Here is a 144,179-nt window from a genome sequence, read left to right as displayed (position 1 = left end):
TCCAGAGTCCTATGATCCGAAGTTCTGTGTTTCGAAGTTCTATGATTCTAGATGCCTATTTATAGGTGTTGTGCCTCCATAATAAAACGACATTACCAATTGAACCGACATGACTTTAAATTCATTTTTTTTGGCCGACGTGATTGTGCTTTTCATCGTTTTTATTACTTGTCTTCGAGAGGATTGTGTTGGTCTTGGAGGGTTGTTCTTAGACATTTGGTTGACCCATATATATTACATGAAGACTCAATAAGAGCTCCTTACATATGAATTTGACTCTTTCACTTTTCTAGACCTATGAAATGAGCAAGAAAATCATTCATTTAATTTACAAAAATAATATTTATTTTTCTTGACAAGTACAAAAATCAAAGTTACATTTGCAAATACCGAACCTAGTTACACTTTCTTCAACACTTCCTCTTAACTAGTGAGGTATTTATAATGGTACTTTGTCATTCTAAATTTGAATAATTTCTCATAAGAAGAATCAGATTGGTATCTCATTTGTATAGCATCATAGTAACCAACATTGTTTCTACAACAAGGCCTTGACTGAAATAAAAAAACACAATTGTCACTCCTTTTTAATTAGGGGTGACCCAATCCAATCTATCTCTAGATCAAGGACTTGTCAGATATCCCTCTTAACATCGGCAACTTTTTCTTCTTCGTGGGTCCTTCGGCTGCTTGATCAACTTCTTTAATTGATTTCATATAATTCAATTGAGCTTCTTTCTTGTAGGGCATCAGCCATCGATTACTTTCCTTCTTGATTCGTCGTGTCATTCATTTCTTTATGGAAAGTGGCCTTATTGGTACATATCAGGAACCTTCATCATATAGCTACTTTTTTCCCATCATGCTTCTTTCAGGAATTTCCATCCACCACATGAATGCTAGTTGTACTTGTAAATACAACTCTTGTTGCAGTAGCCCTGCATGCACTCATCCAGAGATTATTCAAGAAATCAAAACATAACATTAAATAAAATTGTACCTTACTAGATGGATCTTCATCATGACATCTTCCTGTAGGTATCAGCATCATGCATTCATGTTGACACATCTCCCAAATATATCCATTGTCAAGGGTATCCATCTTTTTCATACTTTCATCAGAGCCTTCATATCCTTATGGGAAATTTCCTAGTCAAATCTTCTTGGTCTATTGGATTTTTGTTGCCTTCATCATGGTTTCATATCTCACAATCTCTTCCTTCCTCACTCATTCCATTCCACGAACTTTGAATCAGAATTTCTTAACTGTATTGAACCACCTCATACTTCATATGAGGACATATTATGTTGATTTCATCTTAGTGTGACTTTATTCCTTCCTGCATCCTTTCAGAGGAGGAGATCATTTTTCTCTTGATCATGCTTCTCAAGATATAGGTAATGATCCATGTTACCTACAACCATACAACATGAAATTATTGAAAATATCTTCAATCCCTTGATCTGTTATGTTACCTTGATTGAAAAGATCTTCAATCCCTTGATCTGCTATGTTTCTCATGTTATCACACCATCATCCCATGACTTCCATAAGTTGGAGTTTCTGATGAAACACGTACTTCTTCTCTAGATTAGTGAACCCTCCGATGAGGATTCTATCAGAGAATCTCGAGCATCTTGCATATCCCCATATTACAAATTTTTCATTCTTGATGTGTGATGAGCCATATCCTGGATGACTTCTTCCTTTCCTACAATGTTCAATGAGGTTCCCAAGAGATATATCCTTCAAGTTTGACTGCCATGGATTTTGTCCTTCATGATTCCCATGGTGATGTCACGAGCTTTCGTTCCTAATTCTTCCATGATTCCATGATGCATCTTAATATAATGGTCATATCTATAGCACAAGATTTAGGATCTTATGATAGGACCCTTTTTGTGAGGGATAATATCTTACTCATAGGATTCATTTGTTACTCCCTCTTTCCTTGGCCATTTTCTTCAACTTCCTCCATCTTTCAATGATATGAGCTTCCAAAATCTTTCTATATCATTGAATCTTAGCTATACTTATTTTGTCTTTCTTTGCTTGAGGACCAAAATTTTGTGTAGGTCTAAGTGATGTGACCTTCTTTACTATAATTTCAGAAAATATATCTTCTGGTATTTCATATATCTCTCTTTATGTCTCCTCTTTTGGTATGTGAGGACCTTTGAGTGATTTCATATGATTCTTATGAGTCTCTTGATGCATCCAAGCATTGCTTGACCTTCAAATACCTTTCCATAGACATCAATGACTTTTCTTTTCTATGAGGATTATGACAATCCTCCTTATTCTATGCAAGGACCTTTTTCATGAGGACTATGACTATCCTCTGGTATTTCTATTTCCTTGCAAAAGAAAGTTATTAAACCAAAAATTTATTAAACATAAAATATACTTACGTGCAATATGAAGAGGAGATCTTCACCTTGGTACTTCCTTTGCTTGAGCTCCCCATAACTAGTATCCTTTTGACAAGACTTCCTCGAAGGCCTTCTAGCTCCATTACATTTGTGATTTTGACATCACCAACACTTCTTTATGATCTTGAGCTCATCTTGACTCCCAATTCATCTTTATATTATTTGAGCACATTGTTGACATGCTAGTGATACTTCTATCCCACAAGTGGACTTTATGAATTTATCACACTCGGTATTCCTCAGAGTGCATCAAAAAACACCTACATCGAGCATTATCCAACCTATGATAGTGATATAGGCAGACTTATGTTCTGATATGAGCATCATGTTGTTTAATATCGGACACTGTGACAAATATTTTGTTATGACATAGTACTGAGATAGTGATGTCTTTGTGTAGAGAGGCATTGTATAGAGAGACTGTCTTATCACCGAAACTTCCTTCTTGGAGTGACTATATTGAGACAGTGGTATAAAATGGATTGTGAGAGGCACTCCTTGCATCAATTCAGCCATATATATATCCGTGAGACTGTAATTTATGCCAATATTGTCTTTTATTTCATAGAGAAGGTTCAGTGATCATGAAGTGAGCATCCTTGGAATGGTATTGATATACTCCATCAAACTAAACATGAGTTGAGTGCATGACTGTAATCACTGAAGTTGATACTCCATGCATTTTTGTAGACTTGCTTGACGTAGACTTGCTCCTTCAAACCTTTCAACTTTCTTTGATTTCCTAGAACAAATATCCTTGTATGTCTCTTTTCTTCCCTTCCTTAGATTGCAACCATAGCTCTTATACCATGTTGAAAAATCTAGGGCACATGTCGTTAATGAGATTCTTCTTGACTTGATAACTATTTGTGAGGCATTTTTAATTTTCTTATTAGCACAATCTTCTCTTTGACATTATCAGAGTATGTGTTTCTTATTTCATCAAATAACTACCAAAAAAAAAGAGACAAGAACACAAGATGTTTGCATTCTTCCAGGGAAAAAACCTCTCCCTCTTGGAGAGGAAAACCCACACATAATTATTCTTATAGAGATTCCAATTGACGAACACCAAGACCATGACCCTTGACTTACTATGCCACTCCAAAACCAAGACACCAAACCCCTTCTTCGTTGTTGTTGAGTTCATCATCACTTCAATACTGAGATCTTCCTCATTGTTATCATTACTGAGAACATTAATTTGCCTTTACTAAGATACTCATTATGACAATGAGATCATTACTTCTGCACCATTATTTCATCTTCACATCGTCTCAATTGCACCATCATTATTGTATCATCTTGTTGCACTACTATAGAGATCTTCCTAAGATCATAGTTGTGACTATACTAAGATCATGAATGTGTCTTGATGTTAAGCTGAGACTGTATGATCCTCTCCAATGTAGATACTTCAATACTATGAATGTGTATATATACAAGCTGAGGCAGAGTATGAATGAGGTTCTTTGTATGCATGCTGATACTGTAACTTTTGAGACAGTAGTCATTGAAAACTAGAAGAGAGCGTGGTCATGAGACTGATATATTTTACTATGATCATCGCCTAGGATAATAGAGGTATTTGAAGTCCTTTTTCCCACAAAACATCACAAAGAGACTCGAGATTATGTGTCACTATGCTTGCCACTGAGATCCTGTCACTGTGCTTGCCACTAAGTTCCTGTCACTATGCTTGCTCGAGATTATGTGTCACTGAAATTTCAGAGTGATCCGTAGTCTTATGATCCAAAGTTATGCGTTCTGAAATTCTATGATTATAGCCACCTATTTTTAAGCATTGTGGCTCCATAATAAGCTAACATTACCAAGTGAACCAACATGAATTTAAATTCATTTTTGTTGGCCGACGTGACTATGTTTTTCATCATTTTGCTTGCATGTCTTCAAGAGGATTGTGTTGGTCTTGGAGGGTTGTTCTTAGACATTTGGTTGACCCATATCTATTACATGAAGACTCAATAAGATCTCCTTACATATGAATTTTGCTCTTTGACTTTTCTAGAACTATGAAATGAGCAAGAAACTCATTCATTTAATTTACAAAAATAATATTTCTTTTTCTTCACCAGTACAGAGATCAAAGTTACATTTGTAAATATCGAACCTAGTTACACTTTCTTCAACACTCCATCTTAAAGGGTAGGTATTTATAATGGTACTTGGTCATTCTAAATCTGAATAATTTCTCATAAGAAGAATTGGATCAGTAACCAATCTATATAGAATCATAGCAACCAACATTATTTCCACAACAAGGCATTGATTGAAAGCTCTATATCTCATTAGATCAGAGCACAATGTTAGCGATACCAATGACTATAGAAACCTTCATCATTGTCTCTCAAGGTACACACCCACCTGGGTGTTCATTGAGAATGACCTTCTAGGACTATTCTTACCTTGGGTTCCCAACACTCAAAGAATATCAGTCCTCTTGCCTACTCTTATCTTGGATGCCCTACACATCCTCAAAGAGTATCGAATGACATATGATTACCCAATCCTCCCATTATTTCTTCCCAGGTGAAGACAAGAATGTTGTGTTTATCTCTCCCTCTCAATTAGGGAAGATACATCCACCATGTGCCTACATTTCTCTTCATGACCTTCACTAAGACTTACAATTGTTAGTCTTGGTCTAGTGCATGACACATGAAATATAAAACACAATTGTCTCTCGTTTTTAATCAGGGGTGACCCAATCCAATATCCCTCTAGATCAAGGATTTGTCAAAGATCCCTCTTAACAAGGGATTCTCCTTTTCATCAGCAACTTCTTCTTCGTGGGTCCTTCAGCTGCTTGATCAACTTATTTCCTTGATGTCATAAAATTCAATTGAGATAATTTCTTGTAGGGAATCAACCATCAATCACTTTCCTTCTTGATTCGTCATGTCATTCATTTCTTTATGGAAAGTGCCCCTCTTGGTACATATCTGGAACATTCGTCATATAACTACTTTTTTCCCATCATGCTTCTTTCAGGAATTTCCATCCACCACATGAATGCTAGTTGTACTTGTACTTACAACTCTTGTCCCAATAGCCATGCATGCACTCATCCAGATATTATTCAAGAAATCAAAACATAACATTAAATCAAATCGTACCTTACTAGATGGATCTTCATCATGACATCTTTCTCTAGGTATCAGTATCTTGCATTCATGTTGACACATCTCCCAAAGATATACATTGTCAGGGGTATCCATATTTTTCATACTTTAATCAGAGTCTTCATATCCTTCTGGGAGATTTCCTAGTCAAATCTTCTTGGTCTGTTGGATGTTGGTTGCCTTCATCATGGTTGCATATCTCACAATCTCTTCCTTCCTCACTCATTCCATTCCACTAGCTTTGAATCATAGTTTCCTAATTGTAGTCAACCACCCCATACTTCATTTGAGGACATATTATGTTGATTTCATCTTAGTGTGACTTTATGCCTTCCTGCATCCTTTCAGAGGAGGAGATCCTTTTTCTCTTGATCATGATTCTCAAGATAGAAGTAATGATCCATGCTACCTGCAACCATACGACATAACATATAATATTAAACACAAGAACGCATACCTCATTTTACATTTAGATTATCTAGGCTTCTTCAAGTAGCTTCCTTGATTGAAAAGATCTTCAATCCCTTGATCTGCTTCGTTTCTCACGTTATCATACCCTCATCCCATGAATTCCATAAGTTGGAGTTTCTGATGAAACCCTTGCTTATTCTCTAGATTAGTGAACCCTCCAATGAGGATTCCATCGGAGAGTCTTGAGGATCTTGCATATCCCCATCGGGAAAATGTTTCATTCTTGATGTATGATGAGCCTTGTCCTGGATGACTTCTTCCTTCCCTGCAATGTCCAATGAGGTTCCCAAGAACTATATACTTCAAGTTTGACTGCCATGGATTTTGTCCTCCATGATTCCCATGGTGATGTCACAAGCTCTTTTTCCTAATGCTTCCATGATGCCATGATGCATCTTATTATCATGTTCATTCTATAGCACAAGATTTAGGAGCTTATGATAGGACCCTTTTTGTGAGGGATACTATCTTACTCATAGGATTGATTTTTTATTCCCTCTTTCCTTGGCCCTTTTCTTCGGCTTCCTCCATCTTTTAGTGATATGAGCTTCCGAAATATTTCTATATCATTGAATCTTAGTTATACTTATTTTTTCTTGCTTTTCTTGATGACAAAACTTTTGTGTAGGTCTAAGTGATGTGACCTTCTTTAATACAATTTCAGATAATATATCTTTTGGTATTTCATATATCTCTCCTTATGTATCCTCTTTTGGAATGTGAGGACCTTTGAGTGATTTCATACGATTCCTACGAGTCTCTTGATGCATTCAAGCAATGCTTGACCTTAAAAGACCTTTCCATAGACATCAATGACTTTTAGTTTCTATGAGGATTGTGACAATCCTCCTTATTCTATGCAAGGACCTTTTTCATGAGGATTATGACTATCCTCCATTATTTCTATTTCCTTACAAAATAAAGTTATTAAACCAAAAATTGATTAAACATGAAAGATACTTAACTGGCATGTGAAGAGGAGATCTTCACCTTGGTACTTCCTTTGATTGAGCTGCCCATCACTAGTATCCTTTTGTCAAGACTTCCTTGGAGGCCTTCTAGCTCCATGACATTTGTGATTTTGACATCACCGAGACTCCTTTATGATCTTGAGATCATCTTGACTCCCAGTTCATATTTAAGGTATTTGAGCACATTGTTGACAGGCTAGTGATACTATTATCCCACAAGTGGACTTTATGATTTTATCACACTCAATATTCCTCAGAGTGCATCAGCAAACACCTACATCGATCATTATCCAACCTATGATAGTTATATAGGGAGACTTATGTTCTGATCTAAGCATCATGTTGTTTAAGATCAGACATTGTGACAATTATTTTGTTATGACATTGTACCAAGACAGTGATGTCTTTGTGTAGAGAGGAACTGTATAGAAAGATTGTCTTATCACTGAAACTACCTTCTTGCAGTGACTATATTGAGACAGTGGTATAATATGGATTGTGAGAGGAGCTGCTTGGATCAATTCAGCCATATATATATCCCTGAGTTTGTAATTTATGCCAAGACGGTCTTTTATTTCATAGGGAAGGTTCAGTGATCAAGAAGTGAGGATCCTAAGAATGTTACTGATTTACTCCGTCAAACTGAACATGAGTTGAGTGCATGATTATAATCACTGAAGTTGATACTCCATGTACTATTGTAGAATTTCTTGATGTATATTTTCTCCTTCAAACCTTTCAACTTGATTTGATGTCCTTGAAGAAAGATCCTTGTGTGTCTCTTTTCTGCCCTTCCTTAGACTACAACCATAGCTCTGATACCATGTTGAAAAATCTAGGGCACATGTAGTTAATGAGATTCTTCTTGACTTGATAACTATTTGTGAGGCATTTTTAATTTTCTTATTAGCACAATATTCTCTTTGACATTATTAGAGTATGATTTTTGTATTTCATCAAATAGCTACCAAAAACAAAGAGACAAGAACACAATTTGTTGGCATTCTTCTAGGGCCAAAACCAGTACATAATTCTTCTTATAAAGATTACAATTGGCAAACACCAAGACCATGACCCTTGACTCACTATGCCACTCCAAGACTAAGACACCAATCCTCTTCTTTGTCGTTGTTGAGTTCATCATCACTACAATACTAAGATCTTCCTCGCTACTATCATTATTGAGAACATTATTGTGCCTTTACTGAGATACTCATTATGACAGTGAGATCATTGCTTCTGCACCATTACTCCATCTTCACATCGTCTCAACTGCACCATCATTAATGTATCATCTTGTTGCACTACTACAAAGATCTTCTTGAGATCATAGTTGTGAATATACTTATATCATGATTGTATCTTCATGTTAAGCCGAGACTGTATGATCCTCTCCATTGTAGATACTTCAAGATTGTGACTGTGTATATATATAAGTTGAGACTAAGTATGACTGAGGTTCTTTGTATGCATGTTGACACTGTAAATTTTGAGAGAGTAGTCAGTGAAAACTAGAAGAGATCGTGGTCATGAGACTGATATATTTTACTATGATCATCACCGAGGATAATAGAGATATATGAAGTCCTATTTCGCACAAAACATCACAAAGGTACCCGAGATTATGTGTCATTGTTCTTACCACCGAGATCCTTTCATTGTGCTTGCCACTGAGATACTATCACTGTGCTTTCCCGAGATTATGTGTCACCGAAATTTCAGAGTGATCCGAAGTCATGTGATCCAAAGATCCGTGTTCCGAATTTCTGTGATTCTAACCACCTATTTATAGGTGTTGTGCCTCCATAATAAGCCCACAATACCAAGTGAACCGAGATGACTTTAAATTCATTTTTTTTGGGCGACGTGACTATTTTTTTTCATCGTTTTTCTTGCTTTCTTCAAGAGGATTGTGTTGGTCTTGGATGGTTGTTCTTAGACATTTGGTTGACGCATATATATTACATGAAGACTCAAGAAGAGTTGATTACATATGACTTTGACTCTTTCACTTTTCTAGACCTATGAAATGAGAAAGAAACTCATTCATTTAATTTACAAAAATAATATTTATTTTTCTTAACAAGTACAAAGATCAAAGTTACATTTGTAACTACCGAACCTAGTTACACTTTCTTCAACACTCCTTCTTAACTAGGAAGGTATTTATAATGGTACTTGGTCATTCTCAATCTGAAAAAATTTCTCATAAGAAGAATCGGATTGGTAACCCATCTGTATAGCATCATAGTAACCAACAGTTTCCAAAGCAAGACCTTCACTGACAACGCTATCTCTCATCAGATCAAAGCACAATGTTGGTGAGACCAATGACTATAGACACCTTCGTCATTGTATCTCAACATACATACCCACCCTGGTGTTCACTGAGTATGACCTTTTAGTACTATTCCTATCTTGGGTTCCCAACCCTCAAAGAATATCGGTCCTCTTGCGTACTCTTATCTTGGATGTGCTACACATCCTCAAAGAGTATCGAAAGCCAAATGATTACCCTATCCTCCCATTCTTTCTTCCTAGGTGAAGACAAGAATGTTGTGTATATCTCTCCCTCTTAATTAGGGAGGATACATCCACCATGTGTCTACATTTCTCTTCATGGCCTTCACTAAGACTAACGGTTGTTAGTCCTGGTCTAGTGCATGACACATGAAATAGAAAACACAAATGTCACTCATTTTTAATCAGGGATGACCCAATCCAAGCTTCCTCTTGATCAGGGACTTGTCAGAGCTCCATCTTAACAATGGATTCTCCTTTTCATCAGCAACTTCTTCTTCATGGGTCCTTTAGCTGCTTGATCAACTTCTTTCCTTGATTTCATAAAATTGAATTGAGCTTCTTTCTTGTAGGGCATCATCCATCGATCACTTTCCTTCTTGGTTCATCATGTCATTCCTTTCTTTATGGAAAGTGGACTTGATACATATCTAGAACCTTCGTCATGTAGATACTTTTTTCCCATCATGCTTCTTTCAGGAATTTCCATCCGCCACATGAATGCTAGTTGTACTTGTACTTACAACTCTTGTTCCAGTGGCCCTGCATGCACTCATCCACATATTATTCAAGAAATCAAAACATAACATTAAATCAAGTTGTACCTTACTAGATGGCTCTTCATCATGACATCCTCTTGTAGGTATCATCATCCTGCATTCATGTTGACACATCTCCCAAAGATATCCATTGTCAAGGGTCTCCATCTTTTTCATACTTTCATCAATATTCATATCTTTCTGGGAGATTTCATAGTAAAATATTCTTGGCTTATTGGATGTTGATTTCCTTCATCATGGTTGCATATCTCATGATCTCTTCCTTCCTCACTCATTCCATACCACGAACTTTGAATTAGATTTTCTTAACTATAGTCAACCACCTCATACTTCATATGAGGACATATTATGTTGATTTCATCTTAGTGTGACTTTATGCCTTCCTGCATCCTTTCAAAGGAGGAGATCCTTTTTCTCTTCATCATTCTTTTCAAGATAGAGGTAATGATCCATGTTACCTACAACCATACGACATGACATTATAATATTAAACACAAGCATACATACCTCATTTTACCTTTAGGTCATCTAGGCTTCTTCGAGCAGCTTCCTTGATTGAAAAGATCTTCAATCCCTTGATCTACTTCGTTTCTCATGTTATCACACCATCATTCCATGAATTACATAAGTTGGAGTTTCTAATGAAACATTTGCTTCTTCTCTAGAATAGTGAAACCTCCGATGAGGATTCCATCAGAGAATATTGAGGATGTTGCATAACCCCATCTAGAAAATGTTTCATTCTTGATGTACGATGAGCCTTGTCCTGGATGACTTCTTTCTTTCCTACAATTTCCAATGAGGTTCCCAAGAGCTATATCCTTCAAGTTTGACTGCCATTGATTTTGTCCTCCATGATTCCCATGGTGATGTCACGAGTCCTTGTTCCTAATGCTTCCATGATGCCATGATGCATCTTATTATCATGGTCATATCTATAACACAAGATTTAGGAGCTTATGATAGGACCCTTTTTGTGAGGGATATTATCTTACTCATAGGAGTGATTTGTTACTCCCTCTTTCCTTGGCCCTTTTCTTCATCTTCCTCCATCTTTTAGTGATATGAGCTTCCAAAATATTTCTATATCATTGAATCTTAGCTATATGTATTCTGTCTTTCTTTGCTTGAGGACCAAACTTTTTTGTAGGTCTACGTGATGTGACCTTCTTTACTAAAATTTCAGAGAATATATCTTCTGGTATTTCATATATCTCTCTTTATGTCTCCTCTTTTGTTATGTGAGTACCTTCGAGAGATTTCATGTGATTCCTATGAGTCTCTTGATGCATTCAAGCATTGATTGAACTTTAGAGACCTTTCCATAGGCATCAATTACTTTTCTTTTCTATGAGGATTAAGACAATCCTCCTTATTCTATGCAAGGACCTTTTTCATGAGGACTATGACTATCCTCAGTATTTCTATTTCCTTGCAAAAGAAATTATTAAACCAAACATTGATTAAACATAAAAGATACTTACTTGGCATGTGAAGAGGATATCTTCACCTTGGTACTTCCTTTGCTTGAGCTTCCCATCACTAGTATACTTTTGTCAAGACTTCCTTGGAGGCCTTTTATCTCCATGACATTTGTGATTTTTCCATCACCGACACTGCTTTGTGATCTTGAGATCATCTTGACTCCCAAATCATCTTTAAGGTATTTGAGAACATTGTTGACATGCTAGTGATAGTTCTATCCCACAAGTGGACTTTATTATTTTATCACACTCAGTATTCCTCGGAGTGCATCAGCAAACACCTACATCGAGGATAATCCAACCTATGATAGTGATATATGGAGACTTATGTTCTAATCTGAGCTTCATTTGTTTAAGATCAGACACTGACAAGTATTTTTTATGACACCGTACCAATACAGTGATGTCTTTGTGTAGAGAGGCATTGTACAGAGAGTGTCTTATCACCGAAATTGCCTTCTCACGGTGAGTAGATTGAGACAGTGGTATAATATGGATTGTGAGAGGCACTCCTTGGATTAATTCAGCCATATATATATATATATATATATATATATATATATATATATATATATATATATATATATCCCTGAGTCTGTAATTTATGCCAAGGCTATCTTTTATTTCATAGAGAAGGTTGAGTGATCAAGAAGTGAGGATCCTAGGAATGGTATTGATATACTCCATCAAACTGAACATGAGTTGAGTGCATGACTGTAATCACTGAAGCTGATACTCCATGTCTTGTTGTAGACTTGCCTGATGTAGAATTGAAGCTTCAAACCTTTCAACTTGCTTTGATGTCCTTGAACATAGATCCTTGTATGTCTCTTTTCTGCCCTTCCTTAGACTGCAACCATAGCTCTTATACCATGTTGAAAAATCTAGGGCACATGTAGTTAATGAGATTATTCTTGACTTGATAACTATTTGTGAGGCATTTTTAATTTTCTTATTATCACAATCTTCTCTTTGACATTATTAGAGTATGTGTTTCTTATTTCATCAAATAGCTACAAAAAATAAAGAGACAAGAACACAATATGTTGGCATTCTTCCAGGGCCAAAACCCGCACATAATTCTTCTTATAGAGATTTCAATTGACGAACACCAAGACCATGACCCTTGACTTACTATGCCACGCCAAGACCAAGACACCAATCCTCTTCTTTGTCGTTTTTGAGTTCATCATCACTACAATACTAAGATCTTCCTCGCTACTATCATTACTAAGAACATTATTGTGCCTTTACTAAGATACTCATTGTGGCAGTGAGATCATTGCTTCTACACCATTACTCCATCTTCACATCGTCTCAACTGCACCATCATTATTGTATCATCTTGTTGCACTACTACAGAGATCTTCCTGAGATCATAGGTGTGACTATACTTAGATCATGACTACGTCTTGATGTTAAGCCGAGATTGTATAATCCTCTCCATTGTAGATACTTCAAGACTGTGACTGCGTATATATACAAATTGAGACTGAGTATGACTGAGGTTCTTTGTATACATGTCGAGACTGTAACTTTTGAGACAGTAATCATTGAAAACTAGAAGATATCGTGGTCATGAGACTAATATATTTTACTGTGATCATCATCGAGGATAACAGAGGTATCTGAAGTCATTTTTCCCACAAAACATCAAAAAGAGACCCAATATTATGTGTCACTGTGCTTGCCACTGAGATCGTGTCACTGTGCTTGCCACTGACATCCTATCGTTGTGCTTTCCCGAGATTATGTGTCACCGATATTTCAGAGTGATCTGAAGTCTTTTCATCCAAAGTTTGGTATTCCGAATTTCTGTGATTCTAGCCGCCTATTTATACATTTTTTGCCTCCATAGTAAGTCGACATTAGCAAGTGAACCGTCATGACTTTAAATTCATTTTTTCTAACCGACGTGACTGTGTTTTTCATCGTTTTGCTTGCTTGTCTTCAAGAGGATTGTGTTGTTCTTGGAGGGTTGTTCTTAGACATTTGGTTGACCCATATATATTACATGAATACACAAGAAGAGCTCCTTACATATGACTTTGACTCTTTGACTTTTCTAGACCTATGAAATGAGCAATAAACTCGTTCATTTAATTTACAAAAAAATATTTATTTTTCTTAACAAGTACAAAGATCAAAGTTACATTTGTAAATACTGAACCTAGTTACACTTTCTTCAACACACCCTCTTAACTAGGAAGGTATTTATAATGGTACTTGGTCATTCTCAGTCTGAAGAATTTCTCATAAGAAGAATCGGATTGGTAACCCATCTATATAGCATAATAGTAACCAACATTGTTTCCACAGCAAGGCCTTGACTGACATCTCTATCTCTCATCAAATAAGAGCACAAACTTGGCGAGACCATTGACTATAGACACCTTTGTCATTATCTCTCAAGGTACATACCCACCCGGGTGTTCACTAAGTATGACCTTCTAGGACTGTTCTTATCTTAGGTTCTTGGCCCTCAAAGAATATCAATCCTCTTTCCTACTCTTATCTTGGATGCCCTACACATCCTCAAACAGTATCAGATGCCAAATGATTACCAATCCTCCCATTCTTTCTTCTAAGGTGAAGATAAGAATGTTGTGTCTATCTCTCCCTCTCAATTAGGGAAGATACATCCACCATGTCTCTACATTTCTCTTCATGGCTTTCACTAAGACTTATGGTTGTTAGTCCTGGTCTAGTGCATGACACATGAAATAGAAAACTCAATTGTCACTCCTTTTTAATCAAGGGTGACCCAATCCAAGCTCCCCCTTGATCAAGGAATTTTCATAGCTACCTATAAACAAGGGATTCTCCTTTTCATCAGCAACTTCTTCTTCTTCGTGGGTCATTTAGCTTCTTGATCAACTTCTTTCCTTGGTGTCATAAAATTCAATTGAGCTTCTTTCTTGTAGGGCATCAACCATCAATCACTTTCCTTCTTGCTTCTCATGTCATTCCTTTCTTTATGGAAAGTGGCCTTCTTGATACATATCTAGAACCTTCGTCATATAGCTACTTTTTTCCCATCATGCTTCTTTCAGGAATTTCCATCCACCACATGAATGCCAGTTGTACTTGTATTTACAAGTCTTGTTCCAATAGCCCTGCATGCACTCATCCAGATATTATTCAAGAAATCAAAGCATAACATTAAATCAAATCGTACCTTACTAGATGGCTCTTCATCATGACATGTTCTTGTAGGTATCGGCATCCTGCATTCATGTTGACACATTTCCCAAAGATATACATTGTAAAGGGTCTCCATCTTTTTCTTACCCACATCAAAGTCTTCATATCCTTCTCGGAGATTTCCTAGTCAAAACTTCTTGGTCTATTGGATTTTGATTGCCTTCATCATGGTTGCATATCTCACGATATCTTCCTTCCTCACTCATTCCATTCCACGAGATTTGAATCAGAGTTTCTTAACTTTAGTCAACCACCTCATACTTCAGATGAGGACATATTATGTTGATTTCATATTAGTGTGACTTTATGCCTTCTTGCATCCTTTCAGAGGAGGAGATTATTTTACTCTTGATCATGCTTCTCAATATAGAAGTAATGATCCTTGTTACCTGCAACCATACGACATGACATTATAATATTAAACACAAGCATACATACCTCATTTTACCTTTAGGTCATCTAGGCTTCTTCGAGCAGCGTCCTTGATTGAAAAGATCTTCAATCCCATAATCTGCTTCGTTTCTCATGTTATCACGCCATCATTCCATGAATTGCATAAGTTGGAGTTTCTAATGAAACACTTGCTTCTTCTCTAGAATAGTGAACTGTCTGATGAGGATTCCATCAGATAATATTGAGGATCTTGCATAACCCCATATGGAAAATGTTTCATTTTTTATGTATGATGAGCCTTGTCCTGGATGACTTCTTCCTTTCCTGCAATGTCCAATGAGGTTCCCATGAGCTATATCCTTCAAGTTTGACTGCCATGGATTTTGTCCTCCATGATTCCCATGGTAATGTCACGAGCTCTTGTTCCTAATGCTTCCATGGTGCCACGATGCATCTTATTATCATGGTCATATCTATAACACAAGATTTAGGAGCTTATGATAGGACCCTTTTTGTGAGGGATATTATCTTACTCATAGGAGCGATTTGTTACTCCCTCTTTCCTGGCCCTTTTCTTCAGCGTCCTCCATCTTTTAGTGATATGAGCTTCCAAAATATTTCTATATCATTGAATATTAGCTATACTTATTATGTGTTGCCTTGCCTGAGGAACAAAATTTTGTGTAGGTATAAGTGATGTGACCTCCTTTACTACAATTTCAGAGAATATATCTTCTGGTATTTCATATATCTCTCTTTATGTCTCCTATTTTGGTATGTGAGGACCTTTGAGTGATTTCATACGATTCCTATGAGTCTCTTGATGCATTCAAGCATTGCTTGACCTTCAGAGACCTTTCCATAGACATCAATGACTTTTCTTTTCTATGAGGATAATGACAATCCTCCTTATTCTATACAAGGAACTTTTTCATGAAGACTATGACTATCCTCCAGTATTTCAATTTCCTTGCAAAGGAAATCTATTAAAAAAAAATTGATTAAACATGAAAGATACTTACTTGGCATGTGAAGAGGATATTTTCACCTTGGTACTTCCTTTGCTTGAGCTTCCCATCACTAGCATCCTTTTTTCAAGACTTCCTCGAAGGCCTTTTATCTCCATGACATTTGTGATTTTGACATCACCAAGACTGCTTTGTGATCTTGAGATCATCTTGACTCCCAATTGATCTTTAAGGTATTTGAGAACATCGTTGACATGCTAGTGATAGTTTTATCCCACAAGTGTACTTTATTATTTTAACACACTCAGTATTCCTCGGAGTGCATCAGCAAACACCTACATTGAGCATTATCCAACTTGTGATAGTGATATAATGAGACTTATGTTCTTATCTGAGCATCATGATGTTTAAGATCTCACACTATGACAAGTATTTTGTTATGACATTGTATTGATACAGTGATGTCTTTGTGTAGAGAGGCATTGTATAGAGAGACTGTCTTATCACTTAAATTGCCTTCTTTCAGTGACTAGATTGAGGCAGTGGTATAATATGGATTGTGAGAGGCACTCCTTGGATCAATTCAGCCATATCTATATCCCTGAGTTTGTAATTTATGCCAAGATTGTCTTTTATTTCATAGAGAATGTTCAGTGACCAAGAAGTGAGGATCCTAGGAATGGTACCGATATACTCCATCAAACTGAACATGAGTTGAGTGCGTGATTATAATCACTGAATTTGATACTCCATGTATTGTTGTAGACTTGATTGATGTAGGCTTGATCCTTCAAACCTTTCAACTTGCTTTGATGTCCTTGAAGACAGATCCTTGTATGCCTCTTTTCTACCCTTCCTTAGACTACAACCATAGCTCTGATACCATGTTGAAAAATCTAGGGCACATGTAGTTAATGAGATTCTTCTTGACATGATAACTATTTGTGAGGCATTTTTTAATTTTCTTATTAGCACAATCTTCTCTTTGACATTATTAGAGTATTTGTACCTTATTTCATCAAATAGCTACCAGAAATAAAGAGACAAGAACACAAGATGTTGGCATTCTGCCAGGGCCAAAACCTGCACATAGTTCTTCTTATAGAGATTCCAATTGACGAACACCAAGACCATGACCCTTGACTTGCTATGCCACTCCAAGACCAAGACACCAATCCTCTTCTTCGTCATTGTTGAGTTCATCATCACTACAATACTAAGGTCTTCCTCATTGCTATCATTATTGAGAACATTATTGTGCCTTTACTGAGATACTCATTATGACAGTGAGATCATTGCTTCTGGACCATTACTCCATCTTCACATTGTCTCAACTGCACCATCATTATTGTATCATCTTGTTGCACTACCATAGAGATCTTCCTGAGATCATAGTTGTCATTATACTTAGATCATGACTGTGTCTTGATGTTAAGCCAACATTGTATGATCCTCTCCATTGTATATACTTCAAGATTGTGACTGCGTATATATACAAGCTGAGACAGAGTGTGACTGAGGTTCTTTGTATGCATGCCAAGGCTATAACTTTTGAGACAATAGTCATTGAAAACTAGAAGAGATCGTGGTCATGAGACTGATATATTTTACTGTGATCATCACCAAGGATAATAGAGGTATCTGAAGTCCTTTTTCCCACAAAACATCACAAGGAAACCTAATATTATGTGTCATTGTGCTTGCCACCGAGATCCTGTCACTGTGCTTGCCACTGACATCTTGTCATTGTGCTTGCTTGAGATTGTCACCAAAATTTTAGAGTGATCCGAAGTCCTGTGATCCAAAGTTTTGTGTTCTGAGTTCTGTGATTCTAGCCGACATTACCAAGTGAACCGACATGACTTTAAATTCATTTTTTTTGGGCGACGTCACTGTGTTTTTCATCGTTTTTCTTGCTTGTCTTCAAGAAGATTGTGCTGGTCTTGGAGGGTTGTTCTTAGACATTTGGTTGACCCATATATATTACATGAAGACTCAAGAAGAGCTCCTTACATATGAATTTGACTCTTTGACTTTTCTAGACCTATGAAATGAGCAAGAAACTCATTCATTTAATTTACAAAAATAATATTTATTTTTCTTAACAAGTACAAAGATCAAAGCTGCATCTGTAAATACCGAACCTAGTTACACTTTCTTCAACACAAAGATTTGTGGCACTCAGCTCGGTAGAAGTAGAATACATGGTTGTGAGTCAAGCAACATGTGAGGTGATCTAGATCAGAAATATGCTAGTCTTGAGTGTACATGTGGTGCATGCGGTCAAATGATCGGTCTAAGGAATTGTGTAATTCAATTTGAAGAAATTCCTAAATAATAGGGGTTAATTCCTCAAGGAACAATGCAATGAAATAGGATCTCAAGCCGCGGCAAAATTTGACTAAGTCTGGGTCAGAGACCTTCAGTAAGAAGAGAGATAGGTTGTGCACTTGCAGGGTGAGCTCAATTGATCAAATCAATTGTAATACATCTCTATCCATCTGATTAATGCAAGCATGCATTGGGGTTTTTAGTAGATTGTTTTCCCCAAATAAAAAATACTTGTTGCATGTGTGTTATTTCTTCTTTCATGTCTCAGATTTTTGTTCTAAATTGTGAATTAATGTCAACAGAGCAGTAGAGTAGGCTTGTGTCTTGTGATTTTGATTAAAACTTCATGAGCAGTTGCAAATCTACAGCCTAATTTCCGCAAATAATGCGGTATGTATAATGTTTATTTATGATGTAAAATAGTATATTTGGCTGAAATAGCTATATAATACTCATATGCCCCATAATCATCATTCAATATACTTATGTGGTATGCCTTTCATGTTATGGATAGGGAATAAATGACATATTAAGCTTGATATTGAAGGACTTCTAGTCCTACTCGTAGCCAATGCCCATGGTCTATTATTAGAAACACTAGAGAAGCTATGGCTAGCTTAAAGTTTGAGATAGCCACTATGTATACTAGTTTGGGATGCAAATTAGTTGTGAGGTCCTTGGTTTGGGAGAGAGGAAAGTTGGGATTCTAATTCTAGTGTTTCTGTTGAAAAGAAATTTTGGGTTTGGAGACCTGAGACCCAAGAACTAAGCCCCAACCCCTAATAATTTGGCCAATATGGGGGTTGTGAACTAGAGCTAGTTGGAAGGGGGGCATACCTAATACTAGGCCTCAGAGGAATTACCAAAACACTCTTTGAGGGATTCCCCATTATGGAGCGGCTGTAGTTGATGGGACGACACTTAACAAAAATCAAATTGATGATAGGGCATGTTAATTGACGGCACTAGGACCTCGAAGCCGCAAAAGAATCGAAGTATCGAAGCACCATGAGAATTGAGGGATGACATCACAAATGATGATGTTGTGATGTCATGTGTATGACATGTGTCACTTAGATTAAATGGTTTTTGGCCTACCAACTAGACAATTTCGAGTGACATGTGGCACATGTCAGGAGTGCCATGTGAAAAGGGAAACATCACCTACCACATGTTAGGAGGTGATTGGGTGGTGGAGAATGAGGTGGAAAGTTGAGCTAGCCATAAGCCATATTAGGCATATCAGCGATAACAACATATCAACGATGTGGGCATATCTGTTACATCGAATATTAAAATCTCGAGAAACCAAGCAATGTATATATGTGAATATATGGAAATCACTGATATGGTGAGGCATAAAATGACATGTGGACCTGTGGACGTCAACGAGTGTGGACTGACACGTGGTCAAGGAAGCCACATGGTGACCACGTGCACGTACAGATGATGATGTGGCATTTAGGGGGGGGGGGGGGGGGCTTTAAAGGGGCATAACTTCGTGTCATAGCTCAAATTGAGATAAAATATATATCGTTGGAAAGCTCTCAATGAGCAAAAGACAATGTCGATATCGAGGTGGTGATTTGAAATGACAAAAAAAAGAGGATTTTTCGATAACCCATCTTCATAATGTACCTTGAAGATCCAGTGTAATTATGCCTACAACCTTAATATGGTATTAGGGGGTTGACTGTGTTATGTAGGGATAGGATTTTATGTGAAGAATTGTTAAAAGTAATTCATGTTTGACGTATTATTGTTCCTAAAGTAGGAAGTACATTTAATAATTATATAAAAGAAAAATCTAGCATTATTTGCATGTTAAATCCCTCCTTTAGGGTTGATGTCATCATCATTTTGTTGTTTATGCATAGTTTTAGCCATAAAACCACATTATAAACCATATTCATATATATCTATTGGAAGGTTTTGTCCCTTGGTCGATTAATCGTCAAAAGACCTTTTCTTTTTGTTATTATATGACATCACTTGCCTTATCATTGAAAATCTACAAAAACCTAACTTATACCAACCATATAACTGATCTAAGTATAAAGTATATGAACTTTGGTAAATATTACTTAGGCCTTGTAGGCTTTGTTGATACTATATCCCAATCCTTGGACCTCATTCAATCACCTTGAGCGATTTTCATTGAATATCCTTTAAGTGACCTTTTAGCCTCCCTTGTGGTTAAATACCACTAAATAGCTAGAGAAAGGTTGTTGAGGTGACAATGGAAACCGATCTCATGTTGTCATAAGGTTTGGATCTTGCTCAGTGGGGCTTTGCACTAGGCCCGCTGAATTTAACGACAACAGTAACTAAGGCCATAAATAATTATTTTCTTAACCATGACACTAAATCCTTTGTAGCCCTCAAACCCTTGAATATATGGCTAACCCAAAATCATTCGAACAACATCCCCCTCTAACCCATATTCAATGCCATTAATTTTGCCACCTACGTTTTGGCCAATTATCTTTCTTAAAAAAATAAACTTCATGAGTTGGTTATGTCCTCATACATAAAATATTTCTTATTTTTTTCCAATAATATCCATGACCCTCGCCATGATGGACCATGATATGTAATTGTCTCTCTTCAAAAAAAAATCAAATAAAAAAATTATGTAGATCATCACTACTTTATGAATCCCTACACAACTAACCAAAAAAATCCTCAAGTCTACATTATTTAGTTTTAGGAACATTTCTATGAACAAATTAATGGCATTGCTATGGACTTGTGATTGTTAATATATATATAACACTTTGTAATTGCTAATGTTTATCCCTTGAAATCCAAATGATGGTTATGATTAGTTAATCGCATATTTATATTGTGGCCCCATGGCCAAGCCAACCTAGAACATTTTCTCAACCATCTAAAGTGTTTATCCAAAGATATATAATTCATGACGAAGATCTAGAAAGTTAGTGGTCATCCTTTCTTTATATGTTTTTAATCAAAGAATCAATCATTTCCTTACCCGCCACATGTATGAGATAGCTCACTCTACTAGAGACCTCCATGCACAATCTCACCACCACTCATTCAAAATGTTGCAGTCCTCAACGAGTGAGTGCATGGCGATGGGCTACACTTTTTGGCAAGAGAGCGCGTTTTGGATGAAAAACAACAACTCGATCAAGCCATTTTAAGTGTTCGATCAAGTAATCTTTGAGCCCTCGATCGAGTTGATTGAGGGCATAAAGATAGTTTGATTGAGCGTTAAAACAAACACTCGATCAAGCTCCTATGTAACCTGAGGTTATCTAGGAACTCGATCGAGCTAATGGCTCGATTGAGCCATGTTTTTGAAATTTCCTTGCCAATACAACCTAGGCGTGGAATTAAAATAAGTGGCCCTCGAGCCTTAAAGCTAGATCACGCTATAGGCTAGATCGAGCCTCTATTTATCTCAAACACTTGATCCAGCATTTTAAGCAATCAATCGAACTATTGAGGGCCAAAAAAACAGAGTTTTAGTTCCCTTTCTGCAGATTTCTCTGCAACACCATTTTGTACCTTGGCGGATTTAAGGCAAAATTTATCTTTAAGTGACGGATTTGATCATGTTGGATTCACGAAGGAATCACCTATCCAATGGCATATGATTTTGACACTTTCGAATTCATATGATATTTTTCATCTAAAATCTTTTAAACATAATGCTTGAATTTTTTTTGGACAGTGTCAAACGTGATAAATAAAAAATCAATAACATAAAATATACACAATAAACAAATTTCAAAAAATACCACTATCTTTGTTTAGGAGTCGTCTTTGAAATGATACTCTTCATTTTTTAATTTATTTAAACAGTTGAAAAAAATCTTACACAAACATGTATGCAAAATCAATTTAAATATTACTTCGCCAACTTTGAAAAATAATAAAAAATATAATTTTGCATTACAAAATATATATATATGTGTGTGTGTGTGTGTGTGTGTGAAAAACTTAGTTCTCTCCGTGTAGATCATGTTCATATATATATATATATATATATATATATATTGAAAATTACACACTTTATACTAAGTTATGCTATGTGAACACATGGATACCTCTTACGCTGTGTGAAAAATTGCAGGGACAAGCATTTCATTTAATGGAGAATTGACAAATTATGACGCAAAATTTTTGCAAAAAATATCAATAGGACAACAACAATTCTCCACAATTTGTCTGTTTACTCCGAATCAAAATTCACAATGCTTATATGAATTTTGAAGGCTTCGATTCGATAAAAGAGGAAAAAAATGAAATTTCATCGCTACATTTGGCCCAAAAGTGTAACCCATCTTCATGCATTGACCCCATACGATAGTAATTAGAGTTTTTGTATCTTTGATAAAACCCACCTTCTTCTCAAAAAACACATCCCAGATTTACGATTCAAAATTATGATTAATGTAACACTCAAATCAATACATACAGCCTTTCTGAAAGCCAACCACCCCAAATCTCAACCTACCTCTCCACCCCAAATTGCATGAACCATGCTAATCTCCTATATATCCAAAGGCTCAAAGAACAAAATCATCAAAATTCTCACAAAATGAAGTATCAAAACCATTATTAAATCCCATAACACTTCAAAAAATATAATAACAACGAGAAAGATATATCTAGCCCTTGTTGCATTAAGAAGATATATGTAGCCCTTGTTGCATTAAGAAGATATATGTAGCCCTTGTTGCATTAAGTCCAAAATTCCTTTGATCATATGGAGTCGCATATAATGGCCAAGCTGGTAAATCCATAAAAATTAGACTCAATGGGCATCTACCCAACTCTAGCCATAATTGTACCTTTATATCAACCAAACGACTCTACTTCAACAAAGCTAAGACTTTGGCTAAAACTCAACATAATACCATGACCTATTAGGGTTGTTATAGAGATTAGAAAACACAAACCTAGCACCTTATGTTATTATTTCCGCTTCCTCAAAGAAACCTCCCAACAGCACCACACCCCCTTTTCATCCATAGCAAAATTCATACACCACACCCCCTTTTCATGCATCGCAAAATTCATATCCCCTCTAGCATTCCACGTTTCTTGATTTCTTTTTATCCCCATCTACCTGCCTTATTATTGATTTCTTTTCTTTGATTAATTTCCTTCTCTTTTTTTCTTCTCCTTTGTGAATATTTTCTCTTCCTTTTTCTAACACTATATTTCTTCTTTCCCCCATTCTCCTTTGTGAATATTTTCTCTTCCTTTTTCTAACACTATATTTCTTCTTTCCCCAATCATTCTAGAGTATCTTTCCAAGCACACACAACCCTACCCCACCCAACACTCCCCCAACCCCGCCCCCACACATCCAAAATTATTTCCTCTACCCTTTATCCTTACAAAGGCTTTAACTAAGTTGACCCATCTTTTATGTTTCTCTTTTTGTTTCTTTACTCTTGTTCCCTTTTTTTGAACAATTTCAGGAATTCTCCTTCTCTCCACTTTATTCTTCTTCCCACCTATCATTTTAGGGTATCTTTCCTAGCCCCCCTCCCAAATTTATTTCCTTTATCCTTTGTCTTCGTATAATCTTTAGCTAAGTTCCCTCACTAAATCTTTATGTTCATTTTAGTTTCCTTAATCTTGTTCATTGTTTGTGGCCCTTTTTTGCCCTACTAGAATTATACTCTGCATTTTTTCCCCTTTTTCCCAATTGTTGGTAATGTTACTCTCTTTATTTTTGTACTTCTGTAATTCGTTCTTTGACTACCCCATCTTGATTAATCATGTGCCACTCATTTCTTTCCCCCTTATTTATGTGCCTTACCCCTTTTCACTCATGTTGACATTAGACTTCGTTTTCTTTCCCACCTGTGCCATCCTCTTCCCTGCTCACATTTTTTGGTACTCTTCATTTGCAATAATTTGTTTATCTTGCAGCAAAGTTAAGTTTGGTTCTCTGATGAGCAAAGGATTTTACCTAAAACGTGTGACATAAAAGAATGATAATAATATATCCAACTGAAATCTGCATTCCAAAAGTATTATAACATCACAAATTTATTCAAATTGATTCATTACTCTGATCTAAAAATTATATTTGGATAAGAACTGTATTAAAAACTTTAATGTGCCATATAAAGCAGTTTCGAATTAACCAAATCATTGTACAATCAAGGGCTCTCTAACAGGTAGAAATTTCACAAAACAGAAGAAATTGTTGAAAAAGTACAAAAAATATAATGGGAGATGCCAATTTAACCATATATGGTATATTTTGTAAATTTATACATCCTAAAAATGCAAATTTTAATTCCCTCATTTAAATGTAATTATAGAAATAGCTTTATCTACGACAAAGTTAAATGCATCCCGCAAAATTTACATACAAGAGAAATTAACTAACTCATTTCTTTTCATTTTGAAATAATAGAATTGAAAATCAACTAAACCAAGTTTCAATATTTTCTGAATCCACGACCTTCTGAGAGACTATTTTCCACAGCTAATTAATAGTGTCTCTGACACAAATGCATGTCCCTGAGAGAAAATTAATAGAGTTGATGTTACAAGATGCATGATGCATGCTGCTCACAAATAAAAACCAGAGCGCATCCAGCACTTAAACTTTTAAAATATGGAAATAAAAAGCATCAAAATACCAAAAAAGATTGCATGTTAATGACCTCAAACGGTGATTTACAAACAAAAGAAATAAATTATCCGTAGCATGCTAAAGAACTAGTACCAGAATTTTGAAAAAACAATATCTCAATAAGATTGAATGAAATTCCATGTAAAATATGTCAGCAACTACAGCGTAAGAGTCTAAAACAGGATATATGCTTTATACATCATTCTCTACAACTTTAAACCCGAAGATGGCCCTTCGACATCAAGGCAGAGAATGTTTCATATCCCCAAGACCATAAGAAAGTTACAAGCAAAGTTGAAACTTGAAAGTTGTACAATATAAAACCTGAAGTTTTTCCTGGGACTGATTTACAAACTAAATAGCGATTGCAGAATAAGCCATTGCCAACTAGTTCTTCCGTACCAACCTTCCTTTATAACATCTTAAAGAGAATATAGAAATGAGGGATAAGATGAAAAACTGGCAGTTGTGCATGTTATGGTGCAAACTCCAAACCAAAGCAATTTAAAGTCTTGCATGAGAAGACAGTTTTCCACGCTACTGGAAACCTGCTAAAAGGATCCTTACCTGTAATAAAGACAGCTCGTATGCACTGTGTTTAGAATCAGCAACCGCACAATCCTGCACTTAATGAGACTTGGAAGATGAGACATCGGGAAGGATGGCATCTTTCCTTCACTGCTGCCAAATCATGACCAATAAATAATATTATTTCTCATGATTTAACTCCCAACTGCAGCTCTCTGGCTGAAAGTAGCATTGCTACCTGTTGGATGTGCTACAAGCACAGCTTCGTTACTTACAGCTCTTGAAGCAGCAACTGCTTCCAAACGCTTCCATGTCATTTCACGCCTTTCTTGTACTCCTTTTGCCTTCGCTTCCTCTTCATGAAACTTACTCTGGCATTCCTGAAAAAGTTCTTCGTCCATTTCCAAGAACATTTTCCTTACATTCAAAGTGAAATTATGGACAGCCTGATTCCAATGATTCTTTGTATTCCTTTCCAAAGAAGGGAAAATGAGTGGCAAAATGACATGCCTATGTTGTGCAATCAAACTTACAATGTGATCGTTGTTCCACAAAAATAAAGCCCTCTCAGCCACCTATAATATAAAACCCAAGTAAGACTCCATGCCAACCGAAAAGCAAATTATCAAATACATGCAGAGCATATAAAATCTTCAACAGAACTAAAAGTACAAGGAAACTACAGATATGGTTAACTTCAAAGTTCAAATTATGTCCTATTGTGTCTATATATTCAATGCCTCGAAGTCAATAGTATGGAAATCATCGAAATGATACAGATTCAAACTAGGTAAGTTCAATGCAATACAAATGCAGATAAAGAATCCAAGACCACAAAAATGCCCAACAAAGGCATCAACTAAACTAAAGTAAAACAGAATATCAAAACAGACCAAAGGATTCAGACTAAGGTGAGTTCAATGCAATACCAATGCAGATGAAGAATCCAAGACCACAAAAAGGCCCAGCAAGACATCAACTAAACTAAAGTCAAACAAAATAACAAAACAGACCAAAGGAAGAGGAAACATGTAAATAATATAAAGGAAAATCAGCAATTGAAAGGAAATGAGAAAAAATCCACAAACAAGTCCAGAGCCCAAACAAGTACTAAATATCGTGGAGTGCATCACCAAACATAACAAAAAGACAACCATGGAAGATAAAGATGACGGTAGAAGGGTCCAAGAACAAGACTCATACAATGATGTACTAAGACAGAGTTGCGGGGAGCGCCCCCCCCCCCCCCCCCCTCGAACCCGCTCCCAATCTGCGCTCTGGGCGGGAGCGCCTCGGGAGCACGCTTCCGAAATCCCTCCCGACTAAAAAAAATTTGCTCCCTGCCATTTTTGGGAGCGTCGCTCCCGGACCGAAATTAAAAACCCGGGAGCGATCAAGGGAGCGATCGCTCCCGACCTTTAAAAAATGGCTCCGCGAGCAAATCGCGCTGCGCCGGGAGCGTGCCGGCGAACAAAAAATAAATAATAATAATAATAAAATAAAAAATAAAAAATCCGCGGACTTGAAAAATTATCAATTTCAACCAAAAAAATAAATAATTAAATAATTAAAAAAAAATGTTTTAAAAGCCCAGTGGGTCAAAAAACATTTCATTATCACTTGAATGAGTTGAGAAGAGCTTGAGAGCAAGAGCAAAGGAGCGAGGAGCAAGCGCCAAGGAGCAAGCGCCGAGCCTGCAAAGAGGTAAGTAACTTAGTAATTTAGTAGTTTAGTTAGTTTAATTTAGTTAGTTTAATTTAATTTATTTAGTTTATTAACCTTATTTAGTTTAAAAATCATGAATTTAAATTAAATTTATTAATCTAAATAAATTAAATTAATTCGCAGAATCAAAAGCCTACAAATATCAAACACCATGGACCTGGCTATATTTCTTGGCATTTTCCTCTTCTTGGTCCCTTTTATGGTTATTATGGTGCTAGAGAGTAGGAAACGGAGGGGCCAAACTGAAGAGGGGGATGAAGAAGCTGGAGAAAGTCGAATTGATGAAAACCCCGGTGAGGAGGAGCTGGAGGAGGGTGAACATGACCCTCAAAGACTAAACAAGACCAAACCCCATTGTGGAAATATGTTAACAGAGCTGAAACAGGGAGGGGGTGGAACCACTAAATTTCATTGCCCCCATTGCAACAATGATTACACAGGTTCACACACCCGTGCTAGAAGACACCTCTGCAGGAAAAGGCCATGGGATGGAGACAAACAAATAGGAACCAAAACTTGTCCAGTGGTGTCAGCAGCGGATAGAGCCAAATACATAAGGGAAGAGGAGGAAGCCTAATACAAATCAAAAAAATCAAGGGGTTTCTTTGAACCAAGCTCACAATCACAAAGAACTCCTTCAGCGTCCTCCCAAGGCAGTGGATATGGAGGCACGGGGTCATCAGCTTTAAGGCGTAGAACCATATCAGATTTCCTTGATGAGGGGTGTAGGAATGATGTGGATTCAAAAGTTTACAGGTTTCTCTATGCATGTGGGATACCATTCAATATTCTTCGCTCACCTTACTGGCACGAAATGGTTTCTGCCATAAATGATGCCCCTAAAGGATACAAGAGCCCTAGGTATAACAAGGCAAGAACCGTTGGCCTTGATCATGAAAACGCAAAAATATCACATTCTTTGAATAGAATGACTGACCATGGGGTGTCCATTGTATCTGATGGATGGACAAATGTAAAAGGCAAGCCATTGATAAGTGTTCTTGCTGTGTCTGTTAGTGGTCCCATCTTTCTAACTACACATGATTACTCAGACAAGTTCAGGACCGCCATCAACATTCCAGAAGCATTACTTGAAACAACTGAGTGTATTGGGCCATACAATGTCATCCAAGTCATCACTGATAATGCTCCTAATTGTAAGGCAGCGGGAGCAATTATTGAGGATAAATACCCCTACATATTTTGGTCTGGATGTTTGATTCACACATTGGACCTTCTGATGCATGATGTTGTCAAGAACAAAAATGCACAATACCAATGGATTGGTGATTTGTACAAAAAAGGCAAACAAATGATAAAATTTATTACAAATCATAGCAATACCCATGGCCTTTTCCGCAGTCACTCGAGATTGGAGTTGTTGAAGATTGCGAAGACCAAATTTGGTAGCTATTACCTCACCTTCAGGCGCCTTTTGAAGGTAAGAGAGTCATTGGCTAGCATGGTATCAAGTCCACATTGGCAGGTATTAAAGGAAAGGGCTACAAATGCAGCTGACAGGCGAGGTTTTGAACTGGTGGAGGAGGCCGCTCTTGATGGTCAGTTTTGGACAAGTGTGAGGCAAGTATTGGATTTCACCAAGCCCATTTATCACATAATTTGGTTTGTAGATACATACAAACCAGTGATTGGCGAGGTGTATGAGCAAATGGATACCATGTTGGGGCAAATAAAAGATATTGTTCATAACAGAGATCCCGACTTGTACAAACTGATTCACGATTGTGTGTGTGAACGGTGGAATAGACTTAATCTTCCACTACATTGCTTGGCATATATCCTTACGCCAAAATACTACTCTACATCTTGGTTGGGCCAACCTGTACCAGGGGGTGGGATTAGGACCAAACCCCATTTAGATGCAGAGGTAACTAGAGGATATTTGGAAGCATTAGAAAAGTTGATACCTGACAGGGAGGAATGTGCCGCTGTGTGCCTTGAAATAGGCAAATACTTCAGTGGCACTGGTTTGTATGGTAACTTCCATGCAATGGACGACAGAGATAGATTTGATACTCTCACATGGTGGGAGACATATGGCGGCCAGGGACTTTTGCCAAAATTGGCAAAATAAGTTCTTTCACGGGTTGTAAATACTTCTTCTGCAGAGAGGTGTTGGAGCACCTACAGCTACATACATAATGTGAAAAGAAACAGACTCAATGAAAACCGAGCAGAAAGCTTGGTTTATGTGCACTACAACTTGAGGTTGTTGAGTCATTACTGTGATCCGGCTTACGAGGATCCCACATATAAAATTTGGGACGATCACCCAGAGGATGACGATTTGGAGGATGGCATTGTACATTTTGAAGAACTGGAAGAGGAACTTGTAAGGGATGAAGATGAAGCAGCTGTAGCATCCATGCCACCTCCACCTCCACCATCCAGTAGCAGTGCTCGAGATCCGAGTCTTGTTCCTTTGCTGTCGCCACCTCCATCTACACCCTCACGTGGAGGTTCTAGTTCTGGTCGTCAGTTTGTGCGGGAGACTCCTAGAAGACCACCACGACCTTATTCATATGTATGCACATGAATATATCTGTTTTTCTTTAAAATTTGAATATTTTATGTGTTTTTGGTTGACCCTTTTTTTATTGGTTCCCAGTCCAGAAAGTCTACCAGTTCGATGACCGGTCCAGTTCTGATAACATTGCACTGAACAAGTCCCAAACAGTGTTTTCAAAACCGTTTTTAAAAACTGGTTACCGGTCTAACCAGCCGGTTAGCAAGGTCGTCGGTCTAAACCGGCCAAAAAACCCGATTGGAAAGGCCATTTTGCCATTTTTTAGCCCTAACCGGTGAAAACCGGCAGGTTTAGGACGGAACCGGCCGGTTCTGTCCTAAATCGGCCGGTTTTAGGCACGCCCACCAAAACATGCAAAAAGCAGATTTTTGACTGTGGTTTTGGGGTTTTGGGGGGGAACTAAAGGTGTTTTCCCTCCAAAAACACCCTCTCCAAGCTATAAGAGACCCCTCTCACTCTCATTTGTCTCAAACAACTGATTTGGAGTGTTTGTGAGTGTTTGTGAGTTTGTTTGTGAGCTTGGAGAGTGTGGAGTTTTTGCTGAGGTAGTCATCTTGGAGTTGGAGTTGGAGTTATTTTGGAGATAGTGTGTAGCTGTCAGTGGAGTTGCCATCTTCAAGAGGAGGCTAAGGAAGCTAGTTTGCATTTCCAGGTAAGGATTTGCACTTGATAATTCCTCATTTGAGTCTACTGTCCATGAAATTTTTTTTTATGTGTTATAAACTTCTTACTTCTATGATCTATCATGTATGCTATAAACTCTCTAGCTCTATGCTATCAAATTTTGTAGCTTGCATGTGCATTTGTTTTCCTACATTTATCTTTGGTTTTCCATGTTGCTTAGCTGCAATTTTTTTTTAAATGGCAGATTTCTTTGCAAATTGTTATTATTTCAAGCAAACATGGCTCCAAAAGGAAAGGACAGTGCATGGGCTCATTGTGATGTAATTGATGGAAAAATGATATGCAAATTATGCCATAAATCTATTGGAGGTGGGGGTATTCTTAGGTTGAAACAACACTTGGCTGGGATAAGAGGCCAAGTAAAGCCATGTGATGCACCAAATGCACTGTTAGGTCCTATTAGGGCAGAATACATTTCCAAGTTTGAAAAATTTTATTAGGATAAGGCTAGGGAGAAGGCCATCCAAAATGACATTGCAAGGAAGAGGGAATTATTAGAAGCCATGAAAGAGAGTGGGCATGATGATTATGACATTCAAGACTCCTCTTCTATCCCTTCCACCAATGACCCCTTTCACTATGTTCATCCTTCTGTTGGCCAACCATCAAAAGGAACAAAGAGAACAAACATCCAAATTTATTTCTCATCTTCTGCCAACATTGCCTCTTCTAATCCCACTTCCTCCTAGCGAAGTTCTCAACCCACTTTGGATCAACATTGGAAAAGACAATGCAAGAAACTTCTCATCAATACATTGCTAGATGGTGGTATGATTCAGATATCCCATTTAATGTTGCTCGCTCACCTTATTACCAAGCTATGTGGGACTCTGTTATAGCTGCAGGGAAGGGCTTCAAAGGCCCTAGTATGCATGACTTGAGGGGAGATCTTTTGCAAAAAGAGATATCTTCCATTGATGAGTATTTGGTTGAGTTTAAAGATTCATGGCTCAAAACAAGTTGTTCCATTATGTCAGATGGATGGTCCGATGGAAAGAACCGCACTATCATTAATTTCCTTGTTTTTTGCCCTCAAGGAACCATGTTTTTGAAATCAGTTGATGCATCTAATAAGGTAAAGGATGCAACCCTTCTATTTGAGCTTTTGGATAACGTTATTCAGGAAGTTGGGGAGCAGCATGTTGTGCAGGTCATCATTGATAATGCCTCAAACTATGTTCTTGCTGGAAAGATTGTTGAGACCAAATATAACACCATATTTTGGACTCCATGTGCTGCACATTGCATAGACCTCATGCTTGAGGATATAGGCAAATTGGAGTGGGTAAAAAACACTGTAGAGCATGCCAAGTGCATTACAAAATACATTTACAACCACTCATGGGTATTGAACCTAATGAGAAAACACACTAGGGGCAAAGAGCTTGTTAGGCCTGCAATTACGAGATTTGCAACTCACTTCCTCACGTTGCAATGTCTCAATGGTCAACATAAAAACTTGCAGAAAATGTTTTCCTCTGAAGAATGGTCTGAATCTCGATGGGCTCGTAGACCAAATGGAAAAGACACCAAAAAGAAAGTGTTAGACACTTATTTTTGGAAAAGGTCTCTAGAGCTTGTGAAAATTACCGAGCCCCTTGTTAAGGTGCTAAGGTTGGTGGATTGGGAACGATTGGCCATGGGCTACATTTATGAAGCTATGGATCAGGCAAAGGAGCAGATATGGGCAGCTTACAAGGACAGGTTAGCTAAATATGGCCGTATATGGGAGATCATTGATAACAGATGGAACAATCAACTCCATCGTCCTATGCATGCAGTTGGGTATTTTTTGAACCCAAAGTATCACTATAAAAATCGGCTAGGAGATCTGCATGATGGGGAGGTCAGAGCTGGATTGATTGATTGCTTGGAGCGCATGGTCCCTAGCCATGTAGACCAATTGGAAATACATAGACAGCTTACTGTTTTCAATATGGCAAGTGGTACTTTTGGCAAAAACTTGGCAAAGATGGCAAGAGATGTGGACCAACCAGGTAAGCAATTCCAATTTCCATTTTGTTTTTCTTTTCAAGTTAAAATTGTTTACGTTTTTTACAATTCAAATTATAAACTAAGTTACTAATTAATGTCTTTTTCTTTGCAGCACATTGGTGGGAGTCATTTGGTGGCCAGTGTCCTCAATTGCAAAGGTTTGCAATTAGAGTCCTCAGTCAAACTTGCAGTGCTTCAGGTTGTGAGCACAATTGGTCTGTTTTTGAGCGCATACACACGAAGAAGAGAAACCGTTTGGAACAAAAATGGTTAAATGATCTTGTTTTTGTGCAATACAACCTTCGACTGAGGAGGAACCAAATGATGAGCAAATCACCTGATCTAGATCCCATTGTGTTGGACGATATTGATCCAACATCAGAATGGGTGGAGGAGACTGAAGATCCTGTGTTTGAGGCTGATTTTGATATCGACATGGCTTTAGCGGGGGATGAAACAGATTATGTGGCGGCATCAGAACCAGGATCAGTAGCGGCATCAAGGAAAGGCAAAGAACCAATGGAAGGCACTAGTCATGCAGGTCGACAAACTCGTGCTTCCATTAGGTCCACTTCTATTGTCATTGGTGGCATTGATACTGAGGTTGCAGATCAGGCTGAGGCATCCTCAGACTCTGAACCAGATGATGTCTATGTAGCTCCTGATGATGATCCTGTGTCTAGTAGTGGTGATGAACTTGATGATTGATCATGTGTACACTGTAGACCTGTAGTAGGCCAATGGCCTCATAGCTTGCAGCATTGTTTTTGGACTTTAAAGGCCATTTAGAGCCTCATTTCTTATGTATTTTGCTATTTTGTCGATGATATGTATTGTACTCGGTGCCATTTTGATATATTCACCTTTACATGCTACATAAATGAGCAAACTTTGCATATTTTGTCTCTATTGGTTTGGAATCATGGTTTTACATCTTAAAAATAGTTTTGTTTCATTAAAAATTAATTATTTAATGTATTTTTTTAAAACTGGTTCGTTTAGACCAAACCAGTCCCGGTTAGACCGGTTCCGGTCAGTAAACCGGTTCATTAGGTGGACCGGTCCGGTCACCGGTTCCGGTTTTAAAAACATTGGTCCCAAATATTGTGGAGTGCATCATAAACATGATCAAAAGACACCCAAGGGAGATATAGATGATGGTATAAGGGAACAAGAACAAGCCTTATAATCTAGTGTATTCATCTTTAAAAGACAGCACAATATACCAACAGAGCAGCCAAACACGGGGAACTCTTAAGGATACAATTATGAATGTGCATTCTCCATATTTAATTTGCAAATATCAAACTATAAAAGAGCAAAACACGAATTCTAAACTCATAATTCTAAATGTGCACCCTTCAACAACCTTATCATACTTTGTGAACACTGTTCACTGCCCAAATGCTTTTGAATGCTCAGGAAAAATCATCTGAACGAAAAGGAATGTTGATTGTTGTGGCAGTACACTAATTCCAGAAAACATAAGAAGAAAAAAAAAGTTTAAAAAACTGTTAAAATGTTTAACACGAATAAAGATTCCATCCCCATTTCTTTAAAGATAGGAAATGGAGGATGAAGGTATACTGTGTAAAAGATACCAAATGATCTAGAACAATGTTGCGATAATCACGATCGAGATTAAATCAGGGAGGATCCAGATAACAAACAAACAAACAAACAAAATATCATACAAATTGGGATAAAATTGGCAAAAGATCGACAACATTTAAAAAACAAAAAAAACAAAACAAAAAATACAAAAAAATAAAAATAAAAACACAAAAAAAAACGATTTTTGGGGGTCTAATCGTGATTTTTTAGAGAACAAAAAAAAAAAAAAAAAACGTGATTTAATCATGATTTTTTCGAAAAAAAAATCGTGAATTAATCACGATTTTTTTTCGAAAATGAAAAAATCGCCAATTCAATCAGCAGATTTAATCGTTTCAGAGAAAAACTTGCGATTAAATCGCAATTCTCGCAACACTGGTCTAGAATAACATCTCTACAAAGTAACATACCAAAAAACTCAACGTTGAGTCCCTCTTCTATCAGACCAAACGTGGCCCTTTGTTTTTCCTTTCTAGAATCTAAAGATAACCACTGATAGCCTTATCCCTTAAATTTTATTGCTATGCAGCCAATCACTGCAGTTCCAACAGAGATATATAAAAAAACAGTTTGCAAGAACATCAAATTTACCAGATTTCACTTGAAAAATGACTCAGTAACGCTGAAAAGTAGAGTTGACTCCAACTCAGAAAAAACGGAAATTAAAAATACCCTAAATTTCAGGCAGAATTTAAAAAAACAAAAACAAAACAAAAGATATTTTTCATTAATATGAAAGTTTACAATGTCCAGACTCCAGACTCCATACAGTACAACTTTTCAATGATAACTCGTTTCAAAATACATGGATGATACTGCATACTACAAAACACCATTGATTCTTGACAATTGACAAGTCTACTGGTCGTCTGTTGTGAAATTAGTTTAGAAAAACAAGCAAGTGAGTGTTTCCTCTTTCCTATGTCTTTTATAGACAGACAATCAATTCTGTCTTGCGAGAATCCTTAACCAAAATGTGTTTGTGAGACTAAGTCATTCACATAGTTCAACATCACAAGTCTCAACCAGAGCCAAGTCAGACTCAATTACTCGGCTCTGTTTCCTCAAAGAGCAAAATCAAACTGAAGAGTTGACTCAACCTCAGAATAGCCTCGTAACACTGGCTAGCATGTCAAACATTGTAATAGTCACATATCACAATCTTCAACATAGAAAGAAAGATGATTAGACCTAATTGCAAAAGACAGTCAGAACACAACTGCATCAGCCTTAGCTGAAGCTTGATAGGGATATGTCCTTTGTAAATTTTATTAAGTTATGCTATTAATAAGGTTATCCAAAAATTCATTTTAAGTCATTATAGTCGAGTGTCATTGACATGGTCATGTTCTGTTAAGTCAATCACTTTCATATCAAATAACGGTCTTGTCCTCCCTCTAGCATTAAATAGGGGTGGTGGAAAAACATTAAAATAATCCTACTTTGCGTCTATCAAAAGGCACTCATACTTTTTGTATAGGTAGAAACATCTTATTGAATTGATTTTGATATGATCTTATATGATAGCACTGTCATGATTCGGCTAATTCATCCGTGCCTCATCCTCTCTTTCAACTTGGCTCCTGCCAGTTTTCATGCTCATTCTGCCTTTTGTGATATAATTTACCTTGAATGATCTGATTTGATTCCGTATCATCAACACAACTAAAATATAGCTTTAGTTAACCCCAAGGTGTTTATACTTCCTCACTTGTCAACTGCCAGATCAGCCAAGATGCCTGCCGTGATGCCCTATGGGCTGAATTGAGCTAAAGGCCCAAACAGACCTCCCAAGCAACAGTGGAAGCATGGGAGCCTAATAAGCACAAAATTATGTTTGAGCCCTCAGCTTCACTGACACAAATTTAAAAATCCCAACCTGACTTGATTAAGAAGCCCATTATTTATGGGAGTGCAAGTTTGCTAGAACTTGCAGGAGATATGTTCAGGATTGACATTCAATTCCACTTCAGGAACAACTTCTTTGGCACACGGCTCTTTCTGGTGACTCGCAGCCCTTGGTACTGTTTCACTTCACAGGCATCTGGGACTGTCTTCAGATTATAGCCTTATATACAGTCTGTGAACTAAGATGCAAGTATGTTTTCTCTGATGAGGTCAGTTCAATGGAATCTTTTTGTCACTCTTGGCATAATGAGATATGTAGGCAATTGTCAGCAACAGGCTATCTCCTGATTAAGCATGCTAATGAGTTAGATGCTTTGGCCTATTCTGAGTTTGTTGTTGCTCAAGTAGCTCTTAGGACGAGAACAATAATAATAAAAATAATATAATTTTAAGGTCACAGCCAAGCCAGACATCCATTGTATGTGCCCTTCTGTTTTGGTTTCTTTTCTCAGTTCTGTTCTAGTTTCTCTTGTTAATATAAGACATACTATGCATGACAAAGAAAAACCAGTACCCCCAAAACTATATAAAAATGCAAACAAAAAGATCATTTGAATACCACCCCTTCGTTATGCAATTTTCTACAAAAGGCAGCTCTTCTAGGTGTTATCTTTTGGTTGTTCCAAAAGTGTTTTCACCTACCTAGGGGAGCATTTCCTGTGATATGGAGGGCTTGTGGTCCCGTAGCCCCTTTGTTGTATTTTGGTCGACGTACATTAGGAAAGCATAGTGAGTGTAGGCTTACCTTGGGATCAGTGATAAGGAGGCACACTTCTTGATGTGGTAGTTGGCACATGTAGCAGTTCATCATCTTTTACAAGGGTGCACTTGTCGAGGAGGATGTGCACATGGGACATGGGAAGTAACCAACTTGGAGAAGTGCATTATGTAATTAGAGGTTGGGCAAAGAGCCCTAGGAGCATTGGAGCCACCTTGCATGGATGTTGAGGAGGAACACTTGAATTGACAAGCCATTGTTCAAGGACATGACATCTTGTCTAGAGGAGAGCTTGACATGTGGACACCTAGACTCAAAGGGTGCACCAACCTGGGGGTTGTAGAAACCCTATTCTGCAATAAGGCATCCATGCTTACTATAGCACTCCACTTGATGTTTTGTTGCTGACTTAACCTAAGTTTTACTTGTGGAGTTGATCAATATATTATTGTTGAAGTCCAAGTAATCATCTATAGAGGGAGGAGAGTGTCTTTGCTCTCATATTGCATCTTAGAGATGTGATGGTGTAATGCTGGCTCTTGGAGGATCTTGAAAGAACAAGTATTTACTGGTGTAACAAGGATAGGCCTTGTGAGAGGCATGTGCTAGCCTTCCTTAGCTTGTGTGATGCAAGTGAAGGGTAAGGTTTGTGAGATACAATTGTGGATCCAAGAATTGGATAGTTGGTGTGATGCTAGCTTGTTGTCGAGCTCTTGGACAGATTAGTATAGCTTGGTAGGATGCCTTGCTAAACCTTGTTATTGTTGGTTAGGGTTTGCAGTGATTGTGGATGCCCTCACTAAGGTTTGGGATGCATCCAAGAATCCTTGCCTGGGATGCGTTAAAAGAACTTGTTGTACCTGTTAGGGATGACTTAAATTATCATATTTTATCTTCATTATTGTGATAATAAGGCATTGTACCATTGCTCTCCTAAATTCTCTTATTGCAGATCTGGTTTTCGTGTGTTCTGAGCAAGTTTCATAGTTGTTTTGACTTGTTGATTTATTGGGACATCAAAGCTGAAATGTTGAGAAATTGACATGCATTAGAAGAAACCTTGGATCTGAAATCTGTCATTATAATTCCATTGTTAATGAATGTAATTTCAGTTCCGCATACTTGATTAGATCATACCCAAAGTGTTATTGTACTGATCTAGTGTTGAACTATTTTGTAGTGTTTATCTACTTAAACTTGTCACCAGTTGTAAACAGATTTGAGATATTTGCACGTTTATTTTTTGATGTTTTAGTGCCTAAGGCTAAAATTTCTATGTGATAAATCCATGAATTCAATGAAATAAGGTGAAGTTTCTGAAATGCATAAAATGCCTAAATCTTGGTGAAAATTGCCTTGTTCATAAAATTTGTACATAGTTTCAGAGCTTGTTTAGCTAAGATTGTCCTCTTGTTAAGAGGAAGTTGGATATTTCTGCAGGTATGAAACCCTAGCTTCATTAGTTGAAGTTACATAAAGTTGTACCCTAAAAAATATTGGTTGGTTGATTTCACCTAAGATAGGTGACTGATCTACTTGATTTGTTGACTAATTTGTTAATGAAGCACGCTTCAAGATTTGCAAGGATGACTAAAGAGGCTAGAAGGTGCTCCCTGTTGAAAAATGTAACTAGGTTTGGTCTTCATAAAATGTATTTGTCAAAAGAATTTTTATTATTGTTATAATGACTTGTTAAAGCATGGGTTTCATGCTTGGGTCATCAATTTATTAGTCAAAGTCCCCATTGAGGACTCCTAGGATTAATAAAGAGTCAATAGTCATTGTATATTTTATGAGACTCTTCTTGGGCTTTTGAACGATGTAAAAAGAATTATTTTTGAGTCAAAAATAAATTATGTAACCTCCACACCAAGTCGGCCTCATGAAGATCAAGTCGGCCTCAAGGAAGGCAATTCGACCTCATTGGAAGGCTATATATACAAGGCAGTTCGACTTCATTTGTGCATCTCACTCTCTCAAGCATAGTTCGATATTTGGAAGCTGGGAAGAAGTGCGAAGTTGAAGGAAGGGGCTAAAAGGAGTGCGAGTTTGGTTAAGAAGGAAGGGAAGAAGAAAATCGGAATTTTGGTCTCTCTCTCTCTCTCTCTCTCTCTCTCTCTCTCTCTCTCGTGTGGGCTGGTTTAGAAGATCGAAGTCTCCTATTCAAGGTCGAAGTTGTTGCTGATGCTAAAAGCTACCAAGTCAAAGTTGTTAGGATCGAAGTGTTGCTACTGCGAGGTTGAAGGTTGGATCGAAGAAGGAGAGGTTGGCTTGGTGTGGAGGAGGTCTTTGTCTAGGTTGAAGAGTCTCAAGGAAACTATTGAAGGAAGAGATTTTGACTGGGTTTTCCCCTAGATAGGGGTTTTGCCCTGGCAGAGTGCCTACATATTGTGTCTTGTGTTTTTGTGATCTTCATGCACACATAATTTGGTGATTGCTTGATGAAATATAATATAACAAATAAGTAAAAGCAGCCAACATAATTCACAAGTAATTATCAAGAAAGAGAAATCTAACCCTAATTCTACTAGCATTGATTTCTCAACATGGGTTCAGAGCTAAGGTCAAAGAAGTTTGGAGATCACTTCGTTGGCTTAAAGGAAATGATTACTCCCTCTACAATAAGGATGGGATTCACTTCTACAGGAAGATGGATCAAGAAGATTGTCTACTACTTATTCAACAAGGTCAAAAGTCAAGGGTTCTCAGTTGCACTTACAGGATCCCTCAATGATGATAATGCATGGATCATTGATAGTGGAGCATCAAGGCATATGACAAGGGAAAGTAAGTAACTACAAACTCTATCAAAGGAACCATCTTCCCATGCAGTGGAATTGGGAGACAACAAAAGCTATGTTGTTAGAAGCCTGGGATCAACATCTTTAAAGCTGGACAATGGAGCGAAACTACATCTCAACAACATACTATATGTTCCAGGTTTGTAAAAGAATTTGCTTTCAATTTCTTGCTTAGAAGATCAAGGGGATAGAGTTTCTTTTGTTGAAGGAAAAGTCTTGGTTTGGGGAAAAGATTCAAGTATTGATAAAGCTAGGGTTATTGGAGTTCGTGAAGGAAGTTTGTATAGAGTGATTACACCATCTCCTCAAGCCCTAGTTCATATGGAAATCTCACCTATTGAGCTATGGCATAAAAGATATGGTCATCTTCACTACGAGGTAATTCCCACTCTTAAACATCTAGTTCATGGCATCCCCGATATCAAAGAAGATTGTGAAGGAGTTTGCAAGGGATACTCTTTGGGAAAACATACAAGAAAACCATTTTCAAATAGTGAAACAAAGTCTAAAGAAATATTAGACCTCATACATTCTGATGTGTGTGAGCCCATGTCTGACAAATCATTTGGAGGTCATCTTTACTATGTAACATTTATTGATGATCACTCTAGAAAGACATGGCTCTATCTTCTCAAGAAAAAGGATGAAGTATTTGAGAAATTTAAGGAGTTTAGATGCGAAGTGGAAACCCTAACCGAAAGAAAGATAAAAACTTTGAGATCCAACAATGGTGGGGAATACACTTCTAAAGAACTAATTGCATATTGTAAAGAAGCAGGAATTAAGAGGGAGCTTATTGTTCCATACTATCCTAAGCAAAAAGGAGTGGCCAAAAGAAAGAATAGGACAATTGAGGGTGTACGAACAATGCTACTTGATCAATATTTGCCAAAGTTTCTATGGGGAGAAGCAACAATGACAACCGTATATATTCAAGATAGAAGTCTTCATAGAATTCTCGATAATATGACACCCGATGAAGCATTCAATGGAAAGAAGCCAAGTGTAGACCATCTCTGAATCTTTGGGAGTCCTGCATATATCCATGTTCCAAAGGACAAATGAAAGAAGTTGGATTCTACAAGCATCAAAGGGATCTTCGTTGGCAATAGTCTCTCCTCAAAGACATATAAAATCTACATCAAGGAAGGGAGACACATTAAAGTAAGCAGGGACGTTATATTTGATGAGAATTAAAACTACAAAATATCGAAGGACATTCCTATTGATTTTGATGACGAAGATCTACCCATATTTGAAGAAGAAGAAGTACAACCCGACAACCCTTCTACAATTCAAAAGGAAGAAGAAGGACCAATTGAGCCTATTCAATTTGTGGTCATACCAAGCACAAGGAAGAGGTCAAATTGGTTAAAAGCAACTATTGAAGATGTTGAAGGGCATGGAACTGCGAAACGAACCTTCAGGGAAAGCAAAAGGCCAAAGAGATATTATGGATATGCTGCATATATGACAAGACTAATTGAAGCAGAACTATCTACATTTGAAGAAGTTATTCATCAAGAAGTATGGAAGAAAGCTATGCAGGAAGAATATCAATCCATCATGAAGAATGGGGTTTGGGAAATCGTTCCTAGACCTAGTGACAAATCAGTTGTCACCTCAAAATGGATCTACAAGATCAAACACGTTGTTGATGGAAGCATAGATAAATACAAGGCCAGATTTGTTGCAAGGGGTTTCTCTCAAAAGGAAGGCATAGATTATGAAGAAACCTTTGCACCCACTACAAGGTATACTACCATTAGATATTTGGTTTCGTTGGCTACTACAATGGGATGGAACATCCATCAAATGGACGTGAAAACAACATTTCTAAATGGGACCATCGATGAGGAAGTATACATTGAGCAACCTGAAGGCTTTGAAGAAAATAGCAGGGACACTCATGTTTGTAGACTCAAGAAGGCCCTGTATGGTTTGAAGCAAGCTCCAAGGGCATGGTATGCAAGAATGGATGCGTACCTTCTAAGAAATGGGTTTGTGAAGAGTTCCGTTGATCCTAATCTCTACACCAAGGTCGTGAATAATGAGCCAATCATTATTCTATTGTATGTGGATGATCTATTCATCACAAGTGTGGAGAGAAGAATACAAGAATGTAAGAAGATGTTGGCAGTGAAATTTGAGATGAAGGATCTAGGACTGATGCAATATTACCTAGGTCTGGAAGTATGGCAAAACCTTGGGGAGATATATTTGGGGCCAAGAAAGTACATCATCAAGTTGTTGCAAAAATTTGGGATGATGGATTCCAAGCCCATGACTACTCCTATGATCACCAATCTCAAGAAGTTGAGGAGCTCCGACTCAAGTCTCATGGATCCTACCTCTTATCATCAGTTGGTAGGTTCTCTGATGTATCTAGTAAATACTAGGCCAAATATATGCTTTGCTGTGAACATCCTCAGTCAATTTCAGTTGGAGCCTCGCCATGATCACTGCATAGCTGCCAAGCATATATTGAGATATCTTTGTGGTACGATACATCACTGCCTAAAATACAATAGCAAGGAAGTCAAGTTGATTGGCTTCACAGATTTAGATTGGGGTGGCAGTGAGACCGATGGAAGAAGCACTACCAGAGGATGCTTTAGTTTGGGATCTGCCATGATCTCATGGATGAGTAGAAAGAAAGATCTTGTTGCTTTGAGTAGTGTTGAAGCAGAGTATGTGGTTGCATGTGAAGTATGAAAGGAGGTTGTATGGTTGAGGAAGCTTCTGACAGACTTGTTCAAGAAGCCTCTAGATCCTACTGTGATTAAATGTTATAATCAAAGTTGTATCAAGATGTCTGAAGATCCAGTGTTTCATGCTAGGACAAAACATATCAACGATAAGTTCCACTATATTAGGAACTTGGTGCAGGATGGGATCGTGAAGCTACAGTATGCCCTAAAAGACGATCAGGTAGTTGATATACTAACAAAGTCTCTTCCTAATAAGAAGTTTGAGTATCTTAGAAGCATGCTTGGTTTAGTTGATATTGTTGATTTTGTTGATGATGATAAAAGTTTTCAAGAGATTTGTTGAGGCTTTGTGTGTGAGACACATTGCCTGGAAGGACATCTATCCGGCACTTTGTGTTGATGTCTAGTTCCCAAAGTAAGGAGGGTGGCGTTGGTCATGGAGCTCTAATCTCGAATACGCACCTAGATCCCTGGGTTGATGGTTAGCAAGTAAGCCTAATGGTACCTAAAAAGGCTGAAAATTTTAGTCCATCTTAGTCCCACTTGGATAGATTTCTCTAGTCAAGAATCTAGTTCGTGGCATTGCGGTGCCTAAACTATTGAGAGACCTTGGATAGATTACCCTAGTCAAGAATCTAGTTCATGGCATTGCGGTGCCTAAACTCTTCATAGTTCATATAGTTTGAGATCTTTCATATGAATACCTCCCTAGTTAAGAGGGAGTGTTGAAAAATGTAACTAGGTTCGGTCTTTATAAAATGTATTTGTCAAAAGAATTTTTATTATTGTTACAATGACTTATTAAAGCATGGGTTTCATGCTTGGGTCATCATTTTATTAGTCAAAGTCCCCATTGAGGACTCCTAGGATTAATAAAGAGTCAATAGAGTCATTGTATATTTTATGAGACCTTTCTTGGGCTTTCGAGCGATATAAAAAGAATTATTTTTGAGTCAAAAATAAATTATGTAACCTCCACACCAAGTCGGCCTCATGAAGGTCAAGTTGGCCTCAAGGAAGGAAATCTGACCTCATTGGAAGGTTATATATTCAAGCCAGCTTGACTTCATTTGTGCATCTCACTCTCTCAAGCATAGTTCGATATTTGGAAGCTGGAAGCTAGGAAGAAGTGTGAAGTTGAAGGAAGGGGCTAAAAGAAGTGTGAATTTGGTCAAGGAGGAAGGGAAGAAGAAAATCGAAATGTTGGTCTCTCTCTCTCTCTCTCTCTCTCTCTCGTGTGGGCCTGTCTAGGAGATCGAAGTCTCCTAGTCAAGGTCGAAGTTGTTGTTGATGCCGAAAGATGCCAAGTCAAAGTTGTTAGGGTCAAAGTACCGTTGCTGCTAGGTCGAAAGGTTGGATCGAAGAAGGAGAGGTTGATTTGGTGTGGAGAAGGTCTTTGTCTAGGTTGAAGAGTCTCAAGGAAAACTATTGAAGGAAGAGATTTTGACTGGGTTTTCCCCTAGATAGGGATTTTGCCCTGACAGAGAGTGCCTACATCTTGTGTCTTGTGTTTTTGTGATCTTCATGCACACATAATTTGGTAATTGCTTGATGAAAGATAATATAACAAATAAGTAAAAGAATCCAACATAATTCACAAGTAATTATCAAGAAAGAGAAATCTAACCCTAATCCTACTAGCATTGATTTCTCAACACTTCCAACTTTACACTAGAAGTATAGGCTACTAATACTATTAGAGGAGGTGGAGCTTTGGATGTTTGTTGAGAACAAGGTTATTGCTCTTAGCAATCTTGCTCAATGGGCTGATTATAAGAAGAAAGATGGCAAAGCAAAGAAAAGCATTTTTGATTCGATGAAGGACTATTTGATTCCTCAAACTGCGAAGAAGAAGATAACTAAGGAGATTTATGATGCTTTAATAGTGTGGCTAGTTCCTGGATTAAGACCACAAACTTGAGAGATCACTTCACCACCACGAGTGTGAAGAATGAAGATGATGAGTTGCTTTGAATGGGTTTCTCCATCTTGGAAACCCGTTGTCTAGGGTAATTGTACTCGTGAGAATATGATTTGGAAAGCTTTGGGATGACTTGTGGTAGGAAGAGACAAGGTTAGACTCCATTTCTGCCAAGAAGGCAAAGTAAAAGGCCTTTCCCTTGTAGGGAGAATTAGGAAGGGAGGCAAGAAAGGACCCAAGAAGGACAAGAAAGATGTGTCTTTAGACAAGGTAAGAGGCATTGACATCATGTGAAATGTTTTAGGTGTCATCAAAATTGACATTATGCAAATCAACATTTAGAGAAGAAGAAAGGGAAGGTGAAGCCAATGGACATTGTTACTAAAGTGGATAAGTTAGCATCCAAGCTTGAGACTACTTTCTCCATGACCTCATCTTTCAACCAACAATTTGTCTCATGTTGGATGGTATGTAGATAGTTGTGCTTCAAGACATATGAGTCAGGATAAGAAGATCCTCCTGAGTTCCAAGAGCAAGGTGGAGGACTATAAGTGGCTTTGATGATTCCACTTATCATGTGAAGAGATTAGGCTCCATATCTTTCTAGATGCCTTTAGGTGACGTTCTTGAAATGATGATGTTTTATTTATTCCTAATTTGGTGAAGAACAATCTTTCAATTTCTTGTGTGATATATTTGCATTCTATAGTTCCTTTTGAAGATCGAAAGTTGGTTGTGATCTAGCAAGTGCAAGGGCTTTGGCAAGAGTTGTGAGGACAATGGCACTTATAGGTTACTTGTTTATCCTACAATGCTAGTGCATTACAGTAGGAAGCTAGGTGAGACTTCTAGTTTTGAAAAAGCATGGGCAAAGAAGGAATGGTGAGACGTCGTGAGGAATGGTATAACTCCATTATAAAAGATGATGTTTGGGTAACCCCTTCAAAACCTTTGATGGGATCAATGATTGATTACAAGACTACAACAAACTTGGATTTGCAAGTCACAAGTACAGAGGGAGAATAGTGTTGTTGGAGAAAACACTTTCCCCACAAAGGGGGAGTTTTAGCTTTCGTTTGCTTTAAAAGTGTTTTTATCTAGCAAGGGGAGCACCTCATGTAATGTGGAACCCTTGCGGTCCCCTATCCCATTTGTTGTATTTTGCACTTTCCTAGCAAAGGAGTGTTAGCTTTTAGTCACTTCAAAAGTGTTTTCACCTAGCTAGGGGAGCACTTCATGTGATGTGGAACATTTGTGGTCCTCACTTGTGGTCTCCTAGCCCGTTTGTTGTATTTTTCTTGACTAGCATTTAGAGAGCTTAGTAAGCATATGGGATCAATGCTAGAGATGTGCACTTCTTGATGTAGTAGTTGGCACACATGGCAATTTGACATCTTCTACAAGGGTATACTTGTTAAGGAGTATGGGTGCACAAGACATGTTGAGTGACTTCATTGGAGGATAGCATTATCCACTTGGAAGTTGAGCATGGAGCCCTAGAAGCATTGAAACCACCTTGCACATATCTTGAATGAGGGCACGTTGATTAAGGAGCTATTGTTGGACACACCACCTTGCTTAGAGAAGCGCTTGACATGTGGACACCTAGACTTCGAGGGCACACCACTTTTGAGGTTGTAGAAACCCTATTGCACAAGGTTGCATTCATGCTTAGTGTGGCTCTTCACTTGGGGTTTTGTTGTTGATATAGCCTAGGGTTTACTTGTGGACTTAATCCATGTATCACAGTTGGCCGTGGAGGGAATATATTTGTTATAACTCATATTGTATCTTAGAAATGTGATAGTTGGTGTGATGTATTGGAGGAACAAGTATTTAATCTTGTAACAAGGATAGTGATTGCAAAGGGTATGCACTATGGTTCCTTAGCTTGTGTGATGCCAGTGAATGATAAAGCTTGTGATATGCAAGTGTCAATCTAAGGATTGGACAATGGGTGGGATGCTAGTTTGTTGTTGAGCTCTTGGAGAGATGGTATAGCTTTGTTGGGATGCCATGCTAGGCCTTGTTATTGCTGGTTAGGTTTTGTAGTGATTGTGAATGTCCTAGCTAGGATTAGGGATGTATTGAAGAGTCATTTCTTGGGATACGCTGAAAGGATTTGTGGTACCAGTTTGGGATGAGTTCAAGTATTATACTTTATCTTCATTATCGTGATAACATGGAATTGTACCATTATTGTCCTAAAGTCACTTATTGCAGAATTGATTCTCAGATCTGGTTTTCATGTGTTTTGAGCGAGTTTCATTGCCGTTTTGATGTGTTGATTTATTGGAAGAGCAAGGTTGAAATGTTCAGTAACTTGGCATGCCTTAGACGAAATATTCAGATCTAAAATATCTTGCTATCTTTTCAATGTTAAGTAATGTAATTTTCAAATACACACACTTGATTAGATCATGCCCTTAGCGCTGCTGATTGATTTAGTGTTGATTAATTTTGAGCATTCATCTACTTGAACACGCCTCGACTAGAGGTGCACAGAGTTTAGATATTTGCAGGTGAATTTCTGAATATTTCAGTGCAGCCCTATTGCTGCAAGTCCTGTGTGATAATTTATAAATCCATGATCTCAATAAGTGAGCTGCAATTTCTGAATTGAGTAATTTGCAGAATTCCTGGAGAAGATTGCCTTAACCACAAAATTTTAAATTTTTCGTTGGGAATTTATAGCTATATGGCTTCCTTATATCCAACTCAACCTGCCTTGTATATAGTGTTCCTCACGCAACTCAGCCTATATTTTACTCATTTCTTGTAGTCTCTATTGCAACAAGGCCTGCAATCTTCTGTATACCTCTTTTTTGCATAGCAATGTCCCAAAATAAACTGTAGAATGATAGATATACTTCACCTGGTCCTGTGAACATAATTTGCTGGATTGTATTTGCAATAAAATGGATTCTTCAAAATAATCTCCTCAAAAACATTTTCAATGAATTCATCTTACACATGTTTAAAATTTATTGTGAAGTGAGAAAACCAGATGCATGAATAAGAAGCAGCATAGTTGTTAAGTTCAACTTGCACAATTATTCCTTTACTCTTCCATGACTATTCAGTCAACTTCTAGATTGTTCAACTCCCTCTATAGGCGTATAAATATAGGCCAAAGGTACATTATTATTCTTATAATTCGTAAAGCAAGGAAATTTCAGAGGGGCAATACCGTTAAGAGACATTCAAATTGAAAGGAAAGCCATTTCTAAATTTGGTAACTCACTTTTAGAAGATCTTAATCTCGGAAAGAAATGCCTTCTCTCTTAAAGACGTCAATCAAATTCATTTGCAATGTTACAAATCAGTTTGCCTACCCCCCTACAACCACAACTTCATAAACATCTATAAATACAGAATCCAAATGGTTTGCATGCGAAACAGCCTACTCAAAATCCAGGGGAGACCAGTGATCACTCCTTATGCTAGGAACAATAAGTGAACAGATGAATCATGACCAACATCAAATACTCATATGACTGAAACACACATGATATTGGCTCACTCATTTATGACTCCACGAACCTCACTTGTTGGAAATATATTCTTTTTATATGTTTTTATATCTTGTTGGACATATCTTCTTTTTATATGTTTTTATATCTTGTTGGACATATCTTCTTTTTATATGTTTTTATATGGTATGGTACTTATAGCAATCACTCGTATCAATATGGTTTAGCATACCAATGCTCATATAATGTCATTCTTATTGGCAATTCATATGGTCCCATGTGTACACATGTACGACTCAACATGCCAATACTCATTATGTGTTAGTCAACACTAATGTTATCAGAACCGGACCGCACCACACTGAACCGGCCAGTCCGTTTTCAAGGGGAAACCCGTCTGAACTGGTGTCACAGACTAGGAAAGGCCAGTTCAGTACCAAAACCACCTTTTTTCACCAAACCAGCCAGTTTGATACCAAATTGGCCAATTTTGTACAACGCTATCAAGGACCCTTTGAACACAATTTAAAATAGATAAAAAACAACAACAGCAATTTATGAGTGGGGAAGCATAGTATTCGACCATGTTGCCCTACTAATGCTATGCAATTAATGGTAATGTTAAATTTTTAAGTAAAAAAATGGTTTACTTAACTTTTTAACATTAACATTAATTGACTTTGGATGTTTGAGAGTGGTTCTGACCTCACTAGATTTCATATGCAAAAAATAGAATTTTAGATCCCACTCAAAATTCAGCAGGCTTAAAAAAATTTAAGGATTTCAGGATTGGGGAGATTGCAATGTTTTCATTGCATTTTGTCATGCACGAGGGTATGGAACTAGCATTTAATCAAGAGCACCAAGCTATGTCTGTAGAGATGTTAGTGGCATTGATTGTTGAACTCCTCTATCATGACCCTACTAAAAATGTGCCCATCACTCAAACAAAATCTTGACTTGACATGCTAAGCTTTTTCTAACTTATTTTAATGTTTAGAGGGTGATATTGATGATAAAGATCCCAACATAGGCAATGATTTCGATGATATGTAGGTATTTGTTGCATGATTTTTTGGGATACTCAAGGCCATCTAGGGCCTATTTGTTGATGTATTTTCGTTTCAGAGATGGATTGCACGCAGTGCTATTTTGGTGATGTGCACCCTTACATGCTATGTAAATGAGAAATTTTGCTTATTTGTGCATAAATCAGTGTTGATAATATCGCCGAGATATCGGCGATTTTCGGAAATATCGCGATATTTCCGGTGAGCCGAAATATCACCGTGAAAATATCGTGATATTTCCGAGAAATCGTCGATATCTCAGCAAAATATCACACGACGATAGGAAATATCGTCAGGCAGGCTAGGTCGCAGCTAGAAAAGGGAAATTTCTCATTTTTTTTCCTCAATTTGGTTTCTAAGTGTTGGAGAAGGAAGGGGAAGAGCATTGTGGTGGTTGTCAAGGAGGGATAGACGATCAAACAACCATTATCACCACCAACTAAGAACTTTTTGTGGATCAAAATTGACGAACAATGAGATAAACTTCATTTCTTCCATTAACAAGTATGTTCTTAAAAACCCCTATGTTAATGATTTTTCATAGATTTAGGGTTATGTTTGCTTGCCTCTTTGCCTACCAACATTTTGCTTCTTCTTCTTTTTTCCATTTATTATGATTTTCATGCCCATGAGCCAATGCAAGGGTTTTCTCCATATTTGGACAGAAAACTCCATTTCTTTTTTTAACTTTCTTATGCACCCTCTTATTGCTATTTTTCATTGAATTCACATTGCAAATAATGTAGCAAAAAATTATTTTTTAAAATCAGGTGGTTATTACTTTTTTTTGTGTATGGGTGTTTAAACTTTAATCATTAGTGCCAATTTTTTGTTCTTTTGGTGCCCTAGGTTTGAATTAGCTCACTACAAATATGCCAAAAGCCTTGGACCCATTTTGCGAGTATGGGGAGCCTGATGGTGGGGCAAATCGGGCATATCTATCATGCAAATTGTGTGGGACTAGGATGACAGGAGGGGTTATGCGATTGAAATACCATCTGGGTAGACTCCCTAGACATGATGTTGGGTTTTGTACAGTTTCTAGTGTGGAGCTTATACAAAAAGTTCTTGAAGCAATTGATGAAAAAGACAGAAAGAAGGGCGAGGTAGAAAGAAACAAGGTTGAACGTGCAGGTAGATCTTTTGGGATATCTTCTTTTGATTTTGAGGCTGAGGGAAGTGGGAGGGGCTCCATAGTGTCACCTACTACTGCTAGTGCTAATGTTAGTGGGAGTGGGAGGTCATCATTTTTTGTTCCATGAACAAGACATGGAGCACAACCTTCCATAAAATCAATTGTTAAAAAAAGGGAGAAGCAAGAAGCAGATAGAGTTATTGGGAGGTGCCAATTCTAAAGCGACTTACCTCTCAGAATCACCAAAACCAATCCATTTTGGCAGCCAATGCGTGACGCTATTGTTGTTGTGGGCCCGGGGTACAAAAGTGCTACATATGAGGAGTTGTGGGGGCCAATCCTACAAGCAAAAAAGAAAAACATCAACTATAGATTGGCAGAGTTGAAACAGACATGGGAAGTGTCTAGATGCACAGTGGTGTCTGATGGTTTGACAGATAGGAAGGGTAGGACCCTTCTAAATTTCTTGGTACATTGTCCTAAAGGTACACCATGTTTATTAAACCAGTGAATGCATCAGCACATATAAAAGATGCAACAATGACATGTGAGTTGTTAGATGGGTTCATCTGGAAGATTGGTGTGCAAAATGTGGTGCAAGTCATAACAGATAATGCAGCTAATTATGTGTCTATCGACAAGATGCTTATGGAGAGGCACGACATATTGTTCTGGACTCTGTGTGCAGCACATTGTATCGATTTGTTGCTTGAGGATATGGGGAAACTCTCCTTCATCAAGGAGGTGATTGATATGGCTAGGATCATCCCCAAGTTTATTTATAACCATGATTTGGTTCTTATCCTCATGAGGAGATACACTAGAAACAAGGAGTTGCGGTGTCCTGCAATCACACATTTTTCCACCAACTTTATTACTCTTCAGTCTTTGCTTTGATGCCAGTTTAAGTTGAAGCAAATGTTTGTTTTGATGAGTGGCATGATTGTAGATACAGCAGGAGACAAGACGGGAGAGCCATTGCAAAAATGGTGTACACTGACATATTTTGGCAGGGAGTAGAAGAAGTGTGCTCAGTTAGTGAACCTATATTAAAGGTTCTGAGATTGATAGAAGGGGACAAGCCTGCAATGACTTATTCGTATGAGGCCATGGATAGGGCCAAGGAGACCATTCGTTCTTATTATGCAGACAACGGTTTTGTTGGGCTTGACAGACATATGATGTTATGGGATGAGATTGATAGTCGGTGGACAAGGATGCTTCATCGACCCATTCACGCAGCATCACTCTTCCTCAACCCCGCATTTCATACAAATGCGCCTTTGATTTTGATGGCGAGGTGATGGAAGGGCTCCATTCTTGTATTCAGAGGATGGTACCCGATCCTGAGCTTCGTATCAAAATCAATCGCGAGATACAGTTTTATCAGGATTGTGTTGGCCTATTTGGCTTTGATGATGCTATTAGGGAAAGGACCCTCTTCATGCCCCATAAGTGACAAGTCATCACTCATTAGAAATTCCAATTTAGAATTTAGTTATTTATAATTCTAGATTTTTAAAATTCAATTATGTAACTTTTATTTGAAAGTTTAATTATGTTTTAAGTTTTTGACTTTTTTATTTCTTTATTTTGTTGTAGATATTTGGTGGCGAAGCTATGGTGCAAGGGCACCAAATTTGCAGAAATTGGCCATAAGAATCCTGAGTCAAACATGTAGATCTTCAGGGTGTGAACGCAATTGGAGTGTATTTGAGAAAATACACTCAAAAAAGCGCAACAGGTATAACTTTGAGCTTCAACCTTCAGTTAAGCAATTATATTATTGTAATTTTAAATTTGTAATTAATGACCCTCAAGTGTCAAGAGTCAAGACTCAAGGCTCATTAGTTTTTTTGACACTCTTACAAGTTGGAGTTCTCACGCCTCAACGATTTAGTGTATGTGCATTACAGTATCCGACTTTGAGTGAAGCAAATAGAAGCACCAATGGATCCAAATACCATTTCCTTGGAAAATATTGATGTATTGTCTCAGTGGAGAGTGGAGTCTGAGGTGCCCATCTTGGAGGAGTCACATTCATGGTTAGAGCCATAGGATCCATTAGAACAGGGGCAGCAAGAGGAGGAGGACTCGGGGGAGGAGCAGCACGAGGAGGAGGAGGAGGATATTGTGGGAGTATTAGCATCAGCACCATATGAGAGCACAACTCCATACCTAGCACTTAGTATTTGACATTACGTGCAGGGGCAAGGCCTTCTACTGCTAGGGGCAAGCCTGGAAAACAGCCCATCAGGTTTTCCCGTAAAAGGGGGAGAGTGCACTGATTTCAAATAGATAGTTGCTAGTTTTATTTGTTTTGCTACATATAATTCATGATGATGAGATACTTTTATATATGTGATGTTATTTTGTATTGGTTCTCCACATTTGATTCCTTGATTGGAAAATTATCAGGGATCGGCAAGGGCTTGGTATCGCCTTTGATGTACATTTTTATTTTACATCATATATATCAGTGTTTTCTTCATATTTATGTGCCACTTTGTTTATTTCATGTTGTTATTGCTTTATATGTTTAAAAAACTGGAAAAAAAAATGAATATATTATGCATTTTTTATGCTTACCAATATTTGCCGATATTTTCGCCAATATTGCCAATAAGATGTTTTCTAGACCCTTGTCGATACCGATATTTTCAACACTGGTATAAATGGTTTGGATTCATATGGATGCACATGAATATATATGTTTTTCTTTAAACTTTGTATATTTTATGTGTTTTCGGTTGACCGGTATTTTGGTCCAACTTTTTTACCATTTTCGATCCGGTTCTGACCAGTTCCTAATTCAAGGGGTCTACACCTTCGATCAATGGTTCAGTTCTAATAACATTAGTTGACACAACCATGAAGGCATGGCAATATCAATTTTCTAAGGGAAAAAGTTAGAACTAAGGTCCATGGTGATGCATTTATCAAAACAATTATTTCTTGTTATCTAGAAGAATAATAAATGAACCATATGGATTATTCTTTTTTAAAATTAAAAGTTGTTCCTAAAAAAGATGAAAAGGATTGTCTCTTGCAATGCTAGAATTGAATTCTTCCTGTGCCAAATTGACAACACATAGCTCTTTTAGCAAGACCTAAATCATAAGTCATATGACATACTTTTTAATTGGAAAATGCATCTTATATTACGTCGCCAGACAATAAAGAGTACATCAAGTTGTTTACAACAATGGGTCAAGCTACGAGTATATAAACTACCCCTCCCACTTTAGACAAGTGCCAATTGGCCCTAATCTCGGAAGAGTACAACATTATGAGAAAATGTTCACTCTGGCTAAGATAAGGGCTGCCAACTTTGTTGTAAATGCTCTTATCTCATCCAACAAACAAAGGAAGCATACACACTAAATGTTGAACAACATTTCCTTTACCATAGGAAAGAGATATCTATCAATCTTAAAGTTTTCATATTCCTCTAACAAGTTGTTTGACCATCCATGTGTCCCCAAAACTGATCCTTCTGTTGAAATTTGGTAGCATCAAGAGGTACTCTCATATGCCCTTGCTGCTAGGCTTGTGAGGGAGAAGCACACATAAGATGAGATTTTATGTGTACCAGTTAAAACCCATGGTATTGCACTCTTTGAAAAACAAAAATTAAAAGCCAATGGAGAGGCTTGAGATCAATCATGGGGAGAAGAATAATGGATGTTTCTTCTTGAGTGGGGTTCAGATTTGTTGAGCAAGGAGTAGCAAGACGGACCTATGGCAGGAACACCTTGCAACTAGAAGGGTTGGGGGTTGTTGTTTGGAGGTTGGGACATCAGACTACAGCAGAAGGAAACATCGCAGGCCTATTGAGTACTATCTGCAGTTATAGGGAGGTCCATTGAGGCCTGTAGGAGCATTGTGTGAGTGCCAAGAGCTACAAGAGGTAGCCTGATCAGGATGGATCTTTTTAACTATCTAGTTTTCCACCAAATCTTTGAACTCCACGAACTTCGAGAAGACTTCATCTTTCTTCTTCACGAAGAAGATCCAAGTCTTTCTCGAGTGGTCATCAATGAAAATGACATAATATTTGTATCCCATAAGGGATGGAAAGGAAAATGGTCCACAGACATCTGAATGAACCAACTCCAAGATGTTCTCGACCCTGTTGTCTCGGTTGGGGAAGGATGCCTTGGCATACTTGCCAAGTGTGCACCCTTTGCACATGCCATGCTGGTCAACACTACACTGTGCCAGTCCTATGGCTATCTCCCTGAGAATCTTCAATGCTCCATGGTGTAAGTGACTTGTACACCTGTGCCAGAGCTCCCCAAGGTCACAATTTTGCTCGTTGCCTTTTCTGTTGCTCAAGGTTGTGGTTGCTTCAAACTGAAGCCTGTAGAGGTTCTTCACCCTAACTCCAATCTGCTTGGCTACTCCAAAGTTGAGAGGTTTGATGAAGGCCTTCCCTCTCTTGAAGATTACCTCAAAACCTGTCTTCTAAGGCTGAAATAGAAACAAGGTTCTTCTTCAACCCTAGGACGTAGAGGAACTCTTTGTTAGTTTCTAAAAACCCAGCGCCTAATTTAATGAATTTTCAAAAGTGAAAGAACTGGACTAAACTTTCAAGAAGCTTACATCAAATATACTGAGTTTTTCTAACTATATAATGCAGAGGAAAAATAAAACTAAAGACACAAGCACACAAAATACTCAACACAAAACTTTACCTAAGAAACCCCAACAGGGGAAAACCTGCAAAGTGTGTGTGTTCTTATTATTTATTTTCAGAAATTGTTTTCTCATAAAATTCCAAAGAATAGGGAGAAACTTCCCTTCTTTGTTAGGAACCCCTGAATTTTTTGTTGCGCACAAATTGCTCGACCTCTCCTCCTACTCGCAGCCCTCTCTTAGCTTGGCCATTGTATGGAATTCGTACAGGTCCGTACAGTTCTTTATGTGGCCTTTCTGAGTTGAAACTCGGCCTCTTGTTGTAGAAATCACTTAGCTAGAAAATATGAGGTTGGTATGGCCCCTTTCTTTCTGCCCTCCTGCACTGGTAAAATGATGCCCTGTTGCTGAGAAAGATGGCTACAATAGCTAACAAGAACACACACACAACTGATGCAAATCGAACTACCCACCAGTTGCCTTATCTCCCCTTTAAGAGCTCGACCTAGGCCCACAAAGCACTCACAAAATTAGTGGATTGTGGGTCCCTATGCTAGGAAATAATAAAAAACTGCAAATAGTGGTGGATTGTCGGTCCTTCTGCTAGGAAATGATAAAAAACTACAAATAGTGGACTATGGGTCCCTCTGCTAGGAAATAATAGAAAATTGCAAATAATAGATTGTGGGTCCCTTTGCTAAGTTTAGTGCACCTCTAAACTTGGTTGAACCCTTCCTCCCCTAGCTCCATTCAACACTCTTTAACCCTGATACCCTTCTATCTTCTTTGGAGATTGAAAGGAAGGTAGCTAAAACTAGGTCACCTCGACAGAAACTTGATGAAAATATTGTGCAAGGAAATTCTAGAGCCATAAGACATCAACAAAACCTTGGTGGAAATTAAACCCTAATTCACCAACAAGAATAAGATGGAAGAAGATTACTTACAATTGCATAGCACACATCATCAAAGATTCACCAATAATCATTCAAGAGAGACAAGAATCCATAAAACATCCTCCTAGAGAAATTTGTTACACTAGTGCTCCATACTACACAAGAGAGAAAAGACAAGTAGCTAGTGCGAGTTGATCTCCAAGTGTGACAATGATCCAAAGGGAAAATCAACTCCCTTATCTATATGAGGGTAGCCAAGTCGATTTCCCCAAATTTTCCCCAAATTTAGCCTAAAAGCCCTAAAATTATGTTAACTCGTGATTACAACTTGGATAGGTTACAAGCAAACCCCTAAAGTAGCTATATCACTCAAATAAAATGAAATTATGCCTCAATTAAACCATGTGCATGAATTAAACGTCCTCCAAGGGTGACATCATCATAAAAGAGATGTGTCTCTCAAATGAAAGTGAAAAAATGGCTTCAAGGGGTACATCTCATCACAAAAGTCATGTGTCATCAAATGGATACCTAATCATCGAGCAAATCCACCTCAAGCCCAACATCATCCAAAAGGGTGCCCATGTCATCCTCCAAAGAATCAAGAAGAGGATGTCATCGTGTCATGGGCAAGATGTCATCATGGTGAACAGTGTACAATCCCCTCCAAAGGGGTCCCATTTCCTCATTACCATCAAATATCCTCAAAAACAAGGCAACCTCCATCAAGTATGTGCAATGTCAGCATGGGGATGTCCTACCATCTCTAGAATAAATCTACTCTCAAGGTAACATCCTGGCTCTAGTGGACAATGTCCAAGGTCCTAGAGGTAGGAGAGGGTGTCATCAACTATGTCAGGACATCTCAAAGTCAATGCTCCTCAACAAGTGATCCACATACTCTATCAAACTGTATTATGCCATCATCGAAGTGGCTAGACGTCCTCTCTAAAGTGTTCGAGAAGCATCATACAATCCTTCAAGGGATGATAGTTGTACTTGGAAGCAAATATCTACACATACTAAAAGAATCAAGTGAGATCAACATCATGGGTGTAAGAACCATAAGAGTATCAAAGTGGGCCATATTCAATGTTAAAGGCATCAAACTACCTCACACAAGCATCATCTTCAAATGCATTCCTAGCTTATGATTTGTTTACAAGTTACCATGCTTCAGTATGGGAGGGTTATTAACTTGTTATAAGCAAGTTGAATACAAGATGGAAAGGAATATGTTGAAGAGAAAATCACTTCCAAATGAATATTGGGTAAACGCAGTACATACTACAGGCTATGGATTGAATAGGAGTCCAACTATAGAAGTGAAAGGTGTCGCACATAAGAAGGATGGGTCCAAAAAGAAACTAAAGCAAGCCACTTTAAAAAGATTTCATTCTAATCCTTATGTCGTTCCAAAAGACAAGGGCAACATATTAGATGCCAGAGTTAGAACATTGTTGTTTACTGGTTATTCCATCCAATCATAGGCTTATAGAATTCTGGGTACTTGTACAAACTATGTTGTCATCAGTGGGATTTGATAATAGATGAGAAATGAGATATGGATAAGGTTATTTTTGTGTCAAAAATGCATGTGCTTGCTGGTTGAAACTGGAAAATTAGAGAAAATGCAAGAATAACAGCTGCAACTTGTAAAATATCAGCCAATTATCAAATGGTAACCTACAAAGGTGCATGGAAGATTAGAAATGATGGAAGTCCTTCCAAAGAGAAGCAAGATATGGTGACAACTCAAATAGTAAAATAGCGAAGTGTAGGCACGATAGTATGAAGGAGGATTAACTTCCACAACCTAATGATGAGGAAACAATTGGAAAGTCAAAAAAAGGAGGTAAGCATGGTGTACGACAAAGTTCTTTTATTTTGGTGTCTATTGATTTAAACTCTTTTGATCCCCAGTTTGATGAGAAGGAATGAGGCAAAAATAAGTGGAAGAAAATGCTCATGGAGGTTGACGTGAAGATTGTTGCTACACAAAAAATGGATAGTACTGAAGTTCATTTCCACCTTGGCAATACAATTGCATTGGTGGATTTGCAAGTTGGATGTAAAGGGTGGCTCGTATGAAAATCAGTGACAAGGTTAACAAGTTGCAGGTGAGAAAAATCTTAGGGACATCTTTATGAGTTAAGGCAGGTCCCAAGGCTTGAATTTTGCAAATTGATGCACTTTGCTAGCTTAGTGTAGAAAAGCATTGCTTATTGGAGTTCAAATCAGTGTCTACATCTAAAGTAGGTAGGATGAAACTTTCAGCCAATATTGACTCTAATCCAGTGAATGACTCGATCACTAGCATACAGTCAATGTTATCAAAACTCGATCAGTCAAAGGGCAAAACCGGTTCAGACCGGTGAACTAGACCATTTTTGGTCAGTTCAGTATCGAATCAGTGTTCTTTCATTGAACAATGCTATCAATGACCCTCTGAATGTAATTTTTTCTTGAAGTAATGATTTATGAATGCGGAAACCTAGTATTTGACCAAATGCCTAATAGTCAAGATTATGGCCCTACTATTGTTGGAAAAGTGACTTTCTCATTTATCTTTCATTTTCATCCTTTTACTTAAATTTTTAACAGTGCCATGAAATGACTCCAGATGTTTGAGAGTGGTTCCAAACACATTGGATTTCATATGGAGAAAGTACAATTTTAGATCCCACTCAAAATCCAGCAGAGTCAATAGTTTTTCAGAATTACAAGATTGGGGGGATTGCAATGTTTCAATTGGATTTTGTCATGTATGAGGGTATGGAACTAGCATTTAATCAAGAACATCAATCCCTCTATATACCTTGATGTTAGTGGAATTGCATGTTGAACTCCTCTATCATGATCCTACTAGAAAATGTACCCATCACAAAAACAAAATCTTGAATTGACATGCTAAGCATTTTCCATCTTATTTTAATGCTTAGAGGATGATATTGATGACGAGGATCCCAATATAGGCAAATATTTTGAAGATATGTAGGTATTTGTTGTAGCAAGTTTTTTTTTGGATGCTAGAGGCCATCTAGGACATGTTTGTTGATGTATTTTCGATTCAAAGATGGATTGCAATTTGTGTTATTTTGGTTATGTGCACCCTTACATGCTATATAAATGAAAACTTTGGCTTATTTGTGTATAAATGGTTTGTATTCATATGGATGCACATGAAAATATATGTTTTTCTTTAAAATTTGAATATTTTATGTGTTTTTGGTTGACCAGTTTTTTGGTCCGATTTTTTTACTAGTTTCCGTTTGGTTCTAATCGGTTCCCAGTCTGGGGGGGATTCGATGAATGGTTTGGTTCTAATAACATTGCATACACTACATCCACTAGGTTGGATATATGTCATGCTTTGTCTCTCACATTATGACAACAATAAATGCCATTTTTTGGAGAATAGTGGAAAAGGGCATATGGTGCATATGCAATATATCGGAATGGGAGGTTATGGACAGCAAAATGGAGAATTTTCAGCATGTTGACATTCATTATTGTCATATTTAGTGGTTGATCAAGAATGAGAATCTAGAGTTGCATCATCATGGAACTCAGGAGCAGGTTGTAGACATCTTATTCAATGCACTTGGTACAGATAAGTTAGTAACTTGTATGACGCAAGCACTTGTAACTAATATGACCATTAAGGGAGGGTGTTCAAATTAATGTACTTTAATGGTCATTAGTTTGTTAGATATTATTACTGTTGAGAAATCAATGCTTATAGGAATTAGGGTTTGATTAGTCTTTCTTGATAATTACTTGTGATTTATGTTGGCTTCTTTTACTTCTTTATTAGATTATCTTTCATCAAGCAATTACCAAATTATATGTATATGAAGACCACAAGAACAAGAGACACAAGATGTAGGCGCTCAGCCAGGGCAAAACCCCTTCAAGGGGAAAACCCAGTCCAACTCTTCCACTAGTAGATTCAAATCAAGATGAGACACTCCAAGACCTCTTAGACCTAGACAAAGACCTCCTCCAACCACCAAGTCAGCCCTTCCCTTCAATAGATGATCCCTGTCAAAGTCTCCAAGTGACAGCTCCCCAGCAGCAGCTTCAATCCAAAATTTCGGCCCCCCAACACAGAATCTTGGCCCCCAGCAACAAAATTTCGGACCTGCAGTAGACACAAAATTTTGGCCCCAACAACTACCCAAAAACTTCGCACATGTGAGAGATAGATAGCCCAGAAACTCGAATTAGGTCTTCCCAACTTCTTTCGTCCTTCTCCAACTACTTTGCTCTCTTTTCTGCTTCTCTTCCTTGAAGATCGAACTTGTTGAGTGAGTGCTCCAAATAGGTCGAACTGCCTCTCTATATATAGCCTTTCTGCTGGGTCGAATTTCCCTAATGTAGGCCGAATTCATGGGGACAGGGACGACTTCATGTGGAGGTGACAAATAACCTTTTTGACTCAAAAATAATTATTTTTACATGATACAAAAGCCCAAGAAGGGTCTAATAAAAATGACAATGACTCTAATGACTCAAGACAAAACCTAGAAGCCTTCAATGGAGGCTTTGACCTAGAAAACATTGACCCAAGCATGAAACCCATGCTTTAATAAGTCATTTTCTTTAATAATAAAATTTCTTTTGACAAGTACAATTATGAAGACCGACACTAGTTACATTCTTCAACACTCCCTCTTAACTAGGGAGGTATTCATAATTACATACATATAAGAGTACATGGAAGATCTCAAAATGAAATGAACTACGAAGAGTTCTAGCACACTCAGTGCTACATATTAGATACCTGACCAGGGTACTCTAATTGGGTGGGACTAAGGTGGACTCAAGCTTTAGCCACTCTAGGTACCATTAGGCTTTTAAGCTCTACCACCAACCCAGGGATCTAGGTGTGTATCCAAGGTCGGAGATCCATGACCAATGCCACCCTCCCTACTTTGGGATCTAGACATCAACACATAGTCCAACTAGATGTCCTCCCAAGCATCTTGCCATAAGATGCTTCATCTCTCCCTATCAACTAAATCTATAACATCAACCAATCCCAACATGCTTCTAAAATATTCAAACTTCTTATTCAGAAGAGATTTCGCCAACACATCAACTACCTGTTCATCTGTCGGAATATACCAAACTCCTAATGTAGTGGTACTTGTTGTTGATATGCTTCTTCCTTGCATGAAATACAGGGTCTTCAGACATCTTGATGTTGCTTTGATTATCACAATTTATCACAGTAGGATCCAGAGGCTTCCCAAACAAATATGACAATAATTTTCTTCACCAAACAGCTTCTTTTCCTACTTCACATGCAGCGACATATTTTGCTTTGACACTACTTAACACAACAGGAATTTGTTTTCTACTCATCCATGAAATCATTGCAGATCCCAAACTAAAACATCCATCAGTAGTTCTCCTTCCATCAGTGTCACTGCTATTAGAATATATTAGAATATCCCTATTTAGCATTTAATGCTCATTCCTTTTAGCTGTTGCTATTTGTATTCTTTTAGCAGTGTCTTTGATGAAACTGAGTGTTTCTATATTCTACATAGAAACCTGATGTTTCTATTATTGTAAATATCTCTGTATTATGTTTGAGCTGTTTGCTCATTCGAATTTAATTCATTCAACATTCTTTTATGGTATCAGAGCAAGGTTAAGAGGTTTTCTTGAACAGTAATTCTCTCTGCATCGCAACCTCTTGAGTCCTTTCTAAGGTCGAGCCCTCTGTAAGCCAGGCAGCCTTCACTGAGTCTTAGCCTCGGCTTTGCTCGTTGTGATAAAAGCTTACAGTCGTCCATCTCGATACAGAAATGGATTCTTCCCTTGCATGATCATTGTTTTAAGGAAATAACTTTGTGGCGGTGACTGTTTTCGTGGGAGCGGAATTTTTTTTGGCTGGCCAGTCTTGCTTGGAATCGTGAATCCGGCTATCTTCCTCTTCGCCTGGCGGCTACAACGTGGAATTCCTCAGCAATCGTGTTCCAGGTGTTTTCTCTAGTTCAAAACTCATTTTTTTTAAATCGGAGTCGTGGTCTGAAAAGTCAATCTGCGGGCAACTGTCTATTTTTTTTATTCTCGAACGCTGTCAAACAGGATATCTGTGGATACGCGTGTTAGTTCAAAACCCGTGGATATATTTTTGAAACTCTGTCAAACCCGTGGCTATATATATTCCAAATCCGTGGCTATACATTTGATATCCGTAGATACTCGTGGCTATACATTTGAAATCCGTAGATATATACTTCAAACCCGTGGCTATCTGAAACCTGTGAATATATATACTTCAAACCCGTGGCTATCTGAAACCCGTGAATATATATACTTCAAACCCGTGGCTTATCTGAATCCCGTAAATATATATATTTCAAACCCGTGGTTTATCTGAATCCCGTGAATATATATTTCGAAGTGTTATAAAGCCCGTGGATATATTTCAAACAACTAAGCCCGTGGATATATTTCAAAAGCCGTAAATATATTTCAAACGACTCGGAATACGTTTCAAACGTGTATATATATAAGTGTATTTCACGTAGCTGAGACGTGACGTGAAGCTGTGATAGCTCACGTGGGCCAAATTTTAGATCCTCGTATTTACTTTATCAGTGTTCCCAATCAGCAGTGTTTGCCGGCAGCGTGTTTCCAATCAGCCAATCAGCGTTTTTGTTACCTGTTGTCGCTCAGTGTGTTCCCAATCAGCGTTCTTTTCTTATCTGTTCCAAACCAGCAGTGTGTTCCCATTACAATCTCAGACCTGAAATTTTCTGGTGGAGCTCCACGGACCTGAAGCAAGCCTGTGGGAAACTGTATTCTCAGACCTGTGCTTATCTTAGGATAAAACTCAGATCTGGACAGATAAAGGAACCTCAAACTTTATTTTATGATTTGGACCTATCACATTTATTAAAGAAAGGGATTTTTGCAGCAGGATTAAAGGGGACAGTTTCAGCAGTATTACTATTGTTTTTTAGACTGGAGAGATATTTTTGCTGACCTCTGCATTTTCTTTGGGAAAATGGCCACACTCACCAATCTGATGTTAGAAGGAAATCAACGCTTTTCAGCAACTATAACATTTGGAAACAAAGAATGCTGACCATTTTTGAGTACAGGCGTCTTGATCAACTCATTTTGGGCAAAGAGCTTCGTCCTGGTACAGCTGGGACCGATCAAGATAAATTTGATGATCGAAATCGAGAGGCTGTTATGCTTCTCAAGCTCTCTGTCGCTGATGATCAGTTACCACAAATCCCTTCTGGCAAGACAGCTGCTGAAATCTGGCAACAGTTGAAAGAACTGCATGAGACATCTAACAAAAGCAGAGCTTTTTTTCTCAAAAATCAGTTGTTCTCCATCATGATGGACGAACATATGTCTTTACAGGAACATCTCAACAAAATTAAAGACATTCGAGATCAGCTCGAAGCCATTGGTAGGACCATGGAGGAGGAAGATATGGTAGTTATTACTTTGAAAAGTCTACCGAAATCCTATGAACACTTCATCGAAACACTCAACATTACCACTACAAATGTTGATCTGAAGTTTCCAGATTTATGTACCAAACTTCTGCAGCAGGATCGATGGAAACAGCAGTTTGGTAGTAGTGCTTCATCAGTGTCCTCGGAAAATGCATTTTCTGCAAAATATCAGTCCTCTCAGTCCTTTCAGCAGAAAGGCTCCTCTCAGCCTTTTGATCCTGCTCGGAAGAAAAGTGTGCAGTGTAATTACTGTCACAGGTTCGGTCACATGAAGAAAGACTGTCGACAGAGGATTGCTTCTGAACAGAGGAAACAGGGAGGGCCACATCAGACAGCAAATGTTGCAGAACATTCCGAGCAGACAGAGTCTGCCTTTTACGCCTTTATGGCTAAAAGAGCTTCAGATCCTGTTCCTTCCTCTGCATGGTACATTGATTCTGGCGCATCACGTCATTTTTCTCACAGGCGTAACTGGTTTATTGACTTCTCACCTTTCAGTGATTCCATGGTATTTGGCGGAGGTGAAAAGTACACAGTAGTTGGCAGAGGGACAGTTCAAATTCAGTCTGGTGGGCGCACACTTATATTTCTGAATGTATACTATGTTCCTGGTATGGAAATTAATCTGCTATCTGTCAGCCAGATTATGAGGAATTCTCCTCAACTTGATGTAGTGTTCAGTACCCACAAGTGTTCCATTATTGACAGGGAGACTAGTTTAACAGTTGCTGTCGGCCTAGAGGATCATGGTCTATACAGGCTACTTGACACCGGTGACTCTCCAGAAGTGGCTCTAGCAGCACGTATCTCTCCTACCAGCACTCTATGGCATCAGCGATATGGGCATCTCAATATGCAGTATCTCTCTCAGCTCTCTCGGGAGGGACTTGTGTCTGGATTACCTGATATTCAGACTCAGCAGTTGGGGGTATGCAGCGCCTGTCAAGCGGGAAAGCAACATCGGTCTTCATTCAAAAATGGAGAATCTTGGCGCGCATCTAAGGTACTTCAGTTACTTCATGCTGATATTTGCGGTCCTATGAATACAGCTTCTATCACTGCTTGCAAATATTTTTTACTTATTGTAGATGATTTCAGTAGAAAGATGTGGGTATATTTTTTAAAAAATAAATCTGATGCTCTTAGTACCTTTCAGAAGTTTAAAACCTTAGTGGAAAAAGAATCTGGTTGTAACATCATGACCCTTAGGACCGACAATGGGGGGGAATTTTGTTCTTCGGCGTTTGCCAACTTCTGTGATATTCATGGCATCAAACGTCAATTAACCACTCCTTACACTCCTCAGCAAAATAGTGTTGTTGAGCGTCACAATCGCACGGTTGTTGAAATGGCTCGTTCCATGCTACAACACAGGAGTGTTCCAAACAAATTCTGGGCTGAAGCAGTATTTACTGCTGTTTATCTTCTTAACAGATCACCCACTCAGGCTGTTACAGGGAAGACTCCTGAAGAGGTTTGGTCTGGCCGTAAGCCTAAGATCAGTCATCTCAAAGTATTTGGCTCCGTTGCATATGTTTGGATTCCAGCTGCTAAGCGATCTAAGTTGGATTCCAAAAGCCAGAAACTTATGATGACAGGGTACAGTGACCATCACAAGGCCTATAGGCTGATAGATATAGCAACTGGTCGTCTTAGCTTCAGTCGGGATGTAGTATTTGATGAAGACAGAGGATTTTTTCAGTCTTCTTCTTCTAAGCAGTATTCTGAGGATCAGCCTCACAGTGTTCTTCTTCCGGTCGGTCCACCTGATGGGAGGGATGATGTAGCATCAGTATTTGATAATACTCTATCTGAGCGTCCTCCAGAAAATAATCCTCCTATTGCGGCCCCTATCGCTCTTGAGTCTTCTCCACCTCCTCCTGATATTGGTTCCTCTACCCCTGCTATTGCTTCTTCTACTCTTCGGCCAAAATGGTGGGCTAAAACCATTGGTGATCTCCGGGATGATGAGCTCCTTGAAGGCAGAACTTCTAGACATAAGAACAGACAACAGTCTACAGTCAATTTTGCTCTTATGGCTAACCTGCACAGTATTTTTGAGCCTCAAACCTATTCAGAGGCTAAGGGTACATCTGAGTGGGAACAGGCTATGGAAGCCGAATTCCAGAGTCTTCAGAAGAATCACACATGGACACTTTCTGATCTTCCTGCAGACAAAAAGCCCATAGGCTGCAAATGGGTGTATAAAGTGAAATACAAAGCTGATGGAACCATAGACAAGTATAAAGCTCGACTTGTGGCTCGAGGATTCTCACAGAAGGAAGGCATCGACTATGAGGAGACTTTTGCTCCTACAGCCAAGATGAGTACCATAAGGCTTGTTCTTGCCCTAGCAGCTCAGTTCAATTGGAAAGTTCATCAGATGGATGTAAAAAGTGCTTTCCTAAATGGTGATCTCCAAGAAGAAGTCTACATGATGCAGCCTCCAGGATTCAAGGTTGCTGGTCAAGAACAGAAAGTGTGTCGGTTAGCTAAAGCAATCTATGGATTGAAACAAGCTCCTCGGGCTTGGTACATGAAAATTGATCAGTACCTGACAGATCAGGGTTTTCAGCGGAGCCCTTCTGATGCAAACCTGTACATCAAGCATACTGGTGATGATATCTTGTTTGTGGTTGTCTATGTGGATGATCTTATCATTACTGGCAGCTCTGCACATTTGATCCATGGGATCAAACAAGATTTATGCAGAACTTTTGAGATGACAGACTTGGGGCTTCTTCATTATTGTCTGGGGGTTGAAGTTTGGCAGACTGAAAATCAGATCTTTCTCTCTCAGTCCAAGTATGCCAAAAATCTTGTGGACAGATTCAGAACGCAGGATTGCAAACCGGCCACGACTCCTATGGAACCAGGGCTCAAACTTTCAGCTCAGTCATCCTCTCCCCTTGTGGATGAAACTTTATTCAGACAATTAGTGGGCAGTCTCATCTATCTTACTGCTACCAGACCTGACATCAGTTTTGCAGTAAGCTACATTTCTCGCTTCATGTCCGCTCCTAAAGCTGATCAGTGGCAAGCAGCAAAGCGTGTGCTACGATATGTGCGTGGCACTTCTGATTATGGCCTCCTATACACTCGAAGTTCCAATCCTATTCTCAGTGGTTACACTGATTCTGACTGGGCAGGTTCGGTTGATGACCGTAAATCTACAGCTGGGTATGTGTTTAATCTAGGATCCGGTGCTGTTACTTGGACTAGTAAGAAGCAACAGGCCGTGGCTCTCTCCTCAACAGAAGCCGAGTATCGGGGAGCAGTTAAGGCATCCTGTGAGGCAGTTTGGCTTCGACGTATGCTGGCAGATATGCATGTTTCCCAGACAGGGCCTACTTCTTTGTTTTGTGATAATCAGGGAGTACTCAAACTTGCCAAGAATCCTGTATTTCATGAACGAACAAAGCATGTGGAAACTCATTGCTACTACATTCGCCAGCTTGTTGAAGACGGCTCAGTTTAGTTACAATATGTTCCCACAACAGAGCAGCCCGCCGACATCTTCACCAAGCCTCTTGGTCCTGATAAATTTGTAAAATTCAGAGGGTCTATTGGTGTTGTAAATAGATTGAGCATTAAGGGAGGGTATTAGAATATATTAGAATATCCCTATTTAGCATTTAATGCTCATTCCTTTTAGTTGTTGCTATTTGTATTCTTTTAGCAGTTTCTTTGATGAAACTGAGTGTTTCTATATTCTACATAGAAACCTGATGTTTCTATTATTGTAAATATCTCTGTATTATGTTTGAGCTGTTTGCTCATTCGAATTTAATTCATTCAACATTCTTTTAACTGCCACCCCAAACGAAATCAGTAAAACCTGTTAACTTGACTTCCTTGCCATAATACTTTAGGCAATGATGTATTGTGCCACGTAAGTATCTCATAATATGCTTGGAAGCTATCCAATGGTCATGACGAGGCTCCAACTGAAATTGACTAAGAACATTTACAGCAAAACATATATTAGGTTTTGTATTTACCAAGTACATCAGAGAACCCACCAACCTACAATAGCTAGTAGGATCGATGACACTAGAGTCAAAGCTTCTCAACTTCTTGAGATTAGTGATCATCGGAGTAGTCATAGGCTTGGAATTCATCATACCGAATTTATGTACATCTTTATAATGTATTTACCTTGACCAAGATATATCTCATTGGGTTTCTGCCAGAATTCCAAACCCAAGTAATAGTGCATGAGTTGTAACAGCGCATGAGTTTTGGATCTTTCATTTCGAATTTTGCTGCCAACATTTTCTTGCATTCTAGTATTCTGCTCTCCACACCTGTAATAAACAAATCATCCACATATAATAATATAACGATTGGTTGGCACCAAGAATGGAATGATTATATTACTGTGCTTTCAGAATCGCACATTAGAATCAAAGAGGGACCGGATGAACTCATATGGCACCAATCTGAAAGCGGTTTGTACACTCCAAAATCGGGCTATCTAGCGCTGATATCACACAAAGTCCCGGATTTGATTACTTTTTGGTGGAAGGCAATTTGGAAACTCACTGCACCTCCTCGGATCAAACTTTTCTTTTGGTGCATACTAAAAGACAAAGTCCACACTAGTGAAAATCTCATGCACCGAGCTATCCACGGACCTACCTGGTGTACACTATGCAAAAATGCAACAGAATCGACTTCACACCTGTTTCTAAAGTGTACAGCCCTGATGGACCTGTGGCATAACATCTCCATTACTATTCGCTTCACGAGCTCATGGGATGGCGAGGATTTAAACAGAACTTGGGAAAGTTGGTATAACCGGCATAAAGGATCAAAATTACAGAGCCTCCCATTAATCATCAGTTGGTATCTCTGGTTGGCACGTAACCGGAACATTTTTTATTGCAAACTTGTGAGTTGGCCGCATACTACAGCACTAATTATATCGGCTTACAACTAGATGCCTGAGCCTCCCCAACCTCGAAACCGAAGGCCTCACAACCCTCCGCATATCAATAAAAATACCCCTTGGGCATATTTTGATGGCGCTGCTCAACAGCAGGGATTTGGAGGGGGTTTCATCCTATTCATTAATGAACATCATTACTATAAAGTCCGGATGGGTCTGGGGATGGGCTCAAACAATTTTGCTGAACTCATTTCACTTCGTCATCTCATGCACTTTTCATTGGGACATCACTGCATGAGCATTCATATATATGGAGATTCGAAGATCATTATAGACTGGTTCAATAATATTATTGTTTGCCACACGCACACACTCAGTAATATTTTGGAAGAAATAAATATTTTTAAGGCTCAATTTAATGATATCACTTGCAATCATATCTACAGGGAACATAACAGCAGTGCTGATGAACTATCCAAGGCGGCCACGTCACTTCCCCGAGGAGAGTGGTTGATCCAGGAGCAAGGTGGGTCAAATGCATACCAATACTACCATCAACCTTACATAGACCCACATTACTACAGGGCGGATAGCCCTTGAACTGAATATTCTGACATTTTTTGAAATTTTGTACAGCTTTATGTATATATTGGACTGAAAATATTTACATGGCCCTGCGTGGCAAATATGTACATAAAATAGAAGGACTGAATGAACATCCTGCGTGATGTTTCTGGTATTTAGGCTGTTATTTTTTGATCTTCTACCGAGCCCTCTGAGGCTAACAGACACGTAGTATATGCATCGTGCATCTACAATATGTAATTTTTCAAGTTTAATGAAAGATTACGATTTTTCCAGTGGAAAAAATAATGATTGGCTCATTCTTCACCACCTTGATGTAGAGGTTTGCATCGGCCGAACTTTTGACAAACCAAATTCTTAAGAGATATGCATCCACCCTTGCATACCATGTCCTAGGAGCCAGATTCAAGCCATATAGGGCTTTCTTGAGTCTACAAACATGTGTATCTTTGCTATTTATTTCAAAGCCTTCTGGTTGTTCAATGTAAACTTCTTCATCAATGGTTCCATTTAGAAATGTTGTTTTCACATCCATTTGATGGATATTCCATCCCATAGTAGCAACTACCAAAACCAGAGATCTTATAGTAGTATACCTAGCAGTAGGAGCAAAGGTTTCTTCATAGTCTATTCCTTCCTTTTGTGAGAAACCCCTTGTGACGAATCTAGCTTTGTATTTGTCTATGCTTCCATCAACATGTTTGATTTTGTAAATCCATTTGGAGTTGATAATCAATTTGTCACTTGGTCTAGGAACGATTTCCCAAACCCCATTCTTCATGATGGATTGATATTCCACCTGCATCACCTCCTTCCATTCTTCTTGATAAGCGGCTTCTTCAAAGGTAGCAGGTTCTGCATCTATCAATTTTATCATATATGCAGCATATTTTGAATATCTCTTCGGTCCTTTGCTTTCTCTGAATGATCCTTTAGTTGCTCCATGTCCTTCGGTATCTTCAAGTGTAGCTTTTAACCAATTTGGTCTCTTCTTTGTTTCAAGAATGATTGCAGGTTGAATAGGCTCATTTGGTCCTTCTTCTTCTACTTGGTTTGTAGTTTTCTTGTCATGATGCTCTTCTTCTTCAAATAATGGTACATCTTCTTCATCGGATTCGATTGGTATATCCTTGGATCTTTTGTAGGCATGATTTTCATCAAATATAACATCCCTGCTAACTTCAATTTGTCTTCCTTCCTTGATGTAGATTCTATAAACCTTTGATGAAAGGTTATAACCAACGAAGATCCCTTTTATGCTTGTAGAATCCAATTTCTTTTGCTTGTCTTTTGGAACATGGATGTATGCAGGACACCCAAAGATTCAGAGATGGTCTACACATGGCTTCTTCCCTATGAATGCTTCTTCCAGTGTCATATTATCAAGGATTCTATGAGGACTTCTATTTTGTATATATATTGTTGTCATTGTTGCTTCTCCCCATAGAAATTTTGGTAGATCTTGATCAAATATCATAGTTCGTATGCATTCTTCAATAGTTCTATTTTAGTATTTTTCCTTTCTACAACTCCATTCTGCTCGGGGTTGTAGGGAACAATGAGCTCCCTCTTAATACTTGCTTCTTTACAATATGCAATTAATTCTTTTGAAGTGTATTCCCCTCCATTGTCAGATCTCAAAGTTTTTATCTTTCTTTCGGTCAAGGTCTTTACTTCAGATCTAAATTCCTTGAACTTTTCAAATACTCCGCCCTTTGTCTTGAGAAGATAGAGCCATGTATTTTTAGAGTGATCATTAAAAGGTTTCCTTGTATTCTTTCCAAGGCACATCCCTTACATACTCCTTCATGATCTTCCTGGATGTTGCGGATGCCCTTTACCATTTAACTAAGAGAGTGTATTATCTTGTAATTAATATGCCCATATCTTCTATGCCAAAGTTCGATAGGATTGATCTGAATGTGAACTAAGGCTTGAGATAGAGTTATAACTCTGTATAGAATTCCTTCACAAACTCCAATAACTTTTGCCTTTCCAATACTTGAACCTTCTCCCCAAACCAAAACTTTGTGATCTACAAATGCAACCCTATCTCCTTTATCTTCTAAACAGTAAATGGAAAGTAAATTCTTTTTCAAACCTGGGACATAGAGTATGTTGTTGAGGTGTAGCTTTGCTCCACTTTCCAACTTCAATGATGTAGATCCAAGGCCCTTGACTGCATAATTGTTGTTGTCTCCTAGCTCCACTACATGAGATGATGGTTCCCTTGATAGAGTATGAAGTTGTCCACTTTCTCCCGTCATATGTCTTGATGCTCCACTATCAATGATCCATGTGTTGTCATCATCAAGAGTACCTATAAGTGCAGCCAAGAATCCTTCACTCTTGACTCTCCTAGATAAATTGTAGATGATTCTTCCAATCCAACTTCCTGCAATTCTCACGATATTGAGTCCCATCTTCAAGTAACTTGCCATAGAGGAGTAACCTTTTCTTCCAAGACTACTTTTCCTTTCTTCAAGTGATAGCCAACAAAGTGATCTTCAACCTTCTTTGACCTTAGCTCTGATACCATGTTGAGAAATCAATGCTTATAGGAATTAGGGTTTGATTCCTCTTTCTTGATAATTACTTGTGAATTATGTTGGCTTCTTTTACTTCTTTATTAGATTATCTTTCATCAAGCAATTACAAAATTATACGTATATGAAGGCCACGAGAACAAGAGACACAAGATGTAGGCGCTCAACTAGGGCAAAACCCCTTCAAGGGGAAAACCTAGCCCAACTCGTCCACTAGTAGATTCAAATCAAGATGAGATACTCCAAGACATCTTAGACCTAAAGACCTCCTCCAACCACCAAGTCAGCGCTTCCCTTCAAAAGATGATCCCTGTCAAAGTCTTCAAGTGATAGCTCCCCAGCAGTAGTTTCAATCCAAAATTTCAGCCCCCCAGCAACAGCGTTTCAGCCCCCAACAACGGAAGTTCGGACCTGTAGTAGACATAAAATTTTGGCCCCAACAACTACCCAGAAACTTCGCACGTGTGAGAGATAGCCCATAAACTCGAATTAGGTCTTCCCAGTTCTTTTCGTCCTTCTCCAGCTACTTCGCTCTCTTTTCTACTTCTCCTCCTTGAAGATCGAACTTGTTAAGATAGTCTTCGGCAAAATCACATAATCAATCTTTTGTCGACGCGTTTCGAACCAACCAGTGTGGTTCATCGTCAGGACAAGTTGAAGAACCAATCCGGCTTAGCTTGATTAAATAGAGTGTGCAGAGACTCCAACAGCTATAATGCTAACGGCTAATTTGACCTAAAGATCCTGGTCAAACTATTAAAATAGTTAATTAATATTTCTAGAAATAGTTAAATTAGGTAAGGGAAGGAATTCATTTGTTAATTTAAAAATAAAAAGAAATAATATTATTATCACAAATATTAAGAGATTCTATAGTATAATATTAATATTTTAATTATCATGGTCATTATACCTCGTAATATATATTAAATAATTTATTATTATTCCAATATTATTTAAATATAATTGAATGGTAATAAATCACTATTATTTTTATAATTTATTCCTTAAGATCGAACTTGTTGAGTGAGTGCTCTAAATAGGTCGAACTACCTCTCTATATATAGCCTTTTTGCTGGGTCAAATTGCCCTAATGTAGGCGGACTTCATGGGGATAGGGCCGACTTGGTGTGGAGATGACAAATAACCTTTTTGACTCAAAAATAATTCATTTTACGTGATACAAAAACCCAAGAAGGATCCAATAAAAATGACAATGACTCTAATGACTCAAGACAAAACCTAGAAACCTTTAGTGGAGTCTTTGACCTAGAAAAAACATGAAACCATGCTTTAATAAGTCATTTTCTTTAATAATAAAATTTCTTTTGACAAGTACAATTATGAAGACCGACACTAGTTACATTCTTCAACAATTACTAGGTAATAAAATGTCCACAGGCAATGTAATAAAAGGTCACATCACACTAGAAAGTAATCTAATGCCGGTTAGTTATATTGTCGGTTGTCTCCCTCGGAGACACTACATCTCTCTTTCATTGTCAAATGATACAAACAAATCTCTCTCTCTCTCTCTCTGCATTATATTGTGTGTGTGCATAATCTTATAAATCTAGTACAATAGGATTGGCACTTCCATGGAGTTTGGAGCGGGCGATGGAACGCGCGGGCGAATACGGGTAGGGCCTCATGTCTGCAGTATGAGACATTGTAGCTAGCAACGAACAGTAGAAACACGTAGGCCGCTCAACAATGATGGTTGCTCTTTCTTACCCTCCGTCTTTGCTACTGTAACAAGGTTTTACCGAAGTTACTGTGCCTGTAACCCTCCTGCTTCCGCACCCGGTGTTTAGGTCTCCGGTCACACTACCATCCGCCCTACTTGTTGCTCCCTCGACGGTTGCCCTCAGGCAGCTGGCGATCTGCGTCCCCCGACAGCTATGGACCTCGATCTCGTTGACTACTCGAAAGAACCGTTGGTGGAAGGCTCTATCTGGACGACTACGCATGTCACTGAGGAAGGCATGACCCCGTTTATCTGTGCGTTGACAGAAACCATCGTCGGTTTACCTCCGTTCTCGGGCCCTTCGGATCCTTCGGTGATACTGTCGGACAACCCCCCGACCTGGCCGTCCCTTTCCACCCCTCCGTCGTCACCTTCCTCACTAGGGTTTGCCTCGAGTTGCCTTAACCCTAACCCTGTGGATATTTGTGTTGGCCTACCCTCCCTCCCTTCTTCCTCCGGTTTTAACATTTCATTACCCAGCTCATCCACTGCAGTCGTCTCTAAACCCCTGATCATGCCGCATTCATCTACCCTCCCATCCAGCAGTTATTCGAACATCCCTCCCTTATCGAACGCCCTTCCTTCCGCCCCTCCCCCTCCTCCTGAGGACACACCCGTCTCTGGGGATAACTCTGATCGTCGGGAGGATACAGCAGCTGAAGCGAGGCCTCACAAGAAATCCAGATGCTTTAGATCTAAAGCTGAAGACATCATTCTTAGGCTTGAGGAGGACATACAGTTAGGGAAACAATGGATTTCGCGGACAGAGTATTGGTTGGAAGAATCCAAGGTCGGAACTACTCTGTGGCCCATTTAAAGTTATGGGCCTCCGAGGTTTGGGGACATCACTTCGCTGATATACCTACGGTGCAGACCTTCGTGAGAGGTTGGTTTGCGTTAAGGTTCACCAGGCCTGACCACACGAACTGGGTTTTATCTTCATTCTGGCACTTTGAGCATGCGCCTGTCCTTCTGAAGAGATGGACACCACTTTTTGACCCGGAAACAGAGCAAATAGGGGTCAAACCAATCTGGATTAGACTGTCAGGGCTCCCGCTACAGTTTTGGTCCGAAGACATCTTTCGTCGCATTGGGAACTCCCTAGGCACGTATATGGAGTATGACAAGTCTTACCAATCCACAGGCAAGATGGCCTATGCCAGGATATTGGTGCACATGGATACCAGAGGGGGTTTACAGGAACACATCACCATTCAATGGAGGACATACTCTCGAAAACAATTGTTGGACTACGAAGGAGTACCTTATAGATGTCGAAGATGCCATAAGGTTGGCCACATATTCAGGGATTGTCCCCTGAATAACAAGGCGGGTCAGAGGTCAAATGAAAAAGAACCGAGTACATCAAACCCTCAGAACCAGCCGCAGTCTACAATGGAAGTAGAAGAGCAGCCACAACAAGCAACAGTAGAAGCAGGCAAGGTACACGAGAAAGAGGCAAAGAAGAAGCATGGGAAAGCTCCACTCCGACCACCCTCTCCACCTCTGACAAGAGCTCGGGCGGCTATAGGGGACGCATTTTCCACGGGTATGTCAACTCCTTCTCTCTCCACTGCTTTTATTTCATCTGAATCTCCAAGTAATTCTTCCACTCACTCTCATGCTAAAGCCTCTGCTTATACCTCGAATGCTTCCCTCTGTTCTGTACAAGCTCTTGACCCTCATTATCCCCCCAGCTCCTTCCAGATGCCCTCTATCTATCAGCAATGTCCTATCATGACCCCTCCCCCTGTTTACACTACCTCCCAGCCATCCATCCCGGAGGCCCCTTTGCATCCTTCTCATCCATCCTATTAGCACTGAACCTTGATACCCCCTGCGCTCGAGATTACGCTCACAAGGTCTTGATGCTATAGGATTTGGTATTGACTCAACCCCCTTGTTACCTAAACCATCTCGGGGGCACCCCTCCTCACTATCCAAAGCCAAGCACCAGGCAGGGGAGGAGATTGCCACGGGTAAACAAAAAACCATAGACTGGGTTCTTAGAGCAGAGCAAACCCTAGATCTCCCCCCTCCATGAAGATGCTCTCCTTTAACTGTCGAGGGTTGGCTAGCCCTGGGAAAAAATTAGCTATGAGACGATTGATTGCTTTGGAAGTTGTAGATATCCTTTTTCTCCAAGAAACCCTTGGTCCTGCCAGCACCATCACTCCCTTACTCGAATCATGGTTACCAGGATGGTCTTTTTACTCGCTAGATGCCACGGGAAGATCTGGAGGGGTAGCCCTGGGCATTAACAACCATTCTATTAAGCTGAATAGTGTTTGGGGGGGACATGGGTACCTGGGAGCTGATATATACTCATCCACCCTTGAAGCTAACTACAGAATCATCAATGTATACGGCCCTTGTCACAACAGGGCCGATTACTGGAGGAAACTGCTAAATTCAACAATTCTCCAGCAAGACAACATAATCCTGGGGGGGGGATCTGAATTTTTCCATAGGGTATGCGGAGTCTTGGGGCCATCAAGCACAGGTGGACATGCTATCAGCATTCTTTGAGAATCTTCTGGAGGACCACAACCTTATTGACATGCCCTCTGCCAAGATTCAGCCCACATGGAGGAATAATAGAATTGGTGAGGCAAGCCTTGCCAGAAGGCTCGATAGATTCCTAATCAAAGAACCTCTGGTCAATAGAGGCACCTGTATCAGACAATGGGTTGGATCTGGGGGTCTATCTGATCACAGACCTATCTATCTGGAAATGCAGGATGCCATTGATAAGCCAAAGGCTCCATTCAAATTTAACTCCACATGGCTAAGGGACGTTGATTACATGAGGATGGTGGCCGACTACTAGAAGGCTCACCCTCCAGGAACTGATGGGAACATTGCGGAAGACTTTGTCCATAATCTGAAGGAGTTGAAATCCCTATCCAAAGCCTGGGCTCACAGGAAAAGAAAACTGGAAGACCAATTGCTTAGAACAGCAGAGGAGGAAATCTACACTTTCGAGGAGGATACCGGAGGGATAATTACCTCCCAAGAACAAAAAGATAAAATTGCCTCACTAATGCACAAGAGGACACAAATCCTGAAGGACAGAGAAGAGAGCTGGAGGCTACAGAGTCGGGCAATTTGGCTTAAGGATGGGGATGACAATACCAAATTCTACCATAAATATGCCAATGGGAGGAAGGCGATCAATACAATATGGGAGCTAAAAAATGAGCATGGACAAGCTATTCAAACCTTTCGAGAGTTGGCAGCACAGGCTAACTCACATTTTAAAGACATTTACAAGGCTACCCCTATCGCCACTCTGGCTAAAGTGATGTGCATTGCCCAGCTCTTCCCCGAATTCTTTGACCAGGAGGCAGATCTGGATCTTACAAGAGAAGTCACTCTAGATGAGCTCGAAGGAACCTTAAAATGGCTCAAGAAGGATAAGAGCCCGAGGTCGGATGGCTGGACAGTGGAATTTTACATTGCCTTCTTTGACATCATAGGGGCAGACCTGCTAAGGATCATAGAAGACTGCCGAAGGCGCAGGAGGATGTCGGAAGGCCTTAACTCCACATTCATAGCTCTCATCCCCAAAGCTGATAAACCCTCTACTTTCGATGATTTCAGGCCTATATCTTTGTGTAACTGTATCTACAAAATCATCGCTAAGATCATTGCTAACCGCCTAAGGCCAATCTTGTCCTTGCACATCTCCCCAGAACAATTTGCCTTCCTACAGAACAGACAAATTCACGAGGCGGTAGGCACAGCTCAGGAACTACTCCACATTGTTCAGCTCAAAAAATTGAAAGGTATGATAATGAAGGTAGACCTATCAAAAGCATTTGACAGAGTCAGTTGGCTCTACATCTGAATTTTGCTAACTCACTTGGGTTTCCCCTACACCTTCATCAAATGGATCATGTGTTGTATAACCAACGTCACATATAGTGTACTAATCAATGGTTCGGCATCCCCCTTTTTTCATGTGGAACGAGGGCTCAGGCAGCGATGCCTTCTATCCTGCCTCCTATTTCTCCTCATAATGGAGGGTCTTAGTAGAATTATTGGAGAAGACCACAGGCAAGGACAAATTACAGGAATTAAGATCACTGACTCTTGCATTCTGACACACCTGCTCTTTGTCGATGATGTACTTATCTTCCTCAACGGAGGCATTGGCGACTTAACATCTCTACACAATGCATTTGGAATATTCCAAAAAGCCACGGGAATGGTGTTGAACGAAGCAAAATCCACTATTACAGCTACAAGATGCTCTCAACACGAAATACAGTATGCGCTCAGGAGATTCTCCTTTACTCTCCTGCCTTTGGAAGAAGGTCTGAGGTACCTCGGCTACCGACTAAAGCCTCATGGATATAAAATAGCCGATTGGACCTGGCTAATCACCAAGGTAGAAAAACGCCTTAATATCTGGTACCATAAATATTTGTCAAGAGCAGGCAGGTTGATCCTGATCAAGGTTGTTCTGGAAGCAACGCCCGTATACTAGATGACGTTGGCTTGGATTCCTAGAGGGATATTGGCCAGAATACAAAACATTTGTTGTCGATTCTTATGGAAGGGGAAACAGCCTGGGAGAATATTTGCATGGGCCAGATGGGAGACCCTTGCCCTGCCCAAATGGTGGGGAGGCTAGGGGATCAAGAGACTGGATGTCTTCTCCAAAGCGTTGGCAGCAAAGCTAGGATGGAAATTGCTCAACAATCGTAGCCTATGGACGAAGGTTGTTGTCTCTAAATATATTACCCCTACCAATACTCTAGACTGGATTAGACAAGCACAAAGGAATACCTCAAATATATCCATCATTTGGAAGGTTGTAATAAATGCTATGAGTCTTATTCGAAATGGACTGACATGGAGAATCCGATCTAGATCACTTGTTCGCATAGGGGAAGACCCCTGGGTCGGCTGTGGCAATGCTCATAGGCTACCTGCGGAGTTGAAAACACTCCTCGTTGATCAAGGCATCACACATATCTGCCATATTGCCGACAATGCCCGTTCTACCATGACACAACAGGCCTGGAAATCAGGGAACCTTCTAAATATCCCTCTGCACTGGCAACAGGACTGGCACAACTACCTAACTGCATTAACAGAGGCCCACATCAAGATTACAGAAGGGGACGACGAACTAATATGGGCATTTGCCAAACATGGCTCATATGCACCCAAGATAGGATATCTGGTATTGATGGAACCTTATAAGCCCCAAGCTACTGAGCCTTGGTGGAACCTAATGTGGAAGCTAAAAGCGGCCCCTAGAACTAGGCTGCTAATGTGGTCTATTCTACACAACAAAACCCCGACTGGTGCAAATTTGATGAAGCGATCTTATTTAGGACCATTTTGGTGCCACCTTTGCAGAAACTGCAATGAAGACAATGATCACCTCTTTCTAGACTGCCCTACCACCCAAGAGCTATGGAACAGCTTATACACATCGCTTCCCATTTCATGTCGGTGGCATGGTGATAATATAAAAGATGCATGGAACAACTGGTGGAAGGCCACCACAGGAAAGGAGAGAAATCTGCCATTACTTACATGTTGGGCTATAAGGATAGCTAGGAACTGTACCATATTTCAGCAGAAGGTTCCACATTGGTCCTCTATTCTGTCTAGAAAAATAGCCGACTATCACTCCATTTCAGAAGAGACCACTCAACAGCACAACAGGAACATCAAGTCAGAAACCATAAATACCTCTATGCCATGGGCTTATTTCGATGGATCGGCACAGGAGATAGGCTGTGGGGGGGAGCCATACTACATATATCAGAAACCCATACCATTAAATTACAAATGGGTCTGGACAGAGGCACCAATAACTACGCTGAGCTCATAACTACCAAATACCTCATTCATTTTGCTCTGAAAAAACAATGCACGAACCTACAACTCTTTGGTGATTCAAAATTAGTATGCAACTGGATAAATAAAAAATCTAATTGCAATGCATACACATTGAGGCATATCTTGGATGATATTCATAGGCTCATCTTGACTTTTGACTCTTTTGTTTGCCATCACATTTACAGGGAGCGCAACACAGCTGTCGATCACCTATCCAAGGAGGCAGTGCACAGGGATGATGGTACTTGGTTGATATATGAGGAGAAGGATGGTGTTACCTATCAGCGCTATCATAGACCGTTCATAGATCCAAAAGCATAACTGAAGGCTCAATTTGAGTCAGGAAGTTTTTTTATTATATGTAAATATTTATGTTTTTTCCTACATGTTATTACAGAACTAAGCTGAACTATACTCTCTCTGCGTAGAGACCATAATTTTTTTGCTTTTTGATCAGTTTGCTCCCTGCCTAGAGCATTATACCACTGTTTAAACTTATTTTGGCCAGGCAATGCCTTACACACTGCATATGCGCAGCATCTACAAAATGTAATTTCTCTTATTAATGAAAATTACGACCTTTTCCACGGGAAAAAAGGATTGGCACTTCCATGAGTCAAGTAACTATTAATCCCTTTCACTTAATTCCCACTATAACTCCTAATCTATTTCTAGCATGTTGACATTCACCATCATCACATTCAATGGTTGATCGAGAATGAAGATCTAGCATTGCATCATTGCCAACAAGAGGATATTGTAGACATAGTTTTCAATGCACTTGGGCTAGATAAGTTAGTGATTTTTTGGCATAAGCAGTGGTATCAAATATGAACATTAGGGGAGAGTGGGAGAATTAATGTTGTTTAATGGTATCATTGTAATCTATGAAATGTTAGCGCTAGATAAGAAAATGTCCTATGTCATCAATTGGGTCTAGCTCTAGTGATAGAAAGTTGTTATCCTCCCAACCCGGGTTCAAATCCCACTTGTGACATGTTCACTCTTTGTCAGTAGATTGTTGTTGTGGATATTCATGCGTTGAATGTTGATTAGCGTTGACAAGATACCAACAATCTCATTCTTGCCTACAAGCTAGAGAGTGGTCATGTGGTAACATGGAAAATAAATAAATAAAATGTCCTAGGGCATAAAGTTAAAGGATCACATCACATTATTGATGGGTTCTGACATAGTTTATAATAATAAGACATTTATATCTTAATCCAATGCTACTTAGTTGTATGGTTGGTTATGTCTTTCTGAGAGACTATGTGATATCCATCTCTCTTTTTCTCTATTACATCTCCCTTATATGATTCCTATTCTATGTTACCCCCGCTCTCTCCTGCTCTCTCCCTCTCTCTCTACCTGCAACTTTGTATTACATCCGCCTTATATGATTCCTATTCTATGTTACGCTCTCTCTCTTTCTCTCTCTACATCCCCTTATATTATTCTTATTCTATGTTAGTCTCTCTCTTTCTCTCATCCCCATCCCCCTTATATGATTCCTATTCTATGTTACCCCCCCCCTCTCTCTATATACATTCCCCTTATATGATTCTTATTCTATGTTACCCCCCCCCCCCCCCTCTCTCAACATTGTATTACATCCCCCTCTCTCTCTCTCTCTCTCTCTCTCTCTCTCTCTCTCTCTCACACACACATCTTGCTACTAGCAATAAGCAATCAAAAACCTCTCTCTTCAAGACATCTTTTTGTTGGAATTAAGTGTGTAATATTCACATTTGGTCATCGTCAACATTATTTGTACAATAATATTATCGTTCTAGGTTTGGCTAAGGACAACCTACTCAACATGATGTAGGTCCATAACCCTTGCTTGGGAAAAGTACCCTACCTCTTTATTTGTGTATAAGTACACAAATTTTATTTGCGTTGTCACACATTATGATCATTTTTTCATTCTTATATAAATGATTTAGCATAAGAGCATTATATTTGCATTTTTTTTCTTCATTTGGTCTACCTTAAGCTTAGGTTATTTCTCTCTCTAGCACACTTGCTCGAAGTTTTAATTCTCTCTCTAGAGTTGTGCCCTCTTGGCTGCCCTAGTGTTCCTCGTCTCTTTATTCATTTGCAGAATTTGGGTTGGCATTTAGATCTTTTGTCAACACTTGTGAATCTCAACGTGGCATTAGAGTAAGTTTAAACCTTGCTAACTCAATTCAACAATTGACCTAAGGCTTTTGGTTGGTGGAATCAATGTTGCTTTGAGATTAAAAAACCAAGATTTTAAGATCATTCTTTTTACTCACTTTTTATAGTTGATCCAAATATTTTTGGCTAGTAGCATTGCCCTAAACGTTGCAGAACTAGGGATTTTTGGAGCCTTCCTTTTTATAGCATGAAACCCTCTTCTACAATGAGCTCACTATCCCCTTTTGTTGCAGATATATTTTCAAAAGTTGTTGATATCTTCCAAGGATTTAATACCTTCTTTTGCAACTAACATACCCTACTCTTTTGTTGCAATTTTTTTTCCAAAAGTTGTTGGTGCCTTCCTAGGGTTTAAAACCCTCTTTTACAACCAGCATACTCTCCTCTTTTGCAAAAGATTTTTTAGAAAAGGTTGGTACCTTTCTAAGTCTATAAAGGCGAGTGAACCTAATGGACTCATCTCACAATGCACATTTAGTCATGCACTCATAGAACTACCAAACACATGACCAACACAACGCTTCTATGATTACCCAACAACAACATAGTGGAGGGAAAGTGATCATTGGTGATAACTCAACCCTACCAGTTTTAGGATGTGAGGACGTCATCGTTGACACCACATATTGGAGAAGTCCTTCATGTTCCAAGAGTTGGACTTAGTCTTCTTTCTATTTACTACATTAATCACACCAACAAAAAGATGGAATTTCAGCCAAATTGATAGGTTGAAAAGAGCATACATAATGGCTTTTAAGGTGGTTTCCTTTTCTTATTGTGATGAATCCAATCAAATATACAATCTAGGGAAGCCTCCTCATATAACATGAGGCATTTTGATCCAAATTGAAGACATTATCCAAGCAGGGAGTGTTGGTATATAATGGTTTTTTTAAGCCATATGCTCTTGCTATTTGGATGCACACACATCATTGATTATCATGCAATTGTCATCCTCATCACGCATATTAGATAAATATAGGTTGATATTATGGACCTTATGACAATTTATCTATTAACCATTATATGGGTGTTGACGTATCTTACTGAGAATGATCCACTTGTTCATCTATTGTTGTTGCCCCCTAGAGCAGGCTACTTTGAAGATGGTCCATTCATGTAATTATTGATAAAGTGCTTTGGTTTGAGGTGTATTTCCCTCATTTATGGATGTGTTATTCTATTGCATCACATGTCAAGAGGAACACTGTCCAATTTGCACATTTTCCTGGACAATTAGCCTTCCAATGGCTATATTGGTGCAATGCTCATGACATATCTTGCTTTGTTGGAGTGCCCTAGTGTATTAGATTATGCTTGGCATTGATTTGGTTGCTTGAGATGATTGACTCCATGGGGGGTTATGGGACCTCTCCCTCCATCATGATGTCAATAACACACTTATTGAGGAAACCGAACAATATTGCACACTTTACAAGGTTATTCCCCTTGGCGACCATGGTTTATGCAGAAGGTAGATGGTTTGCAGCACATGGTTTCACATGGTAGCACATGGTATTGATTATTTCACACTTATTTCTAGAGGTGCTACCATGAATGCACATTATACTAAATCATTCCATCGTTAAGCACATATATTGGAGCCGAGGCATCATTATGAACACTCTCTTGTGTCATCGACTCATTTGAATCCTTAGATTTAGGAGGTTTGGTTGCTTGCATATAGATTTGTGCCTTGGCACACATGTTGAGGATGCCTTAAGTTTAAGGAGTTGTTATAATGACTAATGGATCATTACTTGCACACTTGTCTATGAGATCCACTTTTGTAGGAATTTGATAACTTTATTGGAGGGGAATCCTAGTTCATGAGCATATATCTTTAACAAAGTGTCCAGATTGTTGTCAAATTAGTGCTAATAGATGTTGAATGGCTACTGGATTCCAAAATTGGTGTTATAATTGAAATTCCAAAAAAGATTGAGGGAGTGATGGCACCGTTATGCGCAAATTGGGGTGTCACACCGTTATGCACGAATTTGGGCATGTCACCCTTATGCACATGTTCCTAGGTCGTCAACTCTTTTAAGCCCTTAGATTGAGGATGTTTGGTTGCTCGCCAAGATCGCAGTTTGATCCTGTGGAAGGAGAGGCTGAGAACAGGCCTTATATTCCCTAATTTGTGAGAGGAGAAGGGTCGCAATTATGTGGAGAAGGGCCAAGCCTTTGTTCACCATGAAAAGGAGGCAATAAAGCCTAGTTGTTGGCGGAATAGAAGCCTCAGTTACCTCAGGTCACAACGCAGGTGAGAAGGCCTGTTAAGACCGAGATATGGACTGCAATAAGTGGACAAATATAGGTTCCAGACATGTAGATGGAGACCGAGGATTGTCAAAGGGCTTGACTGGTAATCCGAGGTCAGAAAAGTCTATGGCATGGAGCTGCGTGGAGGTTGCAGGTCATGGAGATTTCATAGCTAGATGGAGGAGTTGTTCCTAAATTATTCAGGAAAGCAAAAATTATGCCATAAACGAGGGTGTCATCAAGAACAAGTTTGATCCCTAGTTTTGTAGCTAGGCAGCCAGTTTTTGTGCACAGGTATGATGGATCAGACCCTATGGAGAAAGTAAACTATCTCAAAATGTAGGGCCACATTCCTCTAGAATTGTGCAGATGGATCAAAATGTGTTGGGACGTGATGGACAAATGTGTTGGGACTGATTTGTTGAGAAAAAGAATGTGCTTATTGTGATGAGAAAGACGACATAAGAACAATGAGAGAGTTGATTGTTAGTGGTTGTTCGATAGTGTCGTAAGGTCCGAGCAAAAGGAGCCAGATAGTGGGCAGTCTTACAAGCCTTAGATTTGTGCAATTTGAGGAGTCAAATTGCAAAACTAAGATCTAAAAATTTGTAGCCCTAGATCACTCAAGCATTGATTGTAGTTGGGCAAATTTGGAATCCCTAAGAAGTAGTATTTCAGTGAAGTTGGAAGGATGTTTAGAAGTCTAACTGTACAAACCCTAGGTGCAGCATTCTAGAGCGTCCAGATTGTTGACAACAGATCTGACAGGCCTAAGGAGAGTGATAAGAGCAGTTGATTTGTCACAGAGTTCCGGCAGTTTTGGTAGCCCTAGGAGCAGTCTTCTGAACTGACAAGAAGAATGACAAATGGGCAGATCTAGAGGATGGGAAACAGTGCAGGATATAGTGTAGGACGTAGTGTCGAGAGCTGTAAATGAAGACCTCAAGTGTAGTATCACGAGAGAAAGAATCATGATCTGTTAGGAGGCAGATTGGGAGCCCTCGTTCAGTGAGTTCTAGTATGGAAAACTCAATGATAAGAGGGTTGCTTGAGGAAGCTACAACAGATCTCTACAGAATAACAGGTAGCTGATGCAAGGGAAGTATAAGTACTTCCGACACAAGTTGAGGCTTGTAGATGTACTCTACCTGTTTGAAAGGGAGTGAGTATGGATTTTTCCTCTTAGGTTAAGAGAGAGTTAGGTTGGACACATGGTTCTCCTTGTGTCAGGTACTGTGACAGATTAGGATTGACATCCTAAGTCAAGTACATGGACATAGATAAGGAGAATGGTAGATTGGATAAGCATCTTGGGCAAACATTCTTGAGTGATGTACTGTGGCGATTAGGATTGACATCCTAAGTCAAGTACATGGACTTGGATAAAGAATGATCTGGTAGACAAACATTTCCTTGAGGAAATAGTCCAATGGAGGACATACTCCAGGTATCCTAGGTGGATTGTGTGCCTTCAAGAGGCGATGTAGTGTCCTAAAGAATGCCTCCCAGCATTGCACTCTGATCTTGTCGAGAGATATAGTGTACCTGTCAAGGCCTTTGTAATGTGACAATGTTGGTTATGCTGATAACATCATCATTGATGCTTATCAATCTGGATCCCTTCTTATGTGAATATTTCAACTTGAGATAGACCTATTAATTCATTATGAATACCTCCCTAATTAAGAGGGAGTGTTGGAAAAGTAACTAGGTTTGGTCTTCATAATTATCTTTGTACTTGTATCAAAAAGCAAAAAGAAGAAAAAGATTTATATTATTATTATTATTTCTTTAATCAAGCATGTTCCTCATGCTTCCAAGTGTTCTTGAGTCAAAGTCCATTTGGACTCTTTGTAAGAAAAGGAAAATAATTTTTGTTAAGTCAAAAAGGGTCAATTTGATCTACATAAGACCAAGTCGCCCTCCAAATGGTCAAGCCAGCCTACTCAACAAACGTGACCCTTCACATTGACAAACAACTATATATTGGTGTGAACCTTCCACCAAAAGGTAAGCAGTTCGTTGATGTTCTGAGATAAGAAATGTGAGTCTCTATGGTGGGGGATATGCGAGTTTCTTTGAAGATATAGATGCAAATTTCTTCTAAGGTAAGAGATGTGAAAAGAATGCAAACTTTCTGTGATAAGTGACTTGAAAAGAATGAGAATTCCTGGAGAGATATGCGAGCTACTCAGACTGTTCCTGTGATGACATGCAAGCGCTAGAAGAACTGTTATGCAAGCTATAGAAAGGATTGGTATGAATGTGTTATGTGAGCTATAAAAGGATCATGAGGTTTGTGGAATACAAGCTACAGGGAGGACGAATTTATCTACGAGACAAGGCAAAGGGCAGGTTAGTGACAGATCAAGGATAAAACATGACAGTGAATGGAGGGATGACTTGGGGATCTTATGAAGGTATTTGTCTTGATCTTGGGTCTTGGATATCTCACTCTAATCTGATTCTATAAGAAGAGGATTGATTGGGTTTTGCCCTTATGGGGCTTTCCCCTGGCGTGGAGCTTACATCTTCTGTTTTGTTGTTTCTTTGTGATCTTCATGTACGTTTTGGTAATTGTTTGATGAAGAAAAACATAATAAGACTAATAAGAAGCCAACAAAATTCACAAGCTATTATCATGAAGGAGAAATCCCTCCTAATATGCAAGTAACTCGATTTCTCAACAAAGGGGTCCCTCACACTGAATTAGAATTTATCTAGAACCCTTCTTAAAAGCTATTCAATAGTCCCTAGAAATTTGGAACTCTTGATAAGAAAAGTCTAGGGTTTGTCGATAAAACCCTAGATTTCAGACCTAGTTCAATATTTCTGATGAGAGATGTGACCCTAGCTTGTGAAAGGAAGAAATTAAGTCATTTGCAAGAAGAATTAGATCAAGAGGAAGTTGATATTTCTTTTAAAAAAAGATAAGTATTTTATATCCCTTTTGTTTGATTATTATTGTCATTTTCACTATTAGTTAGTCTCTTTTTCCTTGCGTGATTGTAATTATTCTTCCTTGGCCTCTTGTGAGGATTGCAGGTACATAGTAGAAGTTGAAAAGACAATGGTTGGAAGGAGTGGAAGAATGAAGCAAAGCAAGAAGACTTTCCCAAATTCATGACTTGTGTTAAGAGATATGGTACCAAATGATCTAAACTCAAAGGAAGCAGCTTGAATTATGCTCAAATCTTGATGTCTAAAAGGTCTAGTAATGGAAGGTTCTCCCAGTAAGAGGAAGAGCATCGTGACAAGACATTTTTCCCTGTTGTGAGGAGCAATCGTCTCAGTCTAAGAGGAAGCATCCAGTTTGGGTATTCGAAAAACATTTGTGATCCTGTGAACCGAACAATTTATGGTCAACATGCGTTACTAGCATGGAATAGTTAGTCATGGATATGTTGAGACATACAACTGTAGACTTAGCTTGGGCATGAGGAGATTACCTCTCTCATTGAGAGGAAGAGTCGATGAGACTTCATTTGGATGGAAATTCTCCCTGTGTCTTTATGACCTGGGTTAGAGAATGGTCTGATATTCTCCCTGTGTCATCTTCACCTTGGTTGGAGAAGTTCTCCCTATGTCATTTTGACCTTGGTTGGAGAAGTTCTCCCATTGTCATAATGACCTTGGCCGGAGAATGGTCTGACAAGATTAGATAGTGTCATGGACTGACATTCTTCCTATTTCATGTATTGTGACCTGATTAGGGAGGTTATCCCTATATCAAGTACATAGACCTTGGTTGGAAAATGAATTCTCCCTGTGTCACTTTGACCTTGGTTGGAAAATGAATTCTCCCTATGTCACTTTGATGTTAGTTTGAAGAATGCTCTAGCAAAGGATATTCTCCCTATGTCGGTTAGACCTTGGTTAGAGAATGGTCCTAAAGGTCGCTCGGATCTCTTTCTAGAGAGAGCAGGAGCCTCTGAGCATCATGCTCGAATCTCTTTCTAGAGTGACCTTGTTGGTGTTTCACCTAGACTATGTCTATAGTTGTTTGATGGTGAACCCTGATTATGTTGATGTTGGTGATTCTGATATTGATGATGATGCTTATCTTAATCTTGATCTTTCCTTAGGGAATTTGTCAACTTGAGATTATTTGATAGTCGTTATGATACCTCCATAGCTAAGAGGGAGTGTTGAAGTTTGTAGTTATGGTCAGTGTTCATAAATTATATTTTATTATTAATGTACTTAATTACTATTTGTCTAGCATGTTCTTCATGCTCATGTATTTTTGTCAAATGTAAAAGGAATGATTCTTCATGACCTTATGAAAAGAAAAATAAAATTCATTATGGCTTCAACAAAATGTCCAAGTACACCCTCCTATGATCAAGTCAGCCTACCCAAGAGTTGTGTCCCTTCGCATGGACGAACAACTATAAATTGGCATGTTCACTCTCCTCCAAAGCAACTTCGATTCCACACATCTAATATATGTTCAAGCAAAGTATACAGGGAACAAAGGATGAAGCTAATATCTTGCCTCTTGTGCATAAACCAAATTTTGTGTCAAGAAAATTATGTTGTTTGATTCCTTGAAGATGTATGAATTTTGTGGTGAAACTTGTGAGTAGATTCGAACCTGTGGTGATTGACAGAGATCCAAACTTAAGTACAGAATTGTGTGGTGATGCTTGTGAGCAGTGTTGAGAAATCTACAGCAGTATGATTAGGTTTTCTTTTTAGCTTGATTTCTCTTAATTTGACAAGTTCTTGGAATGTTTTATTGCTTCCTATTATTATTATTATGCTCCTTCATTATCAAGATAAATGCCAAACAAAAGAACACAGGATGTAGGTACTCAGCCATGGAAAAAACCCTAAGGAGGGGAAAACTCTTCCTTAGTAGATTCAAATCAAGTTGAGATATTCCTAGACCCTTGACCTAGACCTTTCTCCATCCATCAAGTCAACTTTCCATGAAAAATAGATCAAACTTCCAAAATGATATTATGCCTGCTAGGATCTCAATCCTCTTCCTTTGCTTTTGCAATCTTCTGCAACTTTTCAGTCTCCTTACTTCTACAATTCTTGGTTCTTCTTCTATTCATCTTTTCTTTTGGCAATATAACGGACTTCTCCAAAATTTTGATGCTCCCTTCTTCTTTCTTCCACAGAATCGAAAATAGTTGATTGTTCAATGGATCGAATGCTCCTTTATATATAGCTTCTTCAAAGGTGGACGTGTCCTTTCATTAGGCCAAATTGACTTGATGAAGAGGTTGACTTGATGGAGGAGAAACAAGACTTTTCTTTTGAAAATAAAACATTTTTCTTTCTTTGACACCATGAACCCAAGAAGGGTTTCTTACATAATAACTTTGACTTTGACTCAACAAAAATTCTAGAGCACTCAATGGGTGCTTTGACCTATTGACCATTGACCCAATCATGAAACCCATGCTTTAATAAGTCAATAAATAAATCTTTTATAAATAGTTTTTCTTTTTCATGACTCAAATACAATTATAAAGACGCACACTAGTTACATTCTTCAACAAGCAAATCTAAACCTGTGGTGATTGGCAAAGATCTGAACTTAAGTACAGAAGTTTGTGGCGACATATGACAGAGAGGAATCCAAACTTGTGTTGATTGGTAACTGACAAAGATCTGAACCTAAGTATAGAGGTCTATGGGGACTTGTGTAACAAAGAGAGATCTGAACCTATAATAGAAGTCCAAACCTGTGGTTGACAATTGTGACAAAGGGCTGACTTGGACACTTGGTGAAGCTGGTTACTTTGACCATAACTTGACTTTGATATCTCTTGTGGGATTGGTTCTCTAAGGAAAGAGGATTGCTAGGTTTTCTGCTTGTGGGTTTTGTCCTCGCCAGTGGCCTAATTTTTAGTGTCTCGTCTATTGTGCACTGTGATCTCTACTTTCTTGTCATTGCTATTAGTTGAATTTCTAAAGTGTAATTATTTGATGAAGAAGAAAGATTAAAACGAAGCCCTAATAATTCACAAATAATTATCAGTAGTTCATAAATAGTACTTGTACACACTATACTTGGCTTCTCAACAAAGTTCACATGGATTAATATCATTATGTACAAGTGCTTGAGTAGGTTGTTTCAAAAGTCTATACAACCTTCCTTCACGAACTCCAATTACTCTAGCAGAATCTATGTTAGAGCCTTTGGGCCAAACAAGAACTTTTCCATCAACAAATGCTACTCTATCTCCTTTATCTTCCAAGCAAGAAATAGAAACCAAATTCTTCTTCAAACCTAGTACATATAATATGTTGCTAAGATAAAAATTGTTACCTGATTCTAGCTCAATGGATGTCTTCTCAATGCCTTTGACTGCATAATTGTTATTATCACCAAGTTCCACCTTTTGTGATAATCTTCTTTCCACTAGATTTGTGATGTTGTCTCAGTCTCCTGTCATGTGCCTTAAGGCACCACTATCTACTAGCCAAAAGTCTTCACTATCTACAACTAAACCCGTAAGAGCAGAGAAATAAGAAAATTCTTTATTATCTGGATCTTCATTCTTAGGTTTCTTTGGAAGTTCATCCAATTCTATCATGGTAGCATGCTACTTTCCCTTTCTTTTTCTGTCATTCGATCTTTCAGGACAGTCATGTCTAAAATGACCAAATTTGTGACATTGATAACATTGAACTTTCGACGTGTCTCTCTTCCCTTGAGGAGCAGGTCTTCTTCCTTCATTTCTTCTTTGGAAACCAGACTTCTTTCTTCCTCTACCCTTCTTGCAACATGTTGCATATGCTTGAGAATCACCTTCATCTGGTCTTTAAATCATTCTTTTTAATATGAGCCTTTATTCTTCTTGAGTACAATTTGTCCATAACTCTTCAAATTTTGGAACTTCCTTTCTAGCACATATACCTGCTGCAAATGAGTCCCATGAATCCAGTAGACCATTAAGTGTTGTAGTCACTAATTCCTTCTCAAAAATGACTTCATCAATTGCTTGAAGTTGATCTCTTAGTTGAGATATCCTCATGAAATATGAGGCTATTGTATCATTCCTTGTCATTCGAACATCACGAAGTTCATTCTTCAAACTCATAGCTTGATCAATATTATTGATAGTGAACAAACCGATTAGGGTATCATACATCTGCTTTGAAGATTGAAGACTTGAAACATAAGGAATCAAGTGATTTTTAATAGAGTCCACAATGATGTTCATAGTTGTGATATCATCCTTCTCAAACTTTGCTCTCTCTTTAACTTTTTCTGGTTTAGTGACCTTGCCTTTCACAATGACCAAGAAGCCTCCACTTGAGAGAAGAAGATCAATTCTTGTTTTCCAAACCCTAAAGTTTGAAGCTCCTTCTAATGTGTTCTTAGACTTCAAAGGGGAACCCATAATAAAAGGATTGCAGATATTAAGAGTGATCTCTTACCAAAACTTCTTCAAGAGTGATCTCTATGTCCTTTTCGTCACCAATACTCTAATACCATGTTGATTTTTCAAGTGCAATAGATACAATGCACAGTATTTTTGAAATACTTGGTAATTACTTCTTATGATATATATCTTCTTTTAACAATTCCAGTTTATCATTAAGCATGTCTTACAAATTCTTTATACATTACAAGGGCCAAAAATATAAATTATGAAGACCGACCACAGCTACAAAATTCAACATCTAGATTACTCAATGTTCCACTAGGATATCGCTTTCTAAGACCCAATATACTCTAAATCTTTTGTAACACTCAAGGTGGACAATCATGCCCTAGTTACAAGCCGCTTGTTATTGGAGTGAAATTTCAAGCAAATTGTCTTAATCTATTATTTGATGATATTGTCTATCACTTCATTGTAGGCAATCTACTTTACCTTACTCATTCTTGTCTAAACTCTAGAGATCTCCTTTGTGTCAGCGTGTGCTCCAAGTGTATGCAAGGGCTTCATAAAAGTCACTAGTAGGACAACAAACATATTTTGTGTTATCTCAAGCACTACTCACATGGATATTGACTATTCAAAGAACACTCACATCCTTCTTCATGAGTTTTTTTACACTCATTAGGTTGGTGACCATGAAGGGAAGCAAACCATTTCTGGGTACTCATTCATTCTTGGTTATGGACCAATTTCTTGGTGTTCCAAGAAGCAACATGATGGGGATCGCTCTTCCACAAAAGTCAAATATGTTAGCATTGTTCTTTTCAATAAGCACCTTACCTAGATATGGATGACTCTTAACAAATTGGTCTTCCTCAAGAAGCTCCCATCACTCTACTTTGTAATAAAGCAAACACCATTCATCTTATTCACAATCCTATGGATCATCAAAAGACAAAGCACATTGATATTTTGATGCACTACATGAGGTAGCTCCATTCTTACGAATGACTTGTATAATCTTTGTCCCTTCAATCAATTAACTTGTTAATGATTTCACCAAATCGCTATTGAAGGCCTCCTTCACTAGCTTATGGAATCATATTGTTATAGGAGATTTAGTGATATCTCCATGGATCCCTATTAAGATTAAAGGGGATGTCAAAATTATGGGTTTAATCTTCATATTTGTCCCACAGTTTTAAAAACTGGAACCGGTCAAATCGAGACTGGTCAGATCTTAATGAACCAATTTTTTAAAAAATATATTAAATAGTTAATTTTTAATGAAAAAAACTATTTTTAAGATTTAAAATCGTGATTCCAAGCCAATAAAGACAAAATATGCAAAGTTTGCTCATTTATATACCATGTAAAGGTGAATATATCAAAATGGCACTGAGTGCAATACATATCATCGACGAAATGCATAAGTAATGAGGCTCTAAATGGCCTATAAAGTCCAAAATCAATGCTACAAGCTATGAGGCCATTGGCCTACTACAAAACTACAAGTCTACACATGATCAATCATCAAATTCATCACCACTACTAGACACAGGATCATCAACAGGAGCTACATAAACATCATCTGGATTAGAGTCTGAGAATGCCTCAGCCTCATCTGCAACCTCAATAGTAACACTACCACCAATAACAATAGAAGTGGACCTAATGGAAGCACGAGTTGGTCGAGTTGCACGACTAGTGCCTTCCATTGGTTGTTTGCCTTTGCTTGATGCGGCTACTAATCCTAGTTCTAATGGCACTACCAAATTTGCTTCATCCCCCCCTAACACCATGTCAATATCAAAATCGGCATCAAACTCGGGATCTTCAGTCTCCTCCACCCATTTTGATGTTGGATCAATATCTTAAAACACAATGGGATCTAGATCAGGTCTTTTGTTCATCATTTGGTTGCGCCTTAGCCTCCTCTTGAAGATGCCAACTCTACTAACAGCTCCAAACTATCTCCAAAATAGCTCTAAGTCCAACTCCAAGCCTCCAAGATGACTACTCTGGCAAAAACTCAACACTCTACAAGCTCCCAATCAAACTCACAAAAACTCCAAATGAGATGTGTAAGGCAAATGAGGGGGGTGAGCTCCTTTTAAAGGCTTGGAGAGGGTGTTTTCGGAGGGAAACAACCCTTAATTTCCCTCCAAAACACCCAGGAAGCTTGCAAAAAGAGTCTGTGTGGGTCTGTCACTGTCCGTCATGGCCTTGGCAATAAACCGATCACTTTATGACGGAATCGGCTAGTTTGACCATAAATCGGCCAATTCCGTAATAAACGAGCCAATTTGGTCTGATTTTTGTGATTTTTTGGCGAAGTCAGCCCTTAAACCGGATTTTTTGCCTGTTTCGACCCGGTTACCTAAAGAACCGATCGGTTTGACCGATTTTCGATTCATGTCGACCACTTTTTAATGACCACATTATTTGTGCTTTTATATTATATTAGGTTTTGTTAAGGTTGATCTAGACAACTCAATGTATGTTATGCTCTTGACCTGTGAGAGAATCCAAAATACCAGATATGCGAAGAAATACAACCCAAAACAAAGAATAAAATGAGAAAAAACAGCAAGTATTTTATTATTCAGAGATAGATGCAATGTTCACTTGCCTCTTCGAGGGGGCAACCTCCAGCAAAGCAGAGCTCGATTACAAATAAGACTCGATGATCTTTCCTTTCTAACTACGACTATTTATAGCTAAATGACCTCCAACAACCTAACGACTAGTGGTCCTTTGCATAACATGGATTAACCACTTTATTTATTAATTATGGCCCGTTTGCAACTAACTATGGTCCCTTTCTTAAATGCGGGTCAACCACTTACAATTATTAATACATGCTTTATTGACTCTTTAACTAACTATGACTATGACTCAGCCCCATTGGGATTATTACATAAATAAAGGGGTTAGCGTTGGACCCTAACAATGTAGCCCCATAACCCCTTAGTGGGAAGAAGATTCTCTCTAATCACCACTTCTTTTTCAAAGGTAAGGAGAAATAGATCACCACTACATATACTTACCTCGGGGTATTATTCACAAGTCCTCACTTCAATCTGCAACATGCACTTCAGCGCCAAATCAACAAGGGCTATGGGTCCTTGGCTCTTCCAAAGAGACAATAGTTTCAACATCACTTTCAAGGCATATCATCCAAGATGGTGCTCGTGGACACTCTTGTCTGCCACACAATTCTACATGGATCTAAAGTTTGGGGACTTGGTTTACTAGAGTCTGATAAGTCCTCAGTAGAGAGACTAAAGACAATCCTCCTTTGCCACTTCATTCGATGCAAACAGACAATTCCTCAACCCATCATCCTCGTAGAGTTTGGCGCTTGCCCCTTCCGACTTGAGAGAGTTGATAAAGGGAAGATGATCAATAATCCTCCAAAATCAACATCTTAGCAAGTTACTTCACAACCAACAAAAAATCAAGCAGATGGAATATTAAGGATGTCATATAATGTTAATAAATTGTTCAATCTTTTCTCACTTCTACACCGTGTTCGAAGTTTCGTTGATACAGCACAAGGGCATGACAGACATCAATACTTGGCTTGTCGTTCATCAAATTCCATCACAGCAACTAGTCCTTCGGCTTGATCTTGATGCTAGTACATTGGAGTCTTCAATCTCCTTACTTCAGTTCATATTACATTGGACCAACTTCCTCCATTTAGATATTCCTTATGTGCACCAAACCACCTCTTACCAACCAAACATGAGATAAGTATAATCATTTGTGAGGATATCTACAGGCAATATGCACAGGTCACTTAGATAAACCCTTAGGGTGAGCTACATCCAAAGATGGCCTTCTATGCTAAGCACTTCATTATGACGAGGGGTGGATTCATTGGTTGTCCACATTACACGCTTCGCCATTAGATGCAAGCCCTTCGAATTCCCTTAAGATTGTTGGGAGTTGGATCTCATCAACTGTGGATTGAATCTGATCACCAAATAGACCATTCAGACGAGATCTGTCATCCCCGAGAGATCAAGTCAAAGGAGCACTTCTTTTTCCATTTCCCCCATTTATTATGACATATGTGGGAGATTTCATTGCATGTTCAGGGGGGGATCCAGACCCTTTCAATTTCTTCCAATACTCTAAAGATGTCTATCCCTTTACATGTAGGAGGCCCCCAAGCTTCGTACCCACACTATCCATCCTCCTCCTAGGCCTGATCTTATTCAATAGATTACCTCCTCCTTTACGGTGCTTCCATTAGCTAGGGGCACTAAGAGACAGGTTGATGACAGCATTGCTTCTATGTCTAGATCAATGCAGGCCAAAAAGACCATTCTCCCTCCCCACAGACATTAGAGATGTCACCAAACCAAATGCCCTACCAACAGGCAGATCAAATCACCCTGACATCAGCCATGAGTTATAGCGACCAGGCAGCAACACAATAGAGGGTGAAGATTTTCCCCTAGCTCTTCTTCAAGGCATCATACTATCTTGAGTTTTCTTATTCGACGTTGGATGTTAGTATAGGTAGATCTCTTGGATAATGACCCAATCCATCGATCCTTTCCCCCTACAAATCTCCCTCCTATTGCATCTGCCCGCACCTGGATTCGAGGGTTTTCTGATGTTCTCACAGATAGACTTCATGTTTCTACTTTCCTTCTTCTTCTTTACATAGAAGACTTTTTAGTACTCCTGATTTGCATTGACATCATTGTATTCAGCAATCCCATTGACCTAAATTTGTGGTCATTTGTTGGAAATTAATATAATTAGCTTATCTTATTATCTTATCAAGTCGTGTATAAAACTTCATGTTTCTACTTTCCTTCTTCTTCTTTATATAGAAGACTTTTTAGTACTCCTGATTTGCATTGACATCATTGTATTCAGCAATCCCATTGACCTAAATTTGTGGTCATTTGTTGGAAATTAATATAATTAGTAATTACCTTATCTTATTATCTTATCAATGCGGGGATAAATATACAACTCTTATTTGTATCTTTACACATTCTGAATATTCATTCATTCTTATAAAAGTGATTTAGCCTAAGGGCACCATAAAGCATTGCACTCTGTTGTTCTTGGTTTGATCTATCTTATGCTTCATATATTTCTCTCACTAGGGTTTATTTCCCTCTAGCTCACTTGTGCTAGGGTTTACTTCAAACTCTAGTGCTGCACCTCTCTTGGCTGCCCTGATGCTGTTTATCAATTTATTCATTACAGAATTTGGGTTGGTTTTGGTTCCATTTGATTCTCTTTCCAACACTTGTCGATCTCAACACTTTACCAGTGCCTATTTTAGTTCCTATCTCTTCTTCTCCTCCCCTTTTCTGGACAGGAGCGGTGTTTCTAGAGACTCTGACTAAATCTTCTTGTTCTTACATAGATTCTTATTTTTTTCTCAAAACATCCCATATTGAACAATTCAATAAAATCAACTCAACCTGCCTGCAGTATTTCTGTTTACAGAACAATGCCGCCTTCATCAATGTTATTATGTAAAAGGAACAAATTGATAACAGAATAATAATGTTTATCAAACAAAAGAAGTCACCAAACGCACCTAAACTGCAAACAAGGATATTTAAAAGGTAAAACTTCAGACTGAATATTAACATCAAAAAATTCCTGCATAGCATAGCAATCACCAAAAAAATCCCAAATAGCATAAAATAAAATCGAGATTAACAGCAAAAATTGGCAGTCTTCCAATTTATAAATTAATCTTTGCCCTTCTATGATGAAAAAGACCATAAATCATTTGCAAAGAAGCTGATAGAGAGATACAGAAGCTTTATATTTTTTTTAGTGTAGAAACCTTTAACAAATAACTGGCTGATGTTGGGCATGTCTGAGCATCTCACGACCAAAACAGGATCTCCTATAAACATTTGCATGACTTGGGGCATAAAATACAGGACGCAATTTCCACAACTGAAAGCACATCCTCGGCTAATGCAGCTACTGATATATCCATAGTTTTCTGGGCATAAGGTTGTTAATGACATCGGGCTTAAGTTCCTATATAAGAGGTGTCCCTTCATAGGTTTAGATCTAAAAGCCTGCAACATAGTATGTTCTATAGGCATCAGTAGTCACAAGTTTGGAATTGGATTTATCTCACATTTCATACCATTTGCATTTGTCTCAACTCGAGTATGCTTGTAATTTCCTTTAATGAAGACTTTCGTCTTGCTAATTCAAGGGAGATTCAAAATCATTTCTGGATGTAATGATGCAAAATCATTAACGAGATAGTATACATGTATAAAACCCAAAACAACACAACATCATAAATGAGATATGACATGTAATTCCTTTGAAACCCAAAACAACACAAAGGGGGCAGAATTAAAAGGTGCCTTTGATGCATACAACGAAGAAACAGCTGCAACAAATAATTATTTTGCACCTCCAAAAACCAAGAACCTACAATTTATATCAACCCAAGGCAGACCATAAAAGCTCAATGTTTTAAAGATTTGTCAAGACACAAGTATTCAGGTATATTCCAATCACAATAGGGAACTAAGGTATGTGTAAAACTCCATGCAGACCTGTTGAGACTGTACATTTCAAGTACAAGGCTAAGCCAAAGATTAGATAAGATAATTATATTAATGTCTGACGAATGACCACAAAAGTAGGTCAATGGGACTGAAGAGTACAGCCAGTATGAATACAATCACAATGTGGGAGTGCAAGTGCAACCCCTAGAAAATGCCAAAATAATATAAAGAAAGAAACCTATGTAAGTATAACATCAGGACATATGTATAAAACTGTGACAAAAATACGGTGACACAAAACACTCACTGAGGTTGTCCAAGACTAGAAAGGTGGACAACTCAAGAACCTATCAAGAGAGATTGTATGTGAGAGAGATCGGATGATGGCCGATGATGTCAAAGTCTCCTGCGTCTAATGGCCAAGGGAAAGAGAGGCAAACTAGGCACAAGCTCGCTATTGGACTCCTTTGAAACCAATGTTGCACGAAGCAGGGGCGAAGCGGAAGCGTTTTTTGGAAGCGGGGACGCGGAAGCGTCATTTTCCAAAAATCTAGGAAGCGAAGCATCCGCGGAAGCGTCTGCTATATATATATATATATTATATTTTTTTGCATTTAAACTCAAAACAAACATCCCAAATACCAAATTAGTTGTAGAAGAAATGAAAACATGCATATTTTTGCATAAATCAAGATAGATATAACATCCATTGTACATTAATGATTAATTATTCGAGCATCAACCATTTAGATGCATCAACCATCTAGAATCTAGATTCTTCTCCTCTTGTCTAGCCTTTGCCTCTACCTCGATTGTCTAGGGATATTAGTCAACATTGCCCAATTTTGATCAAACTACCTAATTCAAGACTTAAAATATGGTAGAAAAAGCTTAACATGCTTGATCGATGATTTTGACTTGATTGAAAGGTACTTTTTTGCTAAGGATGTGACGCGTGACAAAGGAGTTCAACAATTAACACCACCAACACTAGGGTACATATAGGGCATGGTGCTCTTGATTAAATGCTAATCGCATACCTTCATACTTGATATAATCTAATGAAATGCCACAATCCCATTGATCCTGCATTCCTGAAAACTGTTAAGTCTGCTGAATTTTGAATAGGATATGAAATTCTATTTTCTCCATATGAAGTCCAATGAGGCTGGAACCACTCTCAAACATCCTGAGTCATTTCATGGTAATGTTAAAAATTTAAGTAAAAGGATGAAAGTGAAAAATAAAGGAGAATGTCACTTTTACTTTAAGAATTTAACATTACCATGAGGGAGCATCTGTTGTATTTATATTTTTTTTTGCCTTCATTCATCACCCTAACCCAAGGTGGACCCACCCCCAACAAGCAAACTCACCTAAAATTTAAACAAACAAAAAAAAAAAATGGAAAAAAAAAAACGATTTTCTAAACGCTTTTCCGGAAGCATACACTTCCTCCTCCAAAGCGCCACGCTTCCGACGCCTGAAGCACCGTACGAATCGCGCTTCGGCACTTCTGTACCACGCTTCCGAATCTCCAGGAAGCGGCAAAAAATTCGGAAGCGCGCTTCCAGCCAAGCTTCCTAGGCGCTTCCGTACGGGACGCGCTTCGGGGCTTGGAACCGTGGGGGGGGGGGCACGCTTCGTGCAACATTGTTTGAAACCATTGGGGAGTCCAACTGTATGATCTTGTGTGGGGAGGGGGTGTACGAGCGAGAATACTCTTAGCATCCAAGGTTGAAAGAAGGAAACTCTGAATGGATCTTTGGCTGCTCCTTTGAGTCTGGGAGGTAGTCTGACAAGCAGGAGGTGCTCTACTCTAAGTCCATTTGGAGTTTATCTCTCTAGTGCTCTGAGAATGTGTGGCCTGATGTACAAACCAGTACCTCTGAAACAATCTCAATAATATCGGTTGGTCTTCCTATTAATGTTGCAACTTGCACATAACACGTGTAAAATACTGGTGAAGAGGGAGAAGAGAGAAATAGCCAATATTATTCCATGCGTATAAATGTCAATACACAAAAATGTCCCATGAGAGAAAAGTAGGTTATGAAACTACTTAAGTAACTATAAATTGACATGTGACTATTTAACTTTAAATCAATTTATTCTTTCACCACTTCACTGACATAACATAACATAGTTCCTATTCATGGCTTAAAGCCCTGCGCTATATAATACATGTTATGACCATATAAAATATACTTGAATACGCTCCTTTAATTGACATATTAAACACAAATGCTTGTCCTAAAACATAACCAACTTATTTGGACCAACATGTTGTAGAAATGTTGGCAACCCATCTCTAAAATAGTGCAACCAATCAGTGACTAAATATGGTTCACAACTCCACAACCTGATGTCTTTTCTATGAACCATGTACATCTCTAAATTGTACACCAGAAAACAAATTTTGATGCACCCACAACATGAGATAAAGCTAAACACGAGACATGCATCCAGAATGGTTGATGCCAAAAATGTCAAGCCACCAACCCCCTGACCATGCACCCACTCACTAGCTGGATTGGAGTCAATGTTGGCTGAAAATTGCAGCCCATCTAACACGACTATAGAATCTGATATTCCCTCCAATAAATGCATTTTTTCTACACCTCAGTAGCATAATATATTAATGTTGAAAAAACAAACCTATGGAGCTTGCCATAACCTGTAACAATTTCAACCACAAGATCCCCACTGTCTAGTACATGCACACAGCACCTCTTATGGCTAATCTATGCCACTCTTTAGTATTTAAATTTAACTTGCGAATCCACCAGTGACATTGTAGTAATGACTAACACCACCATGAATAACTCCAACTTCCAGTGCAACAGGAATCGCCGATTTTGCCGATTAATCGTGATTCATACTCTGCTCGGCTATGAAAAGTTCCGATCCGAAACTCTGCGAGTCAAATCGCGTTGACCGAGTTTGACTCGCGAGTCTGCCGATTTTCCGATTTACGCGAGTTTGCTGATTTCCCGAGTCCCACCATATTTCGGTTTAGGTTTTACCGAGGTTCAGGTTGTCGTTTTATCGGACCACAGTCGATGCGCAGAGCCATTCCACTACGCCGCAGGGCTTTCACCATCGACGCCGCAGAGCTTCCACCGTCCACGACGCCGCAGACTCGCAGACACACCAAAGCTTCAGCCTTCAGGTAACGATTGTCCACGACTCCACGGACCACAACACAGTCTTTCACAACTCTGATAACGCTGATTGCTGACTCGATAATGCGTGACGCTGGACAGTCTTGTTCTCGTCAATCTTCAGCCTTCTCTCATTTCCCTTTCCGTAATAAGCATTGAACTTTGAATGACCTCTAATGGATGGTTGTTGGCTCGGGAAGCATTCGGAGCTACCCTGTTATCTTTAAGCAGCTTCAAGTTCGTTGTTATAGAATACATGTTCGGCCTTGCGGTCTGCAAAATACTCAAACGCCTCACTGTCCCTCCTAGACCTCGGAACCTTTGACATCAGCGTCACAGGGAATTTTGGTAGGCTTTCCTCAGGGATAAACCTTCACTAGGCTTGAAATAAGTTGTAGACCAATACGATAGTCACAGAAAGCTTCTTCCTTGCTTAACAAGGATAGAACCGAGATACTCCAAGTGAAAATGATGTAACTGGACAGAGAATTGATATGCCTAGCTAGGGTGTGACCCTAGAACTGTGTTATTTTGGACTGGAAATGTTGCTAAAGAAAATTGTCTACACAGTCGTACAAGATTACTATAGGCCCTAGGGTACTTCTGCAAGTCCTCTCTTACTTCTTTGTGCCATTCATGAAAATTGCTTTTTGATCTTCATTCTCTATAGAATTGTCCCTGTTTTAACTTTTTAGACACCTTTTGATAACAGTGAGCCCTGTTTTTAGAATTGTCCTTGTTTTTATAACAGTGATCCTCACAGAGTCACGCCTATCTATCTCCTAGACTCCTAGTACATTAGAATACTGCTCCATAACAGTGATCCTCACTCGCCTTTTGCATAGTCTCTATAATATATATGTTTAGTTGTTTACTGACATCTATCTTCATTTAATTTTTTAGATTTCTAGCATATTTTAAATTTTTGGATCATTTTTAAATTTGATTTTTTATTGTCTTTCACAGGAGCCACAAATTAAATAGAAGCCACGACTACAAATCTTAATAGAAGCCACAAATTAAACACAAGTTCAAAGCAACAACAATGCCGAGGGAGAAGGACTTTGCTTGGGCTTATTGTGACAAGATTCCCGGAGACCCCAGGCTCCTTTGTAAATTTTGCAAATCGAAATGTAGTGGAGGCATTTATAGATTCAAGTTCCACCTTGCACAAATAACTGGCCATGATATAGGTCTTTGCAGCAAGGTTGACAATAATGTCAAACACCAAGCAACCTTGGCCCTTGATATGTTAGATCAGCATAATGCCAAGAAAGCAAAGCAAAATACTGAAATAGGAACTCTTGGAGTTGATGGTTTTTCTACCACTAGCCCCATGTCACCTCACTCTGTTGAATCCTCTATGTCGTTCCCAAGTTTCCCACACATGCCTCCAAGGCCAAGTCAACCTCAAGGCCAAACGCGTCCTTCGACTCCTTCCTTCAACACTAGAGGTGGAAACATAAACACCTTTTTTGCTCCCCGCACAAAACCCGGTTCCCAACCTACCTTGGATGCCACTGGTTGGAAAAAAAATATCCATAGTCAGGCAAGGAAGGCCATTGCTAACTTTTGGTACTATTCTGGCATACCTTTCCACTATGCCAGAAGTCCTTATTAGCAAGCTATGATTGATGCAATTGCTATTGCAAGTCCAAGGTTCAAAGCCCCTACATCAGAGAGCCTTAGGACAGATATGTTGTTAGAGAGTGTTGAAGATGTCATGCTTGTGCTAGCTGAGTTTCGTGCATCATGGGTAGAAACAGGGTGCACCATCATGAGTGATGGATGGACAGATCAGAGGAATAGAACTTTAATAAATTTCCTTGTATCTTGTCCCGCAAGGCACAATGTTTTTCAAATCAGTGGATGCTTTAGACAAGGTTAACACTGCCCAACTTATTTATGAAATGATAGAGGAAGTTGTTCAAGAAGTGGGAGAAGAACATGTTGTACAAATTGTCACCGATAATGCAGCTAATTATATGACTGCTGGTAGACTTTTTGAGATTAGGCACCCCACTATTTTTTGGACCTCTTGTGCTGCCCATTGCATAGATTTAATGCTTGAGGACATTGGTAAGCTTCATTGGATACATGAGGTTGTGGAGAAGGCAAAATCCATAACCAAATACCTATACAACCACACTATTGTCCTAAACACTATGAGAAAATACACTGAAGGTAAAGAAATTGTTCGACCTGCAGTGACTAGATTTGCAACAAATTTCATATCTTTGCAATCTGTGGTTGAGCAAAAGATAAATCTGAAGAGGATGTTCTTGGGACCTGAGTGGATGGGATCTAAACATTCCAAGACCCTTGAAGGCATCAAAATTGTTGCACTTGTGTTTAATGATGGTTTCTGGAAATATGTCGAAGAGATTATTGCTGTGATGGAGTCCCTTGTTAGAATTCTCAGGTACTTCAAGTCTTTTAACTTTTTCATTTTTTAAATTTCATTTCAAGCTTCTTTTTATTTACAATGTTTCATATTTCTTTAAATTTGAATGCTTGAACTTTCAGGATGGTTGATGGTGACAAACCCACTATGGGTTACATTTATGAGGCGATGGATCTCGCAAAGGAGGCCATCAAAAGAAGATATGGGGATGATGAGACAAAGTATATGCCTCTTTGGGACATTATAGATGCACGTTGGGATAGGCAATTGCATTCCCCCTTACATGCTGTTGGTTACTTCTTAAACCCACAATATTTTTATGATAAGAGCAAATTTAATGAGGATGGGGAGGTTGGCAAAGGACTTATGACATGCATGGAAAAGTGCTTCCCTGATCCAGAACATCAAAGTCGTGTCTTTTCCCCACTACAAGATTATAGGGGGCCATCTAAATTGTTTGCCTATACCAATGCTATAAGACAAAGGTCTAAGATGTTGCCAGGTACCCAGCTTGAAGGCTTCATCAATTCATTAAATTTGTTTAAACTTTATTTTGTATGTTAAATGTTTTATTAAATTTTCTTTTCTTTTTAAGTTTTTACTATTTAGTACTTCTTACTCACAAACCCTTACCACTTGCTGGGTCTTTGGTGGCAAAACTTTGGTAGAGATACGCCAGATTTGAAGAGATTTGCCATTCGAATCTTAAACCAAGCATGCAGTGCTTCAGGTTGTGAATGCAACTGGAGCATGTTTGAGAAAATACATTCTAAGAAGCGCAACCGATTGACACAAAAACGCTTGAATGACCTTGTATTTGTCCATTACAATCTACGACTTCGCAACAAACAAATACTAGGTGAGACTCGAGAGCTTGAATTTGAAGGTTTCATAATCTAGTTCGTACTTTAAAGTTCAAACTTCAAACTTCAAAGTGAAACTTTAATTCACATTTCAATGTCTCATGATAATGACAGGTATGGATCATTCACCAATCGACCTTGAAGAGATAGATTTGCAAACTACAAATGCAGCAGACTGGGTTCAATTAGAGGAGCCTCCTCTTTTAAGTCTTCATGACTTGGAGAACTTTGAGAGTCAAGCAAGCGAAGGAGTGGAAGGAATCGCTTCTAGTTCTCACTCTTAAGAGTCTTAGACTCTTAGTTGCTGATTTTTTTCTGATTAGTATGCAGTTTTTTGTAAACTTTTAGAAGCATATGCTTCTAAGTTCTGGTTCTATGTACTATGTAGTCACTGGTTAGAACTTAGGACTCAGGAGTCAAGACTCAAGACTCAGTGCTTTGGATCATGTTTGGACTCATAACATATATGAGATACTTATTCATTCATGATATTTTGGACATCTATTGATATTATGCATTGTTTGGACATGCCTTTACCGAATATTAATGAAAAATGTTTTTTTTTTTTTTTTAATTCAATATATGTGTATATTTTTATTTAATGAATTCAGCGATTTTTTGCTGATTTTCTCCCGATCCGATTAAAACTCTTCGCTCTTTTGCCTCGCCGATTTATTGACGATTCCGAGTCTGGTAACATTGCCAACTTCACTTAAAGAGCCATGAGTGTTCTTTTCCACTCAGATTCCTTACCTTCTTCATCAAACCAATATTCAACAATTTTGAACCAGCAAACAAATCAGCCGAAAATAAAAGAAAACACTTGAAAACTCTGGAGAACTTCCCTTTTTGGCCTTCCACTAGTTCCTCCAACCCCTAGTTGTAACAATTCTTCTCTTTCACATTTTCAGCCCTGCAATTCTCCTATATATCCCCCAAATCATTCTTGGAGCATCTTCAGCATCCTATGCCTCTTTTACAACATGCACATCATCAAAGGTGATTGCCCAACACCTTGCACCCATTCTACTTGCAGACTAGTTGATCTTCCATTTCTTCCAAAGCTTAAGCCATTGAAGATTTTTATGTAACTCACACTTGGTTTCCTCTTGAACCATACCTCCTCAGGCATGACTCCTATCAGTGATCACTCCTATGGTTGGACTCCTATTCAGCAAATTGACCATTGTATGCAATGCTTCCACCCAGTATGTATCTGGAACTAATTTTCTCTACAACATATTCTTTACCATTTCTATGACTCTTTTGCTTCTTTTTTTTGCCACCAATTGTACACCTCTAGATTTCCCCTCCTAAAAAGTCAGCAAACTCCTCTCCACTATTTGACTGAAGAACATTTGACTTTCCATTGGCATCTTCTTCAATTATCATGTTATAGTTCTTAAATGCACTTAATGCACATAAAATTCTAAAGAAAGAAAATCTATGTTTTTGAATAATTGTCAACAAGACGCAAAAGCTCCTTGCCATCTAACAATGATGGTGTGACCATCGGACCATAAACCTCCACATGCACAAGTTTCAACCCTCTGCTTGTGCACAAGTTTCTACAGATGTGACATATGTGGACCAAACACTCCTAAGCACAAGTGGAATCAAACTGAGAGATTTCAAAAACACTTAATAAAAAGCTTGATATGATAAAAACAACTAGCCTTACAAGAATTTGTTGCCTGAGACAGGCGTATATTTGTTATATTTAGCAGTGAAGAAGACAATCTTACACAAGCAGAGAATGACAGTAACAGAAAATATCAAACTTCCATGTAAGGCTCATCAAGAAGATTAAAGAAGAGAAAGAACAAATGGGACCTAACATGCCAAAGGCCGTTTCAAGACTGGGACATTATAGAACACCACTACCATACAGAGAAGAGATTTTAGATTCCAAACACAAGACTATTGAAGAGGCATGTCCCAAGAAAACAGCAGTGTAACATAGACAACTTCAACCCAAAAGAGCAGAATTTAAGATTACTTACATGCACATATTTCATAGAGAGAAAAGCAAGTGGTGGTCCACCTAAGAACCAACTCACAAGTGTTGAAACTTGAGACTTGAAAAAGGCAGATGGGAAGAGATAAAATGCCAGGTCTGCAAAAAGGTCGAGGTGGAAACAGAATGAAATTTCTTCGCTACATTGGGAAGCATACAGTCACAACAAAAAAGGAATTTTAGATAAACAGTAGATGGGAAACAACACTTTGTGAAGTCCAAGTCGAACACATGGCAAAAAAGAATCTTGAAGATGATAAAACTCCAAGACAAGCAAATGAGAGCCAACTCTACATACTCCAACAACGGTTTGGACATGGAATGCCACACAGTGTGAGATTGTACACCACTATAGATGTTTTGGTCTCTGCCTTAATGTATTAATGTTTTTAACTTATTCTGTTCTTTTGTTACATGCATAGATCTAAGACAGCTCAATCTATGTAAGAGTTTTGTCCCACAGACTCACTAGTCCTTTGGACAATTCTCCAAATTAAACCTATGTTACCAACCTCCTTGTCTTGCTCCCCTACTAGACATGCTACACACATCCCTCCCTTCTTATGAATAGAAGGTAGGCTAATTGCCATCTCTAACCTACTGAAAATAGAAAGATATTGAAAGCTCAAATTCCCATACTTCTGATGCCAAGTGAATTGACATCAATGTCTCCATTATCTACAAAGTCCTAGGAATCTTCCAATGCCCAATCCTACAAATATTCCACTACCACATCCTAAACCCTGTATAGCCCATTCTTCTACACTCCTAAAGCAATAATCTTCTCGCTCCTATCCTTCACTAGGCCCTTCTTGTAGTGAAGAACACTTACACATGCAGACCTTGCACTGCAATTTGACTCACAGAAAGAAAATTTATAATCAAATCAGGAACGTAAAGAGCATTCTTAAATATGAACTTCTTACCATTTATAAGCAATAGTTATATATCCCCATGCCCTTCAATCTCATGGATCTTGCTCAATTCCATCACGTAAAATAAACATTTTTGTCAAGGACTGTGCTTCCACAAATGAAAAATACTAGTCTCTAGATGACCAAGTCAAAGTACCACACAATCGCCTCAAGCCAAGAAATATCTACATGCCTTCACTAACCAACAAGCCTTCTACATTGCAGGCATGCTATCCTGTAATCAAATAAACTCCAAACAGAAAGGAAACAACTTTAAAAACTGAACCACAAAACAAGAATTTACCACCTATGCACATTCTCTCCTGCTTAAAAAATAACTTCAGATGAACAATAACCAACTCTATCGTTGTCCCCTGAAGCATATTCTCACCTCCAGCACAGACTTTTGTCACTTGAAATTCTTTCCCTTCGAACAATCATCTCCTAGCTCTATAGCTCTATGGTTGCCCTGGCAGTTCCTCCCTACCAGCCAATAATACCAACAAAATCTATTCCTTTGTTGTAAGTCTCTTCTCCTACCCTTGGGTAGCTTGCAACATATTGATTGTCCCCGAGCACAAATCCCTGTGGCTCCTAGATATGTCCCCTGTGTTTTAGACCCACATCTTCAACACACTTCCAGATCTTAAATTTTTAATTTAAATCCCAACAATAGATAAATTCCAGTTGCTAAACTTGCCTCTTCTTTTCTCCACTCATCCAGTCTCTTCCCACTGTGACATAATCCTGTCCAGCCTTTACCTACTTTGACATACTGCTGTTAATACACCTTTCACTGCATCCAGCACTTAGAAATCATGTTTCCTTCAATAATTAACTGATTTTCCAGAGTAAGTCCACAATACTGCAATTACACTATCAAAACATTCAAATTGCTTTTAATCCCTTCAAAAAAAATTCACCATGTTACTTGATGTACTGTTGCAGTTTCAGACTTTTCCCAATATCAAACACATTCATATTTTTCTCGCCACCTTCATGCTGCCAGTTTATGATGCTAAACACCCACCTTCCCGCTGCTAATTAGAACTGTCCAACCTGCCAATATATATATGCTTGTCAAAGTTTTCCAACAAGCCAGACTGTCTAACATTCATTGCTAACATTGCCCATAAATTTCTACACCTGTAAAGTTTCCCATCTGCTAGACCAAACTGCTTTTCAGACAATTTTTGCCACCGTTGAACATCCTCATTTCTGCCAGCCCATCTAACCTTCCCTGCTATTTTCCATCCCTGTCCCTACATGTCATCATTTTCCTACCTTACTGTTGGGGCAAACAGAGTCACCAATCTGCCTTCTCCCATTCAAACAATGTTAGTTTGTTCAAATGATCCCACTCTACCTAACTCCAGCCTCCAGGAGATAAATTTTGTTGTCAGATGAATACTTGTGTTCTGTCATCGGATTATCCTTGCATTGCTGCAGAGCCACCAGGCTATCTTCATGACTGCCCCATGGATCATACCTATCACATCATTGCTATTGAGGAGATGCCAAATTACTATTGCGACTACCCACGTGGGTCAAATTTATCCGACCACTACAGGGAAAGGGAACTGTTAAGGGAATATAAAGACCCTGTCATGCTTGTTGATGTGTGCATGCTTGTTAGGTATCAAGTTCATTCTTGTCTGAGATTGTCATTGTTTAACAAGTCATTGTTGTTGTATGTTTCTTGTTGCTTCAAAATATTCCCTCCCTATCGACCGTCTTTCTTTTTATTAATTTTCACATGGAGTGCCTCTGCTTTATCCGCCTTCATTGTCCTCTGCCCTATATACCACTTCCATGTGGGCCAAACTCTTTGGGCACATCCCTATGTTAATGTGCCCACAATACTGTCTTCCTCACCATGCCTCCTCAAATAACCTAAGTAACTGGGCTTTGACCTCTCATATGCCAAGGATCTTTCTTCACTTTAATACCATATTAAAGTTGCAGAGAATACTCGCAAGAGAGAGAAATTTGATATTATTCCATGTGTGTAAAAGTCAATACATACAATGAGAGAAACGTAGGTTAGGAAACTACTTATGTAACTATAAAGGGATGAGACTAATTGAGTCAATTTATTATGTTACCACTCCTTTAACATAACATCACATAGTCCCTATTCATGACTTCTTAAGCTCTATAATACATGATATATCATATTACCATTATAGAATATTTAATATACTATCTAGGAGCCGACACAAGTGATAAAAAATGTGATTCTTATAACAGAACCATTTAGTTAGCAGGAGGCCCTTTATATCAGCGAGGACTACATAACATGTGAGTCCCAGTGTTGCGAACATCTCGATTTTATCTCGAAATCACGATTTTTTGGCCTAGCCGATGTTTGCCGATTTTTAAAGATATTTTATGGTATCTTTAATTTTGGCGATGTTTGCCGATTATTTACCGATATTTTCCAGATTTTTACAATTTTTTGGTTTTCCGAACCCTTGCCGATTTTATCCCGATGCCAATGTTCGCAACATGACAGAGATATCCCATATACAATGAAGTTTATAGTGTTATCCATCCAGCTAGTAAAAACAAGCACTGAAGGAGCACATACGCATGCTTGGTAGTCATCATTATTATGGATGCAGTGGATTAACAATGCAATGCATTATAATAAGAACAAAACAAGCTACGAGACCTTATTAATATTTCAATACCTACAGAAGAGTCAGTGAAAAGAGATGAATTGAATTGGATGTATAACCAGTTGAACAGTACAGCTAGCAAACGACTATAACATTATCTGCAACAATTGTGAATCCAAATGTCTTGATACCTGAAAATTATGAGATCAAAAGGAGAAGTTCCAACTCCCTACACAACGTTGCTGTTAGCACATTCAGTCATTAAACAGTATAGAAGAGTTAAATGGTCATAAAGAGGGATTGGAAATAGACTATAAACATTATCCAAATATCAACCTGTAACTGTTACAAGCAAAGAGATGGGAAAAAATTTCAATAAAATTATCTGCACGTAACTCACAAAAATCTTCATGGTAGGATGCCCTAATTCAAAGAAAAACTGTTTTGAGTCTTAAAAGCATTCAAATTTATATAATTAGAATGTTTGTAATATGACAACCCCAATCTTCACAATGCATTTCAGAAACCTTCCCTATCTGCACAAATTCTAGGTTACACAAGTCAGGTGATCTTTTTCCTTTACTTTTGAGTGCCCAGTGACCGACCTTTTTGGTCATTCATGCACATTAAAAGTCATCTTGTCTTATCTGTGTGGCTTAAATCTCAAAAATATAGACCAGTTGCAGTTGCCTATACACATAATCTGGCTGCATGCAGGTTGCCTCACTGTATAGAATGTTACTGCAAGCAACCTTGCAGGAGATGTTCCACTAAAATAATAACTACCATTGAGAACCAGCGTAGATCCATCTTAAATCTGGATTCATTAATCACCAGAACAAAAAGAAATTGAGATGCAAATCTCTTGTGCTTAAAAGATCCCAAGTTAAGATAGATCATGCTGGTGTGTGTGTGTGTCTGTTATCTTTTCTAAAAATTTATGTTCTGATCCCAGTCATTGCTGAGAAACACAATGCTTTCTAATCCCCCCACACTAATATCTTATTTGAGGTTGCTCAATAGCTTTGTCTAGCTACACCATACATGCTGAGCACGATACAAATGATCTGAGTCTTTGCTGCAACATGATGTTTTTTAATCCCCCCTTGCTTATATGTGAGCCACAGAAATGTTTTAACATTGTGAAAAATTGTTTTATTTTTAACATCTTTGTATTTGTGTGTGTTTGTGTGTCTAAGCTTAAGCTTTTTCATTTAAGGCCGACATTGAAATACTTTTTTCATTAAATTATTTTTTAAACATCACACATCAGCTCAGCGTTGAACATAAACATTACACATCTCACTCATAATAGACTGTAGAAAGCACCTGTCAACGGATTCAAAAGATCCCAGTCATTGCTGAGAAACACAAAGATTACTAATCCCCCTACACTAATATCTTATTTGAAGTTGCTCAATAGCTTTGTCTAGCTACACCATACATGCTGAGCACGATACAAATGATCTGAGTCTTTGCTGCAACATGATGCTTTTTAATCCCCCCTTGCCTATATGTGAGCCACAGAAATGTTTTAACATTGTGAAAATTTGTTTTATTTTTAACATCTTTATATTTGTGTGTGTTTGTGTGTCTAAGCTTAAGCTTTTTCATTTAAGGCCGACATTGAAATACTTTTTGTCATTAAAATTATTTTTTAAACATCACACGTCAGCTCAGCGTTGAACATAAACATTACACATCTCACTCATAGTAGACTGTAGAAAGCACCTGTCAACAGAATCAAAAGATAACATTTCTGAGAGAAGGGTAGGTGCACACAAGTTGAAACATGTTCCTTAGAGCATTAGATTTGAAAGGATTCCACAAACATAATTTAGTAAATTAACTGTCTTAAGAGCTACTGCTTGCCATGTTTTATGACAGTTATAATGGGGCCATACTCGCCAAAAAATGCAACTTAAGTCCACTGGAAATTGTAAACAGATAAGGCATCTACTTTGTACAATACTAAAGAGAAAGATGACATAAGATAATTAAGTCTGCGCATTTCAAATACAAGGATCTGTGTACAGACAACCTGATTTGGAAATCAAAAAAAAAGCGTACCCAATGTGGTCATCCAACCAGCAAAGAAGACAAAGGACACAAAATTGACAAATAGTTGGAAGCTCAACATAACAATTAACAGCACCACTTTGCATAACAGTGGTCCTAAGAGCATGTGACCTATCACCCTGACATATGAGATACTTAGGTACAATAAAACTAGATGTAAAAGGAGCAAAAGTATGACTAACTAACAATCACAAACACAACAAAGAATATTGATCATGCTAGTAGTATAAGTAAGGAGTGCATCTAAAATGAAGAAGATACAAAAAACGAATCTCAATGAGGGTGCCCCAAAAAAGTAGGAATTAACAGAAAATAGGATGCATTAATTTAAAAGCACAACCAGCTATGGGCATGACAATAGCCCTCTAAGACGACATGCCCAGGAAGAGGCAGAAGCACAATCACCATTGTAACCAAAAACTGAGAATTTGCAATAACCAGAAGTTAAGATGCACTACCAAAGCCAAAAGAACAATGCTACTAACAACTGAAAGGCTAAACATTGAAATTATATGGTTTTAAAATAATGTGCTCTCAAAGGATTGAAGCTAATGGAACTTCAAAGATAATTGGTACCCCAACCTAGCTTTCTAATCCTCCGAGACTATTATCTCTGTAGGCCAGCCCTAGGGGTATCCTTTGATGGTTTTAAGAGGCCTCCAAGTTACTTCAATCTGTGACCATTTCACCTGATCACTCCAACTCTTAGGGATCCTCTAGACACTCCAAGTCACCTCGAGCCATCTAAACAGGACCTAAACAGGGTGATTGGAGAGAAATCTACAAACAGTACATTCAGGTCACTTGGATAACAACTCCAGAAGGCCTTTGCCATAAGATGGCAGCTTTCTATCCCAACTTCCAAGTGCTTTCTGCATTTAAGAGATGGCCTTATTGTCAGACTTGCGTGCTTTCTGCATTTAAGAGATGGCCTTATTGTCAGCCTTGCATATACAGCCTAAGTCAAATGGTTTGGTTTCAAGTTCAGGGTTGGTAATGATTAAATTCGATTCAGGTTCAAATTTTCCAATGACTTTCAGATGAGATTCGGCTTTTAGGTTCTGCCATATACATTTTTCATCTCTCTCTCTCTCTCTCTCTCTCTCTCTCTCTCTCTCTCTCTCTATATATATATATATATATATCTAAGGTTCCGCCATATACATTTTTCATCTCTCTCTCTCTCTCTCTCTCTCTCTCTCTCTCTCTCTCTCTCTCTCTCTATACATATATATATATATATATATATATATATATATATATATATTTCATTGTAAGTTTATAATAATTTTATGTTTATATTTTATATTCCATTTACGTTATATATTTGATGCGACAAACTATTAATTTTATTTTATAGAATTTTATAATTTATTGCTGTAAACTTATTATTATTAACTGAGAGTAATATAAAATATATACAATAATAAATTATGTATAATATAAAAATTAAAAATTAAAAAAAAAAAAAAATCATAAATAACCACCTGTGATTGTGGAGCAGGCACTTGTTAGTCGTGACAGTGTGTCCATCACCATTAGTGAATCACAACAATCGCCACAGGACCGCAGAAAGGAAGGCACAGTTGCCCAGTGCAGTGAATTGACAGCACCACAATACAGAGATGAGGACCGATGGTTAAAACTGGTTTCATCAGTAGTATGGAGAAGACACGCAGAACTCACAAAGGCCATATACATTTTTCATCTCTCTCTCTCTCTCTCTCTCTCTCTCTCTCTCTATATATATATATATATATATATATTTCATTGTAAGTTTATAATAATTTTATGTTTATATTTTATATTCCATGTACGTTGTATATTTGATGCGACAAATTATTAATTTTATTTTATATAATTTTATAATTTATTACTGTAAACTTACTATTATTAACTGAGAGTAATATAAAATATATATAATTATAATATAAAATATATACAATAATAAATTATGTATAATATAAAAATTTAAAATTTAAAAAAAAATCATAAATAACCACCTGTGATTGTGGACAGTAATCTGTGAGCAGGCACTTGTTAGTCATGATGGTGTGACCGTCGCCATTAGTGAATCACAACAATCGCCACAGGACCGCAGGTAGGAAGGCACAGTTGCCCAGTGCAGCTAATTGACAACACCACAATACAGAGATGAGGACCGATGGTTAAAACTGGTTTCATCAGTAGTATAGAAAAGAGACACAGAACTCACAAAGGCACATAGAAAACTCTGGTTAAAACCCACAACAACACATGGAAGCAGCTGGCAGCGGAAAACCTCATTGAACCAGAACAAACTTGAAATTTTCTTTGGGGTTCACTGAATTTCGAACTTCAACCTAGAAGTTCGACAAACCCTGTGAATTAGTATACAGCAAATGCTGGATGCATGCCCTCAAGATCCCCCTGGTCAGTTTCAGTTTAATTGTCATCAACTTTGAGACCCATCACTACCTCCCTCACCTTCATATGATTTGTCAACTTTGCCACCTACAAGAGATAGAGTCAAAGGAACACCTCATCAGTTGTCCCATCTATTATGATATCAGAGGATGCTTACTATCTTTACCAGGATTCAAGTAGCTCCGTCTCCACATTTTTCTGTTATCCAGATCAAAGATGTTTAGCTTTTTCTCTGAGAGGGGTTTTCAGGCATATATCATAGTCGCTGCATGTGCATTCCAGAGCCATTCAAGAGGATCACCACCTTCCATGTTGTCTTGTAAGCTCAAGGCAACAGGGAACGAGTTGAGATCTAGGCTTCATCAAATATCAGATCAGTGAAGCCTGACTTCCTCCTTCCCCACATCCCCCTCAACAGGTCAGTTGTTTCAATGTTTTCCAGGAGATATTTGAGGAACTCTCGTCCCAAACACCAGGCTAAACTTCACCAATTCAACAGTCATATCAGCTCTAGGAGGGACTAGACCAGACTCCCTATACTTAAGAGGACTACTCTCTAGGCTCCCTCAAGCAGTGAGTGATCCAATCGGAGTTTCTCCCCCCTGACCTTGATTGGTAGGCATCATGGACCTTCTTGATCTAAAGCTTCCTCTAGGATTCCTCCTAGGATTGCGCAGTCGGGCCCCCTCAGCATTTGGTATTCTTTGAACAACAATCTCAGACATTGCATCAATCCCTTCACAACGATTGATTATTCAATTGAGGTTCTTCTCTTCCCCCTCCTTCTGCCTCAATTTCCAGTTCTAACACACTTTGACATATTTTTGATGTCACTGCCCTTCGCAAATCATTTTGTGTCTCTTTCTTTTAGCCATGTACTTGGTTCTCTGTTTAATGGCATAGCCATAGGAGCTGCTTTGGCACTCCTATTTGTATTCACTAACATGATTTTCTAGTCATGTTCACCTACATTTGTGGTCATTCATTGGATATTAATAAAATTATATTATCTATTACTCTGGATGATAGAAAAATACAAAGAAACATTGGCGGAAGAAAAATCTTGTTTCTTTCTCTATTCTTTTTTAATGTTGGGACATTAAAAAAATGAATAAAATTTGTAAAACAATGATGAACAGATGTGCAGATCCGTTTCCTCCATCTGTTTTTATTTTTCAATCTTAGGCATTTAAAGAATGAATTAAAAGTTTACAAACAATAAAAGCTGTTTGATAAACAATTGTATGTATTTGTATAGGTACCTGCCAATCCAATGGATATGTAGCTTCTTTTTCACCATTCCGGGCACAAAAAATCCTTTTTCGGTTGATAAAAAAGGCCAAAAAAGGGATCTACATTAATAATGATGATAATGTATTGTTAATATCACTAATATCATACATGATTAATGTATCATGATACATCGTTAAATCATATTAATGATAAATTACTAATGTTACCATTAATATTATTAATGTACTGTTAGTAATGTATATTAGTAAGAATGTACTATATTATTGAATTTTTTCCCTACATACTGCATTTGCCAGTGAAACTCACCAGTCACTTCCCCTCATTCCAAGGGAAGTTTTGAGGCAATTTTCAGCATTAATGTTGGATATTAAGGACATGCAGAGGAGGAACATCTGTTCAATTTTATGAAAAGGCTACAGGGCCGAGTGAGTTGAGAAGGCAAAAAGTGCAAATCTCCACAAAGAGGCAAAGAGGTAAGACCGAAACACAATGTGGAAACCAGTTTTGACAGATACTAGACTCATAATGAGGATAGGAAGATTGCAGAAAAGCAAATAGTTTGATCAACTTCTTGAACAAGAGACAAAAAGAGTACAGGAAAGCTATCAGCAAAACGCAAAGGAACCCTGACAAGAAATAGAGGCAGATCATAGACCTCCAATACGTAATCCAGAATTATATCTTTTAAGCAATGCCGTGATACCAGATCTTTAACCAAGATCATTTTTTTTACAACCACAAGAACCCAATACAACAAAGCAAATAATGTAACAACAAATAGCATCACGTACGTGTCTTGTTAAAGTAATGACAACATAGCGCCTCATGGTTATGAGTAAGTTACAAAAATATTGGAGAGACTTGACATCTGAAGAACATAATAGAACTCAAAGAAACATTGTTTACATTAACATCAAAACTATACACCGTGGTCACTGGTAACCTCTATAAACTATGAAGAACTTTGCCTCCTCCAGCACAAACATAACATATCTCAAAAATAAGGCAATAATTTAGAAAACAAAGTTTGATTACTTGCTGAATATACGCTCATTGCACTTGTATGGTTAGAAATTAGAATTAAAAAAATTGTGAGCATCCCCCTCTTTGGTCAGGTAAACAAAAGATTACAAGTTGGCATGCACTTTTAAGAAAATCAAATCAATTACTAAGGTGGAGCATCAAACGCAACCTCTCTACCAAAACCAACAAAGAAATTATGTTTATTGGAGATGTACATTGTTCTCCTTTGAATGTAAAGTGGGATGATGAATTGTTTTTTCCCAATAGGAGATCTCCAAACAAGGGCAGATGAAAATAAGAATCTTATTTTTTCTGAGAAGATCCATTGACAAACAATAAGCCATTGTTTTGGATATGAAAGGACTGAAAAAATCCATTGACAAACAATAAACCATTATTTTGAATATGAAGAACATTCAACTATTCCCACTGTTGACTTGGCAGATTGACATTCAAAGTGAGTTGCTGAGTTTTAGTGATTCAGAATCACTTTTCCAAGACAGCATGCCACAGCATAGGTGCCTAGGACCCTAAATTACAAACTTGCCAGTCATTTGCATTGACATGAACTAGGACTTTTTGCAGCTAAGAGGAACAGGAGGGCCAACGTTTTGCCTTAGTCGAGTTAAACCAGCTAGAAATCTTACAAATGGGCACAGCACCTTTGCTTTTATATCTCAACTTGAAGATATTTTCTTTTTATTTCTAAATTGTTAGGACATTAGATAATTTGGCACAACATAAAGAATCTATTACACCTCCCTTGTAATCGATAAATCAGAAATAGCCTATAAGGCCTTGCCCTGCTTTGTATTATGGGGAAATTTGGCTTTCAAGGAACAGCAAGATCTTTCACTGGATTGATATGACTACTGCACAAGTAGGACATAAAACCAGAATTTCTTTTGAAGGAAGTTGAAGGCCACTGCTAGAAAAGACACAGAGATCCAAACATTGATTATGAGAAGCCCGGAGAATTCTTTGATGGGGCCTGTCAAGGAACCCCAGGTACGTGTGGGTCAGGGGCTACTATCCTTTTAAAATATGCTGCTGGAGAATGTACAAACAATAGAGCTGAGATCTTTGCATTATGCGTTCATCTGAAAATGGCACCAGAAAGGAGCAGAATATATTGATGCTGGAGCTGAAAGGACTTTAGTCCTTTGTTTGGATGCTCATCTGTTTATGTTAATTCCTAAAGAACCTTAGTGCTGAATTAGGCTTTTCTGAAAATTTGCAAAGGGTGCCTAAAAGAAAGCCTAGGATGACCATAATAAGTAGATATAGGACAGAAAAAGTGGACTGGTCCAAGGCTGTTCGGAGGCATCTTATTTTTGTACCTTTTAAAAGGGCAGTCTAACGTATATTCTGATTTCAAACTTGAAATATCAAATATAAAGATTTTTCCCATGGACAAAAAATTACACTCCATTGCACAAGAGTTGCCAACATCTGCTACCAATTGCTAAAAGCAATCAGAGGTGTGCTGCGTTGTATATGCAGGATCCAGCTAATGAAATAGAGCAGCTAAAAAATAGAATTAAATAAGTCTTAAAAAAAACTCTTAAGAGCCTGGGGAGAAAAGATGATTGCAAAACAAGAAACTAGCACAAATGGCATGTGGCAAATGGCACCAAAATGAAAGTTAAATGATATTTGTTTGTGTGGATGTGAGGATGATGAGGCTTGTGCAAAGCACATCTGATCTGAAAGTAAACCAAACAGTTCCATCAACATAATCGTTGATTGAGAGAATTAATATCAACTTTGTAAGTTATCCAAATGATAGGGACTGAATTACAAAGAAGAACAACCCCATATCGATTGAGCACCAGCTACACCTTTGGCAATATCTCTAATGTTTCCCAGCAAATTTAGCCCCCGCTTACGAAATGAAATCTGTATTCAAAGAATGCATAAATGTGAAACTGCAAATTGTATGCATGCGCTTCATCAAACAGGGAAAACAGAGGGCATGACATTTTAGTTTCTGCAGCAGTTGGTCAGTAGTGAAAGGGTACCGTAACAGAAATTGGAAACAATTTACACTGATTATTTATACCAGAAAAATCTTAAACCCAGGAAACTAAATTATTTCCCTCGGAAGATTTCCACTAGAAAATCCTCCAGAAAATCCTCCGGCCCACTTAGTCCTCCAGAATGCCACCATTAATTAGCTCAATAATGGCTTTTCAGAGGTTAAAAATAAGCACTCATTGCTTTTGACCAAAGAAAGTTCATAGAGAATAAAAATGATACAAGGATGTTAAATTTAGCACAGTTCCGAAATGAAGGTGCCTATTGGGGCACTAGAAAGGATGACCTTCAGGCTCCAACCCTTTTCAAAAATTATGATGCCTAAAGGCTTCCAAAATCACAAGGATTACTACTGATGCAATAAGCTGCAATAAAGGATAGAAACCTTCATTACAGAAAAACCTTCAGTTTGACATTTTTTTAGATGCGGTCTAAAATCGAGCAAAATGTGTAGTCTGGTGCAAATCTATATCTCTGTAAATCAATATATCGTTATAAAGATTCTAAAAAATAACTTAAAATTCATTAATTTTTTGGCAACCAGAGTCAAAACCAGTTGCCCAGCCGATTGCCCAACTAACCTACATATTCAGCAGATCGTCTGGCTATAAAATGTGAAAACATATTACCTGGAAGTGGGAACTGTTGAGGCAACGTCCAATTTGCCGAAACAAGGGAACCATGCACCTCTGAAATTCAGCTGCCTGGGTAGCTTCCAGAACTTCCTCCAACTCTCCCAAGAACATCACCTCCTTCTGACTGTTCGTGACTGGCCAGTACTTGAGTAATCCCCTGATAACTGTATCTGCCAATTTGAAGTCTTTCTCAACAAACTGAGTGATACAGTAGGATAACTGCTGTTGATACATAGAAACGCACTTGGGTTTGTGAAGAGGGATCAGAGCCCTCACAAGAAATAGCTTATGCTCTTCTTTTAACGGCAATGCAAACCCATTAATAATACTGCCCAGAATCTCCAGCAATTCCGCTATTCCATTATGCCTTTCGGTCTCGAATATAAACCGGTAAAAGATGTTATTAATGGCTTTCCTGATGAAGGGTCTGTGAACCATGAACTTCCCATATATTCGGTGCAAGATGGTTTTCAGGTATTCCCTTTCGCGGGGATCCTCTGAGTCGAAGAGTTCCAACAATTTCAACACGAATGAGTGATCAACGTATCGTTTTGCGATCTTGGCATCGGTCTCGGCGGAAGCCACAAATCTCAAGAGAAATTCATACACAATCTGCAAGTGTGACCATGCAGGTTCCATTGTGGGTTCTTCCTCTTCCGGATCAAATCCTTCCATGCCGCCTGTGTTTTCATGGGATGAAGGGGGTGGGGTTCTGAACAAATTGACAGTGACCATCTTAGTGATTTCCTCCATGACAGGCTCAGTGAACTTGGCACTGCCAGAGGTTATGTAATCAACAAGTTCCAGGAGGGTCTGACGTTTGATGTCCTTCTCTCTGGTATTCTTACTAGGGTCACTGAAATCAAATACAACACAGCACAGACTCAACTTACTAATAAAGAGGTTCTGTCTTTCTGAAGTGGGTACCTCTCTGAAGGATGCCAAGGGTTCATAGGTACCATTCGCTGGGAAAACCGCCGAAGACATCTTTTTGCCTGCATTGGGCCACGATGTTGCTGCACCACCACCACCACTGTTGTTGTTGCTGCTGCTATGCCCTCCTTCTCTGCTACCATTGCTGTTGCTGTAAGCTACCGAAGACCCACTTCTTCCTGCCGATGTGGCGTTGCTTGCTGCACCCACATCACTACTGACGTGGTTACTGCTAAGGGTATTGCTGTTGCTGTTGTCTGATTTGGAAGGCTTTCTAGGAAGCCTGCCCAGTATTTGTTTGATCATTCCTGTTCCTCCTTATATTAACCACTTTCACAGGATGAACACAGATTGGGATGGATATCTCTATATATATTCAAAGTGTGAGATCCAGAAAGCCCAGACTTCTAGCAAATGGTAGCAATCTACTCCGGCCCATACTCAAATTTTATAGCTTCCACAAATCGAACAGTTCAAAATCCCCTACAACCACCTCTACCACTCCTATTCTGCAGCAGCCCCCTGTCCTCTTTCTAATCACTGACGTCATAAAGGAAGAAGGGGTTCTGCCTCTTTCATAAGGTCAATGGTTAAGACCTGGTTCATCAAAAACTCCGTACATCGTTCAATCCCAATGCCAGTGCCACTGCAATTCCAAGCAAGATTACCAACGCCAACGCCTTCCATTCATTCATTAAGATGTGCAGGGATAATGGCAGGGCCATATAGCACCTGATACAAAACAGTATTTACACACTACAACTGCAACTACAGGATGTTCTAACCCTTTTTGGGTACTTTCTGTGGACATTTGGTTAAATGATTATCTTAAGTTGATTTTTAATTAAAACAAATGAAGTGTTCTATGGCCCCACGTGATTATCATAGTTCATGAACATTTCCAAATCTTCAAGTTTACTCTAGTGTTCTACTCCTTTGTCAGCTTCATCATGCAAGAAGAACCCACAATCACATCTTAATTTGAGTTTGGTATATAAATCATTAAATGCTTACAAACAAAGTTGATAGGAGTTCCAAGCGGTGATAAGAAGAGAATACATAAATCAAATATTAACATCTGATATATAAATCATCAAATGCTTAGAAATAAAGTTGTTTTTTTCCACATTTTACTACAAGTAAAACATATATTTAATTTTTAAGTTATTAAATTATAATTTTTCCAGTGTTTTAATTTATCTATTAATATTATATATTAATAAAGATATTTAATTAATATTTATCCATAAAATATAGTAAAATCAGTGATTTTATGTTTACTCATAAAAATTATATTAAATATAATATATATAAAAATCAAAATACACTCCATGTTTTTCTTTTAAAATGGTGCAATCATAAGAACATTAATGCACTAGATCTTATATTTTGTAATTAAACATATTTAGGTTAGAGTAGTATTAGGATGGGTGACCTCCCAAGAAGTCTTACTATTCACCCTTTAACAAATTACTTATAGAGTTTAAGTCCACCAAACAACTCAATTTGGATTTGGCCTTGAGCACAAGGTTAATGAAATTTTATGGGGTGGAAGTGTGGGGGATCATTACAGATCTTGAAGAGCATTTGTAGCTTACTGTGCATGAGGTCTTAGCATCACTCCCAACAACAAGACATAAGCTTATTCCTTGTGGCAAGGGCTCAAAGTGCTTAAAGAAATGAGAGTGCAATCCCTCATAATAATAAGTGATTCTAAAACCATCATTGGTCATATGGTAAACAATTCAAAGCCAATGGATCATCCTTTAGCATCAATACTAGATAGACACAGATAAGGGAAAGACTTGTTCTCTTCTTACACCTTCTATCATGTGCAAATATATTAGGGATGTTAATCATTGAGCAAATTTTGGAACCAGAGTAAAAAATAGGGAATTAGTGGGGAATGGAACTTTACAACGTTACCCCATCCCTCAAATCTCATCAATGTATATGACACATTTCATTGTAATAAATTGTCACATGGGCAACTTCATGTTGTATAGAATTGGAGACTTAAATCGTAGCACAACAAACAGTACATTTACAATCCACCATATAAATAGTATTATGAAGAGATGGGAACATGTTAGTTGCTCGCCTCAACCACTAACTCTACTCACTTATTTCATGTTTGAGCTTGTTCTTTGAGATAGTGGGCAAATAACGATTTCATTTCATGATATAATTGTTTTGATGCTCTTTGACAAGGCATTTTTTTTCTATGTTTTTCATGTTGCTTTACACTTTTGTTGTTGTTAAGGAGCTTCCACAGAAACCTCCTCCCTAAAGGTTTTTCAAAGTGCATAATCTTTAACATTCTCGAGATAGTATTGAGTGTGGAAGGTGGAAATCGAACTAGTTCTTCACTATCAATTTGCAAAGACAATTTCATGTGAGGCAATTAAAGATAAGTGAGATATCAGTAGGTAGAGGATATCATTCCTTTTCAACAAAAGGATTCAATGATTTTGGAGGACAGTTGGATTCCCATGAGTGCTAAGAGATTTAACATGCTTTTCAAAGTCATAAGGACCATGTTATTATAATAGGTTTGAAATATACAATTTGATAACTAAATTGCACGACAGGGAAAATCATATTTCCACTTAGATGGTAGAAATTGTAGAATCTTTGTTTGAAATAAAAAACAAATAGTGGTGGAAGGTTAATGTAGCCTCCTCTTGAACTTGCTCTGAATATACATTGAGAAGACCATTTGATCGTGTCCTAGAAAATTGCAATGTGCTCATTCAATGGAGAATAAAAGGGAGAAGAAATAGTGAATCAATTTGATGAGGAGATGGCATCAACTAATTGGAAAAAATATTGTGCAAACTCATGTTAGTAAGATGTTAAAAGTTGCTTTACTCGTTATTAGTTTCAATGTATTACAAAACTCATAGAATTTATGCATATGTTATATGATATATAGTTTTAAAGGATACTAGACATTTTTGTAGAAGGATTCAACTATTTTATGTTATGAATTTTTAAAGGGAATGGATATAACTTGTATGACAATTAATTGCAAGTTTTAAAAATATAATAATAATACAACACATATTATAACCTTTCTCACAATTTTATTATACTATATATAAAAAAGGTTGTAAGTCTAAAAATTCTATTGATCAAACAAAAATAGAATTACATTATTTGTCATAATGACTCTTTTTTATGGCACAATATGTTGTATACTAATAGTATCAAAGCATAGATAAATGATAATAAGAATAGCAAAGTAGAAATAAAACAAAAGAAACAACTAGAGAGGAGAATCACCCAAATTGGGGTTGATCCTCAAGGCGACCTTTCTTTCCTTTATTTTTCGAAACCTTGAACGAACCTTCCAAAGGCAGTTTGATCAAAGCAGTCTGCAAATTATCATTGTACATTGAAGGAGATTCCTTATTGGAGTTCAAAGAAGTTGACTAGTGAGCTCGTTTCAATATACTTGGAGAAGCATTGTTATTCAATATCTTTGTGCTTATTGAAGGGCCATGGTTCACATCAGGAGCCTTTGGAGATGCTTAAGGCCCTAAGTCTTGGACCTTGTTTCCCATATTGATTTCATCATCAACTTCTTCATCATCCTTGTCTTACTTAGAGGAGGTCTTCCCCTCCATAAGAGGAGGGTTGCAAGGCTCCCAAATTTTAGATTTGGAATTGTGGACATTTCACTTTTGTTGATCATTAAACACTAGGCAAGAGTTCTATAAATGACCTATTTGATGATAGAAGTAACAATAGAAAGCAATATTCTCATATTCCAAAACCTAGGTCTAATGAAAATCACCAATTTTTAAATTGATTTGGTCTAACATCCCTTTACTAATACTGATTTCAACACAAATTTTGACATAGATGTATACACCATGTTGCCCACAAAGAGGCATTAGTAGTAAGGTAATGACCCAGAGAGTCTCCAATGCCTTGAAAGATCGTGTAGTGCCATAAGTGAGTTGGCATATTAGGAAGTCTGACCCATATTGGTAGCTTGGTAATGATAGCTATGGAAGGGTCAAAATCTAGGAACCAGGGGGTTAAAAATAGTCCAACATTGCCACAAAACCAAGGCCCTTTACATAAAGATTTATCATAGTCTTCTTGTTCCCCAACTAAGACAATGAAGAAGCCTTTTGAGCAAAAAATAACCTTGTAATTCTTAGTCCATACTGAATGGATCCATTGTATAGATCAATCGTGCAAGGCCAGAAGCCATTAAAATGGAAAATTAGGGTTGCCTATGAATACAGTTGGTGCAGATCCTCGAGATATAAGTGAGAGATTTATAGGGAGGGAACTTCCTTAGATTTTTCCACCAAGAACGACCCAAGAACCATTTGGGCTTGATTTGTCTTGGGGGGGGGGGGGTGTTGAGCATGGATCACATCATTATAAGAAAAATTATGAGAGGAGGAAACATACCTCCAATTCCTCATTGTAGATGAAGAACCATAAAAACAGTGACATCTTTACCAATGTTGTAAACTGAGAGAGGAGAAGCATCATTCAATTGCTTACCTTAAAAACGTAGGTGTTGCATGCATGAGGGAATACTCACTTGAAGTTCTAAATAAAACTTGAGGTCTCAAATCAAATCTAAGGAGAAAACCTTAATGAGCAATGACAACCCAGAGGGGAGTTTGACAAAGATCTGATAACAAGTTGATGAATCTAGCACAATCTTCGATAACATATAAGCAAGGAGCAACACAGGGGTTCCTCAGCCCACCGCTCTACGAGAGCCTCTTTTTTCCTTTGAATGGAGCCACATTTCGCCATAACTTTCAACCACGAAATCAGGGGCCTCTAACCTTGCGTCATCGACAATTGTTGCAATTATGTGTCGTTTGTGAATCCTTAAACCTTCACAACTCCCTTTTATATAGTTGTTTTGTTCTGAGACTTGATAGCATGAGATTCTAAAACATTTTCTTTGGTATCAGAAGTGCTCCGAGTTGCGTTTGAAACTAGATCTGCCACTATTACTAAAATTTCCATCCTAATTTACAATGTCATCTCACTAGTTTAATTTTTAAATATTATTATTTATTATATTATAAAATTATCCAATCATATATATAATATTTTAAAATGTAACATTAATAAAAATAAAAAAATAATTATTCCATTACAAATATCATATAGTAAATCAATACACAATTTGAAATTATAAATAACTTAAAAAAAACAAAAACAAACACATTAAATATCATGATATATATCCTAAAATGTTAAAGTTACATATTGAATATTATGAAATGCAAAGGTCATCGATTCAACATCAAACCTTGGATGACATTACTTAAATGATAATATATTATTTTATATCCTTTGAAAAGAAAAAATGTATGGGTTAATTTTAAGTTCAATTTTTTTCATTTTAAGATGTTATAATATAGGGTAGTTGTCATGTGCTGTGTAAGTTATTTTAAAATTTTAAGACAATAATTAAAAAGTATTGAAAGTTTATATTAAATGGGTTTTAGTGTATGTTATTTAAGTTTATATTAAATGGGTTTTAGTGTATGTTATGTTTTTTCAGTTTGAAGGATAAAATAAAGTTAGTGATAGTAAATGAGGTTTGAGGTTAAAAATTAATATATTAATGTTTATAGTTTTAATGTTAAAAGTTAATATATCAATGTTTATAAGCACGAAGTTATTACAATAATACTTATTAAGATATTATAGCTCATCGTATTATTAGTGTAGATTTGAATATGGGTGTGGAAAATAACAACCATTGCACCCAACCACTTGAGATAACCTCAATTCACATTTAATATAAGTTACAAATAAATAATATTTTATTTTAATGATTAGATTAATATAAATTTATTAATTGATTTTAAACATTAGATTAAATGATTGTTAATCAAATGTAAAATCTTTACTTTAAACATTGTGAAGATTATAAATATTTTTCTTAATCATTTTAAAATTAAATTTTATAATAACAAATTTAATAATTTACTTCGTTTACTATTAATGAAGTAAAAAAAATATTAAAACTTTTATTTATATAATCAATAACATAAATCTAGCCCCCGAGGGCAGCTCAGTTGGTGATGGTCATGAAAATGAAGTGTTACGTGCAAGGAGGTTTGAGGTTCAAATCCCCTCATTCCTTGTGTGTGTGCAAGGGGAATGTGTATGCACCTAAAGGTTATAGTGGTAGCGGTTGGAATCAATCTCGTGTCACGTGAGTACGAGACCAGCCTAGTTGTTGATTCCTCTAGATGTAAGAAATAAATAAATAAATATCAATAACAAGAGTTTTGAGCAACGCCTATAGTTTCCCTAGTTTCATTACATTTCTCTAGGGAAGTCGAGACTTGAAAAAAAACTGATTGCGTCGCTTCAAAAGTTGAGATCCAAAGAGAGCTCACCACGTCACTTCAGAAGTTGAGATTTGAAGAGAGCCCACCATGTGGTTGATTTATAAAGAAGACGAGATCTATAGAAAGTTAATCTCCTCAGGGCACCCACAGATTGTTCTTGCTTGCAGATTTGACATTAAGTGCCTTATATGTGAAGAGATGTGTTTTGTGGTTGTAGGGATCTCCATGCCCACATGAGGATTGATTCATTTCTTGCTTTCTTTTGTGATTTCTATTCATTGACCTCTTAATGGGTCGTACTCCCAATCCCAATGAGATATTTCATGCTTCTTTGCCCAATGGTTCTTCTTTAGTTGGTAAAAAATGACTTGAGAAATGCAAATTTGCAAAATGGGTGAAAGCAATCCCAAATCTTGACTTGGGGTCCTTTGTGGTGAAAAATAACATCATTGTGCTTTAGGAAAGAGGTTTAGTTGGTAGCTTTATAGGTCTTTTGGTACAATCTTAACTTTGTTCTAGATTGGACTAATATTTGAGTAAATCATGAGCCAAATGCTACTTTGTACCATGGAAAAGGATTTTATAATTTAATTTTTGAAAGCAAACAAGATAGGGATCTAATCTTCAAATCTAACCCCTACTTCATGTACTATAGGGGAATGTTTTTTGCCCACTAGACTTTAGACTTTAACCCCAACATGGAAATGTCTTATGCTCTTGTTTGGATTAGATCACCATATCTACCCATTATTTTATTGGGTTATGGTATTTTTAAAGCTATCAGAGACAAGTTAGACCATTATATTACTCATCCAAAGCCCAAGGGTAATTTTTTTGCATTTGTTAGAATTTGCGTGGACATGGACTTTGCAAAGAGACTTCCCAATGTGATCAACTTGACTTGGAGTGTTGGAGTCATCTTCAGACCCTAGATTATGGGTAGGTTCCTTTCAAAGGCAACTATTGCCATGAGTATGGGCACTTTGTGAAAAGAAGTTCTAATACTCAAGCAACTTGATCATTTTCTAAGCTAACTCCAACTTCTCAAAATAATGATAAGCAAGGATCATTCAAACAATTTTCAAGAAAGCAAATGAAACATTCGTCTAAGAGGACTCAACCATAAATCAAGCCCAAGTCAAACCCGCTTACTCCCACAACAACATATTTGAAGCAATACAGACCTAAAGGGGACAAGATGAGGATACCAAATTTCATCTAGTCCTCTAAGCTAACCTGACGACATTAGATCAAGTGCAAAAGGGAACATTAATCCTCAAAATGAGAAAGCAATCACATTTGGGGAAAATCTGGAATCTTCACAAGATAAGGACTTAGTTTTAGGAAGGGGGAATCAAGGGTAGAAAAAAAGAAAGATAAAAAGGTCAATCTTTCATCTTCTTCTCCTCCCCTTACATATTTAAAAATTAAAAATTAAAAATAAACAAATATCCCCTCCCAAAATAGTAGTAAAAAATCTCTAAAATATAATATCTAACATTCTCTTAACTCCCTTAGATCTAATAAAATGAATATTCCTCAAATTTTAAACCTATTCTATTTTACGTCATTCTATATAAACAAATTAGAAAACCTAATCTTATACTCATTAAAATCAAATTATAAAAAAATTAATGTTAAATCTTTCCTATTATCAATTTGTTGGAAGGAGAATAGTTTTATTATCATTTTGTTGGAAGGAGAATAGTTTTTTTTTAATATTTTTTTTCTTTTCAAAAAAATTTAAACAGATATTTTGTATAGTATTTTTTCCAATATACCTTAACCATATGCTCCGGTCACAAATTTTTAATATATATATTTTGTGATGATATATATAAAATATCATAACTATATTTACTCCTTATGAACTTCAAATATTACTGCTCGTGAAAACAAAAACAATTCACATATTGTTCCTCGTGAAAATAAAAAATCTAAGTACTTTAATCACATTCAACTAAATCTATCCTTTTCGAGAAAACAGATAATTGATTTCTTTGTATGAAGGCCTCACTCATGAAATTTTTAGCTTGGTGGGAAACTAGAGGAAAGCCACGTCTTTTGAATTCGCATTGATATCTTTTTTGGAACAAAAGATATTTTTTTTTTTGGTTGGGTGGCCATATCTATACTAGTTTTGGATGGGGTAAAAAGCATTTTATTAGCTTGGGTTATTTTTAAATTTCAAAATTTTTATAAAACTCTAATTCAAAAAACTATTATAGTAATGTATTTTTTATTTTTATTTTTTATTAATATTAAATTAAAATTAATATTCATTATTCAATTTTATTTTGTTTCAATTTTATAGAAGTTATGTTTTTTTGTTTTTTAAATTTTAAAATGTAGTGATCTTGTTGCTATGTTATTTAGTTACATATAGAGTATCATAAATTGAGTTATATTTTTTAGTAAAATATGTTGTTCATAATTATAGGTTGCAAATTCTAGTTGATGTTATAGTTTTATAGGTAAGTAATGTTACTCTTTCGTTACTCCTTACTTTAACATTAACTCTCATTGCTTAGATTTCATAAGCATCTATAATTTAAATAATGGATAATCCAATAAGGAGTAAGGACCATGTTTATAACGTTGGACCTCACTTATAACATTATACACGGTGATAACACTATCACTTCAATTGACACAATTATAGCACTACCTTAATCGACGTGTAATTGCCTAACTACCTTAGCTAGCACATAATCACTGCAACTCTTTTGCTTCATGCATATTATTGCCCATAGTAGCTTTGGATTTGGGTGTGTAACTCCTTTATTCCATCTAGTGGTGTAGGCCCTATAATCATTTAATATTTTTCCATATCTAGGTTTGTAGGCACGTACTCATTTGTTATGCACGTTGGTGCATCCAGCTTGAATTCATGCAACATATGTAGTAATCGACATATAAATTATTAGAATGACTTTCAAAATGTTAAATATAGTCTCAAAATATTGATTTTTATTCATGTTATCGTTTCCTCAACTAGTTAATGCATCACAAAATTTACAAGTGAGAGCTAGTTAAAGAAAAAAATCAGTTGAGGTATATAGGTACTTACTGTCATGGTGAAATTGTGGGGGTTATATGTGCAACCTTGATGATGCTTCGTATAGAACTAGACATTTTGAGCCCAAATCAATTGAAATGTTATAGGTACTTACTATTGTGGTCAGATTGTGGGGTTTATATGTGTAACCTTAATGAAGCTTTGTATAGAATTGGACCTTTTGAGCCCACTTAATTGGCCCAGGCTATCATGCTTTGCTTAACTTGATTTATTCTATGCTAATATAAAGCAATCTTCTTGGTTTGTCGTGCTATGTTTAGCCCACTTTATGTTAGTTTGCTTATCTTTTACTCGCATATCTTCTTCATGCTTTACCTCAATATAGCCAATGGTTGGGAGCAAACCTCTCAGGTGTGAGAGTTTATTCCCACATCAGTACCACTTTCCTTATATGTTGATGGGAAGAAGGTCAAAGAATCTACATCAACTATTAACTCCATTACTTACTTTAGTTGTTATTATGCAAAGTTCGCGACCATCAGAAGATCACCTCTTTAACCATGAGGTGTTTTATGAAGCTAGAGAAAACAAAATCCTATTGCGTGGAACAAACCATAAGCACTGAGGAAGGAAGTTGGAGGGGTAATCATTCCAAAGCTAGCAACATGCATAGGAATAAACACAGGCATAAGCATAGGTTGTATATGTTATGTACTCAACATCAAAGTTATACATGGTTCTAGGCTCCCTTCCACATGGAGATACAACAACTAAGAGCCAATACATCGTCCACTAATCCATCAACACATAAGATGCTTGTCCCATCAATAAGCAACCTTGCAAAATTGGTTTTTCGTGAGTTAATATTCAATAACTATGCTTAGGAGACATTGCAACTTGAGGGTCTCACCACCCATGGCTATTGAAACTTGTAATATACCTAACCCCCTCTAAACCATATTGAGGGTATGGGGTATCAAATTTTCACCTTTTTTATTCAACTCAAAAATATGTTTTGAGATTGCCATCACCTTCTGCTAGTTGAGAACCTTCTCGTGAAATAAATTTATTACAGACAAAGTTTATATCATTGAGATATGGTCATTTGAATATTTTCGCCCTTGGCACCATGAATTAATCACCTTACGTGTAACCAAGCTAATCTTTACTTAATGACTTAATATATTTACTTTCACATAATTGTATTAATTTAATAATATTATTATGATGCATTTAATTAACATCATCATTAAGTTGATAAATTACAAACATGTACAATTCAAAGGTACCGAAGATTTCATTAGCCATCAGTGAAATCCATTTTATTTTTTTAACATAAATGAGAAGGATTTATATTAAAATATGCGCCCAGATGTAGCAGTTACTCGGGAAATGAGTTACAATATGTTCTTATTTTTGTGAGCCCCTTTGACTGGCTCCCTCAAATGACACTTTTACGAAAAAAACTAAGAAACCAACCTTCGACCAATAAGAGTAGGGGGCAAAGTTCCAAAACTAGGGCTTATAATTTTTATTCCTACTGCGACATGAGAGTAAGAGTATATTTTAACAAGTTTCTTTTACAAGAAAATGCAAAAATATAACATTTATCTAAGTTGCTAGAAGATGGTCCACTGTCTGGCCCATGGAAGTCAGGACCAAAGTTCTTTCTACTATGATCTTTCTTGCTTCTTGTTACCAGTGGGGAGGAACACTACTTTTTAAGCACAACTGAATAAGAAGGGTAAGAAGAGGAGGACTTATTCTTGACCACCTTTCTTTCTTCTTCAACTTTTAAAGCGGGAGAGACCTATGGGGAAAGCTTTCCCACCGCAAGAGTTTCCTTTAGAGGGTCCTGAGTTGGCTCTTCTACGTTATTCGAATTAGGAGGGACCTTTGGAACAAGAATATTTTGTTGGTCTGCATCACCTTGATATTTTCACCTTCTTCCTTGAAGCATTTAAGACTTCAAAGCTACTTTTGGAAAGGGTTTGATGCTTAGCTTTGGCCTTACATGTATGTTTCCTTTTACTTCCATGCTTCTTATGTTTTCTTTTCATGGGGATGAATCCTTGTGAATTTTCTCCTTGCTTTTCTTTAAAAGGGGGCAATGGATTTAGAGAGCTTCAAGAATTTGAAGCTTTTAGACAACTTTTTAGAAAGTGTCCATATTCATGGCATAGATTACATTTAAAATAAATCTTCTCATAACCCAATGACTAGAGATGAGACCAGTTATCTAGATTTAGCTAAATCACCTCAGGGAGGCCTTTAGAGAAACACATTTCAACACAAATTCGAGGACATGAAAAGTTGGTCCCTTGTTCTGTATCATTGGAAATAAATCTACCCAGTTTATCACTTGTTGCCTTAAAAATTCCTTCACCCCAACAAAGAAGAGGGATAAAAGGCAATTTGATCCACACATGAGCAGAGGAGATTTCCATCATGGGATTAAAATCTAGAGATCGATGAGTAAGAAACAAACCTCTGGTGCCCATGAAATAGGGACCCGACTTATATATTTGGTCTCTATCTTCCTAGTTTTCAAAGATAAATGCATAATACCCATCTCCGTAATAGTGAAATGTTTTGGGGTTCATGATTTGCCTAGTTATCAGAGACCCAACCTTCAACAACTTCATAACTTAACCACAGACTAGTGAACTTTCCTAATAACCCATGTTCCTTCAAGAGAACCTGTTGTAGTTGCTCCAACACCCTCCAAAATTTTGGTTTACTCTCAATTCCAGATCCTTCCTTGGTCTATTACATTGCTGTCATGAACATTTAAGCTTATGCTTTCTTGTAATGCTTCAATCCCTTTTGCATGTCGGGTTAACTGTCGTCTTTTGGCATGTTTGGCTGTCGTGCAATGTTTTCAAGCCTATTCTGGTGGTTTCAAAGGTTTGTCTTTGTGTATATGAGTTTTTCTAACCATGTAAGCATCTATCACACCTATACATAAAAGTTCTAAATGTGTCGCACAAGTGTGGCCATCGTCATGCCAAAGTTTATCCTAAGTGTCGCACTTGTCGTAAGGCAGTCACACGAAGGGAAATGCTTTGTTTACATGTTCGGATGATGTATGTTGTCATGTCGTCAAAGTACAATAAGTGTGTGATCGCATTCAAAGTTCATCATAGTTCATCACCCATCCCACACTTAGCCATTTTCAAAAAAACTTCTCGACCGAGCAACTTAGCTTCACCGAGCCCCAACTGAACTATGCACTATGTAGTCTTAACCCTCTAAGTTGTGACCTTGCTACTTGATATTGCGCAATATGCAACCCCTGTCTCCTAGTGCTACTACACTACGCAATTCTTGTGCCTGATTCCCAACCTTGACCCCAAAAATTCTGTAGTTATGTCCTCTAGCATGGCTTGAACTGTGCACTTCACATCTCCAAACCTCAAGCTCATCCCTTGGGTGCTTGAAATGCGCAATGTGTAGAATCCCATCCTCCCCTAACACCTAAAACTGCGCAGTGGCTCTCCTAGTGTCCATTTCCTCAGCCTAACCCCTCTAGCTCCAAAATCTGCATAGTCATGTCCTTTAGGCCTCCCTAAGCTGCACACTTTGTAGTCTCAAAGCTCAACCTCCTCCCCCTGACTATTGGGACTACGCAATGCGCAGACACTAAGCCCCTCTTCCCAGCATGTCACTTGTTTTGGGCTCAATTGGTGAATCAGAATGCATCATCTTAAACTAGGGGGCTTTCGATTGATGTCGTCTCGTTATGAGTGAATTGCAGGAACATGTACACTATCATGTCATGGAAAGATGATGGAGAATATTGAAGATTTTGTGTCCCCAAGTCATGCAGAGATGAAGAGAAGGCATTTTCAAGAAGACATCCAACACTCAACAACAACAATGACTTGACATTGCCACATCATCAAGCAGTCCATGTCAACAGTGTCATGTCATGTCATGAGTGGTCATTTGCCACATCACTATTGTGGATGATGTATATTGTATTCAAAATGTATTGTAAATTGGAAGTCCAAAGGACACACATGGAATGTAAAGAGTCATGTAAGTTGAAAAGTCATAGGAAGTCAAACAGTCATGAGGGTAGTCAAAGAGTTGTCCTTGGTTATATATACTCCCTCATTGTATGAGCAAAGGAGTTTTCACCTTGGCTCCTCCCGCAAGGCATTAGAGAGATTAGCTAGTTCTTTGAGGAGTAAGGAGTGGTTTCGATGTCCCACTACTGGGGCTAGTGATGTACATTGTAAACATGTGTCTTGGAACTTTTACTTAATAACAAAATCCTTCAAGGCCAGCATGTTCTTCATGCATGGACTATGAATGTTTGTAAGACTATTATGGAGATGTTTGTATTTCATGTTTGCTTTCACATGTGCTAAGAGAGTTGAACTAATTCAGTTATTTCATTACTTATCTTATTGAGAATGTGTTGTATTGGTTGTTATTGTTGTCCCATCCTTGTGGACTATTTTGCGGGATATTAGACAAATCTTTCTTTATTTGTTGGTTGTAATGATCGTCACATCCACAGTGGACTATTCCGTTGGGTGTTAGACAAGCCCTTCTAGTTCATGTGTGTCTCTTCTTGAATAGTACTAGTACCCCTCACTTAGAGGCTCACTTTTCTCCCCCTTCTACAGTAGAAGAACCTTGACACAATTCTAATTGAACACTCACCAATCACACCTTCTTGCTTTTCGAAGATACCTTTGCATCCCTCTCTCCTGCTGATAGCTAGAGCCAAAGCAAATATTTAAGAATTCGACAATTGAGCCTTTATACTGGATGGGAATCCTACACGAAATGGTGTGAGGTCTAATTGAGACTTCACATCAAGGAGATCCCTTGAATGTTGTCGGGTCCAACACCGTTAACATTTCTGGCACTAGAAGGAGGGTAACCAGTATTTTATGGTTGATAAACCCACTGACCCCATCATCCCATCTTCTGGTCAAGACAACAATGTTCATTGCACCTCCCCTACTCGTGCTTCTGAAGTTGGTGACTCTTCTCAGCCCAAGCCTAAACGTGAAATCCCATATGATCATATTCGGGCCATCCACCCTATAACCTGTCAATTTGAAAAAGTTGTTGGATTGATCCCAGGAGTATTTAGTCTTCCCTATTCTTCGAAGAAGAAAAAGACCACCCCCACGGGGATAGTATTTTCTACTCGAAGAAGAAGTGATTTTTGCCACTCTTAAAGAAGTACTTCTGGGTGTTTTGCACAAGATTCCAAGACATTTAAAGAAGCTCTTAACGAAGTGTGACCCTGATAAAACAATGAAGGTCGAAAACCATATGGACACTTACTTACATCTGCAAACAGTTGAGATATGTTACGATGATGTTGCATGTAGAATTTTTCCATGTACTTTGGGTGGTAGAGCAGTTGTATGGTATCACATCCTTCCTCCAAAATCCATCCAAAATTGGGGGGATTTAAGAATATCTTCCTTGAAAAATTCGTTTATGATAAGACCCCCGCCATGTTATTGAAAGGGTTGGGTAATCTCAAGATGGAGAAAAAGGAAAAAGTGAAATATTTCAATTAGAGGTTCAATCGCATTTCGAACAATTTTTCAGAAAGCATGAAACCTCATGACTCCATCACGCTAGACTACTACACTTCTACCTTGTCAGTAAGCATTGTGCAATTTGTGAAGCGAACTGTGAAACAAACACTAACGGGAAATTATGAGGAGGCTATCAGTGTTGAGAAGGAATTTCATGCAATCAAAGTAATTTCAGATGATGAACCAACAAAATACTCCAAAGACATGGGTACGAGGTCTCAGGCCTCTGTGAACAGGGCCAAAGAGAAAGAACCATCTGATCTTGAAAGCTTGACCTGTCTTGTCAAGTCTCTGTCTAATGAAATGGAAGAGCTCAAACAGAGGTCAAGCGAGACCACCCGAACAATTCTACAGTGATGAAGGAGATGGAGACCCTACACTAACATTCCCATATTCAACATATTATCACTTATTACCATTCAAAAAAAGAAATGAGGTATAGCATTATTCTAAGTTATAAACTCATCATTCATTTATTTAAAATTATAATAATATGAAAATAGACATGCTATCACATAATGTGTAAAACACACAAAATAGTTGGACCCAAGATGACTAAAAAAATTTAGTAGTAAAATATTACTACGGGTCGTAAACATTAGTGTGGGCTATTACATACAAAACTAGCCCAACGATTATGCCTATTATTATTCAGACTTCCATGTGTTATTCTTCAACTATCCTTTTTGCATCGTATCCTCCTATGCACAATTCCCAAAACCTTGATACCCCCAAAACGCTACTCGAACATGTCCCCAACATTGATCCATGGCTTGTCCTTGAGCCACTTAATCTTTCTACTGTTCTACTAAGGAAACTGTCTCTTTCGTGCAGAAATTATGGTGTAGAATTGTAATTGCTCATGAAATTTTTAATCTAAATCACAAGACAAAATCCTACTCTATTGCTCTGTGGAATTCAATTCACAATTTAGAACATCAATCACAGACATGCAATAAGAAACAACACACATGCACATTATTTTTCCAATGGAAAGCAATTTGCTAAAACCCCCTTATGCCTACTTGCATTAATATGATTAATAGAGCTGTATTACAATTGATTGCTTAATTTGAGCTCAACCTGCAAGTGAATAACCTATGTCTCTGCTCACTAAGAAGCTCTGAATTAGACTTAATCAATTTCTGCCTCTGCTTCAACCCCTATTTCCTTGCGCAATTCCTAAAGAAATTAGGCCCCTATTGTTTAGGAATTTCCTCCAAAATGCTTGCACAATTCCCAAGGTTGATCATCTAACTGCATGCAACACTTGTACACTCAAGACTATTCTACAACTGATGTTACACTGCCTTGGAATCTCCACCATAGCTGGGGAACTCGAATTCTCTGCATGCACTAGCTATTCAGGTTGATTGATCAATTAACTGGCTGATCACTGAGTTAGACTGTTGTCCCACTACACAATTGACTTTCCACTAGTTCCTCCAACATTTAGAATTAGTTTAACTTAAAACATCTTGAAATAATTGACCTTGATTGGTACAAATTAGTAATCACACATTCTTAATTGAACTCCAGTTCCGCTAACTTGAATTTACTGAGCTAATTGGGTGACAAGAGCCATGTCACACAAGTTAACTGCATCCAAGTTGTCTGTTGATATGGAAATTCGAATTTTCTCAATTTGACTAAGGCAAAATCAAATTGAGACTTTATTGCTACATTTTTCAACACTCCCTCTCAACAAGAAAGGGATTATCAACCACCCCTATCCTGCACCCATGGAACTTGAACTTCCCTCTTGAAAAAACCTTTGTCAAAATGTTAGCATCTTGTTCCTCTACCGGAATGTATTGCAGCAACATTATCCACCTCTGCACACAATTCTGTAAATGGTAATATCAAATATCTATATGCTTGGATCGATCATGAAATACTAGATTCTCAGAGAGATTGATGCAACTACAATTATCACAATAGATCATAGTTGGATCCATCATGTGACCAAACAGTCCCACAAGTATCTTTCTCTTCCATATCACCTCACATGCTACTTGAATTACAACCATGTATTCTTCTTCTGCTGAGATGAGTGCCACAAATCTTTACTTCCTAATGTACCAAGAAATAGTCGTAGACCCAACACTGAAAAATCCTCCCGATGTACTCTTTCAGTATAATGGAATCCCTACCCAATCTGCATTTGTGAAGACACACAACTTCACTTCCTTTGTACCTCTGAACCATAATCCAAACTGGGTAGTGCCTCTGAGGTATCGTAAAACATGCTTAGCTGGATTCTAATATAATTTGGTTGGCCTAAACATAGCTTGACTCAGTTGGTTGACTGCATAACACATACCTGGTCGTGTGTTCACAAGATACATCAGTGAACCCACTAGCTTCTGATAAATGGTAGCATCCACTTCCTCACCTGAAGTGGCATCCTCCTTCCTCTAGTTGGTTGCTAGAGGTGTCTCCATGGGTTTACAACTCTCCATGCGAAATCTTTGTAGTATCTCATTTATGTACTTTCCTAAGACATAAACAATTCCCCATTTCCTTGCCATACTTCCAACCCAAGGAAGTAGTGCATGAGACCCATGTCCTTCATTTCAAATTCCCTTGCAAGGTCATCCTTGCAAGACATGATCAACTGCTCATCACTCGTTAAAATTAAATCATCAATATGCAAGGCAATAATAAGAAATTTACCTTCTACCAAGATATGATAAAGGTTCACGCCTACTTCACTTTTGGTGAAGCCCAAACCAGTGAGATAGTTGTCGATCCTGGTGTACCAAGCACATGGTGTATGTTTGAGACCGTACAATGCTCGCTTGAGTCTACACACATAAGACTCTTGATAAAATGTTTCAAAACCTTATGGTTGCTTGATGTACACCTCCTCCTCAATAACCCCATTGAGAAATGTTGTTTATACATCCATATGGTGGATCTTCCACCCCATCTTCTTAACTAGTGCTAGAATTGATCTAATGGATGAATACCTTACTATGGGAGCAAAGGTTCCCTCATAGTCAATTCCCTAAACTCGAGAGAATCCTTTGGCCACAAATATAGCCTTATACTTCTCTATGCTTTCATCTGTTGCGTGCTTAACCTTGAAGATCCATCTCGAACCCACAACTAATTTATTTGTTGGTCTTGGGACCACTTCCCAAACACTGTTCTTTACAACGGATTTATACTCTCCCACCATTTCATTAATCCATACAGGTTTCTCAACTACTTCCTCGAAAGAGGATTGATAAGTCTCTACAAGCTCAGTCATTAAATCCATGTAGCCAGTGTACCTCTTAGGTGACCTCATTTGCCTATGCAAATTTGAAGGAGCTCCCACATTCTCCCTCACATCTTGCACTAATCTATCAAATTTCCTCGTTCTTTTTCTGCCTTCTATGGATGGTTATGCTTGAGCCGATGTCTCCACTATCTGCTCCTAAATTTGTGGTTGCTCCATAACCTCTCGAGGCTCCTCCTTTGGAGCTAAAATCTCCTCTTCCAGTGGGATCTAAAGCTCCCTCTTAATAGAGCAATGCATCACTTTCTCCTCGTCAAACTTTACATCCCTTCGCACAACTGTCATTATGAGGGAAGGTAAGTACACACAATAGTTGTGTGGAGTTTCTGTGTAACCCACAAATAATCCCAACTCTACTGTCGGCTCAAGCTTCTTCCTAAAATATTTGGAGACATGGCAATAAACAAAGGCTCCAAAAATCCTGAAGTGAGACACATCTGACTTTCTCCCCGAGAAATCCTTCTCCGGTGTAATCATACCAACAATTCAATGAGGACTCCGGTTTTACAAGTAGACTATTGCGTTACATGCCTCTGCCCACAAATGTAGTGGTAGGCCTTGGTCATGTAACATAGCTCTTGTTGCTCCCACAATGCTCCAGTTCTTCATCTCAGCCACCCCATTTTGCTATGGGTTATGGGGTGTTGTCAACTCTCTTCAAATGCCTTCTTTTTCACAAAATTTGTTGAATTCATTTGAAACATACTCACCTCCATTATCACTCCTGAGATGCTTCACCTTCTTTCCGATCTCTTTCTCAACTAGTGCCTTGACTTCTACAAACTTGGAGAATGTCTCGTCCTTCTTCCACATGAAGAAGATCCAACACTTCCTTGAGAAGTCATCAATAAAAATGACAAAATATTTATGTTTGACAGTGGAGGTTATCATGAAGGGTCCATAGACATCAGAGTGGACTTGTTTTAGGACTGCATGTGCTTTGTTGTCCCAATCATGGAATGTGGATTTTTCATACTTCCTTAAAGTACAACCTTTGAAGACATTATGCTGCTCAAGTGCTCCTTTAGGGAGGCCAGTGGTTATTTACTGCATAATCTTCAAGGCGCCATGATGCAAGTGGCCAAGTCTTCTGCGCCAAAGTTCACCGACATTGTGGCTCTGCACTTTCTTTGCCTTACTGCTTAATGCAACACAATCTTCCACATCTAGCTTATGCATGTTCTTCACATGAACCCCAATCTGCTTCACCTTTCCAGTGGCTATGTGTCTAAGTAATTCTTTCCCTTTGTTGAAGATCACATCATAACTACAGTCTTCCAAAACTGCAACAAAGATGATATTTTTCTTTAGGCCTAGAACGAACATGACATCCTTGAGTCAAAGAGGAGATCTCAACTCCCTTGAAAGGTGACTATACCAATCCTGGTCGCGTTGTACCTTCCGTCATCCCCTAACTCAATATGCATTTGAGATCTTTCTCCTCCAGGTGGCTGAAAAACTCTCTATGCCCTGTCATGTGGAACGAGGCAGAAAAGTCCAAGTACCACACGCTCCTCACCATTGTGCTCATCATGCATGCGATAAGGGTGAAGTAAAACCCAAACTATGAAGCCAAAGCTTCACCTGCTACTCCTCCTGAGGTCTTCTTTCTCGGCTTTTTGTGTGGAAACTTCGTGGCATAGTGCCCAAATTCATGACAATTGAAGCATTTAATTTTGGACAAGTCTTTCTTCTTGCCCCCTTGGCTGGATTTTGGTTTGGTTTGAGATTTCTTCCCTTTTCCCTTCTTTCCCTTTCTAACCAATGCAAAGTTGTCTTCATCCCCTCCCTTGGATGAATTTCCATCTTTGGTACTCTGCCTTATCTCCTCTTGTACCAAATCAGATCATAAGCATTCCTAATTCAGTAATTTCTCCCTCCCATTCACCGAGTCTTGGTAGTTGTGACAGCTTTTGGGAAGGCCTAGAAGAGCTAAGCTTACCAAGTCACCTTCTGCAACATTAACACCAACCCCTCTAAGTTCATCATGAACTTGTGTAAATCTGCTCAAATACTACAAAATAGTGTCATTCTTCTGCATCTTGATATTTCGAAATTTATCCTTAAGCACCAGTTTCCTATGGTCGCTAATATTCTCGAATAATTATGTCAGTGCTTTCCACATTGCAAAAGGAGTTTCTTTCCCATGGAGATTTGAGACAATGTGGTCTCGTTCTCCCTCCAAGATTATTCTCTTTTCCTTGGCTACATCTTTCTTCCATTGGGCTAGGTTCTGTGCATCTTATGCCTATGGTTTTGCAATTTTGTCTTGACATATTCTAGCAATCCACTGCCATCCAACACCACCTCCATTCAATGAAATTAGAGTTGCCTTCCAAGGCATACTCTAGTGTTAGGCCATTGAAGGTCATCTTCCCAACTTTTAAGAGATCCTACTACACTGAATTGCAAATTCGATCTTCCCGAGAAACAACTTCGAAAATACTACTCTAATGTGAATCCAACTAAGATACAATGTATAAATTATGGTGTAGAATTGTAACTGCTCATGAAATTTTAATCTAAATTACAAGACACAAACCTACTCTATTGCTCTGTGGAATTCAATTCACAATTTAGAACATAAATCACAAACATGCAATAAGAAACAATGCACACGCACAATAATTTTCCAGGGGAAAGCAATCTGCTAAAAAATCCTTATGCCTGCTTGCATTAATATGATGAATAGAGATGTATTACAATTGCTTGCGCAATCTAAATTCAACCTGCAAGTGAATAACTTATGTCTCTGCTCACTGAGAAGCTCTGTCCTAGACTAAGTCAATTTCTCCCTCTTCTCCAGCCCCTATTTCCTTGCACAATTCCTAAGGAAATTAGGCCCCTATTATTTAGGAATTTCCTCCAAAATTTTTGCGCAATTCCCAAGGTTGATAATCTGACTGCATGCGACACTTGTACACTCAAGACTAGTCTACAATTGATGTTACACTGCCTTGGAATCTCCACCACAACTGGGGAACTCAAATTCTCTGCATGCACTGGATATTTTGGGTTGATTGATCAGTTAACTAGATGATCACTGAGTTAGACTATTGTCCCACTGCACAGCTAATTTTCCACTAGTTCCTCCAACAATTAAAACTAGTTTAACTGAAAACATATTGAAATAACTGACCTTGATTGCTACAAATTAGCAATTACACATGCTTAACTGTACTCCAACTCCTATAATTTGAATTTACTGAGCTAACTCGGTGACAAGAGCCATGTCACACAAGTTAACTACATCCAAGTTTTTTGCTGATGTGGAAATTCAAATTTTCTCAAATTGACCAAGGAAAAATCAATTTGAGACTTTCTTGCTGCATTTTTCAACATTTCATTATCACAATGAATTTTTGAAATGTTTTCTTCACAATTTCCACCCTTGCCTTGACTGCCTTTGCTTGCACCAACATCTGTTTTGCCAATTCTATTGTAATAGGAGTCTTCAACTTTTCTTCCCCTTCCTGTACTTCTTGTTTAACTACTTGATGCGTTGTGCTAATATCGTCTGTCACCTTAAGTGCTTCATCCTACAATGTCTCTATTAGGCCCAATAGAAGGCCACTATTTTTATTGTTGTGCCCTTACATTATTATTGTTATGTAGGCTCTAATTATAGTTTTACCCTTTAGACTCGTGTATACACCAAGGTGGTCTTGTCATTTGAATCATCCAATAATTATTCATTTATGTGATGTAAAAGGAGGTTGCCCCCTCGAATTGGCTTATTATCAAGGCATTGATCTATATCTTCTTCTATTTTTGTGTTATTTTGATCTCGGTACATAACATTTGGTGTCAAAGCTCTTGATCCAGGGTTTTACTGCTTCAAATAGGCCATCTTAGCATTTTCACTATAACTTTGTTTTTGTGAGGCTTCAGAATGTGAAATTTCTACCACGGGGAGTATAAATATTTATAAACATTGTGCCAAAGTTTTATATCTTGGTTTGCTTTATTTTTGGAGATATGGTCCAAGGAATTTAGGGTTTCTAAATGCTCATAAATTTTATCTCAAACAAGTGTCCTAGGGAAAAATCATCATTACTTTCTCTTCGAGCATTGGATTTAAATGTCATAAAAAGTGACTGAAAGTGCATAGGCTGTTGTTTTTTGGGTAGAATTTTCAGGGCCAAAGGTTGAAACAGTGACACATGGCATCCCATACAAGTTAATAATTATGAACCAACCCATAATAAGGTCATTGTGGGAGATTTAACATAACTTTATCTTCAAGAATCCAAACTCGGTATAACTTATGGGGTTGGAAAGAAGACACAAAAATATACCTTAAGATGATTTTTCAGACCTTGAGAGGCAAAAATCACATTTATACAATAGTTTCAAGGTCAGTTAGATCAAAAATCTCAAAATCAAGCTCTTAAAAAACAAAAAAGGTGTGTATTTTTAAATTTGCACAACTTTTGTTTGAAAAACCAGTTTGACGTGATCCAAAGGGAATAATGAAACATATATATCATTAATTGGTTCCAAAATGCCTCGCAAACAAAAAGATGTTACACCCATTAATCCCCCATAAATCTCTACATGACGCATGAAGAAGAGGAAGAAATGCAACATGATATATCAAAATTACACGACCTAGTGCAACACATATTTCTCTCACAAACAATACCCGAAGTTGAATTGGAAGTGATGATGACTGTTAAGATTAATGGTTTAAAATTAGACATAAATTGGAGCATGGAAGGTTTAGAAGTAGACATGGAAGGTTTGACAAAGTTGCTACAAGAAAGGCTTCCTAGTGGTGACAAGGTATTCAATGAAACCCATGATGGGAACAAAAGGAATGTGAATGATGATTTTAGAGACTCCAACTTTAGGTTGAAGACCAACCAAATTCCAAAGATCGATATGAGTAAGTTTGATGGCAAGTATTTAGTAACATCGATACAATAGATGGATTAGTTCTTTGATATACATGATGTGCAACACACACAAAAGCTATGCATTACATCTTTATATTTAGAACCCAATCAATCTGTGTGTTATCGATGGCTTTGTTCTCGTAAATCACTTGTCACATGGACAATTTTGACGGAGGAATCGATAACACATCATGAGGATACAAAGAACAATACCTTCTTTAGCCAATTGATAAATCTCAAATAAAGGAGTTAAGTTGCAGAGCACATTAAGAACTTCCAAAGATTGAATATCAAGGTAATTGATACTCCAGAAGAGCATATGATTGATGTTTTTATAGGGAATTTAATGGATAACAACCAACATAAGGTTCATCTTTGGGAACCTAAGTCATTGGAGAATGTTTTTAGGGTGGGGAGAAATGTTGAAAGCAAAATTATGGCAACAAGGAGATATACCATTCACAACTATAAAGATGGAAGTGTTTCCACTCATAGCCTCCCACAACCTACAAGGTTGACACCACAACAACTGGAGGAAAAAAGCGAAAAAGGGCTCTGTTATAGTTGTGATAGAAAATACAATAAAGGTCATAAGTGCATTGAGAAAAAAATATTTTATATATATTGTGAAGAGGAGGAAGAAAAGGAACAAGAAACATCAAAAGAAGAAGATATACACTAGGATCAAACTCTAGGGATTGAAATAGAGGAAATATATTCGACTACATCTTGTAATGCATTGGCTAGAATTACCACTCCTTAAACTCTCAAAATTGAAGGATATATCAAGAAGAAAAACGTAGTAGTGTTGATTCATTTGGGTAGTACCCATAATTTTATTCATTTTAAGATAGTCAAGGATTTGAATTGCTTTATATATCCAACCCCTGAGCTTCAAGTAATGGTTGTAGATGGAGGAACTATAAATTGTGCAAGGAAGTGCCATAATATCAATCTAATCATGGGGGAATATGTATTGAATGGTCCAATGATTTCCATTTCAATAGGTGGTGTTGATGTTGTATTAGGAGTCCAATGGTTACAGTATTTGGGGACGGTAGCTTTTAATTTTCAAGAACTTTTCTTGAATTTTTTTGGAAAGGAAAGGAATTTGAATTAAGGGGCATCGCAGGGAGACTTGGTAAGATAATCATCTTTGATGACATGACAAAGCTTTTGAAGAAGGAATAACAAGGTATAATTGCACACTTATGCTCACTAGATGTTCAAACATATAAGTCATACATTTCTCCTTATCTCCAAAGCATCCTTGACAATCATTCCAAGGTATTTAATACTCCTAAAGCTCCCCCACCTATTCGAGATCACGATCATGTTATTTACTTGATTCCAGGAAGTGTTTCTCCAAACATCAAACCTTACAAATATCCCTATGCCCATTAAAGTGAAACTGAATGTATGGTTGCATAAATGCTAGAGGCTATATAATTCAACCTAGCCAAAGTTCTTTCTCTTCTCCAATAGTATTGGTGCATAAGAAATATGGATCATGGCATTTTTGTCCGAATTATAGAGAGATCAACAAGCTAATTATTAAAGATAAATTTCCCATTCCTATCATCGATGAATGTCATCAAATTAGAATGAAGGTATAAGATATTCTGAAAACAACATTTGGAACTCATGAAGATCATTATGAATTTTTGGTCATGCCTTTTGGCCTTATTAATGCACCTTCCACATTTCAAGGTTTGATGGATTCCATTTTCAAACCATTCCTTAGAAAATTTGTGTTAGTATTTTTTGATGATACACTAAT

General features: G+C 38.0%; 1 protein-coding gene across 1 annotated transcript; it reads right to left on the bottom strand.

The window, feature by feature from the left end:
- Positions 1-25,207: 25,207 nt before the first annotated feature.
- LOC149142279 (serine/threonine protein phosphatase 2A 59 kDa regulatory subunit B' gamma isoform-like) lies at positions 25,208-120,089 on the bottom strand. Its single transcript, XM_089449362.1, has 2 exons — positions 118,335-120,089; positions 25,208-26,212 (listed from the first exon to the last, which is right to left on the bottom strand). The coding sequence occupies exons 1-2, from the start codon at positions 119,577-119,579 to the stop codon at positions 25,832-25,834; spliced, it is 1,626 nt and encodes a 541-aa protein (XP_089305488.1). The 5' UTR covers positions 119,580-120,089; the 3' UTR covers positions 25,208-25,831.
- Positions 120,090-144,179: the final 24,090 nt, after the last annotated feature.

Source organism: Pinus tabuliformis, chromosome X (assembly GCF_031772625.1).
Source record: "Pinus tabuliformis cultivar Carrire ecotype Pingquan chromosome X, CPIR1, whole genome shotgun sequence".
Lineage (NCBI taxonomy): Eukaryota > Viridiplantae > Streptophyta > Pinopsida > Pinales > Pinaceae > Pinus > Pinus tabuliformis.
Note: the sequence above shows the minus strand (reverse complement) of the source record. Positions and strands in the feature narration are given on the sequence as shown.

What these genes read in the sequence shown, in the direction of transcription:
- LOC149142279 (XM_089449362.1), bottom strand. Translation starts at nt 119,579, where the DNA reads ATGATCAAACAAATACTGGGCAGGCTTCCTAGAAAGCCTTCCAAATCA. An exon ending in TCAACAGTTCCCACTTCCAG is followed by an intron (nt 26,213 to 118,334) that starts GTAATATGTTTT and finishes TTTATATTATAG; the next exon opens with GTGGCTGAGAGGGCTTTATT.